A 121,896-nucleotide genomic window follows, 5' to 3' on the forward strand; every position below is an offset into this window, starting at 1 on the left:
AACGCCATAACTCCGCGAAAAAAATCGTATCAACCTCAATTTTTTTTAATTTGCAAAGGAAAGTCTAAATTTTATGATAGTTGTCATGATATTGGCGAAAAAAATTTATTCCACCCCGTGGAGTGCGTCAAACTATGCAATTTTTTGGAAACGAAACACGTCCTCACTTTTGAAAGGGCGGAAAGGGAAAAGGAGAAATTTAAAATCTAACAAATGCTTTTCAAAGTAGAGACTTTAAGCTTTAAAATAAAAAAAATATTTTTCAAATACGATCATTTTTGACGGAGTCATGTTTATTTGAAATTATGCAAAATTTTGCATAAATTTACATATGCGATAATTTTGATCGCCAGTGTAATATTTGTTTTCTCATACCGATATGAATCTGGTGTAGCCATTTTCCATATGGCAATAAGAAATTGTTTTTCCGGTGATATTGCTTTTCGTCCACTTTTAGACCTTAATGAAGGTTTTATCATATTTAAGATGAATGTAGTGCGCTTCATTCTAAAATATATTAATTTTAAAAAGTCAGCTTTAGGAAACAATAACATAACATAAAACATAAGTTTTTCACTTACATATATTAAATATATTTATAAATATATGTATAATTTTGTCTTATCGAAAATAAAGTTGATACTCGTACAAATATTTATATAAAAAATATTACACTTACCTAAAATGTGATTTAAATTGTACATCGGTATATGATGATAAAATCTTTTCCACGTAATTCTTTAGGCGTAATTGCGGTTTTCTCGCGATACTTATTAAGAATTAAAAGAATGTTTTCTACTTCTGCATTAAATTTTAAAGAATCTCCATCGTCATCAAACAATATTTCGAATATTATTACAATTAGTGAACACAAAAGAACAATCTGTTTTTCCGCCATTTTGACATGCTCATGATGCTCATGCACCCAAAAGGAACAACTTTCCGTTTGCAATTTTAAGCGCTTAAACAGCAAACGGAACGATTGAAAATAGCGCTTATAAGCGTGAACGCTTACAGCGCGTGAGCGTTCATATGGAACTCACTCTTATGTACTTCCACCTTCAGAACGTAACCTGAAAACATCGAACGTCAATATGGAAATGTACCTTTAACCTAACATGAATAGTATATGTGACATAAACTATAGACTTTCAGTACTGCTAGTGTGTGAATATCGAAACATAGCTTTTGTCTGTATTCATTTTGACGATAAAAATGGCGGAATGCAAGGGTGCGTTTTATGTTTTCTTTCGATTTAATTATGCAAAAGTGTAATAATATCGAGTAAATACTAAAAGTATTTGATGTCGTATGATTTTATATAATATGACATTTAGTTAAAAATATATTGTGCCGTTTTTCGGCGAAATTTTCATGTTTACACATCCATGGACTAACGAATTAACCGTTCATGACAATCATTTTAATTCTTTATGCTGTTTTTAGAAACTACAGAGGAAATTGATCGTCCATCACTTGTCCTAAAAGTCGATCCGCCCGAAGAGTCACCAGAAGATACCGATGATACCACTGAAGATTCGACGAATAGTAATTCAGCCATGCCATCTAATTGGGGTATACAAGTATTCTAAAATATTAAGATATTTCACATATTATTCAGAAATGCATGAAGCAATTACAAAAATGAACATTTAATGTCGTAAATGATATTTTTTGACATTCTTCTTTATTATAAAATATCTAATTGTTTAATAATATAGTATATATTTATGGATTTTTTTAGATGAAGGACATATAACGGCATCAAATAATCAAGAATCTACATTGACACCTATTAAATCTTCTAATAAAAAACATTGTGAGTTTATACAATTTAATAAGATTGATATATGATATTTATTACATTATATGATCACATTAAATTGATATATTTGTATATATGGGTGTATATATGACTTGTGTATGTATATATATATACATATACATATACATATACATATACATATACATATACATATACATATACATATACATATACATATACATATATATATATATATATATACATATACATATATACATATACATATACATATACATATACATATACATATACATATACATATGTATAATATCCTTACAGGTCCTGTGCTAGTAGCTTCAAAATTTGGAAATTTATTTGGTGTTAATGAATTTTCAAATTCTGTAACTAGTAAATTGAAGTCGTCTATATTAAGACCATCGCAATTAACTGTAATCACCAATAGTTCTGCAATTACTACTGACAAAACTGTTTTACAACCTGCAAAATTTCATAATCCATTTGCAAAGGTTTCTGATAATTCTACAGATGAGTCTATAACAAATGACAATAAACCTGAAATGAATGCAGAATCTAAAACTGAAGAAAAGTCTGCAGAAGATGTTAAACCAAAATTTTTACCTTTGGGTGTGAATACAAAGGAAAATGAAAATAATGTAAATAATACTGTAACACCCAATACTGACACTCCTAGCTTTGTATTTGGTCAAAATTTAAAGGAACGTGTTACTGTTTCAAATGATACAGAAAGTTCAGACAATTCTGAAAAGGAAGAGACAAAAGTTGAAGAAAGTAATGAGAATGGATCTTCTAAACTTCTATTCTCAAATGCAGCTGCAAATTGTCGTGCTACCGTAAGGCCAGGTTTAACATTAACGCAAGCGGCACAAGTATTAGAAGAGGCTAACCGTGCAAGCAAGAGAAAATATAGTCAAGTAACATTGTTAACTGGTGAAGAAGGAGAAACAAATATTCTTCAAATTAATTGCAAATTATTTGCATTTGATAAGGTAGGTGTAATGAAATTTTTTAGTGGATAAATTCAGAAAATTAGAAAATAATATAATAATAAATAAATAATAATAATTAATAAATTAGAAAATAATGCTTGTAATGATGTTGCCATTATTATTTTTTTTTTTTTAGTATAATAATGGCATTAAATTTTCTGTGGTAGAAAAAGTGACTTTTATATACTTTATTGATAACAAATAATGAATTTGACAATTATTTTTATGGCTACTTTTCAATCTACATGACATGATATAAATATATAGAGCATTAATAAACTCTTAAATAATAAACAAATAAAAAATTTAATAAGTATTATTTGAATCAGATTATGTAATTCTTATAAATTTTGTATTAAATATTTTATTAAAAAATAATTTAATACATAAATAGATTAGTTAACACATCAGCATTTTGAAATTGGAAATTAAAGATATAAAAAAACAATTTTTGGATACATTTATGAATTTATTAAAAGAAAAAAATTAAGAAAACCTTTTTTTTATTTCTACTTATAGAATTTAGTAACCTTTAAAAAAACTGATATTTTTTAAGTAAATTTTTTGTGATTAAGATTCAAAATTATTATGAAAATTATAATATACATTTTATATCAATAACAATAGCAATATTGAAATTATATTGCTTTTATTAAAATAATTGATTTTAAAGATTTCCGTTGCGTCCATTTATTTATTATACCGAATCTATATATTGCTCATTGATGTAACAATAAATTATTTAATTATTTAGTTTTTTCAAATGTACTTTGTTATATTTGGCTCTTTCACGCCTCTAGTACTAAGTTATTATTTGCTTTTATTATATTTAATAATGTTCACACAAAATGTATGTATATTTTATATACAACTGTAATAGTGTTAAAAAATTAATGGAAATTGTAAGTATTAATTATTCTTTTAATAACAATAATTGTAATGAATTATTTTTTACAATTAAGTAACAAATAATACTAATGAGTTACTTTTTAAAATTGATAATGAATAATGGAAACAGTGAGTTATTTTTATAAAGTAAATCTTTTAAACTTTTTAACTATATACATTTAATAAAATGAGAAAACGCGTAATAAAAAAGTAGAAAGTTATATTGTCAATTGTCTTATCAGATATTAATCACTAATTTAAGATTCAATGTGCTTCTCTTTAGTTGTTAGGCCAAGAGGTTGCGACGCGTCGAAATTTTTTGTCGAAATTATTTCTAAAGAGTAACCCTTAAATTCTTGTACATCATGATAAAAATTTGGCTAGTGATTATTACCACAGTATTGATTATTACACAATGTATTTTTGAGTTAATTATGTATAATTATCATTAAATTGATAGTGGTACTCACAAAATTACAGTGGACAGATAATATGTATGTACTTTAATATGTATATATTTTATTGAGTTTATGCTGAAAAGAAAAGTTGATCGAAACATTCAAACATTATTAGTCATAATAATATGTTAAATTCTTAATATTGTTTAAATAACATAAATTTGTAGATCACTTACTGTGCTTGCTCATTTTTAATCGAATGTTCTTTTAAATTTTAAGAGCCTTTATTTAATTTTTGTTTATCAATTAATTTATTTCTAATTTTATCATATATTTTTTTATTATTTTAATTTTAATTAATTTTTTATTTATATTGACTTTTATTTTAGTTTTTATGTTATCTGAATATAACTGTTCTAAGTATGAGTTTAAAAAGTTTTATATTATGTTATTATAGTTTAGTTGAATATATGAATGATGTTACATAAATTTTATAGTCGAGTATATGAATGATGTTACATAAATTTTATATGTATAATATATGGACTATCTGTGTTTACATTACTGAATTTTTTAAATTTGTTGATTTCTATTTTTTAATATTTCAGACCACTAGCAGTTGGCAAGAAAGGGGAAGAGGTACACTAAGACTTAACGATCGAGATGAAGAATCTCGTTTAGTTGGTCGTACTGCAGGAACACAAAGATTGATTCTAAATACGAAAGTATGGCCGGGTATGACCGCAGAAAGGGCTGGACCTAAATCATTAAGATTAACCGCAATGGATGTTCATGGAGATATTCGAATTTTTATTGTCCAAGCAGCACCTAAAGAAGTTGATCAACTGCATAACCTTTTGTTGCAGCGACTTAAACGTGCGCAAGAACGCCACCCTAAAAAAGTAGCAACTGATCATTGACAACCAATTGATAATTCCGACGGAGTGTTAGCCACAGTTTAATTCAAGCAACTATAATAGAAATCACTAGTATGTGAGAAGAGCTAATCTTTCAAAAATATAAGGCTCTATCTAACATATGCACAATAGAATGGCTATGATTTGTGCCTTTCTTCAGAAGTTGCAACCTTGTTGACACCAGTATTTGTCTAAAGACAAAGAAGATCAAGTTGTGGTACACATGTATAAGTTGATATTCTTGTACAAATTTTTTAGAGTTTTTTTTATAAATACAAAACGGCTTTATAATCATTCCCATTCCATATTCTTTTATTTGAAATTTAATATTTCTTAAATACACAATGTGTGTGTTATGAAAATTAGAGATTTTTAAAGATAGCATTATATCAATTATATATAAATTGTTATAAATATTATAAAATAAAAAAGCAAGTTTAGTTCTTGAAATAAATCATAAAAATTTTAATAGGTTTATATTCACACTGAACTCTCCGTAATTATTACAATAAGCAATTTTTCTTTCTTTTCTTTCTTTTTTTTTAATAGGTGATGTATTAATCTACATCATAGATTTAAATGAACAGCTTATATGTACAATTTATGATTAAGGTGCATGAAAATAGCTGCAGAAAAACGAGTTAATCTATCTATGTAACTAATATTGCCGTTATCTGTATGTTAATTTGTATCTGAGAGATGATTTGTAGAAATGTACAATACAACGGCATTATTATTAATACTATTACTGCTACTATTACTACTACTATTACTACTACTATTACTACTACTATTACTACTGCTACTGCTACTACTGCTACTATTACTACTACTGCTACTGCTACTACTACTACTACTACTACTACTACTACTACTGCTACTGCTACTACTAATACTACTACTACTAGTACTACTACTACCACTACTACTACTACTACTACCACTACTACCACTACTACTACTACTACTACTACTACTACTACACTACTACTGCTACTACTGCTACTACTGCTACTACTGCTACTACTACTATTACTATTACATTACTCTATATTACATTATTACTACTGTTACAAATGTTATTTTAGATGTAAATAAAATTTTCGATTTATAGTGTGTATATAGTGTGTATTGTATGTCAGGTAGAAGGGTCTGAGAGTGCTTCTTTTCCTCTGTATTACAAAACTAAGCTTTTTCAATTCGTAATCTTCGATTTCGTCTATAATAATGTTATTTATTTTACTTGTTTTCTCCACTCTTCTTAAGTAAATAAAACAAAATGCATTGTATATTATAATCTACAATAAGAAATTAACATTACTTAAGAAAGAAAAAGAGAAAAAATTATTGATATCCAAATTTCCAGTCTGTGTATGTGGCATATGAAGAATGTATTGCTCATTGATTATATATGAAAACAATATTCGTACACAAACTTTCTTCAACACACATATCTTTTTTATATAAATTATTGCATATAAATGTGTAGTAAGTACGTTAATAAGGACAATAAAGGGATTTGAAATAAAATCACATTCAAATCCATTATATTTTGAAATTATTTATTTTTAGGATATTTAATATTTTTTCCTTTTTGAGTCACTACTGTAATCACTTTCTATAAACAAAAAGATAGCATTGCAACATACACATGCATATATATATATATATATATATATATATATATATATATATATATATATATATATATACACATACGTATGTGTGCGTGTGTAACTTTTTAACTTCTCTAAGAAAAAAATAAATCAGCAATATATGTATTTTAAATACAACAAAGTTTTTAAAATACCAATTATATACATTTATAAAATGTGTTTCTGTTAAAAGATATGTTATCACTACTTACGAGTTCTGATTCTACGTTCCAATCTGGAAAATATATATGAATATTGAGTAATTCCTGAGCCTTGCGATTTTAGCGCAACTGGCGCAACGGTCGAGCTCTGTCGCTTTATGGCGGGTGGTATTCAACAGGCTGATATTTATAGACTGCGGCGGAGTTTTCTGCAAACCTCTGCAACGTTTTAAGCATCAAAATCTAGTTGTTACGTTTATCTCAACGTTTGTTCGATGATCATAAAATTTGATGAACATGCGTAATGATACAATATCACAATAACGATTTCGTATTTTCGGGCAGCGGGACGACGAATATCGCGTCGGTTAAAACCGCCGAGAAAATTACGAAAATTCTAATGTAAGCCCGTGACCAGCTGCTGCTCGCCCGGTTGCTCGAAGTCACATCATTGTTTCTCAGTGGTAACGCGTGCTGTTCGTTTCATGTCATGCGTTTTTGATATGCCATCGCAGCTAACCGAGCCGGAAGCGATAATCGCAGCAATGCCAATGATGCTGATCATCATCATTCTTTTTATATCATCCTCTGTTTGGAAAAATTAAAATCAGTAAAGAAAAAAACAAGAATTTTCTCCGCATCTTCTGTGGCAAATGTTGATAGTTCGAAATGGATTGAATAAATATCATTTGGTCTATATATAATTATATGTGTGAAGATATTGTGTAAATGCGTTCTATGGAATATTCTCTTACTGAAAATGGGATCTCCGTTTGATGGTAGAAATAATATAAGAGAAGGTTTGCCTTGCAGAATAATAATCGTTTAATCGCCTTGAACATTTTTGTGTTCTTTAAAGTTTTTTGAACGTTATGGAATCTGGAACATTATTATTATCTCATTTCTATAATTCTCACATAATAATGAGTATATGAAAATTATGTATACTTTTTCTTTTCTTTTTTAATAAGTAAATTGATGTAATATTCTTTGCATTTGTTTTTAAGTAATATATGTATAATTAAGAGCATTTATTTTTCCTATAGAAAAAAAAATTTTTTGCATAAAAATACTAAACATAATCTACTATGAAAACAGATACAAAACATAATTGTGCAATTTAGTGCGAAAAAAATGTACACTAAATGATGGATTAATCTTCAGAAAAACAACGATAATATAACATTAAAAAATTTTTCAAAGTCTAAGGAAACATCAAAAACGTAAATTTTGGATTCTTGTTGTTTCTAATTTTTGTGAAAATATACCATTATATACGTGATTGTTTCTTGCCATGGAATGTGGATGGAAGAGGATACAAACAAATTGATAACTGGAAACATACTTCTCGCAACTCAGTGCATTCAACACAGAGGTGATATGCGTTTTGTTCAACATTTCGTCTTTAATATCACGCCAATTCGAGCGTGCGATTATTTCTAGAACACAAGAATGAATCGATATATTGAATTGCAAAATGGTCGGATATTTATATTGAGTTTTTAATGAATTTTATTTGTATCTGTGTTTATATTATTGATTATTTGATATTTCTTAAATTTGCTGGCCATTCAACACATTAAATTTGAGCATCAAAATGCATGAAACTTGTGCACAGTTCAATAATGCGCAAGAGTATAATAAATCATGGATTATGAATTAAACACGATGATAATACTGTCGATGTCAAGTATAAAGTGAAGTTAAACTGGGCTATGGTGAAGCCATAGAAGATGATGTTCACCGGTGGCTCGCACACGAAGAAGAGAAATGCCGGCAGCGGTGGATTTGGAACCTCCGGAAGGAAGTCCTCCGTGGATCACCGGAATCCTCCGATACGCTGTATAGGTGCCGAAGGATATACGTATAGGTGAGCTATTCGATATGTGAATACCAGTAAACTCTATCCTATATTGGAATGACTATAGTACCATATTAAGAAAATTAGCTATATTATATAGAAGTAAAGAAGTACTATTTCTTTCTCTGTCTAGTGATTTTAGTACCAAACATACAGATAGTACTATTTCCTCCTTATTCAACCATTTTTTTCATTTTAACTAACCATTCTAGTATAAGAGTTCACTGGCAAATACTCATGTTAAGATGCACACAATTTACAATGCAGTAAAAGGACAATGTGAAAAAATTGTACATAACAAAGAGAAAAGAGAGTAGGAAAGAAGAAAAAAGAAGAAAGAAAAAAATTATATATAAAATTTTAATAAGTCTAAAATATTATTTTACTTATTTATTTATATATAAATATAATCTTATATATATGTATATATATATATATTATTATATTTATTACTCAAAATATTAAAATTTAAAAGTAATATATAAAAGTAATATAAAAATTTTGAAGTAATTTTGAAGTAATTAACGTATTACCTTAATCCGAGATTAAACAAACATCACTATTTTATAGTGATGCCTTTCTTATAATTTTTGTCTAAAAAATTTATTTATACAATACTTTCTCTTGAAATATTTGTGATTTTCATATTAAATGTTCCATGTTATGTGTTGAATGTTGAACGTGTTTATTGCGTGTGGACTTTGCACGTGTGTAGATAATGTAAAAATACCAGATGTAACATTTCCGTGGAAGCAGTGATTGATCAATCTTAGATTTGCCTCTAAGTGCATCGACATATAGAATAAAACATCGTGAATAGGCAAATGCACGTCCACTATTGAAAGAGAGATACTACATCTGAGGCCTATGTGTGTCTCTTTTGCTAGCATCTCATTGGTTATTTTGTTTTCCTCCAGAATTCTTGTAATAATGTAGCATTAAATTCAGCACCTACTCAATAATTCGTGATACAGTCGGACCTTTCATCCTTACTATACCTCTTATCCTACGACAAGAATACCTTTCATGCTACGACCATGGTAGAATAAACATATCCCCAATCCCCACTTTTCACATGTACGTTATAGTATTGGCTCGTTAGATTTTGGATTGCAGAGTGGGGGAAAGTCGTAGAATCAGAGATATCCGGAATGGATATGTCGTAGGATGAGAGGTCCGACTGTAACTTGTTTTGGAATAATATTGTTTTGCGTTGTAAAAATGCTTCCGTTATAATATAAATTTATGTATTGTTCATATATTAAAACAAATGAAACAGTGGAAAAATATAGTAATTATTTCATAGAAAACTTGTGCGCAGGGTTTGCAACTTTATTTCGATAACCCTTCAAAAAGAAAGACAAATATAAATCTCAAATGTAGTATCTCTCTCTCTATAGCGGGCGCACGTTTGCCTATCGCGATACTCAGTCAATTCTATATGTCGATATCTAAGTGCCAGAGGCGACCTGAAGGGCAATTCTGCAAGCGATTGATCAACCTAAAGCTTATACATAGAGCTAATGGAGGAGCTTTAACGCACTAAAATAAGATCGACAAACAGAGTAGAAAACATTGAATGATAAACAATAACTATATTGTAGTTGTCTTCCTATATGGGCTATTTTTTCTTTTTGAGAATAACACAGAATAGAGGACTGCAGAAAGAGAGATAAAATATATCCTCTTTGTCGATCTTTCTTTAGTAGACTTTTCTATATTCGGCATATAGACAAGGCACCTCCGCCCCCCCCCCCCTAGTATAAGCTCTATGTTGATCAATCAGAAATTTGCTCCAAAATTATGATTATGCATAATAGTACCCTTTGTACTTTTACATCATTTGTGTGTCAAAGGCTGCGCTTCGAAGCTGAAGATGTTTCGAAATGTTTTAAATATAGTTAATTCAGCAATATTAATGACACAGTGAACTTTATCCTATAGTAGAATGACTAATATTGTGTTAAGAAAATAAGTTAAAATATAGAGATAAAGAATAAATATTATTATGACATTATTAGAATAGATATTATTTCTTTCTTTGTCTAATAATTACTGATTAATCAACAACGACGAATGGTCTTCTATATAAAACGAATAGTATAAAAAGTAGAATAGTAGATTATTACATGCGATTATTTGATTTACCTCTAACTGTCCGTTATAATTATAGTTTTTGACACTGATGAGAGTCCAGACAAGGGTAGAAACGTTTATTATTTGCGTTTTTATATGTATAGATATATTTTAAAAATTTTTTATTTGCTTAGATATTAATTCTATAGATATTAATTAATTATTAAAGTTCTTGCGTATTTAATTTTTAAATATTAATTATTTGTTTAGATTGCTTCTTGAGTCCCTTTTTCAAATTTAGAATAGTAGAAAAAAATATAAATAGTACTTATTGTATAATTTGTAGAATAATAATAATAATAATAATAATAAAAATAATAATAAAGATATAGATAGTACTTATCCCTTTCACTCAGCGCTTTTTTTTCTTTTGCCTAAAGCTTACGCACACGATGCTTGTTTTCATGCTGGATCGCATTCCAGCATCACGACGATTTGACAATTCTTTTATACTGAAAATAGGATTGGTCAATTATGGACCTGGAATGCGTTCTAGCACGAAAACAAGCATCATGTGCCGCAGATTTTTAGTCAGCGCTCAGAGTTAAATGCCCTTTTCGAGTTCCGAAGCGATGTTTACTATTCCCCCGTCGGCTGAGCCGCCGATCGTGCGTGAACGCTATACCTCAGGCACGTCCTTATATAAGAAATATATTAGAATTCGTATCGTATGTCACAAATCGTCATTAAAACATTTATCCGCACGGAGAAAATTTTATATTAAAAATTACCATGGTATGTAGTAACTGTGGACCATTAGGTCACTCTAACATAAGTTAAAGTGCTATGTAAAACTATACAAATTGCGTAGATTGATGTAATTTTTATAATTTTACATAGCACTTTACTTTAGAATGATTCCTAACCGTCCACAGTTACTACATACCATAGTAATTTTTAATATAAAATTTTCTCCGTGCGCCTAAATAATTTTTATTTTTATAAATAATTAAATATTAAATTTTCTATTAATATATTATATAAAGCCATATACAGGGTGTCCGATAACTCGCGCAACACCCTTTAAGGGAAGGTAGAGAGTGTTATTCTGAACAGAAAAGTCCTGTATCATTTTGCGATTTGCGCAATAATTATTAAACTATTAATTAAAAACGCTCAGCGAACGATATTATATACGTATATATATATATATATATATATATATATATATATATATATATATATATACGTATATATATATTGTGTATATATATATATATATATATATATATATATATATATATATACACAAAGTGTCCGGTAATAATCGCCCCACCTCTCTAGGACTAATAGAGCAGGTCAAACTGAACATAAAAGCCTTCTACCATTTTGCGATTGCGCAATAATTATTATAATATTAATTAAAAACGCTCAGCGTATAAGCGCGCGCCGTGTATAGCACTCAGCATATGCTGAGCGTTTTTAATGAATATTTTAATAATTATTGCGCGTTTTTAATTAATAGTTTAATAATTATTGCGCAAATCGCAAAATGATACAGGACTTTTCTGTTCAGAATAACACTCTCTACCTTCCCTTAAAGGGTGTTGCGCGAGCTATTGGACACCCTATATATATATACAGGGTGTCCCATAACTCGCGAACCACCCGTCAGGTACAGGTAGAGTAGGTTAAATTGAATAAAAAAGTTATCTACCATTTTGCAATTTTCGCAATAGTTAATGCGATATTAATTATAAGAGATCAGCCAATCGGCGCCCGGCAACAGCGCGCGGCACAAAGAAGCCTCCCACTGTTACTTGATATTAGGCGCGCCGATGAAGCGGTGGGAGGAACGCTCTGCATTGACAACCTGAAGAGTTATTCCTCAAGAGTCGTTCCTCCTACTGCTTCGTCGGCACGCCTAGTATCAAAAGTAACAGTAGAAGGCTTCTTCGTGCCGCGCCCTCCTGCCGGGCGCCGATTGGCTGATCTCTTATAATTAATATCTCATTAACTATTGCGAAAATTGCAAAATGGTAGATAACTTTTTTACTCAATTTAACCTACTCTACCTGCACCTGACGGGTGGTTCGCGAGTTATGGGATACCCTGTATACATGTCCGGTAATAACCGCCTCACCGCTCATATACAGGTAGAGCAGGTCAAACTGAGTAGAAAAGTCCTCTACCATTTTTCGATTTTCGAAATAATTATCGAGAAATTAATTTAAAAAGATCGGCGAATCCGCGCGAGTAAAGCGCGCGCGGCGAAAAGGCCGTCCCATCGCTACGCGGTTGCTAGACATGCTACTCATACGCATCCATTTCCAGTCGTAGACCGCTCCTCCTATCAATCAATGAGCGTCTAGTAACCGCGTAGCAGTAGGACGGGCCTTCTCGCCGCACGCTTGTACTTGCCTGAATTTGTCAATCTTTGTTAATTAATTTCTCAATAATTATTTCGAAAATCGAAAAATGGTAGAGGACTTTTCTACCCAGTTTGACCTGCTCTACCTGTATATGAGCGGTGAGGCGGTTATTACCGGGCACCCTGTATATGAGCGGTGAGGCGATTATTACCGGACATCCTGTATATGTATATATATATATAGCGACGCATCTTGGTCACGATTCTCTTCTCTTCCTTTTCTAAAGTTTATTGGCGTCGACTCATCCTATATCTAGGGGGAAATAACAAGCCGGTCACCAACTGGTTGTATGATGTATAAGGCATAGAACAAATTACGAGAAATATTCTTCAAGTGACAAATATCTTGAGTGTTCCTTTTCTTACTTTTCTTTAAAAAATTAGAATTGACAAATAAAGAGCTATAGGAAGAAGGAATAAAGGGGGAAAGATGTTAAAGTTGGAGGATTTTAAGAAAGAGTTAATGGTCTTAACTACCCCAAAGGAGGGCAATTTGAGAAGTTTCTGTATCCGATATGGAGGTATGAATTTAAAGTGACAAAGTTGATTTATTATAGTTTTCCTGGTATCGGTGTATTTTGGACAATCCCAAAAGATGTGATCGGCGTTTTGAATAGATGAACCACAAAAGCACGAAGGATTACGAACCATATTATATGTATAGAGGCTGTAATTGAGAGCGTAGTGGTTACTTCTCTTTCGGGAACAGGTAGTAATGATTGCACGGTTGACGTCAAAATTGTAGAACGACGTCTTTGATTGCAATTTATCAAAAGAACGAAAATATTGTTTCCCTTTTATGGTAGACAAGGTTTATAAACTTCGTGAAATTTTCAAAATATTTCTCATGTGTAATATAGTATATGGAATATCATGTGGATATTAAAAAAGTTCATGTGCGAGATGGGATCATGGATCTTCTGTCCTTGTGAAATTTTTTTCTTTGTCAGTTGATCAGTAGTTTCGTTACCAAGTATACCGCGATGTAAAGGAATTCATATGATTGTGACTGAGTATTTTGCTCTCTTAATTATAATATTTTTTGTTTAATGAGATAGACAATATAATTAAAAGAGTATCCAAAGTTTAAAGAAGACAATGCTTCTACAATACTTTTGGAAATCAGAAAAGATCACCGTTGAAAAGATGGAATTTTTGGGATGGCCCCATTAGCACACATTCCGATAGCACACAACCATACATATTGACCGATGTCTAAGGTAACTAGCCAATCAGAAGGTGCTAAGGTTCATTGGCCAATTAGCATTGTGTGCTATTGGATCCGGTCTAGAATTTTTGAGGATGTAATCAAGAGTATATAATATGGCTAAGGCTTCCGCTGAGAAAATAGAAAGATATGATAAAGCTTTGTAGCAGAGGTGTAGTGAATGGTAGATGAGTAAATAGAAAATCTTATTGAAGTTCCTGTTTCTTTTTTGGAGGCATCTGTATAAAAAAACAATTCTATTGGTAATGTAGCATTGAAATGTGTTAAGGAATGTTCTTGTGGGAAGCGAATTATTTTTAATGTCTTTTTCTTGTGCGGAAGAAAAGTATTCAATAGAAGGAGATAGGATAAGTATTTCATGTTTAACGGAATGAGGTGCGGGATAGTCAAAATCCTTTATAAAGAACTTGAATTTAAACATGTTCCTAAATGCTCAGAATAGAAGGAAATTTTCTCCCGGATCTTTTTTGAGGAAAATTTCTAGAATACCAGTAATCTCTGAGAGCTTATCTAATGCGGGGTGAGTTTAAAGAGAGAACATCTTAAAAATGTATCTGTTTGTCAGATATTTGAATCTTTCTTTTAGAGGTCTTTCTGCCGCTTCAGCCAGGATAACATTAATTGGTGTAGTGCGTTTAAGATCAAGACAAAAGCATAAGATCTCTGAAAGAAAAATATGTAACTGCTTGTTGCAAATTCATATTTTTTTCTAAAACAACTGTGTTTTTTTATATCAATTGATTTGTTCCATTATTCTGTGCATAAGTATTAAGGTAAAATTACCAAAAATTGAATGTTTTACAAGCTATTTTGTATTTTATATCAAAATATTGTAACTTTCGAGCCTCTTAACTCGAAAAGTATTTAATAGAAGAATACTTTGTTATGGTGTTTTGAAAAGCTGTCGACCTAAGCTACAAGAATATATAATGAAAAATAGAGGTTCTATTTAAGAAATTGAAGGTGACTTTTATGTGATCTTCAAACAATTATCCAAGGTTAAACCAATGACACCATCTTATGATCTTGTTAAAATCATAACTTTTATTTGAAACTTTTTTTGATAAAACTTATATTTTTCGAAATATTCAGAGATTCCCACCTTTTTGGGACACTGTATAGAAAATATGATAATGGGTTTAGATAAAGAGCAAATCTCAACACTAACTGTCTCCATAATTCCTTGATAAAAAGGAATAAAGTTTAGTCTCCTGAATGGAATTCTTTTTTTTAAGCGAAAAGTCCCCTGAATGATTAGAGGGGCCATCTTGTCTAAAAATATTATAGTTCTATTATAGTTCTTTAAAGTAAATTTTTTTCAGGCGTTAGCCAAGATTTAGAGATAGCGAGGATGTCATAATGATCAATGATTTGGACGAGTGAGTCTTTCTTATTAAGGATGCTACGACAATTCCACTGAAAAATAGAGAATCCCCTACTTAAATTTTTTGATTATTGAACATGGAGAAGGTAAAGTTTATGGGAACTGTGTCATTGACGAATGAGTAAGCTTTCGCTGAGGGATACTAGGGGTTTAGAAGGAACTCATTCTCAGGTTACATATAACTCAGGAATGTTATATGTCGTATTTAACAAAGAAAATTTTGATGCAATATAGTTTAAATCCATAATGCTTTCATTGTCACTATTAACTTTGCCGCGAATGGAGTTATCATGGTTATGATGGGATCGTCCTGATTGCGCACATGTTTGATCGGACACACCACACAAATCGACCGATGCCTACGGTAACTAGTACAATTGACTAATCAAAGGATCTCATTTTCATCTGGCCAATAAGCATTGTGTCGATCGATACTCACTCCTTATGATTATATATATTATTAATTAGGGAAGGTTTAAGATAAGCTTTTCTTAGAGGATGATTTTTCTAAAATATTAAAAGAAACCGTAAATGATAAGCCGCAGGATTGCTAGAGATCTGGTTGTGAGAATGGGAGTGGTTTGTCGAATTCAGATTTGAATTAAATACAGAAGGTTTAATGTGATTGTGAGCTGAAGAAAAAGAAGGGTCAGATATAGCTAGTGAACTATTAGAGAATTTTGAGGTGAGAAAAGTCTTTGAGAGTATTAGCGTAAGAGTACATCGAGAAGTGTGAGGGAAAAGTTTTGGGGGAATAGGAAGGAACGTCTGAGGAAGGATAGAAATTATTATCACGAAAGGGGAGAGAAGGCAACTTCTCTGAAGAAGAAGAGAAAGGAAGCGGTTGATCTCTTTACCTCTGATGATATGTTGCTTGCATCAATTATAGAAATATTTCTATTTATAAGCCGCATATTCTCTGATCTTCTTTCGAAATTTCGTATAACTCGGATCATAGACAAGATGTTCTCATCTTTTGCGATTGATGCAAGCTGAAGGATTCTTCCAACGAGGACACTCATCTCCTTTAGTTTAGTGGCCTTTTTGTCTGCAGTGGGCGTATCTGCATATTCCTTTGCAGGAGCTTTAATATGTCCGAATCTATAACAGGATTGACATAGTGAAACACGTGAAACATATGGAGTGACTAGATAATTAACATAATAAAGTGTGACATATTTTGGAAGCTTCTGTCCTTAAACGCAACTGCAACAGAATATAAGAGTATAAGAATTTCCTCGTTAGATGTAAGGTGTTCAATACTTTTTCTTGAACTGTAGTTGTTTTTAGAGATAAAAGAAATCTTGAGGTTAAGTCTCTTAACCAAAATTATTTTGATAAGACTCTTGATCCTCTTCGAGGATCAGATCCGAGAGATCCAAACGAACGTTACGTATAATGACCTTTCTTGAAGTGCGAAAAGGGAGGATGAATGCTACAAGGTCATTTTTACGTAGACTTGAATCATTAACTAAAGAGTTAGCTGCATCATAAGATTTAAACTCGTTTTTAGAGATCGTGAAGAAGTCAGCTTTTCTGATTTTTAGTATATCTTTTGTTTGTCAAGTTCATTGACGATTTTTCCCACAATGATGATAACTATGTAGTTAAACTGTGACGATAGGGTGCAGTGGTGATGTAAGATTAGATATACGCTGAATGTCTATGTCGAACGGATCAGAATTATTAGAATAGTGCTATTGCTGAGAATAAATTCTGATAGAGAAACTGTAGATCCAGAGATATCAGATGAACGAGAAGTAGGGCAATTGTTAACATCTGTTGTCGAAACCTTGTTTAATGGTATATTGTTGATGTCACCTTCATTAGGACTAAGTGATCGCGTTTAGATGCTTTGGGGTGATTATTTTTAGAAGATACAAAATCTTTACTACTTACTTGTGATGTAGTTAACACTCCGGATCATTTAACAAGTGAATTAAGGGCTTGAGAAAACGAGATATTTTTTCCATCGCCGCCGTAATCGTTTTATTTCGTTATTCACTCCATATCGCTGAAGTTATCCTTATTCTTAAGAAAGTCAAGATTACTGTATGAGCGTAGAGGATTTTTGTTTGTTAGCCTCTCCTTTCAAGGTCATATTAGGCTAAATTAAATGAAAAGGAAGGAAAAGAGAGAACAATGGCCCATTATGACCGTCATAAACGTGGGGAGGGAGGCCTGTGGAGAGCCTAAGAGAGATTATTAGAATATCTCTCCGTGACTACTAATTGGCGTCTAAAACCCACAATGCCGAACGAGAACTCAGAAAGAGTAAACGTTTTATGACGCGGATTGCAACGAAAAACTCGAATTTAAACAGTTATAATAGAAGAAATATAAAAATGTGTAATACAGTCGGACCTCTTATCCTACGACCCTCTTATGCTACAAAACCTCTTATCCTATGACAAAAAATCCTCTCATGCTACGACCGCGAAATTATACCCCCACTCTCAAATTTTTGTCGTAGGATCAGAGGTTTAAGGGGAAAATTCCGGACCGAAAATGTCGTAGGATAAGAGGTCCGACTGTAAGTGCATATAATATTAAAATATGATGTCAAATATAACAGGCGTTGGTTATTCGAAATTACGCAGGCGAGACTATAGTCCATCGACGTACGCGGTAACGATCAAGCGCGAGCGAGATGGTTTGCCTATCGCACAGACTAAAAACACAGACTTCTATACATATATTACTAGACTGCTAACTCCCTAAGTTTTGCTTATATAAAGTGTCTCAAAAAGTATGTACTAAAAGTATCTCATTTTGCACATGGACATAGGAGTGTCCCTCTACATATGTACGCGCTTCGTTGGATTATCTTTATATACTTTTCGTATATGAAAATAAGATAAATTAGATTATTAATTAATATATATAAAAATAAAATAATTCTTACATAAAAAATAAAGACACCTTATACATTATAAGAAGTTAGCAGTTTAATAATATATAGAAGAAAAGACATCCTCAGCGTGATAAAACCGCAATGCTCTCTTAAAATATATGTCTCTTTTCATTCGCTCTCGATGTGTGCAGTTACGTTTGCGATAGCTTGCAAACTCGCGCAACGGAATGCAACGGAATGATATGATGGAAAATCGTCGATCTGATATTTATGGTAGAGTTACAACGAAAACAAAACGCAAGACAGTTCTTCGGTCATGAACAACAGAGTGTGAAAAATGCGCGAATGCAGTAACACTAATTACTCGCGAAACGATATACAATAGAGATAGAATATGCAACGGTAATAAATACAATGATTGGCAGCGGAGAAGTCACGATCCTGTAATAAAGGTAATACAGGTGAATCATTCTGCTCTGTCGATATAGTTCAATATTCAAAAATACCCAAAAAGATCTCGCAAGAATCAACGTGAAAAAACACCAAAGAAACGCGAAAATCAAATCCTTGACGGGCATTAACCGCGATCCATCCGAACGAAATCATTGGCCTTACAATGAAGTCGTTCGTCTCACCGATTTCGAAGATGTATGTCGGATGCTTTCGGTAGCCAAAATCTCGGAGTTTGTGTACTCGTGCTCGCTGAACAGTGAGGAGCGAGAGACGGCGGTCCATTTCCTCTAATATTCGCGAATCGCGCCCTGATTGATACAGAGATGTATCGCGTCTTTCGCGGATCGTTATCCTTATTACCATGCCTAGATCCCTTCGAAACTTCAGAGATCTCGTCTGTCAAGAAAGAAATTTCAGTCGCAGTTGTCGCGCACTCCATCTAGATGGCTTCCGGTGCGAGATAGTTGTCCTTCAGATATCCGGTCGCTTGACGAGGCAGTCCTGGTCCAAAACCGTTCCGGTTAGGTCGAGCCGTTTACGCGACGCTCCGTTGCGAGTTGCAAGGTCTCCTACGTGTCCTTCGGAGTGGTCATCCTCTCATCGGATCGCTCGTAGTCCGGTATTTTTTCTTTTCAGCGTTATCTCTGTCAAATAACAAAATTAGGCCAGTAGATTTTCGCGATAGCAAAACATTAATGTATCGGTGTTAATATCAATAATAATAATTTTCTGATCTGACGTGCTCCGGTATAATATAACTGAGCCTTTGTTTTCCATGGATTCTCTTCTTGTTCTTCCGTATCCTTATTTTAGTCTATTATAATTAAATTAAGAATCAACAAACATCAGAACTAGGTCAACAATCACTAACAACCTAAACGATTAACAAATAATTCATTATAAAAAAATTTTAAAAATAAATGTTGACCAACTTTTTGGAGGTTTACACGTCACCCTTAATGAAGTTTAATAACATCCGTAGTTCTAAAATTGATCAATCACGGTTATTCCTCTGAAAAATGGAATGACTGTAATTGGCTAGTCTTAGAAATATGAATGTTATTAAACTTGATTAAAGATGACGTATAAACCTAGTCAAACTTAGTGAAAATGTCACTGCGTTTACAAATGAACGTGCCGATATTGTTACAACTTTAATGTATGCAACTCTAATTTATATATATATATGTATATATATACTCTCAATAAAATATTAAATATATTTAATTCAATAAATATGGAATAGAAATATGCCTATATTAATAGATTTATACAAATTAAAAAAAATATGATACATAATTTAAATCACAATAAAATTAAGAAAGAAGATGCGTGGAATAAATTCACCAAAAATATTGTATAGCAGTGTTGATGTGATTAAATAAGAAAATAAAGAAATTGTGAAAATTTGAAAAAGTTTTGAATATTTATATTTTATTATAAATTTAGATATATAAAAGATTTTAGTAAATAATAAATTATATATATATATATAAAAGAACATATACAAAATATGGGATTAATTAATACATTAAACATATTTGTTTTGCCACAAATAGTTCCATTACTCGAAAAGTATGCAGAAAAAATTTTACGAATTTATTGAACTCTTGTTGGGGATTTTCTTGAAATTTTTTTAATGTTAAGTAAAGATTTTATTATTCTTTCGTGAAGTGCTAAAAATAATCTATTCATCCACTTTTTTATCCGAAGTACCTTGGATATAAATTGTTCGACGTCTTGCTTTTTCGTAAAAAATTATGCAAATAAATACAAGCTAATCAAATCACAACTAACTCAGCTTTTTTAAGCAAAAGCATACATTTTTAAATATTCCATAAACAGATGATATGAGTCCAAACGCGTTTTCGACAACTCTATGACATCTCTCTACTGACAATGAGTCTGTAATTAAAAATTCATTTTCTTGAACGTTTTGGATAAATTTCTGAATAATGTTTCATCAAATTATCATTTAGAACAGAAGCTTAATTTTCCAAAATTATATAAGATAAAGATATTTGATGGCTCTGATAATTCAGAGCCTCATTTTGCAAATTTTTAAATAATTGTGTACTTTTAAAAATCCATCATCGGATTTTTTTCCTTGATATTCAACATCTAAGATAAAGTTATAATTTGCATCTATTATTGCAAATAAAACAATACTAAAGAATGCCTGATAATTGTAACAATCGCTTCCACTGCAATAACACATTATATGTATAATTACATGTTTTGCGTTGATTGAATCAATACAATGTAGAAAATTCCACAGTTTTTCAAAATTTTTAAATATGTCCAATCATTCCTTTTGCGTTTCTACAAACAGTATACAAAATTATAATAATTAATTAATTATTAATTATAACAACTATTATACTACAATATTATACTACTATTATTATTATTTTTATTATTATTATTATTTATAAATATTATTTAATATTATATTACTATTATTATTATTATTGTTATTGTTATTTTATGTTTTTTCTTTCTTGTTTACATTAATGGCGTTGTATTATCGATGAACATACATTTAATTTTGACTAGATTAATTGTTTTTTTAGATTGAAACCATTGTTGGTAAAAATACTATTTTTACCTCAACCATCGCAGATAAAAACACTGAAAACAGTTAATAGGCAAAATATGACAGAAAATGACTTTTTTAGCAGTTGTAGATATGAATATCCAATCAAATCACGGAAAAAAGTATAAAACGCTTCTGATACAAATAAAAATGTACAAAACGTTACTGATACTGAAACACAATGATCTCGTTTTGTATCTGCAAAAAAAACGCAAAATAGATAATAAAGGAATATCAGAGGATCCTCGTATTGAGAAAGCATTTGATATATTACGAGTCTGTGCTCAACGTGATAATTTCGAAATATTATATACAGTAAACATATTACTATGAAATTAAGAAATTAAAGCGAAAACAATTGATCATGCAGCATCTTTTTAATAATATCCTCAATGTTGATATAGGACAATATGATAAGGGTATAAATGTAAATGCTAATTTTTGTTTTAATTCTACGTTTTCCGGAACATCACCCAGAACTCAATCAGTATCATCCATTTAACACATATTCTGATAGACTTTCTTCCCAATTAATATAAATATCACTTGATAACAACTCTTGCTAACCACCTTTTTTTTCTTTAATAAACCAATAATGAAATCAGTAACAAACTTTTTTTAACACATCTTTATATTATCAATCTTTACATTATTTAATTAATTAACATTAATTCTATAATTGCTATAATTTAGATCAGTAATTAATAATTAATAATTAATAATTAATTAATTATTATAATTATTAAATAAATCAAATTAAATTATTATCATTATTAATCCTCAAACTGAACACCTGGATTACTAGTGTCTAAGTCATTTTTAATCCATTAATTTTCAAAAATACGAATAGAATCTCGAGACTGGGAACCTTAAAAAAACTTAAAATTATCTCAAAGGGGACTTATATATGAATAAGAGACAATATAAATAGTTCGTTCAGTGCCAAATGCTGGCGAATCCAAATTGGAGCGGAAATGCATGATTCATCTATTCACATTATGTATATTAAATAGGAAGATTTCAATAAGTAATTTTTTTGCAAATATTATTCTTTTCGCTATTTTAACCATATATTATAATAATTTGAATAAATAAGGCTCTCAATATTTACAAACATGTAACTATCGAATTGACAATAAGAGCCATGCGCGATCATTGATACAATAGATTTATAAACAAATAGACAAGAAAAGTATCGATGTGGGGCTGAATAGCTCAGTGGTAAGAGCAGTCGCCCCGCGCGCAAGCGAAAGACTCGGGTTCGATTCCCGATTCAGGGACTTCGCCGCGATATTTTTTCTCGTCTATATCTCTTTAGAGAAATAAAGAGAGATTATAGAATTCTTAAAAATGAGAATCTAAATATTGAGAGCCTTATTTATTCGAATTATTAAATTTACGCGGGCTGAAAAATCGCGTTTTCGGTCATTGATACAATAGATTTATAAACAAATAGGCGAGAGAAATAACGGTGTGGGGCTGAATAGCTCACAATCAGTGGTAAGAGCAATCGCCCGGCAAGCGAAAGACTCGGGTTCGATTCCTGATTCAGCGATTTCGCCCCGATATTTTTTCTCGTCTACATCTCTTTAGGGGGATAAAGAGGGATTATAGAATTCTTAAAAATGAGAATCTATTTCTTGGTAAATACACCAAGTAAAATATGCGCCCTGTGCACAGTTCAATTTTCGCGAAAATTAATTTCTAAAATTTACACATTAACATCCGCGCATGACTCTTATTGCCAAGTCGATAGTTACATATTTTATAAATTATAAAAATACAATATAAATCTTCAAAAACCGCATTTAATCCGCCAAAAAACGAATCTACTATACTATCTTAAAATTATTTTTTTCTCTCAGCATATACATTTTCTAACTACGTTCCGTTTTCACTTTTGCATGGAATAAATATAATTTAAATATTAAAAAGTATTTTTTTCTTTAAAAAAATGCAATTTTTTATAGCTTAAAATATCCTATTTTTGGTCACTCAAATAATTATATTTTTTTAGCACCGCGGACATGCAGTATTTTTCTCCGTAAACTTTGAAGTCTAAACTAAAAATTCTTGAAAGCTTTTTTGTTTTATTTTATTTGAATTATTTTTCTATGTGTGAATTATTCTTTTCATATTGTTAATAATTTTTATGTAAAATAATATATACTTTTCCAGATTTTAATCTAAAAAGTAATAAAAATATAATATTTAAAAATATATTTTCTTTAACTTTATTACATGAAATCTTTAGACTTAAAAAAAAATGTGCAAATTTTTTAAGAATTTTTCAAATAATTCTAGAGTACAAAAATTGGCCCGAATGCCAGTAATCTACATGTTTAGGATTACCAAAAAGCTTGTTTTGAGGGTTAAGGGGATCCAAAAACTGTTCTATATCATCGACAAAATCTAACCTATCACGACAATATATTTGCTTAATATAAACGTTATAATTTATACACATAAAATAAAATAGGTTTCCGCTGTAAAAATTGCATGAAGGAAAATATTTGTGAACTTTTAGAAATTAGTTTAGAAGCCTACTCGGTAAAAAATTTCTCATATATAATTATATATAACAATATAAAAGTATATAGAAATATATAAAATTCTGTATAAGTTATGTATAGTATGCATAATTTTGTATTATCGTTAACTGACATCTAGCCAACATTAATATAAAATTATATATAATTATACAATAAGTCATATTATGTATTATATATAATTATACATAATTTATATAAAATTTTATATATTTCTATATAGTTTTATATGGTCATATATCATATATCATATATGATTATACATAACAAATTTTTTACCAAGTAGTAAAAACATTTTGCTGCAAACATTTTCTTTGACGAAATGTTTTTCATCTAAACTTATAAGCTCATATCTAAAAGTTCACAAATATTTCTTCATGCAATTTATATCTGGACCGTATCTCATTTTGTTGATACAAATACCAAAACGTTCGTATCAATTATTATTTACGACTTGGCTCCAAAAGCCAATAAAAAAACCTGTAATTTTTTAACTTTTTTTTTATTAACATAAGATTGCATAGGTTCCGAAAAGGTTTTAGTGTATACTTTTATCGTGGAAAAGAATTTATCATTCTATACAACCAATAAAAACATTTTGGTATAATAAAAATTTATACAGGACGGTTTAGGATTCCCTTAACTTAAAAATTTTTTGTGATTAATGTCTCATCATAAAGTATCATTTGGCACACAAATTAGTTCCAAAATCGTGAGTCCAAAAACGGGCAATTTTTGCGGTCGTTCTTTTATATTACGTAAAGTGTATATGCACGAGAAATCAAATGAGTCCAATGATTTTAGAACAAGAATACCGACGCTTCTGAATTCTACGGAATTACCACCGACCAGCTCGACGCAAGGCAAGACTTATGTCTACAGAACCAGAGTTCCTCGAAGGGATCCCGCGGAAACGACAACGCCGGTGCCCTCTTCGTTGCGACAGAATAACGTTGGACGTGCTATCACAAAAAGAAGAGGGGCTGTGAAACATAATAAAGTACACGTTGTACGAGGTCATAAACTCGTAGCTAAATTCTTTCGACAACCGACATTTTGCACCTTTTGTAAAGATTTTTTATGGTAATATCTCACTTTAGACATTTTATTCTTTATACACGTGCATATTTAAATCTCTACAAGTTTAAATTATGTAATATATACTTTTAATTGAGACAAAGAAGCATTACTTAATTATCTATTTTTTTTATTTCAGGGGTTTTGGTAAACAAGGATATCAATGCCAAGGTAAGGTTCTTATTTTTTGCAAAGTTTATTAATTTAAAATTTACAAGAGAATTTTTTTTGCTATAGCATGTCAAACTGCGGTGCACAAGAAATGTCATGACAAATTATTAACTAAATGTCCAGAGAGTGGAAGAGAATCGGAAAATACAATAGTGAGTATTATTAGCATGCTATAAAAAATTTAATATTATATAAAAGTAAGTAAAATGAATAAAAAAGTTATAATATTAATTGAGATAAATTTATAATATATTATAACATATGGGTGTTTGCTCTAACGAGAGGACTTAGAATATTTCTGTTTCTTTTAATGATACGACAAAAAGTCCAAAGCGAAAATTGTTCGACTCAAAAGAATCAATATCCTAACAAATAAAAATCAACTTTTACGAGGTTTTCAAGGTTATCGACATTTTTTTTTAACGAGATGATATATTTTCATTAACGCAGTGATGTAACTTATAAAAAAACAAATTTAATCACGTAGGATATGTTGATCTTCAAATGACTGAATTACAAAAATCACATTTAGAGAAAAATTGTAATAAAATTTTTTCTTCTTCTTCTTCTTAGTTTAGGGATATTCTTTGTTTGTTCCATCGTTACTGCCCCGGACTTTCCTGGGATGTTGACGTCCAGGGTTGTGTCCAGCGCTTTGGTGGTCGTCCTGGTTGGTCTTTTGCCTCGTAGCTTCTCAGTTTTTACCGCTTTCACTAGTTTATCCAGGCTCATGCGCTCTACGTGTGCATTCCACTCGCGTCTTCTCTTCCTCATCTATCTTACGATGTACCCCGCGACTGCACCCCGCATCTTTCCCGGATAGCCGCGCTTCTCACTCTGTCAATCAGCGTCACTCTGGCTATTGATCTCAGCGTCCTCATCTCTGTAGTCCTTGCTATCTGTTTGGTCCTGGAGTTCTCAGCCCTTGTTTCTGCGGCGTATGTTAGTATCGGGCGTACGCTTGTTTTATAGATTCTAACTTTGTTTTGCAATGAGATATATTTGTTCTTCCATATTATATCCCGAAGATGTCCTGATATGATTGCGGCCTTGTTTGCTTGTGTTCTTACTTCTTTGGTTATGTTTTTGTCACTTGAGGTATGGACGCCCAAGTAGCTGAAAGAGGACTATTCCTCTGTAATTTTGCGGTTCTCTCTTGTCTCCTTTCTTGATATCGGGATGGTGATGCAATGATTCCCTAATGTACACAGAAAAAACAAATACTTAAATTAAGTAAGAAAAGCGACTGAAAGTAAGATATCATGTGAACAAGATCCCATTATCTGAATTTGAAATCGGGAAAATAAGCTTCTTTTCAGTTCAATAAGTAACTGAAATTTAGTAATTTCGGAAACCAATGAGAAAATAAATATTAAAATAACGACAATTTATATGCGACTTACATAACAGGGTTATGTGTTATGTCCCTTATAATATCGTTTCAATTTTAATAATAACGCTTAAGAAAGACAGATATTTACGAAAAAGCGATGCAAATAAGTTAGTAGAGAGGGTTATTCATACTTTAAAAAAATAAGAATATCAAACACTTAAAAAAGATATTTAATGATAAAACTACAAAATCTGAAATTCTGATGGGGTTGTTATCTATCTTTTCCTTTAGTCTTTTCTGGTATAGGTACTTGCTGCTGTCATCGTCGAGAGATTCTAGGTTGAATTTTTCCATTATTTGTGGTGATTTCACCTGCTGCTGGAGTATTGTGGTGCTGAGTTTGTACAGAACCAGACTATGATCGCTTCTTACATTTGCTGATGATAGGACTCTCACATCTATGATTTGCGCAGATCGGATGCTGTGGTTTGTGATAATGTAATCTATTGTAGATTCCTGTTCTCTGGTTTCTGAATGTTATCTTATGTTGTCTTTTGTGGTCGAAGAAAGTATTGTTTATTCTTAGTCTATATTGTATGCATGTATCTATTAGTAGATCTCCGTTTTTGTTCTTCGTGTCCTCGTTGAACCTTTGTTTTATTTCCGCGATAGCGTCCTTGCGTTAAAGTCCCATAGTATGATCATGTTGTCCTGTGTCGATACGCTTTCTATTAGCTGTTCATAAAAAGCGGTTTTCTCTTCTCTAGGCTTGTATCTGGCGCGTAAACCGCCACAATATGTAGTGGCTTGTCCTCTGCTGTTAAAATGATCTGCAGTAATCGATCATTTATGTATTGATGTTGTTTATATTTGTTTTGTACCTTTTGTGGATCAGTATTCCTACTTCGGATCTTGCTCTTGTGTGTTTTGGTACTGCGCTGTGTACTAGTATGTAGTTGTTATATTTGGTAGATCCTTTGCCTTTTTTGTTGGTTTCCGATAGGGCGCATATGTCTATCCTGTGCCTGTTCATCTCTATCAGTATCTCTTGATCCTTTTTGTTCCAAGATTTGATATTCCAGCATGCCACTCGACAGAGTCCTTTTTTTCGTGATTTCCTTTTCTAATTCCCTCTCTTTTTCCTTCTTCCTGCTATGTTGTCCGTCCTGTATTCGAGGCCTGTGTGTTGGTTCTGTGAGCATTGGGTTTCTTTTTACACCGGGTAGGCTGCTAACCTCGCCTGATAACTCTCCTCTTTTCTCATCCGAGCTTGGGACCGGCAACGGCGGAGTTGTAATAAAATTTATTGTGTGTTAAAATGCACAAAGATGTAATTTTTAAGAAAAGTACCCTTTTAGATTTGTTAGTAAAGATATATGTAAATTTTCTTTTTGTAAAGTCTACTTACAGAATCTTTCGATTCTATAATTTTCAATTTAGCTTAATAGTCTCAATGTATCTACACTACCCAACAATAATTCGTTTCATTCCCTTAGCGACTTTATATAAGATATCTCACATTTTTTAATGTCACTTTTTATGAGATTTCATTTTTTATGAGAAGGTCATCAACATTTAGAAAAACATTCTATTGTATGTATGTACACTGCTCGACAATAATTCGTTCCAGTTCCTTAGCAAGTTTATATAAAATATGTCACATTTCTCATAAAAGGTGACATTAAAGAAAGATTTTTAGTTGTCAGAATTTTAGTCCTTTTAAATCGAAGAATTTTTGTCTTTGATTTTTTTTCTGTATCATCAAAGGAAACAGAAATATTCTAAATGCTTTAGTTAGAGAAAACTTGTATACACACATTGAATATACATACAATTTATACAGGCATGCATGCATGTATACATACTACATACCATGCGCGACGTATATGCACGTGCATACACACATAAACATATAATGTATTGTTGATTTAAGGAGTCATGTTCAGTCAGGAAGCCGGAAAAATGCGATTTTTGAGAAAATTTTTCTCAAAACTTTTCTGTAAAATTTAAAAAAAGTTTTTATATTTGAAGAGAAAGTTTTGTTTTTACAAATTTCACATAATTTTTTTATTAAAAGATATTAATAAAAAAGATATAACAATTCTTTCGGAGGTTTTTTTGAAAAACTTATTTTACGATGACCACTGCTGTTCGGATCAGGATCATCCAAAATAAAAAGTTTACAAAGATTTATTTAATATATTAATTTGAAATATTGATTTAGGACAAAATGGCGGACGTCTGAAGTTAAACTTTCGATTTTTTATGAAAATATCGCTTGTTTTTCGTCAATTAAAAAAAAATTATACATCGAAAAAAAATTCTTCAATATGCTTTCATTCAAGGACTAGTTTTTATACCTAAAATAAGCCTGTAAAGTTTGAAATAAATTAATACAATAGTTTTCGAGCTGTCTTGGTCACCGATTTTAAAATGCGGTTTTGAGGAAAACACGTTTAAAGTTCAAAACAGGTTTACATTTAAATAAAATATTAATTTTTTAACTTACATAGAATCATTTCAGGCCCGTATAATAAATTTTCGGAAGAAGTTGTAGCCTCCAAAACATCAATTTCATGCTACTGACGAAGCATTCTTCCCTGCGTGCAGTTGCTGCACTATACTTGCTCCTAACGATCAAGTGCGGAGCATATTGAATGCTTGTAACTCCGTTAATTTTACTCGGATTAACTTGAAACTTACACGGAATATTCTCCAGATATTATATTTACAGAAAATGTCAAAACCTAAAAATCGATTTTTTTCAAAATTTCTGACTGAACATGACTCCTTAATGTTACAAGTAATGCAATAACAACTTTGCCACATGTCTACAACTTGCCAAGGTGTTTCAAAATTCGCGAATTAAAATATTGTAGCAATAAAGTTCTCGTATCATTAATAATTGTAAATTAGCGCACGTACAATTTATGAACAGGCGATTCTCTGAACGTAGTCTGTGATTATCTTTAATTTCTTATATCTCAAGTCTCCAAACTATTGTTTGGAATAAAAAATCGCAATCGTAATCTACATAAATTGCATAAAGAACAATGTTAAAAAAATGCCGTTTTGTGCCCATAAATGGAAATGTAAAAAACATAGTGAATCTTATAGATTTCAACCTGCTGAATACGATGATACTAGTAGTTTTCATTAAAAATGTGGAGAACATTGTCAAATTCTAAATTAAAGTCCTATTTCTCTTACTCTGTCTACGTTATGCGACTTATCGCTACATATCAAGATTAGCCTCGCAACACGATTATATTGAATGTATATATATATATATATATATATATATAATGTTGTATATATATATATATATATAATGTTGTATATATATATATATATATAATATTGTATATATATATATATATATATATATATGTGAGGGTAGGCTGAAAAGTAATGCACACATGCTTGTAGAGCGCGAAGGAAATGACCTGCAGCAGCGCACCAGGTGGCAGGTGGAAGAACAATTTCCCCTCTATACGCATGCACAGGTTTGAGGTCGGTGAAGTCATCCATTTTGTTTTGAGAAGCGGAAGTATGGAGACGTGTTCGAGTGCTATGTCAACGCGAGTGAAACAGCGTGCTGTTATCGAATTTTTAACTGCTGAAAAAGTGACTCCTACTGAGATTCATCGTCGTTTAAAGGCTGTTTATGGTGACGATGCTGTTGATAGGTCTACCGTAAATCGATACAGACGATTCAGATCGTAAGACGAAACAGACGATAAACATCGTAAACTCGTCGATGATTTGATTCAAAGTGACCGGCGATCAACAGCATCGTCACCATAAACAGCCTTTACGACGATGAATCTCAGTAGGAGTCACTTTTTCAGCAGTTAAAAATTCGATAACAGCACGCTGTTTCACTCGCGTTGACATAGCACTCGAACACGTCTCCATACTTCCGCTTCTCAAAACAAAATGGATGACTTCACCGACCTCAAACCTGTGCATGCGTATAGAGGGGAAATTGTTCTTCCACCTGCCACCTGGTGCGCTGCTGCAGGTCATTTCCTTCGCGCTCTACAAGCATGTGTGCATTACTTTTCAGCCTACCCTCGTATATATATATATATATATATATGTATATATAATGTTGATATGTAGCGATAAGTCGCATAACGTAGAGTAAGAAATAGGACTTTAATTTAGAATTTGACAATGTTCTCCACATTTTTAATGAAAACTACTAGTACCATCGTATTCAGCAGGTTGAAATCTATAAGATTCACTATGTTTTTTACGTTTCCATCCATGGGCAAAAAACGGCATTTTTTTAACATTGTTCTTTACTGTTATTTTGGTAGATACTTTTCTTGTGAATCGTTCAATGAGTTTCTTTTGTGGACATTTGAGTTATGTCATCATATGCATAATTGTTAAGGAGCTTCAAATCTTAAATATTATTGTGCGAAGAAATATTGTTAATATAAATAATTAATTTTCTAATTTATCGTACAATTTTACAAAATATTATATTTGAAAAAAGAGAATATAAAAATCATATAATTAAGTAATAATTAACAACTTTAATTAGAACTTAAGAATCTATATATGATTAATAACATCTCATTTATCTGATAAAGTGCTTGTTGTATATAATACTTTTTTAATTATATAATAATAAAATATTTTTATTATTTAATTTTTCGAGAGCTTTTCTGTTATGGCATTTTAATTTGCGAATTTTAGAAGATTCTACATAAATTATATGTTTGTTTCATTATAGTACTTGAGAGAACGTTTCAAGATAGATGTGCCTCATAGATTTCGAACTCACACTTTTATGTCACCAACTTTCTGTGATCATTGTGGCTCGATGTTATATGGATTGTTTCGACAGGGTTTAAGATGCGACGGTAAGAGTACGAGACGTATATAAGAATATATTTTTAACAATGTAAAATTACATAATTAAAAGAAACTTTAATATCTTGATTGTTTAAGTTATTTTATTTGCATATCGATTGACTAACGTAAATTGATCCGATATGTGACATGCGCAAGTACAATCTTTTATTTAATTAATATATATGCAAATATATCGTAACACAATCATATTTTTATACTTCAGCAAATACAAACATGCTTCTTTTGCTTTGCACAAATACATACACGCATCTGCTTAGATACTTAACATAAACTTTAAATACAATAGTTCTAAAAAAAATTGCTAGAAAGCTTATTGTTAGTAATTTATATGTATTTTATGTTGCCGTTATGTAGTTTTTTATGCTTACATATACGTAATATATTGAAAAATATTATATATTAATACATATTATTAATATATTATATAATATAATAATATATTTATACATATATATACTATTGTATAATGTAAAAATATATCTAAAATTTTATTGATTTAATATGTAATATTTTATTAATTTTATCGGTAAAAACTCTGGTTTATAAATCCTTATATATATACATATATAGTACAAGATCTCTTGAAAGATCGGTTTAAATAAATGAGCTTATTAAAGCGTAAAAAATTTTGTTAAGAACATTAAATTTTCTTCCCAGCCTGATATAAATATATATATATATATATATATATATATATATATATATATATATATATATGTGTGTTTTATAAAATAAAAAGTCTATTTTTTTTATAGATTAAATTAATCATTTGCACTAGGAAAAAATTTAATGTTTTTAGCGAAACTATTTTGTTAAAGCATTTATAGTAACTTAAGTAACGTATCTTGTTTTATATAAAGATTTGATATTTTTGTTAAAAGTAATTTTTTATTGGGTTAGGTAATAAATTTGTAATAAATTTATATATAAATATAATAAATAATTATAATATTTATTATATTTATATATTTTTTATAATTTTTTCATTATAATATTTAATATATAATTCTTATTCATAAAAATATTTAAAATAAAAACACAGACGTTTAGTAATATGTAATGTATACAATATGACTAATGCAGCTCTCTGATTCATACTGTTTCATTGACTGATTCCGAGTTCGATCTCGGGCACTCACCCACTTAGAGTATTTGTCAGTTGGAGATACCTTCTCGAAGGTGTCCTTCACTTTGGCGGCGTTTATTATACGTCGAATAAATAGTTTTATATATTGTTTTTTTATATAAATTCTATTATATTATATATGAATTTATTATATTATATTATACATAAATTATATAAAAAAAAAATTAATCTTTAAATATAAATTTTTAAATATAATGATTTAAATAAATTATTTGACTCATTAAACAAAATTGATTTAACAAATATTTTTATCTGACATTACAAAATGTATTTTATTACAATTTGTGATTTCTGGTAAAAAAAGCAGTATGTTGAAAGAACAAAAATGTAAATAACATAAATAATATTTTTATAACTAAACAATTAGGTTTATGTTAATCAAAATTTTAAGTTGTCACAAACAGAAAGCATTTTGTTTATAACGAAATGTTTTTTTTTCTAGTGTGAATATAGTTAATTGTAAATAGAAAAGAATAAAATTTAGTAAAAAATACAATATGTATACATACCTATTTTATATTATGAATTACATATATGTACAGTCTCTTAACTTTTGTCCGTGAACGTATCATCTTTCAAAATTTCTAATAATCTCATCAGTATTAATAATTATTATATCCACATTTAAAAAGACGGATTGTTGAGCTAATTGTTCTGCATTTTTTAGCAATGCAATTATCAACTGTAATTATCACTGTGCTCGCGGTTTATTAGAGTCTAGGTAGTATATAGTTAGACACACTGGGAAGCCTCATACTAGAATTCTATTATTACATCGGGTCGCCGGCTTAAACTCAGTTGGTCTTGGCTCCCTGAACCGTGAGAACGGGCTTGCTTTTCGTACACCTGAGCGTGAATTTCCACGTCCGATCTCTGCGGCTAAAAGTACAACGCAATTGTTTGATCATCTTTCGATTGTTTCTCGCCTCTTTTCATTCATTATTATTGCACCGCAATTATTATCAGATATTATCGTTCAGTGTAAATAGAATAAAGTGTAAAAATGCCATATTACAACGACGTTCCATATTATTATGGAGGAGGAGCTTATGCGAATCATAGCTCGTTAATGACAGGCACAGGACGGTAAGAATAAAGCAATTTTCTTAATGCGAGTATAAAATGTAATATTACATAAATGTTATTTTATTTGTATTTATAATATTTAATTATATATATATAATATTTATTTATAATATTTTATTGTATCAGGAAGAGAGAGAAAGCGAGAGAGAGGAAGAGAGAGAAAGCGAGAGAGAGAAAGAGAGAGAGAGAGAGAGAGAGAGAGAAATTTGAATTTTTTTATTTCTTTGTCATCAGTTGCCAACATTTGTTTCTTTGAGCAGACATTAATTGGTGGAAATTTTTCTTAAGAATCGTATACATATGATACATATTATGTATAAAAAATTTTACGTAAGATTTTCATCGAAAAGTACGAAATAAGTCGTATAATTACATTGTGAATATTTTCCTTGTTTATCTTTCACGCTATAGATTTTGGTAAAACGAGTCGATGACTCATATGACTCCTCAAATCACATGATGCGATAAATTTAAAAGCTATCCGAGTTAAATTCTAAATACATCATTGTTATAAAACAAAGATTAAATATCATAAAATGTTTTCTATTTTTTTTACTTACTGTCTGTAATATATAAGAAAAACAATATATAAATAAAATTTTTTTTTAGAGGCATTATGTGGTTATACGTAGAAATAGCATTACTTTATATACATATTGATCGTAACATCAAACGAATCGTATGTGCTTTTCATATGTGTACTCAACAAATGTTTGTGAAATGTTTTCATTCCGTAACGTAACACGAAACAAAAATAACTATTTGACATTGAAGTAAATATGCGATAATCAGTTAAAGGGATGATCGATATGGATGTACATATATGTATACAATAAGCACTTTATCAGATAAATGAGATGTTATTAATCATATATAGATTCTTAAGTTCTAATTAAAGTTGTTAATTATTACTTTATTATATGATTTTTATATTCTCTTTTTTAAAATGTAATATTTTGTAAAATTGTATACGAGAAATTAGAAAATTAATTATTTATATTAATAATATTTCTTTGCACAATAACATTTAAGATTTGAAGCTCCTTAACAATTTTGCATATGACATAACTCAAATGTCCACAAAAGAAACTCATTGAACGATTCACAAGAAAAGTATCTACCAAAATAACAGTAAATTTATGCAATTTATGTAGATTACAATCGCGATTACAAACAATCATAATGTTCATGCAGAACACCCTTTCACACTCCGCTGTCGCGTTTCTCGCCGCACCTATCAACTATTTCGGAATCTCCACTCAATCATTTGCATCGTACACATTTCTCCGTAAGACCTCCGCCGATATCCGTAAGACATACGAGACGAGTGATAGACACGGCAGATATTGACGTCTCATCACCGAGAAGTCTCTCACATAATGGAAGTCATCCTACAAATCGCTTGCATCGTAATCGTCCGACCATCAAGATCAGATCACAGGCCTTAAAGGATAATCCCGTATTGCGAGAACACAATGAAAGGCACGAGAAGTCGGTGGCTGAACTCTTAATGGAGAAGTTTTTCATTAAGGATAAAAAATTTGATGGCAATGGAAACCAACAGGTACGTCTATATCATCAAGTCGGCTTGAATCGCTTAGAGAATCTTCAAGAGCAAGAGGCTGTACAGAAGCGAATTACTCGCAGATTTACGCGACGTAGATCTTCCATCGATCAACTTAATCCTGAACAATTACAACAAAAAGCTACATATGCGCAAGTTCAGGCAAAGGTTTTGGACAGTCTCGTGGCTGAGGAGCAAGCACAAATTGAGAATGAGATACGACAAAATACTTTGATGAAGGATACAATGACGAGAGGCTCAATCACTGCTCACTCATACTATACCGATTCTGATACGATGACACCTCAAGAAGAGGAGAAAACAGCTACGATCAAAATAAAGAAAACTATGAATAAGACTATGAAAAAAAAGAAGCCAACTATCGATAAACCAAGGCTAACTGATAAGACTAATAACAAGCGATCAAATATCTACAGCGAAACTGATTCGGAGATCGAAGAGGAGAACAATAGTCCGAAACCTCAGATGTATAAGATTGAAGCTTGTAACAGTGTCGGGGATTTTTCTACGATTTGGGTAAATGCGAGCTCTGAAAATGAAAAGTGTAAATCAATGGTCGAGCAGTTTAGAGAAAGTGCGAAGATTCCTACTCCCAAGGTATTTGAAGCTGAAAATGAGGTGGACGCTTTTTCGAATAATATAGACGAAACGGAAATGCAAATAGTGTTACCTGTGCGAAAACCTTATGTAAAAGATTCATCAAGGAATAGCGTATACTTAACAATGAAAAAGCCTACAGAAAAACTTAACGAAAAAATTGAGAAATGCAACAGAGATGATAATCAATTAAACTTGTCAAATAGTTTCATTGATGTGAAAAATAATATTTTTATAGATAATGCGTTAAATAGCTTAACAAGCAAAGATTCATTAGAATTTAAGGACGATGTACAAGTGACAAATGATATTAAAGATATGACATTAAAGAAAATTTCAGATAAGTCTAAAAATAAGAAAGAGGAATCTTTGGCAAAAAAGAACATTTATTTCACATCGGATAACATAGATATACAAAATAAGATTGTCTCAAAAACAAATAGCGATGTACGAGGAAATGATAAGGACAATGCAGCACTTTCGAAGAGTACTGAGGCGATTATGAATTCTATACAATCAAACGTTGTCGAATTTACTTCGACGAATGCACAAAAGAACGACACTCAAGTAAAACAATTAAAATTGGCTAAAAATATTCTCACGGATGTAAAAAAAAATGAAAGTCAAAAAGATGACAATGTAATCAATACTATGAAAAGCTTTGATTATGTAAAAACTATTGAGATGCCAGAATTTTTCACCACTAAGGATTCTCTTACATCAAAGATAGATAAACGCATGGAAGAGAAATCAAAAATTTTGGCGACGTCGCGCGAAGATGGTACAAAACGAAGTGTTGTCTTGAGTGAAGCTAATGATAATGCAGGTAAAAACAGCGCCAATAGTTCGACGTGTTGTCTGCCAAAACCGTCTAAAATTAATGCAGACAAAAATAATGTCGTAGAAGCGCCAGAGCTTTCATTGCGAGAGAAGGCACAGTATCTGGCAAATCCACCGGAAAGTACTGAAGACGTTGTCACGTTGCCGGAAAAGAAGGTGAACAAAGCAAACTTGGCAAAGGCTACTTTCTGTAATGCTTCGAAGAAAATTAATAGCGTAGATATGAGTAAACCGACTTTTAAACTCGATGTAACTCAAGCCAATGACGTGGTTAATTTGGTGACTAAAGAAACGACCTTGCTCAAGGAAATTAACGGCGAAGTGCGTAATATCGATCGTAATGAGGAAATGAAATCAAGAACAGATATCAAACCGGCAAAAGTCGACCTGACGAAAACATTGGAGAACAAATTAGAAAAGACTAATGGAAATATCCTACGTAAATTGTCTATAAAGACAACTAATTCATCAAAAATTGAAACGGAAAAAATCACCCCCAAAATATCAGTACCGGAAAAATCAAATCTATTAAATACTGATATTATAAAGGTAAGTAATGTCGATATAGGAAAAGATGCATTGGGAAATGCCGATTTATCCAATCTCAAAAGCAACGTGCCAAAACTTGATGTTGGAAAATCAAAATTCCAAATGAAAACTTTCCCCAAAATAGATGTGAATGAAACCGATAAGATGGGCTCATCAAAAATTAAGAAAGAATTAGATACATTTAAAATATCAAAAATTAATGAAGACAAATCCATATTATTTCTTCAAAAAGATCTCGATAAGCCAAAAATTTTGAAAAAAAGCATTAATGATTCTAAAACACCGATGAATAATTGCTCACTGAATTTAACATCTAATAATATTCCCCATGTGCAACAGTCTACATCCAATGATGAAAATGTTGCGGACAAAAGTATATTCGTTAAAAAAATATTAGAGCCGCCAAAACTTCTAAATAAAGTAACGGAAAAGAAACCGGTGATAGTTGATGTGACTTATGACAAGTCGCAAGAGAAAGATGGGCAATTAACCAAAAGCGCTTCTACCGAAATTAATGAAGACAAATCCATATTATTTCTTCAGAAAGACCTCGATAAGCCAAAAATTTTGAAAAAAAGCATTAATGATTCTAAAACACCGATGAATAATTGCTCACTGAATTTAACATCTAATAATATTCTCCATGTGCAACAGTCTACATCCAATGATGAAAATGTTGCGGACAAAAGTATATTCGTTAAAAAAATATTAGAGCCGCCAAAACTTCTAAATAAAGTAACGGAAAAGAAACCGGTGATAGTTGACGTGACTTATGACAGGTCGCAAGAGAAAGGTGGGCAATTAACCAAAAGCGCTTCTACCGAAATTAATGAAGACAAATCCATATTATTTCTTCAGAAAGACCTCGATAAGCCAAAAATTTTGAAAAAAAGCATTAATGATTCTAAAACACCGATGAATAATTGCTCACTGAATTTAACATCTAATAATATTCCCCATGTGCAACAGTCTACATCCAATGATGAAAATGTTGCGGACAAAAGTATATTCGTTAAAAAAATATTAGAGCCGCCAAAACTTCTAAATAAAGTAACGGAAAAGAAACCGGTGATAGTTGACGTGACTTATGACAAGTCGCAAGAGAAAGATGGGCAATTAACCAAAAGCGCTTCTACCGAATCTATCGATTTTTGGAGTGAAATCAAAGCGACGAGTGTTCCTGAAGAGATAAAATCGAAACAAGAAAGCAGATTTTCTTCTTGCGAAACTACGACTCCCAAAGTTGAGAAAGAGATAGATCCAACGAATCCGAAATTGATATTTAATAATTCGTCGGCAAGAAAGAAGTCGTTGACAGCGTCGATGAAAAATTTCGACGATAAGAAAGATAGAACTAAAAAGGATGAAGCGGAATTCGATAATTCAACAGTCAAATCTAGTAACGTTGTTGCAGAAAAAGAAAAGGAAAAGGAGAAAGTCATTTTGGAATTTCCAAAAGTCAAGAATGAAGAAGCTACAAAACTCATTAAAACAACAGAGAATGAGAAAAATATGCTAAAAATGCCAAAGAAGAAGAAAAATCTTTCAATAGCAATTGATATTAAGAACTCGAATTCGACCGTGAAGAAGGCTCCCTTGAAACATGATTCCGCGATCTCAATACAATCCAACTCTACAACATCCGACATGACAACTGTTGCAACTTCGGAAGTATCTGCTTTAATACCTGAAGTCACAGTACCTGCAATAAATATAGTTGAACCGGTTACATTATCCGAAGAATCAAACAGCTACAGAATCGATGAAGTATACGAGAATCCCAATACTCCAACAAATGAACTGTCATCCGATCTTTTCTTGGTTCCGAAAATCTCAAAGTGGAGCAATCAGGATGATCTGACGAATGCTGACGATGTGGAGACTCCGGTTGCATCAGAAGAAACCAGTTTGGTCGTTAGTCCTAAAGTCAGTCCACAATCTTTCAAGACAAAACATTCGAATAAGAAAAAGAAGGCATCAAGTAAGAAAATGCCGTTAACGAAAAGCGAGAAAGAAATGAAGATTCGTAGCAACGAATCGACGATAACGAGTCAACAGAATACACTTACTTCTGAAAAGCAGCTCTTAACGAAACCCTCTCCGAGAACGTCGCCCAAGTCTAGTCCGAGAAACACACCTTCGCAACGTCCACTCGATCTTATCAGGATGTTCTATACTACACCCTCGGCATTACTCACGGCAACGCCGAGAGATCTTACCAAGATCAGAAGAGCGAAAATCAAGAAAAGGCGACATCATTCGAAAACATCATCCGTTAATAGCGATAGTACCGGAAGTACAACGAGTACTGCTACAACGGAGAGTACGGACGGAAGCGGATCGACTTGCATTGAACTAGACAATGATTCCGACCACAAGAACTCGACGAGAAGCAACGATTCCGGATTCGATGGTTCACCAAGAATCTTGAGTATTTATTTTGCGATTATCTACGCAAAATATGCTATTAAATGTATATCCAGACAGTTTCAATTATTCTTTCTATCTTTAGTTATTGATAAAAAATATTTGATAAAAAATATTTAAATTGTAACCTTAAAACGAGACATTCGGAAGGTGTCTGGAAAATACTAACGCGATGGTAATATTAATTTACTAATTTACGTGTGAATGTTCCAATTATTTGTTAATAATCCTCTGGTGATAATTTTGCATGTGAGCGTATGTGCTACACAATTTATACACAAAAAGCTAAACCCACCTGCTAAAGTATAATTATTATGCGAAAATCCCAAAAATATTTATAAGTGTCTATGTTTGGATTGCATTTTTAAATTAATGTTTATTAACATTATAATGTGAGTTTATGTTTTGTTTTTTGTTTAAGTAACGATTACACTTTTAAACAGAAGCACTTTCACATATGTTAATTTTAAATCAATAAATGATACGTAAATAAACTATTAAAAAAAATTCTATCGAAAAACTTATCAGAAATATTTGCAATCACACTTGCATATTGCAGATAAAACTTATAAACTCAATAAATCAGGTCAAAAACTTTTCTTTTAGTATATTGAAATATTTTCATGAACTTTTTATTTCTCCGTATCTCATTTAACGATGTTATTGATATCTCCAATGGTGGAAGCAATGGATAAGATGATCCATACATTGTGTGGGTTGTATGTTTTTTTTAAATACTATTAAAATAACATTATAAAAATCATTACCATAGTGTCATAGTTTAACTAGTTACGACAGTAACCAAAAAATCATGATTCAAAGTGCCAGTGCGCATGCACGAAAAAGTGCAACCAGCAATATGGCTACATTGTTAGTTAGCGATTAGGAAGAATAAACAGGTGGTTATATGCATTTATTACAAAATTATAACCATAACTCAGTTCTAAGAAAAAAAATATATGTAAATTAGTACTTTTAAATAAAAAAAGAAACAATACAAGCGTGACTTATTTATTATTTTATTATAATAATAATATTAATAAATTTTACCTTTAAAGTCTGTAAGAAATCTAAAGAAACTAATTCCTTATTATTATTTTTTATGTCGTATTTTTATATTTATTTATATTTTTATAATTTTGTACACAAACATATTCAACCTTCTTATTTAATATTATTTATATTAATATAAGAAAAAAATAAATTTTTAACTTTATTTTTCCTAATCACTAATTAATAATGCTGTTATATTATATCACAGTTTAAACTCTAAATTGTAACCATATTGCTGGTTGTACTTTTTCACGCATACACTGGAACTTTGGACCATAATTTTTCGGCGACTGTAACTGGTTAAAACTGTGATAATGTCTTTATGATTTGTATGTAACACTTTATTTATGTAAAAAAAATAGTAATATTTGACACAGAGTGTAAACTGATCCAACTTTGTCAAATATATGCTATGTATAATATCATATTAATGAAAAAATGTTATATAAAAGTCTATAAATTCTTTTTCGTGCATTATTTTATTATGGAGGTTGAAATTGTAAATTAGTAGGAAAATTTCTTTATTTATAAATAAATTTCCACAAGTATATACAGTCATAGTTAGAAAAATATTTGACTAAAGAGGCCAAATAAACCAAGCCACAAAAATATTACAAGTCGTTTTTAAAAATAACATTGATGATATTTAACGTAAACATTTCTAATTCACTCTTTATAGATTTAGAAAAATATCAATGTCTAATTTCAGATGTTTTTTCAAATATTTATCAGGCAATCTCTATGCGAAGAGTTAATAAAGTGTGCATTTGAGAAAAATCAAAGTATCAGTTCATGAGTAATTGAACCGAGAACTAAAAAATTGATTCAGAAATTAAAATTCGGGGAAATAGTCTTTTGCTTTTATTTTGATACTTTTTTATAAAATATTTTTACTTCACAATTTTTTTTTACTTTTATTATAAATTATATAGTATCGTATATGTGCGTGCGTGCGTACATGTATGATAATACTATTATATTGCTTTATTATATACGTTGTAATAGCACACGTAATATATAATGTCTGCTCATGCCGTTACAAAGCATAAAAAAAAAAAAGTTATAATATTAAGCGGATTGAAGGGATATATTTTTTACCGCTCTGCAATAAAACATTCCTATAGATTGTGACATGGCCTGCCATAAGAAGTGCGAAAAGCTAACTGGAAATCTATGTGGATTAAACCAAAAGCTAGTTGCAGAAGCATTGCAAGCTTTGAAAAAAGGTGAGTAATGCTCTAAATATCTTTCGCTGTCCATTTAATTGCAATATTTCAAGAAATATGATTCAACTACAGTAACACGTGGTACTTTTTTGGATAGTCTTCGTTTTTCACCTGTTTGCTTGGTATGAATATGCTTATACGGATACTTTGGAATGGCCGGGCTCATTTAAAAAACAAATATATGTCATATAATTAAATGCATAGAGAGTCGAATTAGATGGTTTTATTATTACAATATCGTAGATTTAATACGACAATTAATAAGCAATTATATGTATATGTAGAAAATTTCCTCAATACACAAAGAAAAAGCGTTCTATACATATACAATGCAGTTTTATGTACACATATATACACACATTATATCACACGATTTATGTAGATATTCTTTTATCTCTAACATTAAACATTTTCAAGAACAATCAAACCAAACAGCTCTAACGATACAAATCAATGATTGAAAATATATAAGCTTATATGATGCTAAATACTGTTGTTAATAGTTGTCAATGTAATGATCGAGAACTACAATATAATAATAATTGATATGACGTTGTTATATTAATTGTTTTACTACTAAAGAAGTTTCAAACAAGGATCAAAATGTTTCTATAATTATTATCACGATGTATTTCTCGACCAAATATTGACAACCGTCTTTAGCTTCATTTAAGTCTAATTTTTAACAACTGATTAATATTTTTATATTGTTCGTTATATTTAAGAGTTGGAATCAAGTCTTTCGTCTGATTGCATGACTGATTGTGAGTCTGAGAAAAAAGAGATCCTAATGCACAATTACAGATGCGTGTTTGATTTTGTTTTACTTATTAAAAAAAAAAAACAAATTAAAAATGACGTTGATGCGATTATCATTATTTATTCTTAGCGCCCTCACAGTCATCTGACAATCAGCGAAACTCAGATACCTCAGATCGTTTTCCGAGCGGTCGGATAACGCCTCCAGCTACAAATTTACCAAGGTTCAAGAAATATGCTGTAACAGATTTTAATTTTCTCAAAGTAAGTTCAAATCCAAGATTCCATCGATAATTTTATTAATGATGAAACACAGATTTAAGAATGTTACTTTATAAAAATAACTTGTTGCCGTTACTGTTACTCAGAAAGTAACAAATCGTTACAATTTCCGTTACTTTTTTTTTGTATACAATACAAATTTTACGTAAAAATTTTTTTAATATAAGATCAAATTTTTACACTAAACACAAAATTTAAAGAAATGATATAATTTTGATAGTGATATTGTTATTGATATAAAATATGTAATAATTTTAATAATAATAAATTATTTTAAATAAGAGAAACCTTTGAAAAAAAGTGTAAACAAGCTTTCTTAAGCACTTTTAGATTCTGTAAATGTGAATAAAATAATTTTTTTATTGTTAGTTTACTTTCAATAGATTTGTAAATATGGTCAAAATCGTTTTCTTCACGTCTCTTCAATTTTTTTTATTTTAAAATTCTAACATGATATGATAATTTTCATAATATTGAATTCTTGACTAATCATTGAATTATCTGTTAAATTTTAATTAAATGTTTTTTTTACACAGTAGAAAGATACTAGAAAGAGATTCCAGTAGGTTCTATGTGATACTGCATTTCAGTACTCTTATCAATCGCTACCCGGTAAAAAATTTATTAATGTATAGTTATGTATAGTATGCATAATTTTGTATTATCGTTGACTGACATGTAGCCAACATTAATATAAAATTATATATAATTATACAACAAGTCATATATTATTATATATAATTATACATAACTTATATAAAATTTTATATATTTCTATATAATTTTATATGGTCATATATCATATATGATTATACATAACAAATTTTTTACCGGGTAAGTTCCGTTTCGCGCATATATGCACATGTATCTATAGCATATGTTACATGTATTATATAAAATTTTTATCTGCTACATTGATTTCACCGTACTGTAGTTTAATATTTCTGATATATTTAATTTTGAGATATTTTCTTAATTTTCAGAAAAAATATAAGAATAAACTGTAATGCAAGTAATAAAATAATTAAAACTTTAACTATCAGCTTTTAACCATTTTTTCAAAAATTTAGAAAAAAAAAATTTATATATGCATATCATACAGCAATTAAAAAATCATATGTACTTTATACGTTATACTTTTTAAGCAGAAATCGATTTTCCTTTATTCAGTTCGTTAAATGTACACTAGTTCAGAATTGGATAAAAAAACTGATTCATGTATACTTACAAAATATGTATTAATTAATTCACGAGACATGGTCACACACATAAAAAAATCATCCAGTGCAAATGCTTGATTTTCTAGTTTGCAATCAAACAAAAAACTCTGATTATACAAGTATGGACTGCTAGCACTCCCATTTCCCATTAGAACAAGTGAGAGGTTTTGTATTCAACGTTGATTGATTTTCAGCGCCACCATCAAATACCAAAAGCCCAGGAGATTTAAATCATGAGGTCATATTAATTGTAGATATAGTAATGATACTTTAAATTATGAAAAATTTATTAGATATGTATGATATTTATTATATACTTTTATTTTAGTTTGCCGTTTTTTCGTTGATATTTTACAACGTTGCAAGCGCTTAATGTTGATAACAGATTGATAATCTGAAGTTTGCGTTAGCAGTCCATACTTATGTAGTCAATGGGAAAAAAGTAATAAACTTTACTTTTGTTTTATCAACAATCAATTTATTGTGTGCATTACTAACCATTTATTTGTGAGAACATGTGAAACAGAATTTAATCTGGATCGAATGAATAATGATAAATATAAAATTACCCGGTAAAAAATTTTTATATATAATCAGACAAAATTATACATTCTAATTATACAAATTTATGTACGAAATTTGTCCATTTTATATATAATTATACATAAAATGTTGCAGCATTGTGTATAAGTATGTATAAGCTTACATATACATTCTGATTGCAGCTATCAATCCATTTATATATAAATATACGTAACTTTTATAAGGTGTCATCTATAATTATACATATTTTTACACAACTGTGTAGAATCCTGTATAATTATATTCAATTCTGCATAACCATACATAACAAATTTTTTATCGGGTAGCATCGCGCTATATATTATTTTTAACGTCTATACATAAGTGTATTAAGATTTGTTGTCTAATTTAGATTTGAAACGTTTACCTAAATTCATTACATGTTATTCTAATTAAGGATGTTTAGTATCTATTTTTAAAAATATAGGAATTTAATAAAATTTGCACAGATTGTTCTGATACATATTCAGAGACTTATAAAAAAACCTGGAGTTGATTCACTGAAGCAATCAAAAGTTATAAAGATTTTAATTTGCAATGAATTTACCCGTCAATATTATTATAAATATAATTATTTTGTGGAGCTAATTATAAGTAAAAGTATTAATATAATTATAAATATAATTATTTATATAAATAAGTATAAATATAATTATTTCTGTCTTTTTTAGTCGTTAAATTGATACGATTACAGATTTTCTATCTTATAAAAAACCTGTGTGTTGATTTAAGAGCTAAAATAGATAGAAATAATAATAGAAATTTATTCAAAATTTGCAAAAGTATAGTTTAAATATAGAGGAAATATTTGATCACATAATTTTGGTCAAGTACTGACTAGTTCAAAAGATATTGAATATAATTTTCTCAATTTCGTCCTATTATCCGAGATGACATATTATTTATTGTGAAAACGTGGCAACATACTATTCAGCTGAGTCTTCTTTTGACATTTTAAATAACCTATCTTTTCATCTGAAGAAGCCTCTATATACAAACGTATAAGCGAGAAGCGACTAGGCCTCATATGTCAATTTGCAATTTGACCAACTTATGAAAAATTACCATGTTGTCACATTTCTTTCTTCTCGCAGAAATGATAAATTATTAAAATTATCAAAGAAATAGTTAGAAATCTTTTATATTTTGTTATTATTCACTATTATAATTTTTATTCTGACATTTTAAATTACTCTGTACGAGTAAATTCTTTTATTTTTATAATTCAAATTTTGTGCTGTAATGTTGAAATCAAGGTACCGTCAATGATAAAAGTTTCTCATTATAATTTAAGAAACGCGAAAATTCTCCGAAAAAAAGCAACAGAAGTTAGAAAATACATTTCTACACTCTAGCTATGAATACATAATAAGATTTTATGCAATCTTTATAATAATCATATACTAAGATATATGAGAAAAGTATATATTCGTCAATTTCAACTACTTTTTGCTCCGATTGTAGGTGCTAAACATCCTTAAATATGTAGACAATAAAAAGTTGAACAGAACAAGGTTTTTTATTAACTAGATATCCATTTGTAAAAATAGTCATAAGTCATAGTCACTTTGAATCAATTGAGCTTAAAATTTATATAATAAACCGGAATTTTATTTTGAATAACTTTTGATTTTCTTCAGGTCTTAGGTAAAGGAAGCTTTGGTAAAGTCTTGCTAGCTGAATTGTGCGGGACAGAATGCGTATACGCGGTGAAATGTCTGAAGAAGGACGTTGTTCTCGAAGATGACGACGTCGAGTGCACATTAATCGAGAGAAAGGTTCTCACGCTGGCGACGAGACATCCGTATCTCTGTCATCTGTTCTGCACCTTCCAGACCGATTCGCACCTCTTCTTCGTTATGGAATACCTCAATGGAGGTGATTTGATGTTTCACATACAAAAGTCTGGTCGGTTTCCCGAGACCCGTGCACGCTTTTATGCTGCCGAAATATGGTCCGGACTGAGTTTTCTGCACAAAAAAGGCATTGTTTATCGGGACCTCAAGTTAGACAACGTATTGCTTGACTTTGAAGGTCATATTCGAATCGCGGACTTCGGTATGTGTAAGCTCCAAATCTTTCTAGATAGAACGGCTGATACGTTCTGCGGTACGCCTGACTATATGGCACCAGAGGTATATATCTCATTATTCGCTTCAAATTTATCTTTATTTTCTTGACGTAATTTGTTAACATAAAATTATTTATATTTAGATTATAAAAGGACTTAAGTATAATCACTCCGTGGATTGGTGGTCTTATGGCGTCTTGTTGTACGAAATGTTAACTGGTCAGTCACCATTTTCTGGATGCGACGAGGACGAATTGTTTTGGAGCATTTGCAACGAACGGCCGTTTATACCTCGGTATCTGAGTCAAGAAGCTACCGACATACTCGTCTGTTTATTAGAAAAAGATTCTGGGAAAAGGCTGCCTGCTCACGAAATTGCTATGCATGCTTTTTTTCAAGTAATCCACTATGATATTTTGTATAATAGAAATAGATAGAAATATATCGCGCGTGTAATTTGTTAATTAAACAAATATGTATGTTTAATTCATTCACAGCATTTGCCTTGGGACCGATTAGAGAGGAGACAGTTAGAACCGCCATTTAAACCCGCCCTTGATCACACTTTGGATACAAAGTATTTCGATACGGCGTTTACAACCGAACGTCCAAGGCTCACACCGGTACCCGAACAGATTTTGACTTCAATGGATCAAAATGTTTTCCGCGGATTCTCTTATACGAATCCGAACGCGACAGACTGATATGTATTAAGCAAGAATCTGTTAATTTATAACATATGATGTTATAAATTTAACAGATTAATGTCCGCAATTTTCTTCCTCATAATTTTTTTTCTTCCGTATAAAAACAACAAAAAGGAAATAATAACAATAACAATAATAATAATACATTGATATATTATGTTCTTTTAGTTCGGATAAAGTTATTATTATATAAACGACGCAGTATATAAATAAATCACATTTTAAAGACATGGATTTGTGCAAACAAACTATGAGAAAGGAATAATATATAATGAGATTCCACATAGTAAAAGTTGATCCTAGATACATCTGTCGGATATATTAAAAAAAAATTTTAATATTTAAAAGAAGGATATATGTTTAAAACGATAAGATATAGTTAGGATACACCAGTGAGCTCTATCTATACTGGAACGGCTAATCTTTTATCTGAAAATGTAGAGAACGAGAAGGAAAAAACTGCCATTTCCCTCCTTGTTTTGCAAATTTTGGCCAATGATTTTCTATGATCTTTTTTACTTTCTAAACCATATTCTTTATAGTTCATTCAATTCTTTATTACACAATATTGTTACATTTTTAATTTTGTCTTTCTTTTCCATTTTATAATTTCTTTGATATTACGTATTAGTTGGTTGTAGTCACTGATCTATATATTATAAGATCAGTGGTAGTAGAGGTTATTACTCCGTATTTGAATAAGCTAATGTTTTTTAGTTCGGATAGTACAAGATTAGAAAAAGAAGGAGATGGCAGTTTTTTCCTCTCGCTTTTCACATTCTTAGACCGATATTACATTTGTCGTACGACAAATGTAATATAAAGAACTAGCCATTCCAGTATAGGATTGAGTTCACTGAGATACACTGAGGATATCCGCTTTCATGACATCCATAGAAGATCCAAGGCCGGTATTTATAGTCCGTTCTTATATTCAAGCTCGTCTTAAGTAAAGTCTTAAAATTCTATTCGGCCATCTGATTGGCTGAACGTAGTCTTAAGTCGACTAAAAACATGTCTTAAGATGATCTTATATATGTATAAGAACGGACTATGAATACCGGCCCAAGAAGGGATAGCTCTAACAAAATTAAATTCAACAATGTGCACTAGATGTCTTTTTCGTTATCCTAAGCTGATCTAGAAGAAAATATTGAATATACAAACCTATTTTAAATGTCTAGTTAAAATATTTTTTAAAGAAATATGTCTTTAGGAAAAATGTTTCAGACAAAAATTGTTTAGTTTTAAGGAATTAATAAAAAAGTAACTTTGAGTAGCGTCACCAAAGTGAGGTCAATGTCATTATAAAATCTAATTTAAAAAAATTAGAATAACATTGATCTCACTCTGGTGACGTTACTCAAGATTACTGTTTTATACTGCGCCTTTAAAATCTAAACAATTTTTGTTTGAAATATTTTTGAAAAATACTTCTTTTGTGATAATTTAGGTAGACATTTGACATGATTCGTCTTGTTTAAAAGAAAAATTATTAACTACGTTTTTAAAAATGAAAATTATCTATGACGTGATTATATTATTTTAGAAGAAATAGATATTAGAAATTTAATATACATTTACAATATATGTACATTATGATATAAATATGTTAATATGTTAGTTTTTCTTTTAAAATCGATTAACTGTTTTAAAAAAATTAAAATTATTTTCTGTTCAAATTAGGCAAATTAAGTAAAGAAGATGTTTTACATTAATAGACATATAAGTATATAACAATCAGAAATATCCTCAGGAAATCTTACGGATGACTTTTTATCATATTTCGTGTATATTTTATCGTAAATTATAATTTCGATCAACTCAAGATATTCTATGAAGATTACTTTATGTGGGATAACATGTATGTAACATGAAACGTTTTGACAATAAATATGCAGGATGACAATTAGGACATTACTGAAGCTATTTGGCTATTATTTAGGAACAAATGGGTAAAATTAACGAACTCACGCTAGTTTGAGTATTAGAAACTTCTTTGTCAATTTTATTAGTATACAGTACAAAATATGAAGCAATTTGATAATCAAATTTTTACATTTTAAATAAGCAAAAATGATAATGGACAAAATTTAATATTTATAATAATAAAATATTTAATATTAAATTTAATATTAATACTAAATTATTAAATTGCTTTTACAATCAGCAATATAGCTGATAATAATCATATGGATCACAACAGATACCAGTCAGATAGCAGTAATAATTTCAGCTTGTCATTTATTATTTCGTGGTTAATTTGGAAACAAATGGAAACTAAAATTGATAACATTAAATGATTTTGAGTATAAAAACCTCTTAATCTTATCAGCACATAATACATAAAAATTATATAAAACTATTTGATAATTTTTTCATAATCTTTTATTCATTATATATCGTTTATATTTGTTATACTCTATTTAAATGCAAAATTTTATTATCAAATTACTATATATAATTTAATACTGTATAAAATTAATAAAATTAATAGATTTCTTGTATTCAAAATAATTAATTTTTTTATTTCTTTCCCGGTAAAAAATTTCTCATATATAATTATATATAACAATATAAAAGTATATAGAAATATATAAAATTCTGTATAAGTTACGTATAGTTATGTATAATATGCATAATTTTGTATTATCGTTGACTGACATTTAGCCAACATTAATATAAAATTATATATAATTATACATAACTTATATAAAATTTTATATATTTCTATATAATTTTATATGGTCATATATCATATATGATTATGCATAACAAATTTTTTACCGGGTTGTTTCCAAATAATAATAGCCAAATAGTTTCAGCATCTTTCTTTGTTATTCTGTACCGATACTTACTGATATACAAAAGTACTATAGCATATATCGGTAAGTTAACAATTATTCACGAATAGTTTTCATATATTTTATTGCTACATATTATACATGTATATAATTATATATATATATATATATATATATATATATATAATATATTGTATATAATTTATTAAGTAGTTATATAAAGTACAAAAAATATACACTTTTTACTATAAAAAAAAAAATATTTCTTGCACATTTAAGAACAGAATACCTTAAAGGGATCCTAAAGTTGTTTTATATTATCGAGGAAATCTAACCTATCATGACAATATATTTACTTAATGTAAAAGTTACAATTTATATACATAAAATAAAATAAGTTCTCACTGTAAAAATTGCAAGATTGAATATTTGTGAACTTATTTTAGAAAGAAGTTTAGAAGCCTAGTAAAAAACATATTTTACTGCACAACATTTTCTTCAACAAAATGTTTTTTATCTAGCCTTCCTAGGCTCATATCTAAAAGTTCACTAATATTCCTTCGTGCAATTTATATCTGGACCCTATATCATTATGTTAGTACATACTGCAAAACGTTCATAAGCAGTTATTGTTACGACTTGACTCCAGAAGCTGATAAAAAAACTGTAATTTCTTAATTTTTTTCTTTATTAATATAAGATTGCATAGTGAAAAAGTGTCAGTGTATACTTTTAGCATGGAAAAGAATTTATCATTCTATACAATCAATAAAAATATCGATAAAAGAGAACGGTTTAGAATCCCCGAAACACATGAATTTAGGCTCATATCAGAGTATATATGGAAAATGCATATCAAAGTTCCAATATATGTATTCATGTGTTAAGGTATCCCTTGTGTATATTTGCTTCATTTAATCATACACATGATTAAATTTGTAAAATATATTCAACTTCATAAATAATTTTTTTTTTTTTTTTTTTACTTTTGTTGAAATATGTAAATATATTAATTAATAATTGTAGAGGGCTAGCTTAATAAAATTGTATTTCTATATAGACTATAAGCGTATAAAAATATATAAATTTTTATATTGTAGACAAAGCATAATAGGGAGTTGTAATTTTACATACAATTAAATATTTATATTTACTTCAGCGAATTGTTTTTGTAGTTGCAATCAGATTGTTCTTAATCTGATTACTTAATTAAATGTATTCTCTAGTTAATCTATTAAAGGTTAAAGATTCGCTTTCCTCATTATCTTTTAAAATATATATTTATTATATAATAAATCAATTGGAAAAATATTAGAAATCAAATTAAAAATAATTTTTAAATATCCATCAGTATATATGTATAATTCAAACATAACTTTAAGCATTCAATAGAGATAAACATAAGATAAAATGCTTTATTTTCAAAAGTAAAATCCATGTTTATTTAAAATAAATTGCGTGTAAATATATGCAAGACATTTCATCGAATATGCGAAATACATTTATTTACACACAATTTTGAATTTATCATATGTAAACATAATGCATTGTATCTGTGAAATTATAAATTATTATAATGTTTTATATTATTTAAATTATTAATTATTATTTGTTTTTTTTCTACATTTTCTCATTAGTGAAGTAAGCGGAAATTGCTCTTATCTTGATATAAATTTAGGAGCGATGTATAATATTATTATTTCACCGCTTGCATAAAGTGTCAACCTCATGTTATTGCAGTCAGATTATTAATATGTGAAATGTCTTATTATATATTTTAATTAATGATAGAGTCTAGTTTATTCTTCAAATGAACACTTGTTCACATTTGTATCTTTACTTCTGTTTTGCATTACTTTTTATTTGTTCCTATCTCTTTTATCAACTCCTTTTTATTTTTCCTACATCTAAAACTCAGCTTTTGATTTCTTTTTTTTAGAAGTAATATTTTTTTTTTACGAATAATAAATTGATTTTATTTTCTTTTTTCTCTTTATTTTTTCTTCTATAAGATTCGCTTTTTAAATAATAGAATATTTTTAGTTTATATTTTCAAATTTTTTTAAGTCCGCCTTTCTCTTTTGTTATTAAATATTTTTTTCTCATAAATATATATTTTTCAAAATTCATAAATTCTCTCTTTCTCTTTTATTCGTCCTTCTGATTCTCTCGCAATTCGTTTTTCTTTTTCTTTAAATCATGTATTTTCTCATTTGTATTTATTTGATTCCGTGTACTGTATCTATAAACTTCAGGTCATTAAGAAATTTACATAATACTCTCACCGTAATCTTATATATAAATTCTATATATAAATATTACATATAGTAAAAGATATAAGAAATAATAACATGGTTAACATAGTTGGGTAAATAAATTTTTTTAGTTTAGCCTATAAAATGACTAACAATAAATTTATATTAAAAGTTAAAACAAAAATTAACTTGTCAGTTAAAAGTTAAGTTAAAATTAAATTAAATTAACTTATTTATGTTAAAAATTACATTAAAATTCTCTATCTAAGCGAATTGACATATTCGACTAAGAAATATTAGCTTTAACACATATTTTTTTTTTTAAAGCACTGCGACTAACCATTTTTATAAAACAATTTAATCATTACAAATTGAAAACTCTTTAAAATGTAGTTTTAAAAAATAAAATTTTTTTTTAGAAAAAAGGCAAATTTTTTTACTTATATTTTTATACTTATATTACTTATATTATTATGTATTATAATAAAATAATATTTAATTTTTTTATTAGAAGATCTCAACATTTTTTGTATTATTTGATATAGACATTATGTAAAAAAATTGTTTTTCCAAATAAGGAAAATAAAATAAAAATATATTTATTAATTTTTTATGACTTTTTATGGTTAACTTTTTATGAATCTCGATAGATTTAGAACGCAATTAAAATGTCTACACAAATATAATATATGTATAATTAATAAAATGTATAATACTTTGAACTCTTATGGCACTTGAGTATGGGTATTTCGGACGAACACAGCTAAGCTTAAGATTTAATGAGAAGCGCAATCTCATTTAACGCTACGGCGACTGCAAAGCGTCCGCACAGGGCCGCATAATGTTTTCAGATGAAGTGAAGATGCAGATGTCATATGTATAAATAGATCCGTTCGTCTGCACGATGATACGGCCCTATATCGAAGGAGTTATTTTTGAAAGCCACATCGTGAGTCGTTATAAGTCTGCACTCAGTTCTAAGGAGTTTCGTTTGTGGTAAGAGCGCAGCAGTTTCACGCTGCGCTAGAGAGTTGTCGAACAAAGACAACTTGTTTACCCCGTGATCAAAAAGAAGAATTGTTGATTGTGCCACTAAGATCTAATCTTTCATATATTCATTGTTTTTTTGCTTCTATCAGTGAAAGATTTAGTTTTTTCTAAATAAATCAGTACCCCGAAAATTCATATACATCTTTCATCTCCACACGAGTGTTTGCTTTGGTAAATTTATTATTAGATATTAAAAAGTAGCTGTATATATAAGGAAGAGAGAGAGAGAGAGAACATACTTGTATATAAATTTTTTGTTAATAATTGCCTTTAATCTAAAGGATGCTCTTTATCTGACAAGACGTGTAATATAATATAGAATGTTTGTTATCTATATAAATATAGCTATATAAGACAAGGAAGAAGATTGCATTTTAAAGTAGCAGGTAATTTTCTGAAATTTTCATGCAAATTGCTTATGTGTGTGATTTGTAAATGACTTTTGTCGTTGTTCTAAACTGAAATGCTCGTGTAGTCTAATATACGTATTTTCGGGAAAAAAATTCATATATAACTAAATTATTATATATAAAATATGTCCATAATAAATAAATAATTATATATAAATATGTCCATATATTCCTTTTTCTTGTGTAATTTCATGTGGAAATATGTACAAAAAAAATAATATAAGAAGTATAATTAAAAAATAATATAAAATATATAAAATAATATAAAATAATATAAATAATATAAAAATAAATTTTACATGTTTTTAGAAAAGTGAAAAGTGTTTAAATAAGTGAAAAAAATTGATTATATCTACCCAGTAAGCAAAATGCATATGACATTTATTCATTGTTAAAAGTTACTAATAAATTTACTAACCATTGTCAAAAGTTATTAACAAACGTTACTAATTAATTATCAATATTTACATTAGACTTGCAATCTGCAAACAGTTTGCTTACAGAATCTGACAGCAGATTGATGGTACCAAACTTACTAACATAACCTGACATCATATATTATCTTATTTAAGTGATTAGAAAATGCAGATTATGCTTGATTTCTGTCACCAATCTGCCGACTTAAACTGTAATAACAGTTCCTATATCAAATTTTTTTTGACAACTATTTGTAGTAAGTATTTGACAAGATCTGACATTGACCAACTTGGCTGAATAATTATATATACATATATAAATATGTAAATATATAAATATATATACATATATATATATATATATATAATTATATGTATTTTTCCAAGCACACATAGCCCGTGTCTAAATTCTGAAAATGTTCTAAAAATATTGTAAAAGTATATTACGTGTATTATCATTATTTAATTATGTTTCTTATTACATTCTGTACAGAATTTATATAATGTATAAGAGAAAGAAAAAAATGTGGACATATTTTTTATATGTAATTATATATATTTAAATTTAATTATAGAAAGTATTTTATTTTAATTCATATAATCGAATATTTTGAAATGAAGGAATTTTAGAATAAAATGTTTTAAAAAGTTGGTTTGTAGAGTAAAAAGTTAGAGAGTATTTTTACTTTAAGAGTATATGCCTAAATGTGGAGATAAATTGAAAAATAAATATTTCCATTAATCACTATAATATTTTTATTATTTTTTTATAACAATATATTTCATAGTCTATATAAAATTATATCATACTAAAGTATAAAATATCTCGTAAACTACTGAATTTTTTACGATCATGCCTTTATAACTTTTTACGCTTTTTACAAAAAATTGATTTATATAAAAAAAATCAGGGTAATTCCATTTTAAAAAATAAAGTTGACCCGCATATGACCTTGACACCCAAGATCAAACTAATAGCTCTATATTTTTTCTCCCTTCGGGCCAAACAACTTTTGTCTGAAACGCTTTCTTCTAAAATTCCTTTATGTTCAAATATTCGACTACATTAATTAAAATAAAACATTTTTAGATATGGATTTTTTTTCGGATAAAATTATAAACAAAAAACGAAATAGTAAGAAATTATCATTAAAAGATCCTTTTTCTTGAATAGTAATAATTATTTTGTTGAATTTATTCGTGCAAAATATATATTGTGATCCGGAATCAAGGAAACAGATCGACAAGGATGTTCAGTTCATTAAGGCTAACAACTATGCGCTCACACAAGAGCCGTGCCAGACCGGGAAGCATCGCCACGTCCGCGAATTCTGACTCGACCAGAATGGAAGATACACTCCCTCAAATACAGTATCATCCTCACAGCTTTTTGCTGTTGAACGATCAGGAAGCGACAAATGTGATCGGTTTGTCATCGCCGTTTAGTGTTTCTTCAAAAGTTGCGCAAGTAAGGGTGGAGCGAGAGAGTGGCAGTCTCGGCGTAACTCTTCGTGGCGGTGTGTCGAAAGCTCTGATGGTGACGGGAGTAAAAACGGACGGTCCGGCTGCCAAGGAAGGAAGAGTCAGACCCGGTGATCGGTTGTTGGCGGTAGATGACACCGAGTTGCGGGGACTTACCTTGGCGGAAGCACAGCGAGCACTTAAGAAGAGTTCAGATGCACCTGTTACGTCTCTCACAATTGAGTACGATGTTGCGAACATGGAAGAAGCGCGAGCAGCTACTTCCGGCCCATTACTTATTCAACTGGAACGCGGCTTTTCAGGTATATAGTTTTTCCCTCAAATTTTTTCGTTTAAAATAAACGAAGAGCTCTCTCTTAAATTATAAATGTTGAATTGTAAAATCGTTAATAAAATTAAAGTTAACGCGTGATGACAAAAACGTAGAAAAAATAAAGCACTGCCGTCTAAAAAGATAACAAAAACACAACATGGCCTCTGTCATAAAATACAACAGACATTTTGTTGAATGGCAAAAACACACCGATGTATTATATGTATAAGACATGTAACATGTATATTTTGTAATATCGAGTTATAGTTCGATTATTGTTTTATGACACATATCTATCTCATATTAAAGTTTTTGACAAGAGAAAATATAAAAATTGTACAGCACGGCTAATAAGATAAAAGTGAATACTTATGTAACATTAATATGTATAACGATGTTTTTACTGAGTTCTTAAGATATTCTTGACACTTTTATATTTTTAACATTTAATATTAAAAATTAAATTATATTCAACATCTTTTCTTGTATTATTACTACTTCACATTTATTATTTGATTGTATATGTATAGCATGAAAATATTACACATGATCAAACTGATATTTTTATTCTGCATAGATTGTAACAAAAATTAAAAATAGAAAAATTGTTTTCCCCTGATATGTTAAAAGTATGAACAATTTGAATGTATATGAACTTGAAATATAAAACTTTTCAGGAGAACTAGGTTTAACTGTGAGAGAAACATCAAACGGAATCTACATAGAAAGTCTCCGTCCGGCGAGCACAGCAGATCGCTGTGGCGCTCTGCAAGTGGGAGATCGGCTAATGGCCGTGGATGATACGCCTGTTCAGGATGCGGCAACTGCCGCAAAGTTACTTAGAAATAATTCCGAGAACTGTCGTATTGCTAGACTACAAATATTACCGCGACCGCAGAGGACAGTCAAAAGAAGAGCTCAGCCGCAAGTGCAACAGAACTCAAACCAGACTCTGCAAATGAAGGAAAACTTGACGGTCGTTCTTCGACCGGATCATCGGGGCTTTGGGCTTGCGCTTAAACTAGTTGAAGATCACATGAATTACATTGTAAGCTTCTTGGAAGCTGGTGGTCCAGCGGAACGAAGCGGTGTCCTTTTGCCTGGTGATAAAGCTATCGCAATCAATCGGAGAATGTTACGCGATCTCCAACCGATTGAAGTAGCTAATATACTTGAAACATCGCAATTGGTAAACATTTTTTCTTGTTTTAAATTTTTACAAAAATAAGTTAAAATATCTTTTTATTGACTTTTTTATTTTAACATAATTAGATCGAGTTAGTAATAGAATACAGAGTAGGTGGACCAGTGGTACCAAATTCTGGAGTTTTCACAGTGAGAGTAACGAGGCCGTTAGGTGGCCAACCTGATTTGGGTCTCACAGTGAATGAGGACTTAGTAATTACAGAAGTTCGTCGAGGATCGCTTGCTTATCGAACAGGTAGTTTAGCATCCGGCGACAGGTTGCTTGCAATAGATGGGGAACAATTAGATTCTGGAGATTTAAGACAAGCCGCTCAATTATTGCACCGACCCGGCAGTTCAGTAGTTGCTTTAACTGTCAGAAAGCCAGATCCTAATCCAGAAACAAGGTATTTAATAACATATAAATCACTTTCTAGAAATGTTTTCCAAGTGTCGACATTTTGGAGATAAAAATATCTCTGTGAAGTTATCGTCGCACTTTTTAAATTTCGTATTTTTATTGTGCTACATTTATACCGATTTGTGTCGTAACTCAATAATATGAAATTCAAAAAGCGCACAGCTAACTTCAAACAGGTGACAAAAATCTATTTTTTATTAAAATGTATTGTTTATATACATATACAATGGAACCTCATAAGAGTAGACCGTATGGAGCTCTAGGATGATGTCCCATGATATAGTAGAACGCGTAATCAAGCAGAAACTTTGCACGTGTTCATTATATGTTTACACTAAAAATTTGGCTTATACGCATATATTACGCATTTTATGTAGGTATATGTATATACATATGTATGGTGCATTGCGATAAGCAGAACTCACAATCAGCATGGCAAACAATTTTTTATAATTTAGTATTATTCTCTACTCGAAATGCATAGAAAGAGATGTTATTCAGAAATATTGCTTCTCAAATGCAATTTTATTTTGTTATGTATAGTTCAACATTACTAAAAGCCATTTGTTATATACTTCCACAGTCATGCGAAAGTAATTGATTAATTTTTCATTATTATAAAAATATAATTCTTTTATAAGATTTGTCACTTGCTCTATGTTTTCGATTTTTGATAAAAAAAATGGAAAATTAATATCTTTATTCATGTATTATTTTTTCTCATATTTACACATTAATAAATAAACAGTTAGTAGCTTTGGTAATTATTTATCTTAACGAACCACCTCACGATTTCAGTGACTTTGATTATCAAGGACATCACCCTGCATACTTTTTGAAGGTTTTAGCCGGTTTAGACGGTCAATGTTTATTAAAAAGTTATTAACAAAAACATTGAAAAATGATATACATCTATTCAAAAGTAAAATTTTGAAACTTCCATGCAGTACTGTCAGTCTTGATAGTTTCTATACTCTCAAGTTTTATTATTTTTATTTATGTGAGAGGATATGGGAGACGGAGCTTTGTCCCGTATACTCTCTGTTGAACATTCTTTTCCGGCCTTGTAATTTTGTATTATATCGTTCATTGAAAGCAGGTCGTCCTTATTTATCTTTTTTACTAAAATTTTATTTCTGTTGTTGATGTATTTCACGAGCTTAACGTCTTTTTAAAGATGATGAATCAATATAGGACAGGTTGTTATATTATTAAGATTAGAATTTTTAAAAATAAAATTTCACGATTTTTTTGCTTTAACAACAAAATATGATAAACTGTTAGAATATTTGTGCGTGAAAAATATGATCCGTAAAAAAATAAAATCCCTCGATATGGTCGTCAAGAACACCATTTTAATCATTATTTGACATAATTTATATTTAAAAAGACATTTGATTTTGAAAAATGATTAGATATTTTTTTCGATAATATGGCTATGAAATATCCTATAAGTGAAAATATAAATAAATAATAATATAAATAAATAAAATAAAAATATGCAGTTTTGTACACTTTGTATATGTGTATATATGAATATAAGAATATACAAGGTGTCTGATAATTGGTGAAAAACCTGTTAATGGCAGATTCTTGAGATCATTTGGAGTCGATTTTTCCTCAGCAAAAATATCGAAAGACGTCATTATTTCTTTGCAAGTTTCCAATTTTTATCATCATTATATATCTTTGTAATTGAGACTTAAATTAAAATTCTATTAGAGAGAAATTCTATCTGAAATTATCTAAAGAATGTAGTTTTAGTAATTTTTTAATTTCAAAAAATTTAGTTTACGAAAAGCGCCTTTTTTTCAATCGCTTATAACTCGGAAATTATTGATGCCTCGACATTTTCGCTGAGGAAAAACCGATGGCAGATTTCAAGAATCTGCCATTAGCAGACTTCTCATCAGTTACCGGACACCTTGTATATATATATATTATAAACTGGATAGTGTAAGGTAAACTTCACTTTAGAAGGATAGAAACTTTAAAACCCATGTCAAACTGTATAATTATTTACAAAAAAAATGTTATTAAGGAAGAACAGTATATATATATATATATATATATATATGGGCGGGATAGGGACAGAGCCCTTCCCTCTACAACCCAAAAAACCTAACTAATCATATTCTTATATTGATACACGGAGAAAATTTTATATTAAAAATTACTATGGTATGTATAGTAACTGTGGACCATTAGGATCATTCCAAGTTAAAATGCTATGTAAAATTGTAAAAATTACGTCAATTTCGTCAATTTTAACTTAGAATGATCCTAATGGTCCACAGTTACTATACATAACATAGTAATTTTTAATATAAAATTTTCTCCGTGTATATGTTAATTTCAATCTCGCTTTGCATGGAAAGTTGAAAACCCATGTAAACCGTGATAGACTTTGTTTTGCACTGAAAGCAGTGGTATATGGGATAAATTTTCTGCATAGTTCCACATAAGTTTTCAACTTTCCGCGCGAAACGGGGGGCTTCGCCCTCTCTCCCCATCCTTATATTTGTTGCCAGATTATTATATTATATTATATTATAAAATGTTACTTGTCTTTCCCTCAAGGAGAAATAATTACATCTCATTTTTTAAACTTTTTTGTTAATAACTTTTTAATAAATATCGACCGCCGACTAAAACCTTCAGAACATTATTCAGAGTGATGATCTTGATAATATATATTAAAGTCATTGAAATCGACAGGTGATCCGTTAAGCTAAATATGTACTTACTATGTAGCTTTTAAATTTAATATTTGCTGTTGTGCGATTAACCGTTTTAACGTTATTGTTTTACGAAAATTACAAGTATATAATAATAACTCATCATAATCCATTTTTGCAAATTATGGAAACAATTTGTGTACAACATAAAAGTATGCGTATACGTATATGTATACTCATGGCCAAAAGTATTAGACACCCTCAAATTTTTCATATTTTTTATTTTGTTAATAGTATATAAATACTAAAAAGATTTAAAAATTTAAGAAAACTCAATCAATAACACTTTAAAACTGAAATTTCAAGCTTTAAAATGTTTTTTTAATTTTTTTGTCTACGAAAATTTTTCGCCGAGTATCGATAACATGTCTGAAAAACATAGATTTAGTTTCAAAATTATGTATGTTGGTCAAAACAAATTGTAGGAAAGTTTTCAAAAAAAGTATTTTGTAGGCAAAATGTTGTAGTTTATGGAACTTGACTTAAATTTTTCGAGAGAAATTTTTGTATCAAGCTGCCGAATGTCAAAAATAATATATAATACATAATTTTAAACACATAAAGCACAAAACAAAATGTTGTTTTTTAAAATACAGAACAAGAAAGATACAAAAATTTTTTAAATTATCGATAGCAACTTTAATGCATTATCATTACATTAAAAAAATTTTGTATTTTCCTTATTTTGTACTTTAAAAAAGGACATTATTTTGTTTCTTAAAATTTTATTTTTGACACTCTGCAGTTCGGTAAAAAAATTTCTCTCGAAAAATTTAAGTCAAGTTTCCTAAACTACAACATTTTGTCTACAAAGTGCTTTTTTTTTAAACTTTCCTACAACTTTTTTTTGATCGAGATACATAATTTTGAAACTAAATCTGTGTTTTTCAGACATATGTTGTCAATAGTCGGCGAAAAATTACAAAAAAAAAACATTTTAAAGCTTGAAATTTCAGCTTTAAAATGTTATCAATAGTTTTAAAAAATTTTTTAATCTTTTTTTAGTTTATTTATATACTATTTATATACTATTAACAAAATAAAAAATACGAAAAATTTCAGGGTGCCTAATACTTTTGGCCATGACTGTAATTTGTGTGAAATTCAATTTTCTAATGTCCTATGGAGCATATTACAAATTCGCGTAACAAATAAACTACAACGTTCTATATTTTTATTGAACAATCAAAAAGAATAGAAAAATATAATTAGATATATACGATATGCCGTCAACTTTTTATATTCCATATAAACACACAAGGAATTCAGTTCTGTAAGTATATAAAAAAAGCGCGGAACGTTTCTGATTGATTACGTAGTAGGCGGCCTACGAAATTACATATCATAGGACGTCATTTTTATGCGGTTATCCTTAAAACCGTAGAAGACATTGTTTCACATAACGGATATCGGTTATTCGTAAAACTTGCTTGAACACATCTTTTTTATGTCGAAAGAGGACATTGCGCTCGCAGCTCTGTATAGCCGCTGCATTGCTGGTTATCTACAGTATGTTATCTCTACTTCCTGGAGAACATAGAAAACTGCTATGCCGGGAAGTGACGTAGTGTTTGAAGGGATGCATTATACTCTTTCATGATAAAATCACTAAGATTTGTAAAGTACCGCAATTTAGTGTCTACATGCGCCAAAATGGCGTCGGATAGTTTAAAAATGCATACTTTGTGAAAATTAAATAACATCAATAAGTACCATTTTTTAACCCGATTCTATTGTGTGGGACCTGCTTGTACGCGTTGTATATCGATAAAACATAAAAATGCCAGATTACTGTATTGAAGGATACAAAAATCGTATCGAAATTTCAGTCAAAATGGCGGATTTTTTTCACCATTTGCACTGACGAGGTACTGTTATAAAAACGGCCAGCTAGGGGCAAATTTTCGTAATTCTCAAAGAAGCTCGAAGATAATTGAAGAATAGTCACATTATCGATCGTTCTGACATATTAAAAATAATTACATATGAGTAATTTAAATTATACGAATATCATTAATTCATCCTGCTACTGTTTTATTATGGGAAATGTACATATATGTGAATATTTTATCTAGCTGTCTCGAAAATAACAAAAACATTTTATTGTATAATTATTGCTTTTTTACCGATAGTACACAGATTTACTTATCTATCATAGTATACAGTAATTATTATATTTTCAAGTAATTTATTATAATAATACTGTAATATTACAGTAATAATATTATAATTTAAGTATCGCGCATTAAGCTTTTTTTATGCTAATTTTTATAAGGTCATCTTTGAGCGCGTTCGGGGAGACTATTAACGCTAACAGCGTCAATTTATCTTTATTCAACTTTTAATAAGTAACAAAGATAGAATGACACTGTTAGTGCTAATGTCCCCCCGAACGCGCCCTTTAATAGTATCTCCTCGGCCATTTGTGATACTTTGTAAATCTGACTTTATTTCGCGATATACTCTTGCGAGGTTCCAAAATATATAGTTATATGTAAATATATTACATATAATATCATCATTATTGATATATGTATTTCTATAATATACGTGACGTAGATTTTTAGTACTGGCAGTGAATATCAGGACACAGCCTGTATGTCACGTGGAGTGAAATCATATACTAATTATTATAATATATAATTATAATACATTATGAAAAATGAAAGACCAAGGCAATGGCAAAGAAATAAATCAATGACACGAATATAATTTAGAATAAATTAAAAAATATATTTATATTATTATTATACTCTTTGCAGCAAAATTAAAAAATCACTTAAAATTAGCGTGAAAAAGGGTCAATGTATCTTTGCGAAAAATGGTCGTAGAGCGATGTTTAAAAAAGCATTTTAAACCTCGAAACCTCGAAACCTCAACTTTCCAATGCTTTAACAAAGATTTTTCTACAAATGGCGCTATACTTTAAAGCGATTCTTGCAAAATTGTAAAATAAACTTCAACTTTGACGGCGTCCACGGGCAGAACAAAATTTTTTCTACCAACTTTATTAATTATATCTTAAAATTTAACATTTCCTCTTTAAAATGCGTTTTTAATCATAGCGCTACGACTATTTTTCGCAAAGATACATAAAGTTGAACTTGACCTTTTTTTCACGCTAATTTTAAGTAAATCCTTTAATTTTGTTGAGAAGTGTATAATTATACTATTATTATATAGAATAATAAAATATTTATAAAAGTTCTGGTAATTAAAATATACAACAAAGAACGTGCATTCAAATGAATTAAAAATGTCAAAAAACGATTTTTTATCCTTTTAATATGAAAAGTGCATGATATAAGGGTAATATATCTTAAAAAATTTAATGTTTAACAGAAATTTTCTGATAAAAATATAATTTGTTTACTTATATTTGAAAGAAAAGTTTTATAGAGATTGTTCCAGGAAACTTAGTATAGGAAGCGATACAGTCCAGCCACAGTTTTCAACCAGTGCGTTACGTTCGGCTAGAGAGAGCATTCCCAGTGTGGACAGCGCGGTGGATTCTTGGGGCGAATTAGGAGAGGGTGGTAGTACTATGCCAGAGATATTGAGAATTTGGGATACTGTTTCTGTAGACAGTGGACAGTTAGACTTATCAATACCATCTTATGCAGGGTATTGATCGATTAATTTATAATCAAGATTTATTCAAAAATGACCATTTCTTCGTGTAATGTTTCTTGTTTAAAATTCAGAGTACAAGAATGCAATGATTCTGACAACAAAGCCCAGCAGATAATTCACGTGTCTTTGCACAAGGATCCTGTTTATGAAGACTTTGGCTTTTCAGTGTCGGACGGTCTTTACGAACGGGGAGTTTATATAAATCGTTTACGGCCCGGCGGACCCTGCGACGGTGTTTTGCAACCATATGACAGAATTCTTCGAGTAAACGAGACTAGCACAGAAGACTACGATTGCTGTTTGACGGTTCCGCTCATCGCAGCAGCCGGGCCGCGTCTAGATCTGACTATAGCACGACTTCCGCAGAAAATATAATAAAAACTTTGTAAATTGATATTATCACCTTCTATAATCAATTGTTAGTATATCATCGCGATTCAATATAATTTTATTACAGAATATCTTAGTTACTTTTAACAATACTTTATCGTTATATTAAATATTTTAAGACTACCGAATAAAACTGTCGAGTACTGGCAGTTATTTTTGGGGCATAACCGCAATTTTATACATGAGCATGCATTGCCTCGAACTATATATAATGCTTTCAATATTTTTGTATACATATATATATATATATATATATATATTATTTATAAAAATAAATGTATAGATTGATTTTTCACCTAAAACATTTTTTCCTACATAAAATTTACACGCATACACGCACATAAATCAAAACGTACATGCGCTCGTACAGTATTAGCTTAAAAATATATTTAAATTTTCTTTCATATAATGAATTTAAAAAACTGAAGAAGCATAAATAAAATTGGAACTACACTGAAATATAGTCTGCACAATGTCTAAATCACAAGTACATAAACCATATTGTAACTGTTTAATTATTTGATTTATAATTTTCACAATGTAGGTCTATATATTAATAAATAGCGCATTAAATATGTGAGAACATACAAGATGTTAAATATAGCATACTTTTCGTATATATTAGGAGCGATTTGCAGGAATGTAATCAGTTTCGTAGTTAATGCTAATTGAACCAGCAATCAGCTAAAAGTCAATTTTTAAACAATGTAATAATCATACCTTACCAGCAGGTTCAGCTTTAAAATTGAGAAACTAAATTGAATTCATCACAAGGAGCATAGTATGAAAATATAGATTATTTTTTATTAGCTAAGACATATTGATTTTCGCGTTTAAATTTAAGAAATATAAATCACATTTTCCTGCAATATTTATGCAAATTAAAGATGTACACACAGTAATTGGTCATGAATTTCTTCTATGTATCTGTCCAATTATATGCAAGCATAATAAATCATGTTAGGATATTTTATTACACAAATTAAACTAATCCACAAACGAAAAAGATAGATTTCACTGATATAGAAAATTCACATGAATTTGTCAAAATAAAACTATTAATTGAGACTAGATTGATAATAATTGATTTTGTTTACTGGCAAATCCATTTACCATAAAGGAACTGCTATTACCATTCTGAGTCGGATTATAATATTTTGGAAGAATCGTCTGCTTTTGTTTCTCCATTCTCTGACTGTATTTAGCATTATTATAACACAATACTCCACATATGGCCATAGTCATTCCAAATATATTTAACCATGTAACTGGATTGCCAAGTACAAGTAACGTTACTGCGATCACGAATATGCGTTTGCTCGCACTAGCTACCGCGTACGTTAAAGGAGTGACGATAGAGAGCACGGAAAACGCGATAATATTTTGAAACCAGTTCAATATTCCATCTAAAAATAACAATCCTAATATATAATAGCTCATCTCCACTGATGATCTCATCATTGGTTCATATACCAAACGGTATAAGTCATATACACCCCAAATTGGTGAAAACATGAACAGAGCCAGACGGCCGAGTATGTGCAGTAACCGTAAGTGATGTATTCCTGTTTCATGCAATACCTATAAAACAAAAAATTATTAATTAAAATAAGACATAGAATTAAATGTTTTGTCGAGATTTGATTCTACTTTACCTTTTTGGAGTAAATATTCTGTAAGGAAAATGCCATAGTGGATGCTAATGCACTGATCAGGCCAATCATGTTGAAACTAAGCTCTGTCAGTGTAGCAATTGCTACACCACCGACTATTGGCACAAGGCTCAAGTAGACTTTCCATGTCTGCTGTTCTCGAAGTATTATTCTTGATAGGGCTACCGTAAAGAGGGGCATTGTAGCCTTCACTGGGACAGAGCCAAACTTCTGTTAATATAAGATAATATAAGACTAATATAAAACTAAAGTAAATGCAGTGTTTATATGGATTTTTTAATACAATTTTTATTTTCAAAAAAACACTGACAAAAATCATAATTAGATTATTTAATAATATATTTTTGTTTCTTTGCATATCTATACTTAACAATAAATTCATATTTTCCTAATATATATTGTATACATATACATAATTGCATAAATATTTTTTCCAAAGATTTGTATATTTATTCATCATTCCTTAAATCATATGATATGAGTAATATATGTATATTTTAATAATAGATTGCCAATAGATTGGCATTCATAATTATTCTCACACACATATATACACGTACAAATATATTCATTCATAATGTGTTATTAATTAAAATAAAATCAAAGTGCCTACCCAAATCTTGTAACAAAAATTCCTTGAAAAATGATTTTCTATGGTATTTTTGTTCAAAATTCCAAATTAAAAGATATTTTAAAGATTTTTTTATGTAACTTTGTAAAATAAATGTTTTTATTGCATGCGTTTTCTATTTTTCACTCATACAAAGAAAAAATACAGAGCCTTTTAAGTTTCAAATGCTATAATTTATAAATGTATTGAAAAACTTTTGTAAGATAATCATTTGTTACTTGCATAACATTTTTACTAAAAATTGCAATAAAAAATATGTACTATATTCAATATTTTGTTAACATTCAATATATAAATGTAAATAGATATTTATTTATAATATATTTTAAACATAATATTCACTTGACTTGCTAACTATTTATAATATAAGAGCAAAATGATCAAAAATAAAACATTTTAAAAAATTTCCTAAGTCTCAATAAAATTCCATTGAAAATTCCTTGATTTTCCCAGGAAGATAAATCTCGCAAGTATTCCAGGTTTTTCATACTTCTTTAGGATAACCATTCAAGAAAAGTATTTAATTCAGAATATATCCAAAATTATCATCGAAATTCTCAACTGTATTTATAAATTGCTATCTTTAAATAATATAAAACCTTGCCAAAAAACAAGATTATGCAACTTAAGTATCAGATATCATATTCGGCATTCTACATTATTGAATTTTTTAAATTCTTTATTGTACAGAGACTTGACGTGTTTTACAATAATTACGTTTTTCAGCAACATGTAAAAGATTGTTTTGCACTTGTATTAATATTTTATTTCGAAACCATATGCGACATGCGCATGTGTGTGACATATTTATATTTTTAAAAGAGCTTGTGTGTTATGTATACATACCAGTGTGAGCATAGGAAACAGGTACTTTCCAAATGCTGACGTGGCTGAACACGTTTGCGAGAAACTTGCCTAAGGCTAAGGGCACGATGAGCCGTAAATAATAACTCCATGTTATATTAGACGAGTATCGTCTCACGCCCCAAAGATTGAAAAATGGACCGGAATATAGAGTGATCGAGGTTAATTGGACCATGGTGACGGTAAGCGGGTACGGGAACTCGGATAACAGCATCTTACCAACAACGTTGCTGCTGCTAGATATTACGTACCACAGCAGGCACAGAAATAATACCGTCACCACTTCGCGATTATTTCGTCTATCATCCATAATGTTCATGTGATAAAGAGAGCGAGCGATTGTCAAAACTCACTCCCAATCTTAATTCACCGCCTTATCAAGTATGCACTCACAATATAAACGACATCCATCCGGATTCACATTCTTTGTGACAGTCAATGGACACAAATAGTTTGCCAGCAAAGAAGCCTAAGAGCGGCCACACCGGTGTTTTTCGTACAATCAGAAACCAGATACAGGACACAGTACTTGAGACTTGAAACTCGAGACTCGAGCTCCGAGCCCTAAGCATAGTATAACTAGTATGGGCACTCCGAGCTTTTTCGAGGTTTGCGCCGATCCGTTCTACGCATTCGCCATGTTATTGGGGGGAACGAATCAGACCACAGACATCTATATAATACTAGACCGCTAAACTCCTTATATAGGTACTAGATTCTGTGGATCTGAAACCACAAACTTCTATATATAACTAGACTGCTAACTTCGGCAAAATACATAACCCCAAAAAGTACAGTCGGACCTCTTATCCAGCTCCGTAAAGTTAGCCGAACCACTTTGATTTTTTTATAATTAAAATTAACTAATCGTTTGGTCATCGTTTGTTCATGATTGGTCATCCAATTAAAACGTTTGGTCATTTATCGTTTTTTTTAAATTAAATAATTAAAATTTCGAACTAAAGTTAGCCGAACATTTTTATTTTTCGTCCAATCGAGTTAAACAAGAGCTTATTCGATGCAGAATCGTTAGGTCATCACGAATAAATTCTTTACAACGTTTGGTCATCCATAGTTTATCCAAAAAATGAAAAAAATCATGTGCGGTAAAATGACGACGGGCGACGTATAGTGACATGGACGTGCGCTGCGGTCACGCGCGCATGCGTTTTAGTAACTTACACAAAATTCTAAAAAAATCCTTTTTAATTTTAATAAATACTTTTTATGTTGCTATGCAAGTTGCAAACCCATGTGGAATTGTATATGCATTGCAAAGTACATGCTTAGATGGGAATGCATAGGGGCGAAGCCCCGTCCCCATAAAAAAATATAACAAAACTTGAGAGCGTAGAAATTACCAAAGCTGACAGTACTGTGTGGAAGTTTCAATGCTATTTTTCTAAGCAAATGCTATTTGACTGAAGCGTTGTTAGGCAAATGGCTCAATGAATTGTGCATCGATGCATTCAGTATTTATTTTGTAAGATTATGAATAAAAAATTATAAATATAGTGTAAGAGTTCGGACATAGGTTGAATTAAAATTTTACATTGAAACTTCCACACAGTACTATCAGCCTTGGTAGTTTCTACGCTCTCAAATTTTATATTTTTTTATGGGGACAGAGCGAAGCCCTGTCTCCCTATGCACTCCCATCTAAGCAAGTACTTTACAATGCATATACGATTCCACATGGGTTTGCAACTTGCATAGCAACATAAAAAGAATTTATTAATTAAAAAAGATTTATTTAAAATTTTGTGTAAGTTACTAAAACGCATGCGCGTGTGACCGCAGCGCACGTCCATGTCACTATACGTCGCCCGAATGACAGGTTTCATAGCCTCAAAAGTGATCATCTTAAAAAATTTATATCTCGCTTCGCGTGGCAGAGCGACGGTTTTTTCTGCCAGATTCGTTCGTTTCGAGTCAAAATCTATTACTAAAAAAATTTACACAGGAAGTGTTTTACCAGAGAGAAACTTGAGAGTGGCCATGCAGGCGTTTTTCGTAAAACGCTTTCTACATGTTGTGCAGCAGCGCCATTGCATCCACTTTTAGGAATTGGAAACACTTAGCCACATCCACTTTTCGATACTGTCGGTAAAACTTCTCATTTGGTTTATGTTCTTGCTACATCCATTTTTCGACAATGATGGTAAACTTATCGTTTGGTTCAAGTTCATGCTGTATCTATAAATTATAGATAAGAAATTTCATATATATAAATTAATTAATATATTTTATTAGTTATTGCGTAATTGCGTACAATATTTTTATATACTACAAATAACATCCGGGTAAAAAATTTCTCATATATAATTATATATAACAATATAAAAGTATATAGAAATATATAAAATACTGCATAAGTTATGTATAGTTATGTACAGTATGCATAATTTTGTATTATCGTTGACTGACATCTAGCCAACATTATTATAAAATTATATATAATTATATAATAAGTGATATATTATTATATATAATTATACATAACTTATACAAAATTTTATATATTTCTATATAATTTTATATGGTCATATATCATATATATGATTATACATAACAAATTTTTTACCGGGGTGGAGGCATATAAAATTGCAGAAGCCGCAAGCACAAAGCAGATATCATAACGTATGCGTATCTGAATTTCCAATCTACATAAAAATACATAAGCATAACCACAAGTATAAATTCATTGTAGCCGATTCTACTACCCGGTAAAAAATGTGTTATGTATAATCATATATGATATATGACCATATAAAATCATATAGAAATATATAAAATTTTGTATAAGTTATGTATAATTATATATAATAACATATCACTTATTATATAATTATATATAATTTTATATTAATGTTGGCTAGATGTCAGTCAACGATAATACAAAATTATGCATACTATACATAACTTATACAGAATTTTATATATTTCTATATACTTTTATATTGTTATATATAATTATATATGAGAAATTTTTTACTGGGTAGGTTTCAGGCACAGACTTCTATACTATAACTAGACCCCTAACTTTCTTATACAGTCGGACCTCTTATCCTACGACCCTCTTATGCTACGAAACCTCTTATCCTACGACAAAAAATCCTCTCATGCTACGATCGCGAAAGGGGAATTATACCCCCACTCTCAAATTTTTGTCGTAGGATCAGAGGTTTAAGGAGAAGATTCCGGAAATGTTGTAGGATAAGAGGTCCGACTGTATATTAGACCTAAAAAGTGATCCCGAAAAATATGTACAACATTGGTAGGATAGAGAAAAGGAGGGGATAGATATGTAATATGGCTGCTATAGAAAACTCGTTTGTGAGTGACATCCCAGGTAGCACATGTTCGTTTTATAAACGTTTTCTAAACGTATCTAATATTTTTTAACCGTCAAGCACCAGTAAGAAACGTTTCAACAGAAACATTTTTAAAATCATGGTTTAAGAAACGTATATTTTACGTTTCTATAAATAGAACAAAAATTAATTTTTTAATTCAAAATTATATATATACACATTATTAAGACTGTACTTATTAAGACGATCCCCAGATAGCACAGAAAACTAAAAGATGACGAAAAGTCTTTTTAAGTTATCTTTCTGACAAGGCTAAAAGATGTCTAAAAGAATATCTTTCTACCTACAAAAAAAGTAATATTTTAAAAGATGTCTTCTAAAAGTCATAATTAATTTTAGTCGACGAAAAGATGTCTTTTTGATCATCTTTTCGACAAGACAAAAAAGATCTATTTTATAATATACGTGTTTCTTTGTTTGCCGCTACGTGGCGTGTTCAGACTTAACTATAACTCGTATTCAAGTTTTCATAACATGTATATAAAGCCTAAAAGAACAGGTACTAAAAGTATAATTTAAATTATGTCTTTTTTGTCAGTTTGACTTCTGATGTAATCTCGACAAGAGATTAAGAACATGATGAAAATAGATGGATTATATCCATATATGCATTATTTTATTGAATCTGTGTGAATAAACAAATTTTTCAAAAAAAACCGTATTTTGATAGTTTCTTAAACGTTTTTATTTGTTAGAAAATGACGTTATTCTTAACGTTTTTTAAGTAGACATTTTAACTAATCAGAAACGTTTTTAAAAGCGGATTCTAAAACGTTTCGCAGAAACATTTGTGAAACGTTTTTGAAACGAATATGTGCTACTTGGGAATGCTTTAAATTCAACCAATCAGTGTGCCTGTCATCCTACTAATGATGACGCATACACATAAGTTTTGTACATACAGTCGGACCTCTTATCCTACATTTTCGGTCCGGAATCTTCCCCTTAAACCTCTGATTCTACGACAAAAATTTGAGAGTGAGGGTATAATTCCCCTTTCGCGGTCGTAGCATGAGAGGATTTTTTGTCATAGAATAAGAGGTTTCGTAGCATAAGGGTCGACAGGACCGACGAACAAACTCCGAATTGATATTGGAGACCTCGCGCGGTGGCAATGCAAAACTCTGGTTTCAAGATTGCCAACGCTTAAAAATGAAATCTGAGTTTCATGTATAAGTGTGTGTATACGTACAAACACCACTGTATTGCTCGCGCGGACACATATAAGATAGAAAAGGATCGCGCAATCGCGCTGTTCTTGTTCCTCCTCAAGCATATCGGATTACCGAGATACGGCCTGAAAATCCTTTCTGGCCTTTCGTAGCAGAAAGCAGTAATGCAACAAAACTAACGGGTGCCCAGTTTTTGTAAATTTTATATTTACATATGTAAATACCTGTATATATCTGTCCAAATTGTAGTTAAAATTACATGTACAATAAAATATTGTATGATGATAAATAGTAAGAGTAGGATAATAAGTAACAAAATGAATTAATATACAATATGTAAAACACGGGCCCCTATTAGACTTGGCAATTTACTGCTTTTTCGCTATCAATATACTTTATGTATTATCTGCACGATAGAAAGACAAAAATAAAACCTATATTTTACATTTACTTTTGATTATAATGATATTGTGTGTCAATATTTACTCCACTATAAGATTGGGTTAGGTTGCATTCCAATCGGTTATTATGTACATACAAATTGTACATTATATACCAACCGTCTAGGGAATAAAGGTTAGCGGTCTAGTATTATATAAATGCTGTGAATCAGACAATTGTTGTATATGTGGTAGTGTGAAATCTGTGAGAGTGCATCACAGAGGTTATACTATGTTATACTATGGTTATATTATAATATATTTGTAAATATAAAACGTCGAAAAATATTTAAAATATTATATACAGTTGGACCTCTTATCCTACGACATTTTCAGTCCGGAATCTTCCTTTTAAACCTCTGATCCTACGACAAAAATTTGAGAGTGGGGGTATAATTCCCCTTTTGCGGTCGTAGCATGAGAGGATTTTTTGTCGTAGGATAAGAGGTTTTGTAGCATAAGAAGGTCGTAGAATAAGAGGTCCAACTGTATATTAAAATTTTTTACATAATTTTTTAACCTTTTATTTAATTTTTTAAAAATTTATAAAATTTTTATATTATACATTCCTTTCACGGCACGAATATAACGCAGATTCCTTGAACGATTGACTATGATTTGACTATATACCTCCACCTTTAAGATGGAAGCACATAAAATTGCAGAAGCCGTAAGCAGAAGGTAGATAAAAAGGTGAAAGTACATAAAATTGCAGAAGCCGTAAGCAGAAGGCAAATAGCCATAGTATAACTATCCAAGTAGCACATATTCGTTTCAAAAACGTTTCACAAATGTTTCTGCGAAACGTTTTAGACCGGCTTTTGAAAACGTTTCTGATTGGTTAAAATGTCCACTTAAAAAACGTTAAGGGAAACGTCATTTTCTAACAAATAAAAACGTTTAAGAAACTATCAAAATACGGTTTTTTTTGAAAAATTTGTTTATTCACACAGATTCAATAAAATAATGCATATATGGATATAATCCATCTATTTTCATCATGTTCTGAATCTCTTGTCGAGATTACATCAGAAGTCAAACTGACAAAAAAGACATAATTTAAATTATACTTTTAGTACCTGTTCTTTTAGGCTTTATATACATGTTATGAAAACTTGAATACGAGTTGTAATTAAATCTGAACACGCCACGTAGCGGCAAACAAAGGAACACGTATATTATAAAATAGATTTTTTTTGTCTTGTCGAAAAGATGATCAAAAAAATATCTTTTCGTCGACTAAAATTAATTATGACTTTTAGAAGACATATTTTAGACATCTTTCAAAAGATGACTTTTTTGTAGGTAGAAAGATATCCTTTTAAACATCTTTTAACCTTGTTAGAAAGATAACTTAAAAAAGACATCTTTTCGTCATCTTTTAATTTTCTGTGCTATCTGGGGATCGTCTTAATAAGTACAGTCTTAATAATGTGTATATATATATAATTTTGAATTAAAAAATTAATTTTTGTTCTATTTATAGAAACGTAAAAAATACGTTTCTTAAACCATGATTTCAAAAATGTTTCTGTTGAAACGTTCCTTATTGGTGCTTTACGGTTAAAAAATATTAGATACGTTTAAAAAACGTTTAGAAAACGAACATGTGCTACCTCGGTAGTATGGACACTCTTTCTCTGCGTTCGAATTTCACTGCCAGTACTAAGAAATGTATAGTGTATGTAACGTAAACTATAGATTTTTAGTACTGGCAGTTTACTGGCAGTGAAATTCGAACGCAGAGTTTGTCGGCATTTTGATCTTTTTATCTTTGATCACGTGGTATTCCGCCATGTTTTTGGACTAATATTCAGTATAGCGTATCAATCGTTCAAGGAATCTGCGTTATATTCGTGCCGTGAAAGGAATGTATAAAAATTTTATAAATTTTTAAAAAATTAAGAAAAAGTTAAAAAATTATGTAAAAAAATAAAAGAAATAAAAATTGTTCTTTGTCAATAAATTAAAATTTAATAAAAAGTTATACTATGGTATAACCTCTATCACCGACGAGATACTATTAAAGACCGTCAGCCCTGGGCAAATTTTTGTGATTGCCAAAAGGGCCCAGTGGGCCCGGAGGTAATTGAAGAATTATGACATTATCGACTATTTGGACTTAATTATACGAGTTATTTTAATCATGCGAATATTTTAACTCATCTAATTATTGTTTTATTATAAAAAATGTATAGATCTTCTGGGTAGCTGTTTCTAAAATAATAAAATAAGCGTTTTATTGTAATTAATCATTATTTTATTACTGATAGTCCATACAAAGATTTTTTTACAACAGGAAAATCTTTTCATTGCCGGTAATTTTTTCCTGTTACACTAAACTCCGTAAGACTGACGGTCTTTAATCTTGTCGGTGCCTCTGTGATGCATTCTCACAGATTTCACACTACCACATTAACAACTATTGTCTGATTCACAGACTTCTATATAATACTAGACTGCTAACTCCCTAGATTTTGCTTATATAAGGGTGCGTTCCTTTTATACGCTTAAAGCGCTTATAAGCATTGCTTACGCTGTTCCATTTGGAGTTATAATTGCTTATAAACGCATTAATGACGTCACTGTGACGTCATAACTTGTGCTCACAAATGCTTATTTCATCGAGGTAGGACAGCAAAAGCGTGAGCGCTTACAGCGCTTGAGCGTTCATATGGAATGCACCCGTGGTATCGCATGGTGAAAAAAGGAACAACTTTCCGTTTGCAATTTTAAGCGCTTAAGCAGCAAACGAAACGATTGAAAATAGCGCTTATAACCGCTCACGCTTTCAGCGCGTGAGCGTTCATATGGAACGCACCCAAAGTGTCCTCGAATTTTATGTACTAAGAGCGTGTTCGGGGAGATACTATTAGCGCTAAGGTGACCCTTTCTGCGCATACGCTGACATGTACCGACGCCATTATGATCAGTACATGTACTTCTAATCTGCTTTCGGTCTCTAATTCTTGTCAGAACACATGTCGTGTTAGTAAAAAAAGTAAGAAATATAAATATTAAATTATGGGATACAAATGTGCAGTTATTTTATATCTTTTATATAAGCTTGTTTATCATACTTAGTATGTATACATATACATGCGTGCACACGCGCCTTCACAGCGCATGCGCAGAAAAGGATGTCATACATACTTGTTTGTACATAAAATTAGAGCCTTATACATAAGGAGTTAGCAGTCTAGTATTATATAGAAGTCTGTGGTCTGATTCGTTTCCCCTAAAAACATGGCGGATGCGCGGATCGACCCAAACCTCGAAAAAACTCGGAGTGCTCATACTAGTTATACTATGCCATAGCGCATGCGTATCTGAATTTCCAATCTACATAAAAATACATAAGCATAGCCACAAGTATAAATTCAGTGTAGCCAGTTCTGCTAACAATAAGTGAATCCCATTACAAAAAATTAAGAACGAATTTATCTTGATTGACACGTAAGTATTCTCACTATTTATTTATCAACGTAATGAAAATTCAAACTGACAATGATCGTATGTAATTGTAATCACTCGTGTAAATGGTCTCAGTGAGACCATTTTCATTACGTTGATAAATAAATAGTGAGAATACTTACGTGTCAATCAATATAAATTTGTTCTTAATTTTTTGTAATGCGATTCACTTATTATTACCCGGTAAAAAATTTCTCATATATAATTATATATAACAATATAAAAGTATATAAAAATATATAAAATTCTGTATAAGTTATGTATAGTTATGTATAGTATGCATAATTTTGTATTATCGTTGACTGACATCTAGCCAACATTAATATAAAATTATATATAATTATATAATAAGGTATATATTATTATATATAATTATACATAACTTATACAAAATTTTATATATTTCTATATGATTTTATATGGTCATATATCATATATGATTATACATAACACATTTTTTACCGGGTAGTAGAATCGGCTACAATGAATTTATACTTGTGGTTATGCTTATGTATTTTTATGTAGATTGGAAATTCAGATACGCATACGTTATGATATCTGCTTTGTGCTTGCGGCTTCTGCAATTTTATGTGCCTCCACCCCGGTAAAAAATTTGTTATGTATAATCATATATGATATATGACCATATAAAATTATATAGAAATATATAAAATTTTGTATAAGTTATGTATAATTATATATAATAATATATCACTTATTATATAATTATATATAATTTTATATTAATGTTGGCTAGGGTCGGTATTCATAGTCCGATCTTATATTTAAGATCGTCTTAAGATCCTGTTCAACCAATCAAATAGCCGCATAACATCATTTTATTGGTTGAACGAGATCTTAAGACGATCTTAAATATAAGCTCGGACTATGAATACCGGTCTAGATGTCAGTCAACGATAATACAAAATTATGCATACTATACATAACTATACATAACTTATGCAGTATTTTATATATTTCTATATACTTTTATATTGTTATATATAATTATATATGAGAAATTTTTTACCCGGATGTTATTTGTAGTATATAAAAATATTGTACGCAATTACGCAATAACTAATAAAATATATTAATTAATTTATATATATGAAATTTCTTATCTATAATTTATAGATACAGCATGAACTTGAACCAAACGATAAGTTTACCATCATTGTCGAAAAATGGATGTAGCAAGAACATAAACCAAATGAGAAGTTTTACCGACAGTATCGAAAAGTGGATGTGGCTAAGTGTTTCCAATTCCTAAAAGTGGATGCAATGGCGCTGCTGCACAACATGTAGAAAGCGTTTTACGAAAAACGCCTGCATGGCCACTCTCAGGTTTCTCTCTGGTAAAACACTTCCTGTGTAAATTTTTTTAGTAATAGATTTTGGCTCAAAACGAACGAATCTGGCAGAAAAAATCGTCGCTCTGCCACGCGAAGCGAGATATAAATTTTTTAAGATGATCACTTTTGAGGCTATGAAACCTGTCATTCGGGCGACGTATAGTGACATGGACGTGCGCTGCGGTCACGCGCGCATGCGTTTTAGTAACTTACACAAAATTTTAAATAAATCTTTTTTAATTAATAAATTCTTTTTATGTTGCTATGCAAGTTGCAAACCCATGTGGAATCGTATATGCATTGTAAAGTACTTGCTTAGATGGGAGTGCATAGGGAGACAGGGCTTCGCTCTGTCCCCATAAAAAAATATAAAATTTGAGAGCGTAGAAACTACCAAGGCTGACAGTACTGTATGGAAGTGTGAGGAGGGCCGCTCATCTTCACATTTACCTGCTTTTCTGCCAAAGTGTGTATCAGCCTTAAAAGAATTTGGAATTTTACCGCACATGATTTTTTTCATTTTTCGGATAAACTATGGACCTCCAAACGTTGTAAAGAATTTATTCGTGACCACTTAACGATTCTGCATCAAATAAACTCTTGTTTAACTCGATTGGACGAAAAATAAAAATGTTCGGCTAACTTTACATCAAAATTTTAATTATTTAATTAAAAAAAACAATGAACCTCCAAACGTTTTAATTAGACTTCCAATTATCTCCAAACGATTTCCAAACGATTAGTTAATTTTAATTATAAAAAAAGTGGTTCGGCTAACTTTACGGAGCTGATAGATCCCCTGCTTACGGCTTCTACAATTTTATGTGCTTCCACCTGAGTTCCTATAAGTACTTATAAGAACTCTAACGAGCATTATGTCTGTCTTTGTTTAACTTTCGGCCTAACCAAAAATTATTTTTTTCACCATACGACATTCGATATCCAATAACAGAGCTATGTAAAATATCTCTAGTTAGAAATCCTAAAAAACAAGCTCTGTCATTGGATATCGGACGTAGTGTGAATTCAGCATATAGAGCATGAAGTAAGAATATATATATTCAGTATGGAACATGGAGCACGTAGTACTATAGTATAGTAAGAAGGAGTTTTTAATGTTTATTCTAACCTCTAATTTATTCTAATGAATTATATGAGTTTTTAACTTATATTAAATTCAGCGTTAGTGGAATGTGCCCCGTTTTTATTATAAAAAATATTATTTGAAAAATATTACTATTTAAAAATGAAAAAAGCTAATGAGCAGATAGATTTATCAAGTTCAGAAGATGAAATACCTCAGAATATTCTGAAAGAAGCCATTGATCAACAATTTTTAAATGACAATCTTTATATCGTGGAGAAAGCCGAATTTATTCCTGAATCTAGTAAATAAATCTAATCTTTCTGAATATATATTTTTTATAATTTATGGAATAGATGATAAATGTTTATATAACTTTTTTTAATAATTACGAAAATATATTAATTATATATATTAATTACTTTTTATAACTTTAAAGAATTAGAAACCAACAACTCAAATGGAAAGTCTCTTAGAATAAGTTCAACACAGGACAAATTTACAAATTTTGGAGTTACTGACACATTTCAAAATTTTATTGCTAAAAAGTTAGATGAAATTTTGGAGAGGTAAGTATTAAAGTAATTATTTACAAACTTACAATGCTGCTTTAATTTCAGTAATTATATTTCAATAATTTTCTAAAAATATAAATGTTTTTTTCAGAACTATTAAATTAAAAACCAACAAAACTACTGAATGTTTTATAAAAAAGAAACGGAAGAGAAACAAAAATTCTGGAATAAAACTTTTAAGCACATCAAAAACATGTGTAACTACTAAAGAAATCACAAACTTATTTACAAAAGATAAAGAGAAATTCAGAAAGTATTCACAAAACATAGAAGATAGCGAAACCTTATCAAAATTTCAAGAAGCTGCCATTGATCCAGAATGCATATTGAACAAATCAAATGCGATAGTTTGGAGCAATGAATATTCAAAACCAGAATTTAAATATAAGAAATTAAAAGATGGCATTTTAATTGAGATATAACATTTTTATCTGTAATTAGATTGTGTGTAAATTTGTGGAATTATGTATATAAATATTTCATATAGATATAAAAGTAAAATTGTGTTTATCATAGTTTTCTTGCTCTCATTGTTTATGATTCATTTATTGAGGAATAGAAAATTATAAAAATACATAGGTTCTATATATTTTCTCTTTTTATGCAAAGCTTCTATTTTACACCACCCACTTTGAATAAAAGTCTAGTCAATCAAATCTGTTTCAACAGACTGTCCCAAATACTTACTTATTACACATTTGTTTTTAGCAAAAAGCAATCGTCTATAGAATTATGCTTGAAAGTCTCTAAAACTATAAATTTTCTACAGAAGTTATACTGTTTCTACTGTTATTATCGATTAAATCAGCAAAAATTGAGCAGGATTTGCTAACATGACAATGTCAAATTGGAAGAAACCGAACAGATTACTTATATTTCCTAGCTACTTATATTTAAATGGAATATTGATATAGATCAATGATGAATTCATCCAATAGCATAGTCGCTCATTGAGTAATTATTTATAATTGACATATACTCGTTTCTGATATCAACCTACATTTTCATATTGATATCCGTTAATAATTTTTAATCTCGCTTTATTTGGAAAGTTGAAAACTCATATAAACCGTGCAATGATAGACTGTTTCGCACTGAAAGCAGGGGTGGTGTGGGATAAACTTATTGTTACGGTTATTACCCGATAAAAAATTTTTATATATAATCAGACAAAATTATACAAATTTATATACAAAATTTGTCCATATTTTATATATAATTATATATAATTATACATAATTATACATAAAATGTTGCAGCATTGTGTATAAGTATGTATAAGCTACATATACATAATTCTAATTGCAGCTATCAATCCATTTATATATAAATATATGTAATGTTTTATACGGTGTCATCTATAATTGTACATATTTTTACACAACTGTGTAGAATCCTGTATAATAAAATTCAATTTTGCATAACTATACATAAGAAATTTTTTATCGGGTAGAAATGTAACGACATTATCGTTACTGTCACCTGTCGCGGACAGAAAAATTAAGTAATGATCGTTTATTATTAAAAATAGTAACGAACGGTAACGGTAATGGTAATGGTAAAAGTAACGCATTACTTCCCAATTCTGCAATTAACATATTAAGAATATTTGCAGGATGAGACAATGAAAGACAATAACGTCGTCTTTGTCTCTCTTGAAATGACCTCCGTAAAGTTAGCCGAACCACTTTTATTTTTTTATAATTAAAATTAACTAATCGCTTGGTAATCGTTTGGTGCTGATTGGTCGTCCAATTAAAACGTTTGGTTGTTTATCGTTTTTTTTTAATTACAGTCGGACCTCTTATCCTACGACATTTTCGGTCCAGAATCTTCCCCTTAAACTTCTGATCCTACGACAAAAATTTGAGAGTGAGGGTATAATTCCCCTTTCGCGGTCGTAGCATGAGAGGATTTTTTGTCGTAGGATAAGAGGTTTCATAGCATAAGAGGGTCATAGGATAAGAGGTCCGAATAAATAATTAAAATTTTGATGTAAAGTTAGCCGAACATTTTTATTTTTCGTCCAATCGAGTTAAACAAGAGCTTATTCGATGCAGAATCGTTAAGTGGTCACGAATAAATTCTTTACAACGTTTGGTGGTCCATAGTTTATCTGAAAAATGAAAAAAATCATGTGCGGTAAAATGACGACGATGACTATAAAATTAGCCGGACCAATATATTATTTATTAAACAATTTTGTTCAAATTGGTCTTACATAATAGAAAATCGTTTGGTGGTGATTGGTAGTCCAATTAAAACGTTTGATGCTTAATTATTAGATTATCACGATTCCAAATTCTTTTAAGGCACAATTTCACGCAGCGAGTAAAAGCTGGCGTTTTACCCCTACTCCATCAATTTTCGCCAGAATGGCGAATCCAGCGAATAAACGCTCAAAGTTTGACACAGTCCAACTTTTAACGAATTGAAGCAACGCTGAAATTTAAATTATTTTAATTAAAAGTGTATAAAAGAAGAAATTATAGCTGAAGGGTTTAATCAATTGACAGCACCCGAAAATATGGACGAAGTTAGTATATATTATATACATACAGTATTTTTTAATTTATATACATACAGTAAATTTTAAAAATTTTTTAAAATCGAAACTACCCAAAACCTTTTCTTCTTATATTTATTTCTTTTTTTTTCATAAACACATCGCAGCAACTGCAGCAGCTTCTAATTTCAGCTATAACTGCTACTGTATGTATATATTTTACGTACTCGATGTATTGATTATATTCTAACTCCATTTTTGCGGTTATGTCAGCAATTGTCGCTTTTTAAACGCTGCTTTGCGTTGTGATGAAATGAGGGTAAAACACCAGCTTTTACTCGCTGCGTGAAATTGTGCCTTAAGTCTTATGGCTTAAGTTTTTTTGTGTGTTCTCGGCCTTACCGTTGTCATTTTGTACCTATTTATTGCGACACAAATTTTTATATTCAGAATAATTACCTTTTTTCACCGAGAAGTTTTTGATTGTCAAAGTCGGATAAAATGAGTATAATATGTTCGATTTGTATGGCATCACTAGTACCATCCGATATCGTTTGTCAGACGCTATGTAAACATATTTTTCATCACAAATGTTTGATACAATGGCTTAAAGATAATTTTTTGATCACTAAAAATCCATCTATACTATTTGATTCTTTTCTTGCTTGTTATTTAACGAAATTATATTTATTTTACTGTTAAAAATGTATGTATATTATTTATATATTTAGTAAATATCTAGAAAAGGTCACCTCGATATATGTTATAGAGAGGAAAGTACTGATCAACTTTTCCTAATAACATATCAAGGTCAACATCATTGGCGAGGTGTAACCTTTTCTAGATATTTACTATATATTTAAAGGATTTATGCATAGAAAGCTTTATTAAGAATTGCTTTCTTGTAGATCAAAGACTTGTCCAATGCCGAGAAAGGACAACTGAGGACAAGATACACAAAATATTTTTTAATTTCTCAAACAGTGATAGTATCCTAGAAGATCCCGCATCTTTACAGAGGAAAATTGATAATATGACTTTTCAACTGCAGTTGAGGGACCAAAATATTAATAATCTTACGGAAACCAAGAAAAAGTTAGAGAAGCAAACAATTGATTTAAGATGAGAAGTTAAACAGCAAAAGAATGAAATAAATGTCAAAAATATTGCATTGGAAAAGTATTTTATGTTTACATATATATATATATATATTTTTGATATAGATGTAAGTAATATACATATAATTTAATTTATATATTTTTCAGACATATGATCACTGATAGGAAAGAAAGGAAAGAATTAATAGATAAAGTTGAAAGTTTACAACTGAAATTAATGCAAGTTTCTGCAACGTGCAAATATTTATCAGAGGAATATGTTAAACAAAAGTACATAACATTTTTTAAACTAAATAATCATCTTTCTAATTTCTTTCCTAGATTATTTTGTCTTCATTATATCATTATCATTATATTGTTATTATTTCTAGAGAATTGAAAAAACAATTGATTATCTGTGAAAGAGAAAAGGTAATTCTTCAAATTCAGCTTCTTAATATGCAGGCAAATGCCTTTAATAAAATATCTGCAGAGAAGCAAGACTATTCCCGGTAAAAAATTTGTTATGTATAATCATATGTGATATATGACCATATAAAATTATATAGAAATATATAAAATTTTATATAAGTTATGTATAATTATATATAATATATGACTTATTGTATAATTATATATAATTTTATATTAATGTTGGTTAGATGTCAGTCAATGATAATACAAAATTATGTATACTATATATAACTATACATAAATTATACAGAATTTTATATATTTCTATATACTTTTATATTGTTATATATAATTATATATGAGAAATTTTTTACCGAGTTATACTATAATTATTATGATTTTTAGAATTAATACTTGTTACAGGATAATGTTAAAATTGCTCCACGACACATACAATCACAAGGTTTTTTTTCAATAAAGAGTCAAGGTATTAAAAGGATCAATACTAATAGCAATTTAAAAAAGTACTATAATGAGACGAATCAATTGGTGTAAAGAAAACACATAATTATGTTAAAGTAAAAATGTGTAACTGTTAGTTGCAAATTCAGATTTTTACTTTAACAATGTGTTTTAATTATGTGTTTTAATTATGTCAATTGATTCGTCTCGTTATTCTGTGCATAAAAGTATTAGAGTAAGATAATCAAAAAATGAATATTTTATGAGATATCTTGTATTTTATGTCAAAATACTGCAACTTTGAAGCCTTATAACTCAAAAAATACTTAATGAAAAATACTTTGTTTTAAGTGTTTTGGAAAGCTCTCGAGATGAGCTACAAGAATATGTAAAAATATATAGGGTGTTCCATTTAAAAAACTTGAAGTGACCTTCACGTGACCTTCAAATGACTTTTCAAGGTCAAACCAATGGTACCGTCTTATGGCCCCCTCGAAACCATACAACTTTTGTCTGAAACATTTTTCTCTCCCGGGCTTGGTTTTCGAGATATTCGACTGGATGGATTAAAATGGTCCACCCTGTATATATTACATGCTACACGTAATATTTTATGCGCATAATGATATTTTCCAATAAAAATATTTATGATTAACGTACTTTAACTTAAAAAAATTGTTTTTAAAAATAAAATATTTGAAACTGTGTCTTTTGTAATGTACAATAAAATATGGTTTAGTATATACAGTATATTAAATTTATTACAATATAAATGCATACTCATATCTACTAATGCATATGCATATAGTAATAGGTATAATATATATAAGTATATATTCGCGAGTTATGGGACACCCTATATATATATATATATACTATATACAGGGTATCCCATAACTCGCGAACCACCCGTCAGGTGCAGGTAGAGTAGGTTAAATTGAGTAAAAAAGTTATCTACCACCATTGCAATTTTCGCAATAGTTAATGCGATATTAATTATAAGAGATCAGCCAATCGGCGCCCGGCAGGAGCGCGCGGCACAAAGAAGCCTTCTACTGTTACTTGATACTAGGCGTGCCGACGAAACGGTGGGAGGAACGACTCTTGAGGAATGACTCTTCAGATTGTCAATGCAGAGCGTTCCTCCCACCGCTTCGTCGGCGCACCTAGTATCAAGTAACAGCCCAGGTAGCACATGTTTGTTTTATAAACGTTTTCTAAATGTATCCAATATTTTTTAACCGTCAAACACCAATAAGAAACGTTTCAACAGAAACATTTTTAAAATCATGGTTTAAGAAACGTATTTTTTACGTTTCTATAAATAGAACAAAAATTAATTTTTTAATTCAAAATTATATATATACACATTATTAAGACTGTACTTATTAAGACGATCCCCAGATAGCACAGAAAATTAAAAGATGACGAAAAGATGTCTATTTTAAATTATCTTTCTGACAAGGCTAAAAGATGTCTAAAAGGATATCTTTCTACCTACAAAAAAAAAGTCATCTTTTGAAAGATGTCTAAAAGATGTCTTCTAAAAGTCATAATTAATTTTAGTCTACGAAAAGATGTCTTTTTGATCATCTTTTCGACAAGATAAAAAAGATCTATTTTATAATATACGTGTTCCTTTGTTTGCCGCTACGTGGCGTATTCAGACTTAAATAACTTGTATTCAAGTTTTCATAACATGTATATAAAGCCTAAAAGAACAGATATTAAAAGTATAATTTAAATTATGTCTTTTTTGTTAGTTTGACTTCTCATGTAATCTCGACAAGAGATTCAGAACATGATGAAAATAGATGGATTATATCCATATATGTATTATTTTATTGAATCTGTGAATAAACAAATTTTTCACAAATAAAGGAAAAAAATCGTATTTTGACAGTTTCTTAAACGTTTTTTTTGTTAGAAAATGATGTTTCCCTTAACGTTTTTTAAGTGGACATTTTAACCAATTAGAAACGTTTTCAAAAACCGGTTCTAAAACGTTTCGCAGAAACATTTGTGAAACGTTTTTGAAACAAATATGTGCTACTTGGGAGTAGTAGGCTTCTTCATGCCGCGCGCTGTTGCCGGGCACCGATTGGCTGATCTTTTATAATTAATATCGCATTAACTATTGCGAAAATTGCAAAATGGTAGATAACTTTTTTACTCAATTTAACCTACTCTACCTGCACCTGACGGGTGGTTCGCGAGTTATGGGACACCGTGTATATATATACAGGGTGTCCGGTAATAACCGTCTCACCGCTCATACACAGATAGAGCAGGTCAAACTGAGTAAAAAAGTCTTCTACCATTTTTCGATTTTCAAAATAATTATCGAGAAATTAATTAACAAAGATTTGACAAATCTGGGCGAGTACAAGCGCGCGGCAAGAAGGTCCATCCTACTGCTACGCGGTTACTAGGCGCTCATTGAATGATAGGAGGAGCAGTCTACGACTGGAAATGGATGCGTATGAGTAGCGCACCTAGTAACCGCGTAGCGGTGGGACGGCCTTCTCGCCGCGCGCGCTTTACTCGCGCGGATTCGCCGATCTTTTTTAATTAATTTCTCGATAATTATTTCGAAAATCGAAAAATGGTAGAGAACTTTTCTACTCAGTTTGACCTACTCTACCTGTATATGAGCGGTGAGGTGGTTATTACCGGACACCCTGTATATATATATATATCTATATGTACATCCCATGTAGCACATGTTCGTTTTATAAACGTTTTCTAAACGTATCCAATATTTTTTAACCGTCAAGCACCAACAAGAAACGTTTCAACAGAAACATTTTTAAAATCATGGTTTAAGAAACGTATATTTTACGTTTCTATAAATAGAACAAAAATTAATGTTTTAATTCAAAATTATATATATACACATTATTAAGACTGTACTTATTAAGACGATCCCCAGATAGCACAGAAAACTAAAAGATGTCTTAAAGATGTCTTCTAAAAGTCATAATTACGTTAAGTCGACGAAAAGATGACTTTTTGATCATCTTTTCGACAAGACAAAAAAGATCTATTTTATAATATACTAATATAATATAATTTTATAATATTTTATAATATTTTATAATATAGTGTTCTTTTGTTTGCCGCTACGTGGCGTGTTCAGACTTAACTATAACTCGTATTCAAGTTTTCATAACATGTATATAAAGCCTAAAAAAACAGGTACTAAAAGTATAATTTAAATTATGTCTTTTTTGTCAGTTTGACTTCTGATGTAATCTCGAGAAGAGATTCAGAACATGAAAATAGATGGATTATATCCATATATGTATTATTTTATTGAATCTGTGAATAAACAAATTTTTCACAAATAAAGGAAAAAAACCGTATTTTGACAGTTTCTTAAACGTTTTTTTTTGTTAGAAAATGACGTTTCCCTTAACGTTTTTTAAGTGGACATTTTAACCAATCAGAAACGTTTTTAAAAGCCGATTTTAAAACGTTTCGCAGAAACATTTGTGAAACGTTTTTGAAACGAATATGTGCTACTTGGGATATATGTACATGTAGCAGAAGAGAAATATAAATTTACAAATAAAAATTGAAATATGTAAAATTATTATTTATTTAGCAATATTTATGTAGTTATAAAATAATGACACACTTTGGAAAGAATTTTAAATTTTAATTATTGTAATCAACCATTTAACCATGTCATTCAGAAACGAGTTTTCTATGGCAGCCATATTACATATCTATCCCCTCCTTTTCTATCCCACCAATATTGTACATATTTTTCGAGGTCACTTTTTAGGTCTAGTATATAAGGAAGTTAGCGGTCTAGTTATACATTTATGAACTAATTCTGTATTGATTTCTTTGAAAAATATATGTTTTCAGATTACTGATAAATACTGATAACACATATTTCACTTTCGATGACATTTGTTACCAGCAAACATTTGGCACACCCATGGGCTCTCCGCTCTCCCCCATCATTGCGGATATCACTTTCCAAGATCTTGAGAACAGGGCTGTCGCGGCTCTTCCATTGACTCTTCCGTTTTATATAAGATACGTTGATGATGTTGCGTTGACGGCCCCTCCCGCAATGTTTCATATGATTGTGAATACTTTTAATTCTTACCATCCGAGACTACAGTTCACTATTGAGGAGAGGGACGACAATAGATTGAACTTCCTCGATGTCACGATCATTTCAAACAACGGATTCATTTATTTCAATTGGTTCCAAAAACCAACATTTTCGGGAAGATATTTGCATTTTGAGTCTCGACATCCGCTATGCCATAAACGCGGCATCGTCATCGGTTTAACGGATAAGGTTCTTCGTCTTTCTCATCCAAGGTTTTACCAGACGAATTTCGAATTTATTATCAACATTCTCCTAAACAATGGATATCCGTTCGCTTTTATTTTTTATACGATTAATGAACGCTTAAAAAAAGTTTTTTTATCTAATAACGACAATAGGTTATGTAATAGGATGTTTAATCTTAATGACGATATTACCACAACGACTAATAACTATATTGACGATAATAATTTAACAACAAGTAAAGTTTCCTATTTTAACATTCCATATAAAGGACATCTCGGAGCGATTCAGCACGTGTGTCAAGGATTTAGATGTGCGTATGTCCTACACGGGAATAAATAATTTACGCAGGTTCATAACTGTAAGAAAAGATAGATTACATATAGGTGCAAAAAGCAATATAGTATATAAGATTAATTGCGCCGACTGTAACGCGTCCTACGTGGGACAAACGGGCCGTCTATTGAATACTAGAATTAGGGAACATAAAAAGAATCACATATCTGTCATTGCGAATTATAAGTCATTAAACCATGACTTTAATTGGGATGAAGTTGAAATCTTGGATGAAGAACCTTTTTTTGGGGAAAAGATTGATATCCGAGATGATTCACATTAAGCGCCAAACGAACTCTTTAAATCTCCAGAGCAATACATTTAAATTAAATGAGGCATGTTTAGCAATCATTGACGATCTTTCTAAAATTTGATTTTTGTGTTGTTATTTTTGCGCGTGTTTGCGATTGTTTTGTATATGGGTGTACCTGTGTACTCTCATGACATTGCTTGTTTATTTTATTTATCAGTTAAGTATCGTTTGTCATGCGACGAGGTTCGTGATTATCTCTGCCGTTCTTAATTTTCCGTCTGAGTAAGTAAGTTATCTCAACCCAGAGGGCACATGTTTCTAAAAGATGACTTAAACATGACTTAAAGACGTCTCATTGTTTTTTAGATATCTTTAAGATGTCTTTTAGCCTTTCTGTGCCGTATGAGAATTTTAACAACATATTCTACCTTTTGAAAGTTTCACGTGGGTATACATGTGTTGATTAGTACAGCTCTCCTTGCGCCTTGCACCGTTTGGGAGGTTCTTGCATCGGTTGTGTGTTGAGACCGGTGGAGATGATTATGTATTAATATTATATCCCTTACGTATGTATCGATAAAGCGATCTGTCTACGCGGTTTTTATGGATTCTTACGTCATTGTATTTATCTTAATTTTAATCTGTAATGTATATCACTGAATAAGGCTCGAAAGGAGTCCGAAACTGATTTGCTGAATAAACGGTGGATTATTGGAAGTGGTTGTATACTACCTCACGCCCTACATCTGCGTCGGCTCTCTATTGCCTGTCTAATTACATATTATTATTTATTAATATTTAGAGCCTGTAGTAATTTTGTTGAATACTGATAAGGTTTTTGGCAGTTTTCTTTATCCATGCAATAAATGTTGGTATTCTTTTACTTTTGCCTAATAAAAAGTTCTTATTCATATGAAACTACGTTAGTAACAATTTCAATTCCAATATAGGCACAAGACAAATATATGCATAAGAAGCAGTTATTGAATGTGCCACAACTAAAGAAAGAACGCAACAATTTATAGCGCAGCGCCTATAGCACGAAGTTATCTTGTTTTCTCAAAATTGATTCGTGGAATCCATATATTATTATACATGGATGGATATAGCTTATGATACTCTATATATATATATACAGGGTGTCCCAGAACAACCTTCCGTCCGTAAAATGACGTATTTCTGACACAATTCTAAGACAATTTTTCCTTTACCAAAATTTGATTTGAAGCGTAGTTTTGAGTTATAAGCAAAAACAGTTAGCAAATCACATGTCGAGTATAGAAGGCAGGCAGGAGCGGCGCGGCGCACCGCGAGCGCGGGTGCAGCTGATCGTCCGACGAGTGATTACCGCCGCATGAGTCGCTAACTATTTTATCTTATAACATAAAATTATGCTGTAAATAAAATTTTGGTAAAGAAGAAAATGTCTTATAATTACGTCAGGAATATAAAAGTTACTTGCAAGCAATAAACTGTTTCCTCTCTTTTTTTTATTATTTTTGGGATAAAAATTAAAAATATTTAAACTAGCTGGGAGCAAAAAATGTGGAACGCTTCACGATTTTGCGTGTCATCCTTGCGCAGGGGCCATGCTAATCTTCTCTGTATCGTTCCAATTTTAGTATATGTACTGCCGAAGCAAGTACAACTACACCGACGAAAGAAACTCTTTATAAACTCAGCATTATTGCAAGTGTACATGCGAGAAAGTAAGTGATATTTTCCACCTAGTGGCGAAACGATATACTATATTAAAGGAGCAACTAGATTTTGACTAGTTTGAATGAAAATTTAAATACAATAATATATTTTTGTTGTACTATTAATAAAAGGAAATAAGAAAAATATATAAATTAATTATGAAGATAAAATGTAAAAAAAAATATTTTACTTTTATGTGTGTACTAATTATATCACATAAAAGTACAAAATATATTGCCCAAAATAAGAAAAAATATATTAGATGTTTATATACTATATACATATATATATATATATATATATAGAGTGTCAAAAGCTATATCCATCCATGTATAATAATATATGGATTCCACGAATCAATTTTGAGAAAACAAGATATCTTCGTGCTATAGGCGCTGCGCTATAAATTGTTGCGTTCTTTCTTTAGTTGTGGCACATTCAATAACTGCTTCTTATGCATATATTGGAATTGAAATTGTTACCAACGTAGTTTCATATGAAAATATATATATATATACACAGGATATTCCAGAACAACCTTCTGTCCGTAAAATGATGTATTTCTGACACAATTTTGAGACAATTTTTCCTTTACCAAAATTTGATTTAAAGCATAGTTTTTTAGTTATAAGCAAAAATAGTTAGCAAATCACACATCGAGTATAGAAGGCAGGCAGGAGCGGCGCGGCGCACCGCGAGCGCGGCCGCAGCTGACCGTCCGACAAGTGATTATCGCCGCATGAGTCGCTAACTATTTTATCTTATAACATAAAATTATGCTGTAAATAAAATTTTGGTAAAGAAGAAAATGTCTTATAATTACGTCACGAATAAGTGTTCCTTAAAATAACGTCGGACGCTGCGATCAGCTGATTGCTACACGCAATGTGTCTCTCAGCTGAGCCGAAAAATCAATATATTGATCGGTCTGAAGTCATCGACGACAATGTCGATGACAATCGAAGGAGCGTCGCCGTCGCGGAGACGGTTATTTCTCTCTCTCTTTCTCTCACTCACTCTGTCCCTTTCTTTTATGCACACACTCAGACATACACGCATCACGTGTAGCAATCAGCTGATCGCAGCGTCCGACGGCCGGCGATCCGGAACAACTTTGGGTCATCAAAGTAACGTTATTTTAAGGAACACTTATTCGTGACGTAATTATAAGACATTTTCTTTTTTATCAAAATTTTATTTAAAGCATAATTTTATGCTATAAGATAAAATAGTTATGCGGCAGAAAACACCCGTCGGACGGTCAGCTGCGGCCGCGCTCGTGGTGCGTCGCGTCGCTCCTGTCTGCCTTCTATATTCGACGCGTGATTTGCTAACTATTTTTGCTTATAACACAAAAACTACGCTTCAAATCAAATTTTGATAAAGGAAAAATTGTCTTAGAATTGTGTCAGAAATACGTCATTTTACAGACGGAAGGTTGTTCTGGGACACCCTATATAAACATCTAATATATTTTTTCTTATTTTGGACAATATATTTTGTACTTTTATGTGATATAATTAGTACACACATAAAAATAAATAAATAATATTAAAGACCTATAATCAAAGATGCGCTAATGGCGAACACAATTTTGATTGGTCATTTGAATCACGTGTTTTATCCGCCATTACGTGCCCATGCTGGGCAAGTATATCAGATCAAAAATATATTTGAACAAGAAGCATCGTAACAACTCTTCGTCCATTATTCTACAACTCTAAGGAACTAATTTATGTCAATCGTTGTTAATAATTGACCTCGCATTCTTGTTCTCCCCTTTGGCTTACCAACCAACGGTGAAACTCTGCAACGTCATGACAACGCGAATTGAATCCGTTTTTTCTTGTTAATGTGATGCAAAATCTGACACCATATTGTAATGACCTTTGTAATAATTAAGAATTGACTAACTTTGCGAAATATGAATCCGACACTCAATGTTAATAAATTGTAAACAAATATTTTCGACTACCACAGACACGGTTTAACATGAATGTAATTAACGCTGAAGAAAGTCTTAAAGTAGACCGAAACGTTCGTTTCCTTATATATGTAATTTAATTTTATAAGTAATAAAAAACATATTTGCGCTCCAAGAACAGCGATTTGCTCCTATTAGCCATTAATTTATATCAATGTTATACTTTTTAACTTAAGAGCTTTCCTTCATATCAAGTATATTAGGTTAAAGAAATGTGTCGTCAGAAATTATAAGGTAAGATCGTATTTTATGTAATATTAGATGTAATGTATAATATTAGAAGTTTATAATATAGAGTTATTCTATATTTTTGTCTTATTTAAATTTTTTTATAAAAATATAAAAATTTTTAAGTACATAGAACTATATATGTATACATTTACTTTTCCAAATAAACTCTTGATTGTGTATATAATTACTCTCTTACGTAATTTGTTATATATATATATAAAAACCTAACCTAGCCCCAGCTGGTCTGTCTTCAGTATGGGTACAAGATGGCGGACAGGAGTCATGATGGGAAGCCATTAGCGCATCTTTGATTATAGGTCTTTAAATAATATAAATTCAACCACTTATAAATCATTATATATACATATTTATATACCCAGTAAACAAAATGCGCGTAACATGCTAGCAGATTGGCAACAGATTTACGTAAAAGTTGCTAGCAAATCTGTTATGTTCTCATTAGGCTTATAATTTGCTAGCAGAGCGTGCTCACAGATGTCAGATTGGCGGCAGAAACCGATTAGGATTTATGTAACTTGAGATTAGGTAGAGGTCAGATTGTCGAGAGAAAACAAGCAAGATCTGTGGGCGCACAATCTGGCAGAAATGTAGCAGAATCTACAGCTTTTAATCCTTCATAAAATGGTATATTTGAATGAATTTAAAAGATCTCGATATTCATTCTTTATTTATTTAGTTTCAAATGAAATCTTAAGTAGCAAAATAACGTCATAATAACGAAATTTTGCTCACAAAATGAGATATCTTAACCCAGATAGTCAAATGCTAGCAGCGTGTCGATAGTATGACAACAGATCTAATCATGACTTTACAGCAGATTCCTATTTACTGTGTCCGCAATTGTTTACTTTCTACCGTCATAAATTTTACTAGTATAGTATAAGAGCAAAAATGCAGCAAAAATTAAATATAGGTTACCGTTATATCATGTCAGTAAAAATATAGACAGTATTATTATTAGATTTGTTATATCAATTATTGATAGTAAAAATGTATTAGAAACGGAATACGTTTTGTCATGATACGATCGCAGAAATACAGCAAGAATAGAACATGCTTGTCATGACAGCTACTATCGGCAGAAACATGGCAGAAATCGTGCATAACTTAATGTCATAATGTAATGGCGGAATCGTAGCAGGAATAGAGTATCTGGGTAGTGATTATGTAACTTTTTCCTTTAGGTAAAAACGTGAAAAGTGAAAAAGGTATGTGTTTTAATTGCTTAATTTTTGGAAATTAACCAATTAAGACAAAGAAAATTTTCATTTTTCATCTTTCCACCTTTAGAAGAAAATTATACATAATCGATATCCTCCGAGGTCTAACAAATCACTCCTTATACGTTTTTTTCGATCTGTTGCCGAACGCTGTATAAAAATCACAAGACTTGCGATTTTAATTTTTATAATATATTTTTCATAGATTTCGAAACGCGCATGTATATTTTTAATAACACACACGTATATCTCGCAAATACATGAAAACTAAAAATTATATTTTTCTATATAAAATAAAAATATTTATCCACTGCGATAAATATTAAAAATTGATAAAGTTATTCAAATTTTCAGTTTGTTTAACAAACTGAATATAACTTTCTTATTTTATTTTAATTATATATATTTTTTTATTAAAATTAAAAAATTTGATATCTTTTAAGATATTTTATTTTTATATGATAATTAAATAAAATCATATATGATATCAAATAATTTTATTTAATTATCATATAATATTATATATGACTATATACTTGGTAAGACATGATCAGATATTGACAAAATCCATATATGGCCAACTTTTTTTCCCGGGTATTAATATACAGGGTACGAAATGTCGAAACCTCTTAATATTTCCGAAAATATAAATTAATATTATTATAATTAATATAATTTCGAAAAAAAGTTTTATACAAGAGTTGTAGGGTTTTATATTTAATTATAGTGTTTTGAAAAGCTCTCGAGATAAGCTTCAAGAATATGTAATGCAAAGTAGGGGGTTTTAAGAAATTGATGGTGACCTTAACAAAGCTATTCAAGGTCATAATAATATTGCCATATAATGCGCCTTATAAAAACCTATAACTTTTGTATGAAACATTTTTTTCAAAAATTCGTATTTTCCGAGATATTAAGGAGTTTCGATACATTTCATACACCCTGTATAATAACACATTTTAAAATGTAATGTAGATAAAATAAACTGAATATTTTATAGTTAATATTTAAACTCTTATTTTATATTTTAAATTTAGACCATAAACAGACGACTTTTTTTTATTCATTCGGACACATTTATCTGTCCGATTTTCCAAAAAATCAGTTTGATACATCTGAATCCCCTATAAGGTGCTTGATAATTGGTGGAAAATCTAAACTTTTGAAGTTAAAAGATTAACCAAAACTACATTCTTCAGTTAATTTCAGATAGAATTTACTCTAATATAATAGAATTTTAATTTAAGGCTTAATTACAAAGATTTATACTCGTAATGATAAAAATTGGAAATTTGCAAAAAATGATAATCTTTCTTGATATTTTCACTGAGGAAAAACCGACTCCAAATGATCTCAAGAATCTGCCATTAGCAGGTTTTTCACCAATTACCCTGTGTATGGAGAAATTATATCAAACATTAAACTGACAGAAATAGTTGTTACAATTTTATTATAGCTTCATTTTGTAAGTTTTATATTCTTTCATGACAAAATTTGAATATATGTAGGTATAAATAGCAAATAATACGTCATATAACAGTAAGCAAACGAATTAAGGCTGTAGATTCTGCAAATCTGTTGTCAGATTTTATAAACAAGCTCTGCTTTTTGGCACCAATTTGTCAATTTCGTCGGTAATAGCAACTTTTGTAAATTTGTAGCCTTTTTGCTGAAAATAGTTGATAGCAGAAACTTGGCATGATCTGCTTTTGACAGACTTAACTTCTTTTGTTATATACAAAGTGTCTGAGACTACCCGTACACCTCTTTTATTTCGGAAATAGAGCATTTTAGAGAAAAATGTTTCAGACAAAAGTTTTATGGTTTCGAGGGGGCCATAAGATGGTACCATTAGTTTGACCTTGAATATCTACAAAATATTTCGGAAAATCTGGATCGCGCTCGGATCTTGCCTTAAATAGCTAGATTATGTCCGAATTGCGCCTTGACTGATCGGACAATGTAAGATAAGACTATCGGAAAGTGAATACTATTTTACGAGATATTTTGTAGGTATTTTTATCAAAATACTGAAGTTTTAACAAAAACTTTGAACCCTTATGACTCGATAAATACTTAATAAAAAATATTTTATTATAGTGTTTTGGAAACCTCTCGAGGTAAACTACAAGAATATGCAAAAATATATAGGATGTCCCATTTAAAAAATTCTTCAAGGTGATCTTTATATGACCTTCAAACGACTATTCAATATCAAACTAATAGTACTATCTTATGGTCCTCTCGAAGCCATACAACTTTTGTTTGAAACATTTTTCTCTAATATACTGTTTCCGAAATAAAAGGGGTATATATATATATATGTATATATACATATTGTGACCGTGTAATTTTGTTAGTTGTTATAAATGTTCCTTCGACTAAATTTTGGCTAATAGACTGGTCCGCGGCACACCTTCGGCTTTCGGCGCGATCGCTTTTCCCAATCGATATTTTCCTCCCGAACGACAACGATATTCGGCGTCAGGCGCGAAAATCCGCGCCACTCTAAATGATAATTTCACCTCACGCGAAAAATACCAAGATAATCACAATCGCGACGGTAACTAAAGCGACTAGCCAGTTTCAATAAGGAGAGGGGGTGCTTCGTAAGGAGCGATACGGAATCGAGAATCGATAGTGTTAGGCGTTGAATTATTTCAGTAAAAGATACAATGATATTAAATATGAATAAAAGATATATTTGACAAGAGATATTTGAAAATGGAAATTGAATATGCAGGAGATCTATAGAAATGACGTTTGACTTTACAAGAGAGAATTAAAATTATTTAATGACAACTATGCGTAGTGGCCGTACTCGTTGAGCACGTGAAGGGCGCGTGATGACGCGGCACCGCGGCCGAGCGAGAAATATCAGATTACGCTCGATTTCAGATATTCTTTATAATTTCGGAAGTCGCTCACGGCTTGTTAAGGTCGCGGCGATAGCACGAGTAAATATCGAAAAAATACCATAAGTCTCGGCCACAGAACGTCCGTCAATCGCGCGATTCACTTTGCAAGAGAGATATTCGATGGAATGCGCGTAAACACACGCGGTCGGCACGCATCGACCTTCGATATCGATCGCTACGACGTTTGTTTTTCGCTGTACGAACTATACGAAAATCTCCTCATACGTAAAACACAATTGTTCGACACAATCTTTACATGAATATTAACACTCTTATGGATTACTGTTATATAAATTGCTCCTGGATCGCGTGTCGATAGGCGGCACGGGATATCGAAGTCGCACGCGGCACGCGGTATACGAACTCGCTTCCCGACGGATACAATACGACAAGTACTATAACTCATACGCGACAACTAATACGACAATCAACGCGACAACAAAATTTTGACTATCGGCGATTATAGAGAGAGTTTATGCCCCTTTGCGATTCGGACGAAACGAAGCCCCTTGCGAAATTTTAAATGAGACGGTACATGCCGACGAATTCGTGTGCGATTAGGCCACCTATGGCCGTTATCGCGGCCCTTAGAGCCAATCACGGCCGTCACTTATCGCGGCCGATTCGACCTCGCTTATTGATCCGTTGATTTCTGCGAGGCAGCTTCCGTCCGGTGTTCTTGGCTTCCCCGGACCCCATGGTTAAGTCCGACCTTGCAGCTCCTTAGTCGGGGCTCCGACGTCTTTTACGTCGGAAATGGCCATCTCCTCGACCGTCTCCTTCGGGTCCTTCGCTCCGAGTGTGACCCTGCGGTTATAAATCTTTCAACGGCAGCCGATGTTTCCGCCGATTTAGCGATTATTAATTAAAATGCACACTTCTTACTGGGCGTGATCTCTCCGCGTCCACTTCGCCTCCGCTCGCCGTCGGAATCAGCCTCCTGGATCCCTGTAACTTCCGAATAAGATGTTGCTGCCGCCAAACTCACGCAAACAACGCGCGCAAACGAAAAAATATAAAATTCGCAAGAGCGCTCTCTTTCTAAATGGAGGACGCAGGCCTCGCGAAAGCTTCCCCGATCGGGCCTTTCGGCCCTTGTGACGGACAAAAAAAAACGTTACGTCACAACTCTCTCTTCCCAGGAGAGGATCGCGGAGGTCTAGACCGGCGACAGCGTCGACGGCCGCCAAACCTGCAACATTCTTAAGGGCACGAAAATTTTCCAAACAACAAAAACAAAATGAAATGAACGTGACACTCTTACGACTCTCTCCCTCTCTTGCCCTGTTCAGGGTACCGCTCGTACCTTGTCGGTTATCTATAACCCCTAGTAGCGAACATTCTCTCGTCATTCCGGACGTTCAGTACGCAAGCGCCTTCGAGGATCGTCTAGCCAGTACTAGGATAGGAAAGGTCAAAGGTGCAGAAAATACAGTCAGTTTGGGAGCGACCACGCCTTTATTGGGGTTCCCCTATACAAGGCCGGCACGGTCCGGCTTTGCGGTACAAGCTACCTCAGCAGCTATTCGGGCGGGAACTGGCCCAGGTGTCCCTTATCGGGGCGGTACGGCCCGAGATCTCGCCAGTTCTCGCGGCATCGGGGGCACGTCCTCAGCGTAACCCCTTCTCGTCCGCACCCGTAACAGTAGGTGCGGGATATTGGGAGTAGCGGTGCTCCCGCGATTGGCAGTTCCAGTACCGGTTGGCTAGTCGGGTCGATGAGCGGAAAGCCGCTGGGCTTCTTGTTCTGTCCACCGTCCTCGGGGCCCTCTGTAACGCTCCCATTGCGGGGGACTGGGATCGGCCTGAGCGCGTCAGCGTCGGTGACCCCGGGCGCGATGGCGGTGACCGTTCCCCGGGTGCTCCCTGTCGAGATCGCGACAGGCTCCGCGGCCCGGGTAACGCCTCGGGTGGTAGCTCTCGTCGTCGGAGCTCCCCTGTCTGTCTCATTATCGACCGGCCCTGGCCGAGGCGGGGCCTCAGCGGCTCCTCCGGTGGCCCTGGAAGATTCTTCCCGGTCTGGGTGGCCCGCTTCACGAGAGCCAGCGCGGCGGTCTGGACCCCTCGGTGGCGGGCCTCCTGGCCGGTCTGAGCGCCCACTTCCCGCGTTGGGGGAAAGTCCCTCACTTGGGCCCCGCGGGTCGTGTACCGCCGTCGTTACTCCATTTCCGCGAGGTCCAACAGCTCCCTCCAGAAACCCGAGTGCTCCTCGTGGACGGCGTGTAACAAGTCCGCGTAGCGGGGCCTGAAACGTCGTCACTTGTTAGCCATTCGTGGCGGTATTCTCGGCAGCTATGTAGGAGTAGGAAGGTGGTACAGCTTTAGATCCTTTATGTGCGCTTTATGTACGCGGTTACCGTTCAGGTCAGCGAGCTCGTCTACATCCGGCGACATCACTCGAGCAATACGGAACGGACCATGGAATTTTGGTGCCAATTTAGCAGCGATATTATGCGCCGTGGACGAGAGAACGTGTTGTCTTCGCAATACTAAATCGTCAACCTGAAAGACACGATCCGGCCGCTTCGGGTTATAGTAAATTGACTGTTTTCGGTAAGCCTGCTCCAAATTCTCCGTTATCCAATCGTACAAGGAGTGTAAACTCTCCATTCTCGCCGACCACTCCACCGTATCACTTCTTTCTACTTCCGTCACCTCCGCACATCGCGCGCGCATTGAGCCGGCAGCGTTGATTTCACGCCCAAGATTCAAAAAAGCTGGTGAGGTACCGATAGTGGTGGGCGGTATTATAGGCAAAGCGGAAATCTCTCAAATGATTATCCCACTCAAGGTGATCTCTCTCTAAGAAGGCAACTATCATCGTTTTTAAAACTCGATTGACGCGCTCAACGGGATTAGCCTGAGGATGGTACGGCGGAGTTGTTGTATGTGTAATCCTACGTTCGGTCACAAAAGTCTTTAATTTTCTATTAATGAACTCAGTCCCGTTATCCATCAGCAAGAAGCGGGGTGTACCTCAACGCAAAAGAACTTCTTCGAGGACCTCACAGATCTTTTCCCTGTTCGCGGCTCTTAACGCGAAACACTCCATCCATTTCGTGAATAAGTCTTGGAGGACTAAAACATGCGTGAAACCTGCCTTACTGCGGGGAAAAGGTCCCATAATATCGGCTGCTATTACCGTCCAGAGGCCCTCGACTACCCTACGCCCCATAAGATCGGCAGGGCTGTCCTGCTCTACTTTGGTGCGCTGACAGATATCGCATTTTCTGATATACGCGGCAACGTCCCGAAATATGTTCGGCCAGTAATACGCGATACCTAACCGGTGGAAGATTTTCTCGATGGCTAAATGTCCGGCCTGCGGTTTGTTGTGCGCTTCTGAGAGCCTCCTCCCTTAATTTGCTTGGTATCACTAATTTCCAATGATCTAGATCTTCTACTATATCCGAGATAATCGGTTTCGGTCTCAAGTAATAATGTTGACCGTCAACTATGCGCCAATTGGTCAGTCGTTTACCGTTCGCGATCTCTTCTACGCGTTTCCGGTACCACTGATCGGTGGTATTGGCAATGACATCTACCTCGACGGCAGCCATTACCCTTGTCTCGGTGTCACTCTCATACATTCGTGATAACGCGTCCGGTACGTGATGTAGGGCGCCCTTTCTATGCACTATCTCAAAGTCATACTCTAGTAGTTCTAACGCCCACCTCGCTAGTCGTCTCGTCGGATTTTTAAGATTGTGCAGCTATCTTAGACAACTATGATCGATAATAACCGTAAATTTATAGCCTTCTAGATAGGGTCGAAATTTTTTTATAGCCCATACGACAGCCAGGCACTCTTCTTCTGTAACAGAGTACTTCTTTTCTGCGTCTGACAAGGCTCGACTCGCGAAAGCTATTACGCGCTCTACACCGTCGATCGTTTGCGTGAGCACGGCGCCCACTCCCACCAAACTCGCGTCCGTCTGTAGGACAAACAGTACCTTAAAATCGGAACACGACAATGTTGGTACGGAAACTAAGTGTGAACGTATTTGTTCGAATGCGCGACTTTGCTCATCTCCTCACTCCCAGCGCTGACATTTCTTTAACAAGCGCGTTAGTGGTTCACTAAGCGTCGCGAATTGCGAAATGAAACGGCGGTACCACGACGACATACCAAGAAATCTGCGTAATTGCTTCAAATTGCGGGAGCTGGATAATCTAAGATCGATTGAACTTTTTCCGAATCTACGGTTAGCCCCTCTTTCTGCACGACAAATCCAAGATATCGAACCTGCGAGCGACAAAACTCGCATTTTTCGGGATTTATAGTGAGACCGGCAGCCGAAATTTTCGCTAAAACACGCTCCAGCTACTCTAAGTGCTCTTCAAAGGTTGGTGTTACGATGACAATATCGTCTAGGTACGCAAACACTTGGGATTCCATTTCCGGCCCGATAAGTTTGTCTAAGAGACGTTGGAAGGTAGCGGGTGCGCCAGTCAAACCGTACGGCATTCAAGTGAAATGGTATAAGCCTTTTCCGGGGACGCTAAAGGCCGTAATCTCCCGGCTCTCCTTGGCCAGGGGTATTTAGAAGTACACCTGACTCAAGTCGATGGTAGAGATATAACGAGTTGCTCGTAGCTTATCCAGTATACCGTTCATAATCGGTAATGGATATGCGTCCTTCTTTGACACACTATTTACTTTACGGAAATCTAGACAGAAACGATATTTTCCATTTGGCTTTTTCACCATTACGATCGGATTAGACCATTTACTGAACGACGGTTCGATAATTCCGGTAACCAACATTTTGTCAACCTCTTCGCGAATCGCGTCTTGTACTTTCGGCGACGCCAAATAACAACGCTGTTTGATTGGTCTATGTTGTCCGACATCCATAACGTGCTCGGTAAGAGAAGTGACACCAGAGTTCACAGCCGGTTCCGGAATCTTGTCTTTTAAAAATCGCTTCAAGCGGCTGATTTGCGAGGAAGTTAATTCGGGGAGTCCCGAACACACGCGGGGAGTCTCGTAGAAGGTCGCGAAGGCGTATCGTGTCGTGGAGTTATCCGCGAAATACCATTCCGGCATCGAAAAATCCACACTAATACCGAATTGACAAAGAAAATCCGTGCCTACGATACACGGAACGGCTAAACTCGACAACAAACAAGCGGATATTACGCGACTCCGGCCCTTCAGCACTAGCGACACGTCGATTTCCTCTTTGACCTCCGCTACCTGTCTGTTCGCGGTGCGGATTCGCGTCACGCGCTTACTCTCTATCGGCAGCCTTAAGTCTTCGAGGATCTTGATACCTTCTGCGTCGAGAATCGTTCGATTCGAGCCTGAATCTACCAATGCTAACAGAATTCTCCCCTGGATACGGATTTTAACGTAGCGAAGGGGTGGCAGCTCCGCGGCATTTACGGAGTCAATCGTATCGTAGGACAAGCTCGAAATTTCGCGGGTATCGTCTACGCAAGCCCTCGGGGTGATTGATGTCGACGGAGCTCGTTCTATCGACTCCCCTCCTCGTTTCCCGAACACGACGGACAAGTTTTAACGGTAACGCTCGCTTTGCCACAACGGTAATAATAAACGCGCTGAGGGTTAAGACATTCTCGCGCGATATGGCCGGTTTTCTCGCAATTCCAGCATTTACTCCCGGCCGGGAAGAAGCAGTAGCTGAAGAGGTCGCCTTTGACGTACTCGCGGTGGTAGCGGTCGCTGAATCCGACTCCGAAGTCGCGGGCGAGGCGGGGGTTTTACGCGACGCGGTCTTCTTTTTACGGGAGTTCTTCGACTTCGACGTTGTCTCGGTATCCCCGGCAGCTAATCCGGCAGCTGCGATAGCGGTTTTCGCTTCTTTGCGCGGAGCCCGGTAGGCTAAGTCTGGAAAGATGGATTGTTCCGGTCGTGGAGGCGCTCAGTACTGGCCCACCGCTTCATAACTTTGTTCGATCCGCGCTGCGAGGGCTTCTAAGACCGCGAAATTGTACACATCCCGCCGGTGTACCGCGATCTGCAAGCGGGGGAGCATGTTGTGATGAGCGTAATTAAGCTGTTTCTCCAGACTCCACGGCGGATCTAATTGTTCAGAAAGGACCCTAATACACGTCAAAAAGTCTAAGACCGGTTCCCGTTTACCCTGCATACTTTCCGAACCGGGCTCGCCAAGCTCGAACGAACTGCATCCACGTCGCCCAATTTCCGCGCTCACTCCGATACCAATAAAGCGCGATTCCTAACAAGAAAAGCGGAATACATTTAAAGATCTCGGTATCGCTCACGAGAATCAAAGCTCGACCCTTGTCGATCCGCGTCAAAAACGTCTCCGCGTCGCTTCCACGCGCCCCCGAGAATTTCAAATTACATCAACGCATCATTTGATATACGTCGAGGGTCGACAAATGATAGCGATTAGGAGGCGGTTCTACTTCGCGGGACGGCAGCGGTAAGGACGTCGGACACGCCGGAGGTCGTGACGTGTCGCTGTAGAGGCCTTCGTTCGGGGCCGCTCGTGACTCGATCGGATGAGGGCTGTCCGGTAACACTGGGGCCCCCTGTGGGACTTTGGGTCTTGCCGACGGTCTCAACAGTACGGCGGTGCGCGGGGGTTCCCACCCCAATTGCTCACACTTCACCGTTTTAATTAATTGCGATCGTAACACGGCCACTTGTCCCTCGTCGCTCTGTCCGCGCTGACGCAACTCCTCGCGAAGCTATTCTAACGTTAACGTAGAAATCTATTCTAATTGTTCCAATTGTTGTTCCCCGTCCGTACTCATTTTTCCCGACAACTAAACGCGAACGCGCTGAGTATATCCGAATGCAAAAACCGATAGCCAACAACTCGCGATGACACTCCGCGGTGCGACGGACCTCTCCGAAATCGCAACGAAAACGAGGCTTCAATTATGAGGATTTTCAGAGATCGACATTGTCAGGCACCACCGCAAATAAGTCCCTATTAAGATTCAGACGGAAAACGGAACCGACAGCTAGTTAGGCAAAACGCAAAGGTCACCCGATATATTTTCCTCGCGACGGTATTTTTCGATAGAGCAAGCCCACCGAAACGAAAAAAGCCACTAACACAACAAAAAAATCACTCCCCGATTAAATCCACACAATGACACGCGAAATTCCAAGGACCGTTACAAAAAAAATTTTTCGCGATATATAATTAGACACACTATATAATACAATAATCACGTGAAAGAAGCGGATTAATAACAACAAAATTCAAACAAATGCAACACATCGTCAATATAATCGTTTTCACGACTTTCACAATAATAATACACAGACGATGGTGTTGTGAAGTCACCTTAATAGGCGATCATCGATAATAAACAGGTGTGCGAGAAATATCTTCCAAATAATAAAATTAGTACGCCACAACAAAAGAAAGATATATAATCAAAACGTTTGACACGAATTGACAAAATAAATTCACAACATCATCACCAAAATATTTTCCAGCAAGCTTCTCAATAATTCAAAACAATCAAATATATATTCAAGTTCTCTGTTCAAAAGATCGCTGCTACTTAGGCAATAATAAAGATAGACCGGTAGCAAATATTGAAGGTCGCTTCGCCATTCGCAAATAATTCTCTCCTTTATAATATCAAAATAAAAAAACATTCGGTACACATGATATGATGTCCTGTGCGGCAATAACAAAAACACACATAAGAAAAAAAGAACGGAAATAAACAACAAAGAGAAAAGATGGAAATTATTCCAAAAAAAACTCTTACGCTATCGATATCTCGACACTCGTTTTGTGGGTTCCACGTTGGGCGCCAATTTGTGACCGTGTAATTTTGTTAGTTGTTATAAATGCTCCTTCGACTGAATTTTGGCCGATGGGACTGGCCCATGGCACACCTTCAGCGCGATCGCTCTTCCCAATCGATATTTTCCTCCCGAACAACAATGATATTGGGCGCCAGGCGCGAAAATCCTCACAGCTCTAAATAATAATTTCACCTCACGCGAAAAACACCAAGATAATCATAATCGCGACGGTAACTAAAGCGACTAGCCAGTTTTAATAGGGAGAAGGAGTGGTTCGTAAGGAGCGACACGGGATCGAGAATCGATAGTGTTAGGCGTTGAATTATTTTGGTAAAAGATACAATGATATTAAATATGAATAAAAGATATATTTGACAAGAGATATTTGAAAATGGAGATTGAATATACAGGAGATCTATAGAAATGACGTTTGACTTTACAAGAGAGAATTAAAATTATTTAGCGACAACTATGCGTAATGGCCGCACTCGCTGAGCACGTGAAGGGCGCGTGATGACACGGCGCCGCGGTCGAGCGAGAGATATCAGATTACGCTCGATTTCGGATATTCTTTATGATTTCGGAAGTCGCTCGCGGCTTGTTAAGGTCGCGGTGATAGCACGAGTAAATATCGAGAAAATACCATAAGTCTCGGCCACGGAACGTCCGTCAATCGCGCGATTCACTTTGAGAGAGATATTCGATGGAATGCGCGTAAACACACGTGGTCGGCACGCATCGACCTTCGATATCGATCGCTACGACGTTTGCTTCTCGCTGTACGAAAATCTCCTCATACGTAAAACACAATTGTTTGACACAATCTTTATATGAATATTAACACTCTTACGGATTACTATTACATAAATTGCTCCCGGATCGCGAGTCGATAGGCGGCTCGGGATATCGAAGTCGCACGCGGCACGCGGTATATGAACTCGCTTCCCGACGGATACAATACGACAAGTACTATAACTCGTACGCGACAACTAATACAACAATCAACGCGACAACAAAATTTTGATTATCGGCGGCTATAAAGAAAGAGACTTTATGCCTTTTTGCGACTCGAACGAAACAAAGACCTTCGCGAAATTTTAAATGAGACGGTACGGCAACAATTACGCGACGGCGAAATATTATTTCCCCGTTAATCGGGATAACTCAAAACACGATAATTGTGACAGGGCAAAAGTCGTCCGAATCGCGTGAGTTACTGGTTTGGCGGTCTTATAAAAATCCTTCGTCTTTTGTCGTCTTGTCTCGCTCGGGATCGCAAAAGTTCCTGGGCCACTCGTCCTCGATAGCTCGCCGAAGTGACGAGGGTGAGGCTTGCGAGAGACACGCCGGCGAATTCATGTGCGATTAGGCCACCTATGGCGCTATCGCGGCCCTTAGGGCTAATCACGGCCGTCGCTTATCGCGGCCGATTTGACCTCGGTTATCGATCCGGGATCCATTGATTTCCGCGAGGCAGCTTCCCTTCGGCTCGGTCCGGTGCTCTTGGCTTCCCCGGACCCCATGGTTGAGTCCGACCTTGCAGCTCTTTAGTTGGGGCTCCGACGTCCCTTACGTCGGGAGTGGCCATCCCCTCGACCGTCTCCTTCGAGTCCTTCGCTCCGGGTGTGACCCTGCGGTTATAAATCTTTCAATGGCAGCCGATGTTTTTGCCGATTTAGCGATTATTAATTAAAATGCACACTTCTTACCGGGCGTGATCTCTCCGCGTCCACTTCGCCTCCGCTCGCCGTCGGAATCAGCCTCCTGGATCCCTGTAGCTTCCGAATAAGAAGATGTTGCTGCTGTCAAACTCACCCAAACAACGCGCGCAAACGAAAAAATATAAATTTCGCAAGGCCGCTCTCTTTCTAAATGGAGGACGCAGGCTCCGCGAAACCCAAGTAGCACGTATTCGTTTTAAAAACGTTTCACAAATGTTTCTGTGAAACGTTTTAAAACCGGCTTTCGAAAACGTTTTTGATTGGTATAAATGTCCACTTAAGAAACGTTAAGGGAAACGTTATTTTCTATCAAAAAAAAACGTTTAAGAAACGGTCAAAATACCGTTTTCTTTCCTTTATTTGTGAAAAATTTGTTTATTCAGGGATTCAATAAAATAATGCATATATATATATATATATATGCATATATATATATATATATATATATATATATATATATATATGCATTATTTTATTGAATCTGTGAATAAACAATCATATTTATTATATATATATATATATATATGCATTATTTTATTGAATCTGTGAATAAACAATCATATTTATTATATATATATATATATATATATATATTAAATTTAGTTCAATTTTATTAAAATATATATATATATATATAAATAATGTGTATATATATATATGTGCGTGTGCGTGTGTGTGTGTGTGTGTGTGTGCGTGGGTGTGGGTGTGGGTGTGGGTGTGTGTGTGTGTGTGTGGGGGGGGGGGGGTATAAACGCATTATTTTATTATTATTTCATAAGAAAACAAATCTTTTTCACGCATAAAAACTGTTTTTTTCTTTTATAAAATAAATATATGTATACAATATGTTCATATATAGTAGTTTATATTGCCTGTATATTATAATAAGATTATAATCAAAAATATATAAAGTACAAATCATAATAAAGTATTTTAAAATAAAGTTCTTATATAAAAAAAAAAACATTTAAACATATAATAATTATACCAAAGAATAAAAAAAAAATTAACACATACATAAAATGAAAAAAAATTGACACATTTTTCCAGGAATATAACTTTTTTGTCTTGTATACTTATTATGTTTAAATCTCAACATAGAACAATTTTATCTTAAAATTATTTTAAAATTTAATAAATGTTAACCTAATTTTAACTTAAAAAATAAAAAAAATTACAACAAAATTAAAATTTAAAAAAAATTAACTTTTTTTAATTATTCCAAGAATATAATTATTTTCTTGTACTTATGTTTCAATCACAGAACTGTGTTATCTTAAAATCTAATAAATCTTAACCTAAAATTTTTATTCTTGTTGAAAAGTTCTTCTTGCTTTAATTTCGGCTAAAGTAATACGCATAGAGGATAGCTTCAACCAATCTTTGATACAATTTTCAATTTTGTTGACTGCAGCGTTTGGTTCAACGTTTCTGACAGTAGCTGTAAAAAATTTATAAATTATTATACATTATTATTTTATATATAATTATTAAACATAATAGTTTTATAATAACTGTACAATATCACACACACACACACACATATATGTATATGTACATATATTAATATGTACATATATTTATTATGTACATATATTTATGTGCATGCGTGCGTGCGTGCGTGCGTGCGTGCGTGCGTGCGTGTGTGTGTGTGTGTGTGTGTGTGTGTGTGTGTGCGTGCGTGCGTGCGTGCGTGTGTGTGTGCGTGTGTGTGTGTGTGTGTGTGTGTAATAATTAAACATATTTGCTAAATGTTATCAATGCTGGCTTCGAAGACAAAAGACAAACCTATGATTAAATCTTTCGCTTTTAAAACTTTGAAGGCTTTTTTAGGTACTCTTTCTGCCCAATTAAAGTTTTTAGCGTAATTATTTGTTATTATTTTTTTCAATGTTCTTCTTGTTATCTGTGCAATCGTTGTACCACCTGATATAGCTAAAATCTGTACCTTTAAAAGAATAATAACACATTAATATAATAAAAAAAATATGGATTAAAAAAAAGAAAGGAAAATAAACAGAATGCAAAAATATAAAAAGAGATTTAATGAGTTATATTTACCATGTATTCAAAATTTTGTTTTGTTTTTAAAAATCTTTCAATATTTTCCAAACTTTCATCAGTGTCAACTGGTATTTCAGGAACATCCTCCACATGGGGTATTCTCGATGGTCGAAAATGTGCTGTAAGTTGTTTGACCATTGGAAGAAGCAAGTTCATAGAAGTTTCTAAGTTCACTAATTTTGTTAGAACAACGTAAGAAAAATCTAAAAATAACATGCTATGTTAGAGAAATTTTTTCTTTTAAAAAATATATATATATATATATCTAATTATTTTGATGTTGATGTACATCATCATCAAAATAATTACGAAAAAGTGTAATCTTGAATTAGTTTTTTATTCCACAAGAGTAACTCTTAACTATAGAAATGTAAAAAATAAGATTTAAACACAAAAGTAATAGAATATAGAAAAGTTAAATAGTAAATAGTAAATGCTGAACTAAACAATATATAGAAAGCAGCATAATAAATAATAAGTCAAATGTTCAAAATAATAATTAATTAAAGCACAATTATTCTAAAAAGTAATTTTTATATAGATAGTGCAGATTATTCAGAATATTCTGTGCAGTATATTTCAAAAGCAAAATTATTATTAAGTTATACGTTTCTTATAAAAATTATTAATATGTTAGAGTAATAGTCTTGTACACAGAAAAGTTTATTAACATTTTACCTGATTTGTGAAATTCTGAACTGGTCAATGTAGTTCTGAATGTACTTTGCGGACTAATTGCTCTTTCATCTGAACTGGTCAATGTAGTTCTCAATGTTTTCTGCGGAGGACTAATTGCTCTTACTGAAGACGTTGAAAAACTAATTCCATTAGATATACGATATTTTCGCCGGACCGGCGTTTTGATCAACCTAACCTTTGTTATGATCTATGCACGAGAATTGATTAACTTTATAGTACACATTACTAGTATTTTTCTATCCTTTCACTACTAGTTTCACTTTTGCAATATTCACAAGTCGTTTGTATAATATTCACAATAAAAGTTTTCTTGTTTGAACAGCAAATATATGCAATAACTCTGCGATCATTCCAAATAAATGGAATATAACCTTAGTACTTTTTGTTAGTAAGACAATGGAAAGAGGAAGAGAAAGAGAGAAAGAGAGAGAGAGAGAATCACCCCGCTATTCATTCCGATATTCATAGTCCATTATTTTTATTTCAAGATCGTTTTAAGTATAATATCTTAAGATATGTTATTACGATTCTGTGATTGAATTACAACACATTATTATTAAGACTGTATACTTATTATTAAGACGGTCTTCAATATAAAATCGGACTATGAATATGAATATCTAAAATTAAAAATACATTAATTTTTTTAATTCAAAATTATATGTATATATATACACACACACACATATATATATATATATATAATTTTGAATTAAAACATTAATTTTTATTCTATTTAGGCCCGATATTGTACCAACATTATTTTGGATTTAAGTGCGACTTAAACATGTATCTATCTTTATTTTTCTTTCTAAATTAATAAAAACAGATATATATATATATATATATATATATATATATATATATATATATATATATATATTTAAGTCTCGTTTAAAGCCAAAATAATGTTGATGCAATCAGGCCTTATAGAAACGTAAAAAATACGTTTCTTAAACTATGGTTTTAAAAATGTTTCTGTTGAAACGTTTCTTATTGGTGTTTGACGTTTAAAAAATATTGGATACGTTTAGAAAACGTTTATAAAACGAACCTGTGCTACCTGGGAACCTTCCTCGAACGAGCCTTTCGGCTCTTGTGACGGACGAAAAAAAACGTCACGTCACAATATGTATATATATATATATATATATGTATATGTATATATATATATACCAATGGTAACCACAAACCAATGGTACCATCTTATGGCCCCTTCGAAACCCTACTACTTTTGTTCGAAACTTTTTTTCCATATATATATATATATACAGGGTGTCCCATTTTAATTCCTCCAGTGAAATATCTCGAAAAGTAAGTGTTGCTGGAAAAAAAGTTTCGAACAAAAGTAGTAGGGTTTCGAGGGGGCCATAAGATGGTACCATTGGTTTGACCTTGAATTTTCACTTGAAGATCATGTGAAGGTCACCTCGACTTTTTAAAATAGAACACCCTACATATTATTGGATATTCTTGTAGCTTATCTCGACAGCTTTCCAAAACACTATAATCAGATGTTTTGTTGTGAAGAATTTTTCGAGTTATAAGGCATCAAAGTTACAATATTTTGACATAAAATGGAAGATATCTCGTAAAATATTCATTTTTCGATTATCTTATCCTAATACTTTTATGTACAGAATAATGAGACGAATCAAGTGGTGTAATTAAAACACATAGTTATCTTTAAGAAAAAATCTGAATTTGCACCTAGCAGTTACACATTTTTACTTTAACATAATTATGTGTTTTAATTACGCCAATTGATTTGTCTCATTATTGTGTGCACAAAAGTATTAGGGTAAGATAATCGAGAAATGAATATTTTACGAGATATCTTGTATTTTATGTCAAAATATTGCAATTTTGAAGCCTTATAACTCGAAAAGTGTTTAATGAAAAAACATTTTATTATAGTATTTTGAAAGGTTTCGAGATAAGCTACAAGAATATGTAATAATATATAGGGTGTTCCATTTAAAAAAATTGAGGTAACCTTCACGTGGCCTTCAAATGACTCTTCAAGGTCAGACCAATGTACCATCTTATGGCCCTCTCGAAATCAAACAACTTTTGCCTGAAACATTTTTCTCTCCCGGGCTTGGTTTTCGAGATATTCGACTAGAAGAATGAAAACACCCTGAATATATATATATATATTGCACGAAACTCTAAAACCTGTGTATTATTAATTAATGTAGAAGTAGATAGTCCATATATCATATTTGAAACCTATTTAAAATCTGTTATATATCATACTGTCAATTATAATAATTCTGTAGCACATGGGGGCAACTGGTATATATTGGAACATGGTACATATTGGAACATTAGCATTATCTGCTATTTGAAAATAAATTTTTAAATTATACTAACAAAAGTAAATTTCTATTTTAACCCTTTATCCACTGAACATGTAATGATAGATAACAGAAGGCATGCTACTTTATAAAAAGACTAAAATCAATTTTATGATATGAAAGTGGAACATCTTTTTTTTATTTGCTTCCTAAAAAATTTTATACTATAATAAATAATTATATTAATTAGTATAATTATATTAATAATCAATTATATTTTGTAAAAGGCAGGTTATTTATATTGTTGATTTATCTTATCTATATATAACTTTTAATCTAAATAATCTTCTAATTTAAAATATGATAACACGATTTAAAACTATTATGATGGTACATGGAGAGATACCAACTAGAATATTTTGAAGCAGAAACTTATCATAGTTATCCAGATTATATAAATATTTTTTTGTACCAATAAATTAAAATACATTTAATATATAAATACGTTTTATATGGGAACTTATATTATGTTGTTATTTTTATGACTATTTAAACAATATTATTTTACTTTTTATTTTAAATAAAATAAATTTTTCATGTATTTTTTTAACAAGTTTTTAGTATTTTTATGTTCTCATGTTCAATGACGAATAAATATCTAGTCTCACTGGCTCACATTTGCTTACACAAGCAATTAACAATGACATTTTTATAGAAAAACGTAGAAAAAGTAATTTTATACAGAACAGAATTACAAAGAGTATAAAGAGAATACACAATATAATTATAAATGTCAGACGCGACTTTTCGAACCGAAATCAATTTTATTCACCCAGAAAAAAGTTGGCCATATATAGATTTTGTCATCTGATCATGTCTTACCAAGTATATACAGGGTGTCTCATAACTAATGAGCCAACACTCGTGAACGGATAGAGTACAGTGAACTGAACAAAAAAGTATTAGATCATTTTGCAATTTTCGCAATAATTATTAAAATATTAATTAAAAACGCTTAGCGAACAATATTATGCATATTTACAAGACATCCGGTAATAATCGCCCCACCTCTCTAGGGCAAATAGAGCAGGTCAAACTGAACATAAAAGTCCTGAGTAGTGTTATAGGGGGGATTCTAAGCCATGGGGCGCTGAGGGGGGTGCGGGGGACGGGGGTATTTGAGAGGGGCGAGGGGTCTGTTAGGGAAAGGGGGGGGGAAGGGTCCTACACACGTTCGAAAGTAGATGTTAGGGGGGGGGGGGTATTTTAGAAGTCATAAAACTGTTTTTTTTTTCTAGTTTTATGATCATTTTATGACCATTAGAATATTATGAAAAAAGAGATTTTAAGCGCCGACGTTCGGCAGCTTTGTACCCTCGCGGAAAATCTCCCATAAAAAAAAAAAAAAAACTGGAGCAAAAAAAATATCTTCCATAATTTTTAGGGAAAGAACTGCAACTTTTTTTTTTTCTCTTTTTTTTCCCTAATTTTTTATGATTATTTTATGACCATTAGAATATTATGAAAAAAGAGATTTTAAGCGCCGACGTTCGGCAGCTTTGTACCCTCGCGGAAAATCTCCCATAAAAAAAAAAAAAAAACTGGAGCAAAAAAAATATCTTCCATAATTTTTAGGGAAAGAACTGCAACTTTTTTTTTTTCTCTTTTTTTTTCCTAATTTTTTATGATTATTTTATGACCATTAGAATATTATGGAAAAAGAGATTTTAAGTGCCGACGTTCGGCAGCTTTGTATCCTCGCGGAAAATCTCCCATAAAAAAAAAAAACTGGAGCAAAAAAAATATCTTCCATAATTTTTAGGGAAAGAACTGCAACTTTTTTTTTTTCTCTTTTTTTTTTCCTAATTTTTTATGATTATTTTATGACCATTAGAATATTATGGAAAAAGAGATTTAAGTGCCGACGTTCGGCAGCTTTGTATCCTCGCGGAAAATCTCCCATAAAACTGGAGCGGATTTTAATCGCCGGGGGACATTTTAGAAGCCATAAAAGTCGTGGGAAAACAATAGAAATTTTGGCCGACGCTGCGACGAACATGTCGGAACGTTTTTATAGATGCAAAGCGTTGACGTTCGGTAGGATGTGTTAAGACAGCATTAGGCGAAATATAAGAAGAATGAGAGCCCCGTCAAACCATAGTACGATTTGAACGGGCATAGAGGAAGCTGTGAAAAAAAATTTGAGTGGTTACTGTCAGGCATTAGAATTGTTAGTGACAGTGAATAGTGAATAAATGGAAAATATTAATTTCGAAGCGATAATAGACGAGTCGTCAGACGAAGAGCATGCGTTGTCGGACGATAGTAATTATATTAGTGATTGCAGTAATACCGATTTTGACGACAACGTAGTAGAAAATGAACAACTCCGTGCGCAAAATCAACGTAAGATTTGCGCCATACACTTTTATTATTCAACGGGTGGTGCTCTAGCTCTCTGTGCTTCGTGTATGAACACCTTTCGAGATGACATCGGATTAATATACGAAATACGGAGACATAAAGTTACATCGCTCGATGAGGTGGATATGCGATGGTGCAGTAGCTGTCAAATTTTATTACATATAATAATGTCGCGTAATATGTGTTATGTTTGCACACAAAAATAGAGAGAGAGAAAAAAAAAATGGAAAACGTGCAGCAGAAAGAACGCGACTTGTTGGAGCGTTCCCACCAAGTCACCACATTGGGTGAATATTTTGGATGGCTGCAGCATTGCGAGGAGTTTATCGAAGAGCTTGAAGAACGCAGCCGTGTCAAGTGTCCGCGACTCTCAATCGAAAATAGACAATCTTTGGTGACAAGAATTGCGCGACTCGAGGGTGCAAAAACTCGATTGCAGAGACAGTTTATACCTAGTGGTGGTGATTATAGTAGTGAAAATAACAAAATGGAAAACGTGCAGCAGAAAGAACGCGACTTGTTGGAGCGTTCCCACCAAGTCACCACATTGGGTGAATATTTTGGATGGGTGCAGCATTGCGAGGAGTTTATCGAAGAGCTTGAAGAACGCAGCCGTGTCAAGTGTCCGCGACTCTCAATCGAAAATAGACAATCTTTGGTGACAAGAATTGCGCGACTCGAGGGTGCAAAAACTCGATTGCAGAGACAGTTTATACCTAGTGGTGGTGATTATAGTAGTGAAAATAACAAAATGGAAAACGTGCAGCAGAAAGAACGCGACTTGTTGGAGCGTTCCCACCAAGTCACCACATTGGGTGAATATTTTGGATGGGTGCAGCATTGCGAGGAGTTTATCGAAGAGCTTGAAGAACGCAGCCGTGTCAAGTGTCCGCGACTCTCAATCGAAAATAGACAATCTTTGGTGACAAGAATTGCGCGACTCGAGGGTGCAAAAACTCGATTGCAGAGACAGTTTATACCTAGTGGTGGTGATTATAGTAGTGAAAATAACAAAATGGAAAACGTGCAGCAGAAAGAACGCGACTTGTTGGAGCGTTCCCACCAAGTCACCACATTGGGTGAATATTTTGGATGGGTGCAGCATTGCGAGGAGTTTATCGAAGAGCTTGAAGAACGCAGCCGTGTCAAGCGTCCGCGACTCTCAATCGGAAATAGACAATCTTTGGTGACAAGAATTGCGCGACTCGAGGGTGCAAAAACTCGATTGCAGAGACAGTTTATACCTAGTGGTGGTGATTATAGTAGTGAAAATAACTCGGAGAGACTCATATGGCGAGAGATTGATACGGCGTTTGAGAGCCGCATCTTGACTGGTGCGGTTATAAATTATAATCACATCGAACCTCGTCAATTTTTGGAAGATGCGAGTGACATTGTGCTCGAGCACGTGCGAGACGTTATGCAAAAACATAACAGTGTGAAAGTGAATACAGTGTTTAACGGCGAGTTTGTGGCGGGCGATAAGCATGCCAATAAATCAATCAATACGAGAAACTGTGAACTCTTACATACATCCGATTTACGCGAGTGGTATGAGCGGCGAGTCGTCGAGCCAATCCTTGCATCGCTCGAAGAATTTCAGGAACGCGATAGCGGATGGGCATTATCGCGTATACTAAATTTGATTGTAAATATAAATAAATATAATCCTATGCGCGCCGGATGTTACGTGCAATTATCGCGAAAGATAATAGTGAAACGAGCAGTGGTTAACGTGCAATCTAAAGACAATGCATGTTTTGCGTGGGCGGTAGTGGCTGCTCTGTATCCAGCTGAAAGATACACACACCGACAATCATCGTACCCGCATTATACAACAGTACTAAATTTCCAAGATATTGAGTTCCCAGTCACTCTTAATCAAATTAAAAAATTTGAAATTTATAATGACATTTCAATCAACGTGTACAGTTTTGAAAACGAAAACATTGTCCCTATTCACCTTACGGAGCAAAAGAGAGACAAGCACGTCAACTTGCTCTACGTGCAAGATGCGCAAAATATCGGACATTTTGCATGGATCAAGAATCTATCTAGACTTGTTAGTATGCAACTCAGCAAACACAAGACTAAAAAATATATCTGCGATCGGTATGTATATTTAATAAAACTGTCTAAAAATATTTAAAACAAGGATATAAAAATTTTAACTTTTATTTTACAGATGCATGCACTATTTTCACTCGGTCGAGAAATTACAATCACATACAGTAGACTGTGGAAAGATGAACGACTGCGCTATCCGATTACCGAGCGATAAGGATAAGTGGCTCGCATTCACCAACTACAACAGGAAGGAGCGACTACCTTTCGTCGTGTACGCCGACCTGGAGTGCGTTTTGGTGAAAAAAGAAGAAAATTTTTATCAACATCATCAAGTATTTAGTATGGCTTATTATGTACATTGCTCGTAGGATAATTCGTTATCCGCGTATCATTCTCGTCGCGAAGCCAATTGCGTTGCATGGTTCACCGACGAACTTAAAAATTTGGCGCAACGTGTAGAAAATATTTTAACAACCAATGTCCCCATGGTAAATTTAACGCAAAATGAATGGAAAGAATTTCGAAGTGCGACTCAGTGTCATATATGTGAGAAACCATTCGTAGAAGATGATACGCGCGTACGCGATCATTGTCATTTGACCGGGCGGTACAGAGGTCCCGCGCATTCAAATTGCAATCTAAATTACAAAGAATCTTTTTGCATTCCAATAGTATTTCACAATTTATCTGGTTATGATTCTCACTTTATAATCGAGGAAATAGCCACAGCGTTCGAAGGGGGAATCGATTTACTTCCGATAACAAAAGAAAAATATATTTCATTTACAAAACATGTTAAAGGTACGAAAAACAAACCGGGAAATCACATTAAATTACGTTTCATAGATTCATATAAATTTCTCACAACAAGTCTCGACAAATTGGCGTCTTTTCTGAGCAAGGATAAACTCAAAATTTTACAATCGGAATATAAAAATTTATCCGCCGAAGATTTCAATTTATTAACAAGAAAAGGTGTCTTCCCGTACGAGTACATTGACTGCGTAGATAAATTGCAAGATGTGTGTTTACCATCACGAGAATCATTTTACAGTTCCTTGACAGGTAACACAGTATCTGAGAGCGATTACGCGCACGCTGAGATTGTGTGGAAGCGATTCTCCATTCGAACGCTAGGCGAATATAGCGATCTGTATTTAAAAATCGATGTTTTGTTATTAGCAGACATTTTTGAAAATTTCCGAGAGAGTTGTATCAAGAGTTATGGGCTCGACCCCGCGTATTACTATACTCTTCCCGGTTACACGTGGGACGCCATGTTAAAGTATACGAAAATTATATTTGAATTACTCACAAACATTGACATGGTTATGTTTATCGAACGAGGTATACGCGGTGGTCTGAGTCAATGTTCCAATAGGTACGCGCGTGCTAATAACAAGTACATGCAGTCGTATGACTTATCAAAACCATCAACGTACTTGATGTATTTCGATGTTAATAATTTATACGGATGGGCAATGTGTCAACCATTGCCCTACGCCGATTTTCAGTGGGTCGATAATGTTTCCAATTTTGATGTATCATCGATCGCGCTCGATTCGTCTACAGGCTACATCCTCGAAGTCGATCTCGAGTATCCGCAGCATCTTCACGATTCGCACACTGACCTACCGTTTTGTCCGACACACGACAAACCACCCGGCAAGCGCGAGGGCAAGCTTCTCGCAACCGTATACGATAAGAAGCGTTACGTGATACACTACCGCAACCTGCAGCAATGTTCACGTCACGGTCTTCGTGTTACAAAAATTCATCGTATATTACAATTCACTCAATCTCCGTGGCTCCGTACTTATATAGAACTCAACACAAAATTTAGAACACTGGCAAAAAATGATTTTGAAAAAAATTTGTACAAACTAATGAATAATGCAGTGTTTGGCAAAACGATGGAAAATGTGCGCAATCGCGTAGATGTTAAACTTTTAACAAAATGGGACGGAAGGTACGGCGCAGAGGCATTGATTGCAAAACCAAATTTTCATAGCAGAAGCATTTTTTCGGAAAATCTAATCGCTGTAGAATTACGTAAACTCGAGGTGAAATTCTACAAACCAATTTACGTAGGTATGTGTATTCTCGATATATCCAAGACATGTTTGTACGAATTTCACCACGATTATATGGTACCAATGTATCGGGAGAGATGCAAAGTCATGTACACTGATACGGATAGTCTTATATATCACATTGAGTGCGACGATGTGTACGAGAATATGAAACGCGACATCAGCAGATTTGATACGAGCGACTATGCGACAGACAATGCGTACGGTATACCGCTCGTGAATAAAAAGGTACCGGGTCTAATGAAGGATGAAAACAACGGTACCATAATGACTGAATTTGTCGGGCTTAGAGCAAAAATGTATGCGTTGCGCGTAAATGGTAAGAAGGATACGAAAAAGGTAAAAGGCGTCAAGAGTAACGTTGTTGCGAGAACGATAACGTTTGACGATTACACGCGGTGTTTGAACGAAGAGATTGAAATAACGCGTAGTCAATCGTGTATAAGATCAAAATTACACAAGGTATACACCATTCGCGAAACAAAAATTGCTCTAAGTCCGTACGACGACAAGCGGTATATCGTACCTACAACTATTGATACGTTACCGTGGGGACATTATAAGATATCTTTATAAAATATAAATGTGTGCGTGATTTTTTTTTTCTTGTATGTATATTTCATATTTTATATATTGTAATGACTATTGGAAAGGATGTATTAATAAAGATTTTGTATGTTTCCAATATTTCATATATTTTTTATATTGAATACATTGTATTTCTTATAAAATTAAATTACATGATCCTTATGTACCCAAGAATTGTGTGAGCTATCAAATCCCAACCATTTCACGTAAACCTCGTCACCCCTCCTGCGCAGTACTTTCTCCACGAGATACACATCTGGATAATTCGCGCGATGCAACTCGTGCTCGTAAAATGCTCCAGCGATAGATTTTTTGCGATAATCCTCGAGTAGATATGTTACGGGATTAGTATGTTGCACTTTAACAATCTTAAACACCTCGGTTGTCCAATTTGGTGTGTAACCCTTTTCGAAAAGTTTTTTGTATTTGCTAACGCGTACCAGGTCACCTACTTTAAACTTTGCAGGAGCAGCAATTTTTATACTGTTGTATACTGTATTTAAAAGTCTATCAGCGATCGTGGGAGTAACATCGATAGGTCTCATATTGATAGTGCGATGTTTTCGCGCGTTATATTCTGCAACGAGTCGGGATAGCGCGTCGATCCACTTGTAAGTTCCGTTCAGCGTAAACATCTTCCACATGTCGTTCTTCAGCGTGCGATTGAATCGCTCGACGACAGACGCCTTCAATACCGAATATGTGGAATAGTGATTAATGTTATGTTTCCGTATAAGCCGTTGCACATCGGTATTGTAAAATTCCTTCCCGTTATCAGTTTGTATGTTTTTCGGGCATCTCTTGCTATCTCGAATTATTTTGGCGATTGCATCAGCCGTCTCCCTTCCACCTTTACTCTTGAGTGGTGCAGCCCATGCATACTTGCTCAACACATCGATGACGGTGAGTATGTAGTGGTAACCTTTGTTGAAACGAGAATACGGACGCATCTCGACGATGTCGGCTTGCCACAGATCATCGTATCCCCGCACTATGACGTGTCTTCGGGGAAAATTTTTTCTCGCTGGCGCATGCAGTTCGTTCACCAACTGTCGTCTCTCCAAACTATGTTGATTCTTTGCTTTGTCAGTTTTTCTCGATGTCCGTTTGTTGTTCGCATTTTTTTCACTCATTTTCGTTTATCGCTTTTAATAGCCGTTCTTGACCTGTTCTGACCTGTTCTGACCTGTTCTGACCTGTTCTTGACCTGTTCTGACCTGTTCTTGACCTGTTCTGACCTGTTCTGACCTGTTCTTGACCTGTTCTTGGCCTGTTCTTGACCTGTTCTGACCTGTTCTTGGCCTGTTCTTGACCTGTTCTGACCTGTTCTTGACCTGTTCTTGACCTGTTCACCGCCGTCCTTCACCCATTCGAAAATCGTTCTTGACCCGTTCGCAGCCTTTTTCACAGTCGTTTTTGACTCGTTCGTAGCCGCTTCTGACCCGTTCGTAGCCTCGTTCACAGACGTCTTTTGACCGATCGTAGGAGTTCTTGAGTTGTTTGTAACCTTGAGTGTAGCCGTTAAGAACGTGTTCGTAGCCTCGTTCGCAGCCCTGCTTGAGATGCTGATAGCCTCGTTCGAAGCTGTTGCAGCTGCTGCTGGGTCGTTCACTGCCACTGCCACTGCCACTCATTGTAGTTTAGATAGCAGTTCGATAATTCTTCGTAGCTGTTCAATAATTGTTCGCAGCCGTTCTATAATCCTTCGTAGCTGTTCGATAACTGTTTGATAGCCGCTCCTAACCCGTTTACTGATGCTCATTTAGGTTGATAGCTGTTTCTGAGTTAGCGTTAGCCGGGCGTTGAAATTCGTTTAGCACAATCTGTATTGCTCGCACGTCCTTCTCAAGCGAAATCAGCTTCTCGTCTGATTCTTTCTGTTGATTCATTAATCTTTTAACGCAGGACTCCACGTACTGTTTGTTGACGGCATCGGTGTCAGCCTCTGGTTGCGCTACACGGCAAATCTTACGTGACCTTGCATCGAAGTCTGTAACGACGCGACACAAAGCGTTTTCGTGCACATAACTTTTTACCAATCTATCCCAAGAACCGTTTGTGCCGGTTGCATCATTTCTTGGATCGAATAATCCAAATTTGTTGATAGGCATTTTTTCTGATGCTTCGTAAAGTGTCACGCAACGCTGATCGACTGATTAGTTTTGTCGAGACACCATTTAATTTATAATAATTCCTGCTTCACGAAGTTCCTCGATGATCGACTGGATCTCGTTGTCGTGAGCGTTGTGACCAGCTTGGCGCGAAGCGTTGAGCAATCGTAGCCGATCCACTAGTTCGTTGGGATTGTCCCAGTACACGTAATCAATCATATTGTTGGTTAGCGTCATAGCGCGAGGCATAGATATCCCCCCTCCAGATTTTGTATTTTTCGATTCGAGCGACATCAACGGTGCAATTATATGTTTGTACTTGTACCCCCTGTTACCCTTCAAATGGCCCTGCGCATCATAATCGCGTCTATGCGCGTTCGTCACCAATAATATGCTCTTGTATTTTTCCAAATCGTCCCCCCTCGTGTAAAGTTCGTCATCAGGAATTCTCTTGAAGATCAACTCGTACAATCCTGGCGTTCCAATGTACCGCACGTCGTCTATGATAATAGAGTCATCTTTGTTGATGTTGAATTGTTTGTTGCCGAGTCGCAGTTCATTCTTTCTGTCAAAATAGACTCCATACACATGATCAATCTCGTGATTTTTGTCGCCACTAAACAAAGCGCCTATGTACTTTTGCCCAAGTGGCCCAAAGTACTCCTGCAACGTTTCTTGAACTTCCGGCGTTTGTAACTTGTTTCGAACAAACGATGATTCGAGCATGTTGCCCGAGGTTTCGAAAACATCTTCGTTTACGCTTGTTGGTGCGGTTAACGGCGTAGAGGCTATCGACGGTTCATACAGTAAAACGTCCGATCGTTTTCTTTTTTTCGGTGTCGCATCTTCCTCTTTCTCTTTCTCTACCTCCTCATCTTTAGCCTCTTCCTTCTCATCCTCCTTGTATCGCTTGATTTTAATCTTTGCGCTACTCTCCGACTTATTTTTCACCGCGAACGAGTTGTCGACAATCTTTTGCAGCGGCTCGATAATAGGTTTAAAATGGGTCTTGACCGCG

At 32.4% G+C, this 121,896-nt stretch overlaps 7 protein-coding genes and 1 non-coding gene across 12 annotated transcripts; 5 read left to right on the plus strand and 3 right to left on the minus strand.

Moving 5' to 3' along the window:
• Positions 1–1,074: 1,074 nt before the first annotated feature.
• Ranbp3 (uncharacterized) lies at positions 1,075–6,524 on the plus strand. The gene is made up of 5 exons (XM_072902363.1): positions 1,075–1,231; positions 1,447–1,575; positions 1,745–1,819; positions 2,105–2,793; positions 4,688–6,524. The coding sequence occupies exons 1-5, from the start codon at positions 1,216–1,218 to the stop codon at positions 4,997–4,999; spliced, it is 1,221 nt and encodes a 406-aa protein (XP_072758464.1). The 5' UTR covers positions 1,075–1,215; the 3' UTR covers positions 5,000–6,524.
• A 27,114-nt stretch (positions 6,525–33,638) lies between these two features.
• Positions 33,639–48,936, plus strand: LOC140670887 (uncharacterized). Of its 2 annotated transcripts, XM_072901706.1 has the most exons (7): positions 33,639–33,948; positions 35,143–39,950; positions 42,124–42,225; positions 43,115–43,248; positions 46,709–47,203; positions 47,283–47,537; positions 47,637–48,936. In XM_072901706.1, the coding sequence occupies exons 1-7, from the start codon at positions 33,866–33,868 to the stop codon at positions 47,841–47,843; spliced, it is 6,084 nt and encodes a 2,027-aa protein (XP_072757807.1). In that variant the 5' UTR covers positions 33,639–33,865; the 3' UTR covers positions 47,844–48,936. The 2 variants fall into 2 exon arrangements, with proteins under 2 accessions (XP_072757807.1, XP_072757808.1); XM_072901707.1 differs by lacking the exon at positions 42,124–42,225.
• A 4,650-nt stretch (positions 48,937–53,586) lies between these two features.
• On the plus strand, positions 53,587–65,232 carry Grip (Glutamate receptor interacting protein). 4 transcript variants are annotated; one of them, XM_072902402.1, is made up of 7 exons: positions 53,587–54,126; positions 54,237–54,341; positions 56,014–56,565; positions 57,254–57,765; positions 57,849–58,168; positions 64,320–64,544; positions 64,625–65,232. In XM_072902402.1, the coding sequence occupies exons 3-7, from the start codon at positions 56,031–56,033 to the stop codon at positions 64,926–64,928; spliced, it is 1,896 nt and encodes a 631-aa protein (XP_072758503.1). In that variant the 5' UTR covers positions 53,587–54,126; positions 54,237–54,341; positions 56,014–56,030; the 3' UTR covers positions 64,929–65,232. The 4 variants fall into 4 exon arrangements, with proteins under 4 accessions (XP_072758503.1, XP_072758504.1, XP_072758505.1 ...); XM_072902403.1 differs by having other exon boundaries at positions 54,301–54,341; XM_072902404.1 differs by lacking the exon at positions 54,237–54,341.
• Positions 65,233–65,440: 208 nt separating this feature from the next.
• Positions 65,441–68,749, minus strand: LOC140671211 (solute carrier family 35 member E1 homolog). Its single transcript, XM_072902408.1, has 3 exons — positions 68,094–68,749; positions 66,599–66,807; positions 65,441–66,524 (listed from the first exon to the last, which is right to left on the minus strand). Exons 1-3 carry the CDS (start codon positions 68,428–68,430, stop codon positions 66,012–66,014), a joined length of 1,059 nt encoding a protein of 352 aa, XP_072758509.1. The 5' UTR covers positions 68,431–68,749; the 3' UTR covers positions 65,441–66,011.
• Positions 68,750–78,878: 10,129 nt separating this feature from the next.
• Positions 78,879–81,010, plus strand: LOC140671052 (uncharacterized). Its single transcript, XM_072902076.1, has 3 exons — positions 78,879–79,314; positions 79,450–79,579; positions 79,677–81,010. Exons 1-3 carry the CDS (start codon positions 79,173–79,175, stop codon positions 80,005–80,007), a joined length of 603 nt encoding a protein of 200 aa, XP_072758177.1. The 5' UTR covers positions 78,879–79,172; the 3' UTR covers positions 80,008–81,010.
• A 9,497-nt stretch (positions 81,011–90,507) lies between these two features.
• On the minus strand, positions 90,508–90,614 carry LOC140671510 (U6 spliceosomal RNA). The gene has a single exon (XR_012047752.1). It is a non-coding gene; the product is annotated as a U6 spliceosomal RNA (small nuclear RNA).
• A 17,164-nt stretch (positions 90,615–107,778) lies between these two features.
• On the minus strand, positions 107,779–109,701 carry LOC140671080 (uncharacterized). Its single transcript, XM_072902132.1, has 4 exons — positions 109,275–109,701; positions 108,594–108,799; positions 108,321–108,480; positions 107,779–107,973 (listed from the first exon to the last, which is right to left on the minus strand). Exons 2-4 carry the CDS (start codon positions 108,750–108,752, stop codon positions 107,840–107,842), a joined length of 453 nt encoding a protein of 150 aa, XP_072758233.1. The 5' UTR covers positions 108,753–108,799; positions 109,275–109,701; the 3' UTR covers positions 107,779–107,839.
• Positions 109,702–114,241: 4,540 nt separating this feature from the next.
• LOC140670843 (uncharacterized) lies at positions 114,242–120,694 on the plus strand. Its single transcript, XM_072901628.1, has 3 exons — positions 114,242–116,131; positions 116,205–116,372; positions 120,673–120,694. Exons 1-3 carry the CDS (start codon positions 114,243–114,245, stop codon positions 120,692–120,694), a joined length of 2,079 nt encoding a protein of 692 aa, XP_072757729.1. The 5' UTR covers position 114,242.
• The last annotated feature ends 1,202 nt before the right edge of the window (positions 120,695–121,896 follow it).

Source organism: Anoplolepis gracilipes, chromosome 11 (genome assembly GCF_047496725.1).
Source record: "Anoplolepis gracilipes chromosome 11, ASM4749672v1, whole genome shotgun sequence".
Classification (NCBI taxonomy): Eukaryota; Metazoa; Arthropoda; class Insecta; order Hymenoptera; family Formicidae; genus Anoplolepis; species Anoplolepis gracilipes.

Coding starts and splice junctions, on each gene's coding strand:
- Ranbp3 (XM_072902363.1), top strand. Junction 1,820..2,104: donor ATCTTCTAATAAAAAACATT/GTGAGTTTATAC, acceptor ATATCCTTACAG/GTCCTGTGCTAGTAGCTTCA. Junction 2,794..4,687: donor AATTATTTGCATTTGATAAG/GTAGGTGTAATG, acceptor TTAATATTTCAG/ACCACTAGCAGTTGGCAAGA.
- LOC140670887 (XM_072901706.1), top strand. CDS start 33,866: ATGCCATATTACAACGACGTTCCATATTATTATGGAGGAGGAGCTTAT. Junction 47,204..47,282: donor CTGACTATATGGCACCAGAG/GTATATATCTCA, acceptor ATTTATATTTAG/ATTATAAAAGGACTTAAGTA. Junction 47,538..47,636: donor CTATGCATGCTTTTTTTCAA/GTAATCCACTAT, acceptor ATTCATTCACAG/CATTTGCCTTGGGACCGATT.
- Grip (XM_072902402.1), top strand. CDS start 56,031: ATGTTCAGTTCATTAAGGCTAACAACTATGCGCTCACACAAGAGCCGT. Junction 56,566..57,253: donor ACTGGAACGCGGCTTTTCAG/GTATATAGTTTT, acceptor AAAACTTTTCAG/GAGAACTAGGTTTAACTGTG. Junction 64,545..64,624: donor TCAATACCATCTTATGCAGG/GTATTGATCGAT, acceptor TTTAAAATTCAG/AGTACAAGAATGCAATGATT.
- LOC140671211 (XM_072902408.1), bottom strand. CDS start 68,430: ATGAACATTATGGATGATAGACGAAATAATCGCGAAGTGGTGACGGTA. Junction 66,808..68,093: donor TGTTTCCTATGCTCACACTG/GTATGTATACAT, acceptor GCTCTGTCCCAG/TGAAGGCTACAATGCCCCTC. Junction 66,525..66,598: donor AGAATATTTACTCCAAAAAG/GTAAAGTAGAAT, acceptor TTTGTTTTATAG/GTATTGCATGAAACAGGAAT.
- LOC140671052 (XM_072902076.1), top strand. CDS start 79,173: ATGAAAAAAGCTAATGAGCAGATAGATTTATCAAGTTCAGAAGATGAA. Junction 79,315..79,449: donor CGAATTTATTCCTGAATCTA/GTAAATAAATCT, acceptor ATAACTTTAAAG/AATTAGAAACCAACAACTCA. Junction 79,580..79,676: donor TTAGATGAAATTTTGGAGAG/GTAAGTATTAAA, acceptor TGTTTTTTTCAG/AACTATTAAATTAAAAACCA.
- LOC140671080 (XM_072902132.1), bottom strand. CDS start 108,752: ATGAACTTGCTTCTTCCAATGGTCAAACAACTTACAGCACATTTTCGA. Junction 108,481..108,593: donor AACAAAATTTTGAATACATG/GTAAATATAACT, acceptor ATTCTTTTAAAG/GTACAGATTTTAGCTATATC. Junction 107,974..108,320: donor AGCGAAAGATTTAATCATAG/GTTTGTCTTTTG, acceptor AATTTTTTACAG/CTACTGTCAGAAACGTTGAA.
- LOC140670843 (XM_072901628.1), top strand. CDS start 114,243: ATGGAAAACGTGCAGCAGAAAGAACGCGACTTGTTGGAGCGTTCCCAC. Junction 116,132..116,204: donor AAAAAATATATCTGCGATCG/GTATGTATATTT, acceptor TTTATTTTACAG/ATGCATGCACTATTTTCACT. Junction 116,373..120,672: donor GTCGTGTACGCCGACCTGGA/GTGCGTTTTGGT, acceptor CTTTTAACGCAG/GACTCCACGTACTGTTTGTT.